Genomic DNA, 130,547 nt, shown 5'->3' with positions numbered 1-130,547 from the left:
TCAAATGAGAGTTTCTTTTGGCCACTGGAGACTACAGGCAACAGCAGCACATTTAGGAACCCTGCTCAAGACTCAGGATGAGAAAAGAGACAGTGCTATTAGACTGATTTTAGCTTTCCACAGAGGAATTTCTGAGGGTCTTAATGTATTGTTTCTGGGGATTTCTTTTCTTCTCAATGTCATATAGCAAATTTCCACTATCTCTGAATGTGACAGAACTGTTTATTATGGGCTCAGATTCTAGGAATATGATTTGACTATTGATTTACTTTGATGTTCTTTTGATGGCAATTCCATTTGAACTGGATTGAAAGTCCACCATACCACAATGCTAGTTGGTCTCCTTTCAGCTTTGTGTTCAGTTTTAAAATGCATAGTGTTTTAAATTTTACATCTGTGTTATATAAGGTATTTTGGTGTTCTGTAAATCAGACATTAGGTAGGCAAAGCTTTTTTTCTTACTGAATCTCTTACTACCAGGAGTATTCTCTCCTCTACTTCTTTGTGTCTGAACATTTCATTAAAGAACGTTGTACCTTAGCACACAGAATGAAATGGTATACCCTAAACAGGCAGATAATCACTAGCAGATATGACAGAGAAGCAATTCAATTCCCAATTATAATTGTTTGGCAAATACCACCAATTTATAAAGATTGTACTCTTTAATGTTATTCTGTGGTACTGAATGTTACTATGAAACTCTTAACAATGGGAAATTAGTTCAAGAATCCTCTTTTCTTGCTGCTTATAATAGTTTTTGAATCATGTTGCATCTGATTTTTTCTTGAATATAGAAGCTCTCTTTAGGGTAAAACTATCTCACAAGTCCAGTTGTTTAATTTACAGAAATAAGGTTGATTCTGCCACCTGGCTTTAGGTATGGGAACTCAGCTCATGAGAAGAACAAAACTGGTATGGTGAGTCCGGTGTTTGACTGGTCTTCAAATCTTCATGTGCAAACTAATATGAATGGAGTAAACGTACAAATGTGATCAAGAGGTGGCTGCATAGCAAACACACTAAACTTCTGAAGTCTAACTTGACGTCTTGATACATAATTCCTCCTTCAGTGCAAGCTTTTGTAAGGGCAGCCTTACAGGGGACTCAGCGTGAGTGCTTGTGTAACTGCTTCTGTGTGTCAGGAGTAAGTGGGTTAGATCCATGCTATATCAGCAGAGAATGAGCTCTCTGTAAGTAGGTTACAAACTCAGCCCCACTTTTGCAAAGTATGGGAATTACTATTCCGAAGATGTGTTATCTGGGCTGTCAATGGACTGCAGATGTGGCATCAGAGCAGGTAATCATAGTGCTGCTTCTCTTTCCAGACAGCTTTGAATTCCTTACATGTGGTGATGAACAATCCTACTAGAACTGGTTTGCTGAATGACTTCCTGTGAAGTGGCTCTGGGAAGAGCATCTTTCAAAGGCTGCAGCAGACTGTAATATGCTTTGGAAGCATGCAGGTGCCTACAAATAGTTATTGTTATGATGAAGTAATGAACTAAGGAGGTTTAAAGATACTATAAGAACACAGTTTCTCAATTTCTGCTTTAATTTGGAAAGTCCACTCAGGAGATTGTGAACTGCATTACCTGTCAGTGGATTATCTCACCCAGGGAAAGCAATTTTGAGAATTCATAAAATGTGTCTTGGAGCTACTGGTATGTTCAACATAATGGACTTGCAGTTTTAATACAAATTCTATCAGCGTCTTCCACTGTTGCATAAACTTAATTACCACTGAGTGTGTAACACCAGTGAATAACAAGTGTTAAATGACACGTGATCAATAATTCATTTGTTAGCACAGTATTGCTTACTGTGAAATGACCTTGATGGGAACAGTCTTACAAGCAACTTCCTTTTTTTTTGCCATATTATTACCCGAAGAAAGATGAAAATTCTATTAATATTTTTGCTGATAAACAGAGAAATTGATTTTTAATGAAATGTGAGAATGGGAGATGTAGGCGGCTTTTCTTCTATCCTGTTGTGTCCTATCACAGCTTCTTGCAGAGGTGATGATTTTCAGAAACCAAGAACACTACTTGCCAGCAGTGGGACTTCGCAAAAAGTGGTCCTGCAGTGTTGAATTCAAATCAACAGGGAAAGTGTTCACCATTTTCTTTCAGCAGTAATACACCAGCCCATTCATGTTATATCATGTTATGTTCTTCTGGTGTTTTCATCATTCTGTGTTGTTGCTGGATGAGGTCAAAACCACATGGCTGCCAGAACTTTTGATCTGTGACATCTATGTTTCTGTATGAGAAATCACGTGTTTAGGTGCTGCATTCAAGACTCATTACGTGTACTAACCCGTTCGTGTCTCTGCATTGATTTCATTAGTAACTATGTGAAAAAGTGTAAATTACACGAGAGTAAGGAGACTTTGCTTGGATTTTCTTTTGAATTGCTGTCATTCTTGGTCCTGCACTAATGTGTGGGCTATGTATTGCACAAGTGTGTCCTCTTATTTTCCTGGGTGGAAGCAGAAGAATAATTAAGGGTTATAATATAGGGGTAAAATGACTTAATCACACAGAATCAAATTCTTGAGTAAAAAAGTGTGACTTAGTAAGGATTTTTTTTTAGTAGCTTCTCTTTGGTATTCCTTAATCAGCAACCATGCTGTCATGTGGTACATGTTTGGTGTTTGAAAACTAATGGATTAATTGCTTTCAGTGTGCAAACATCTGCTGCCACTGAAGTGTTGCTTGAAGTAAGTGTCTTGGCTCACATTTTGAACATGGTTGCCCTATGGATAGCTGGTACAAAGGTAAATACTGGTTAACAGTCTTTCATTTCTGCTAAATTATTAGCACTGATTTTCCATACAGCTGATTACTTTCCTCCAAATAATAAGAAAATGCATATGCATTTTGGACAGGGACTTGCATAGCAGAGCCTTTTTGAAAACCGTTGTGTTCCTCCCGGTGTCGCTGTTGGCCAGGCTAAAGCCTGCCCAAGGGCAGCCTTTGCATTTGCTAGCCAGCTGTGTAGAACACAGACCTCTTTGTCTGAATGCTTTTTATGTTCCAGTACATCTGGGACTGCTGCCTCTGAGCTAGTAATTAAATACACTCTATTCTGCAAAAGCCTCAGTTGATTAGTGCAATTGTTATATAAAACATTAACTCCAAAAGCCAAAGGTTAAAAATAATAGTGTTTCAGCCAGGAAGAACAAATGGTTTAATGCCTCCTTTACTCAGTATGCTGGTGTTCTCTGGCATTACAGCTCTTTTCCTGCCGCCTGATTTCAAGATGGACTTGCAAGAAACAAACAGCTCAAGTTAGATCTCTGAATTTCAGAGAAAGGCACATCCTTTCACTACATTAGGGTCTGAAAGGCTGTCGGTGTGTGGCAATTGTGTTTCACGCCTCCCTGACACCCTCCTTACAGGTGTCCCAAACCTCCTTAGCTGTGACAGCAAAGTCAACTAACATCACTTGCCCGCTTGCTGAGCAGCCTCACAGAGGGAATGAAATGGCAGCGGGTGAGTTTAAAAATGGGAGATTCAGAAGGAACAGGATAAATATAATCTCTCTTACTTCTAAGGATTTTTGGTTAATCCACAAACTGTTACTTGGTGGTATTGCCTCCTGACTTCTATGGATTTATAAGGCTACTCAGTCACTGGCCTGATTAAACCGAGCTATAATAAAACGGCTCACTCCAATGTGGCAGCTGGACAAGAAACAAGTCTAAAAAGTGTAGCACATGCCTCTCCTTGAGTTGTAGTTTGTCTAACTAAATTTTTTATCACAACTGCTGATACTTTGTTTACCACATGTACCACAAGAAGTGTTCAGAATTCCTGTAGAATCTGAGAACATAAACCTCTTCCTAGCTCCTATTTGTTTGTATTCACGTACAACTGTATGTGCTTGTGATTATGTGTGGGAGAGGTGGGGGCTATCTGTTTGCCACATGCCTCTTCTCAGTTTGACCTAGACAACAGTTGATTTAAGGTGTTGCTTTAAGGCAGAACAAATAGCAGAATAAAGTTATGGTGATGTTCCATGAAACAGTGTAAGTTGAACTATACTCTGAAGATTTGCTGTTGTAGTGAGTCCTTGTAGGTTAAAAATCCAGCATGAGGACTTCAGTTTGGCGTAATCAACACTGGCTGCTGTGACTCTGTTTTGACGGCTTGTTTTCTTCCCATATTTTTTAGTTAGCTGTGTTACTGATTTCTTTGTTTTCCCTGCCTGATATGATGAAGTGACTCCCTGCAAAGTCTGAAAAGCACCTTAATTTTGCTGGAGAATATGTTGGAAGACACCAACTCATTGCTAGCTGCAGAAAATGAAAGGGCCTTTAAAGTGAGCATGAGGAATTCAAAATCACCAGAAAAGATTATGAGATGCTGGTGATGGGGAAGCCAATGAGAAAGGCACAAGCAGGATTCTAGGCAGCATTTGAACTGCTGGATAATGCATTTGGATTGCCGGGAAATATCAGACTATTTCAAGTGGGAGGTGGGGCAGAGTGCACAAAGTAGGATAAATTGAGTGTGGTTTTGAATATATGAAAGGATAAGAGGATTACTGTGTGAGGAAAATGCAGGGAAAGGAGCCAGATGTAGTTTAAGCTAACACATATGGCAGATGAGACATAGATAGACACATTCACTAAGGTACAGTATCACCCCAAACCTCCAAATCTGTTCAGAATTCATTGACTGAAGCATGAATCTAACAGGCTGTCAAAACTGTCTCTTGCAATTAAGGAAAAAAACACACCAAGAAGACAAAGAAAGTAATCTCAGAACAGAAGAAACATTATTTTGATGGTTGTATTCCTCTTAATATGTTCTTTGCTGTAAAAATTGTCCCATTATCATGAAGCATGCTTTGTGGGGAAAAAACCCAAGCCAAAAAAACACATCAGTCTCTTTGTTCCTTGTTTTCAAAAGTCATCTCTGATGTTGCAAGCCCTGCATTTCAAATCTCTGTGAGATTTATGACATCCATTGTTTGTCTAAGTACTCTGGCTTGCGTGCTGATCATATCATTTTCTCTTCCGGCTGTTCACTGCCTTCTTCTTCATGAACAAATACTGAAAGTTCACAGAAAGGGTAACTCTTCCTTGTACTTAGCCTGTGTTATTCCATACTGTGTTATTCCTATGGGAAACAGTAAATATGAAGAATACTTTGCACAATTCTTTTTTGAGTTCTTCACACCACAAATTTCCTAATTAAGTGAGAAGATTGTAATTCCTCAGAGTCTTAGCTTGTTTCTTTGGGATTATTTTGAAACTGGGATAAGACATTGGTATTTTGGGGCCTGCTGAATATGCAAAAGATGAATGATTTTCTTGGTTTTCAATAACTTTCAGCTACTCAGAAGGCATATTTTGAATCCTGTATTCAAGCTGCTAAGAAAACTTCTTCTGCAATGTGGGTTAAAATGTGGAAGCCATGGTCTTTCACCATTTGCCTGCTGTAAATGCTGTAAAAGTTCTGTTGCAGAAATATAGCAGATATTATCCAAGTCAAAAGTTAATTTTCCCCCTTAATACCTGTAGACTGACATAATAGTCTCTATAGCATCTCCACGAACTTGCTATTAAAAAAAAAAGTATCTGTTTCGTCATTCAGTAGCTTCTCATTCCTTGGTACTGAGGGATTAGTTCACTTTTGCTATGGTTCAGTAAATCATGAGAGCAGAGCCAAAATATTTGTGCTCTTTCTTCTTCTGAATTTGTACGGTTTCTGTTTGCATAATTCTGTCTAATTACTCTAGATTTGTATTTTCTGGGGATAGAGAATCTGGATCTACCAGGCCACTTAACTGAAACTCAACATATAAATTTTTTGTCTCTTCCACCCGGGCGAGATGAGTGCAAGCCAACACACAAAAATCTGGTTCTTACCCATCTGTTCTGAACATTTCCTCTTCAGCTTTTTCCCAGGAGAGTGGCTGCAAAAAGCTGTATTTTTCTCCAATATATTTTTCTGCTTGTTCAAGAAAAAAGCTGTCTTTGCTTTCCTGCTGCCTTTCCCTGTGGATGCCTACATCCACCCAGCTGGGGTTCCCTCCCAATTTCTCATCAGCAGGGCTGACTGCCAGGGGTCAGAGTTACCGAAAAAGGCCTCACACTGCATGAGCCTCAAACGTGATGGTTTGGCTGCAGCATATCCTGACTGCTGGGCGAGAGCAATCCAGGAGCATCTTGGGCTGAGTGGGGTGTGCTCCTGCCTACAAGATTTCCAGAGGAATCATTATTGCTTGCTCCAGAGCCACACAGTGCAGTGGCAGATTTCTGTATGAAGAGAGTTCCTTTACACAGATGTGGTCAGAGCATTGCAGAAGAAGGTTTTGGCTTGTGAGTTGAATCAGAGGCTGACCAGGATCTTGGTTACCCTGTTGCCTCATCCTGCTGTTTTCCACACAGGGCATGTGCTCCCCTCTGAAGCAATGCTCTTCTATCTGTGGCCCACCAAAAAGTCAGCACCTTTTGCTGTCCCAAAGCTTTTGTCAGCCTAATTTGGTAAGTTTTCTTTGGCTAGGACAGGGAATCTAACAAAATTTTGCTGCAACTATTTTCTTTTTTGTCTAGGGACGTGTATGATGGTCCTACTCAACCTTGGCCTAAGCATAGGAAAGTGCTGTTGAAAGGGAAATAGACACCTAAAGCAGCATCTTCCCCATCTACCCGTAAGATATGAAAGTATTATTCTCATAATTTCCAGTTCCACATTCCTCCACCAAACTGATTACTCAGATGTTCTAATTTGTTTAGCAAAGCTGATGCAGCAAAGGTGATGCAACATGCCCTTGCGATATGAACTTTGCACAAAATAACTCCAGCTGATTTTCCAGGAAGAAAACAAGTGATACTGCACCATAGGTGTACCAGTAGGGATTGGAAGCAGCAGCACATGATTAGTAAGGTAGTGATGGTAGGGTGACAGCAATACTGGTTTGTAAGGAAATCAGCCACTGGCAGGTTGGACAAGAGTCACAACTGAATTAAGTGCTTAATGGCAGAGGAGACAGACATGTGCAAGAATCTGAAGAGACTTAGGCAGATGAATGACTAAAACCTTAAGGACAAGACACTGCTGATTTTTTTACATTAATTTTTAATCTCAGGAAAGACACCAGAGTTGTGCAGAAGCCTAATTTATTGCTGCTGACAGATCTGGCCCATTGTCTGTGGCCATAGCTCTCTGGGGAAGCACGCAGGTAGAGGACAGGTCAGCAGAGAACTCACCTCAGAATATTCTTGCCAATATTTTTGCCAAGTTTCCAGTGTTGCTTCATATTACATCGAATAAAATTAGAGAAACAATAGAGGAAAAAAAGTTGCAATGTCAGAAAAGCTCCTAAAGCACTATTTTACACATCGCCCAACCAATGCCTGCATTTGATACTAGGCTCTTTTACAGACCCTTATCCATATCTCTGGTGGAAAATTAACTGGTTTTGGATGGGCTACTATTAAGAAGATCAGCTTTTGGATCCAACATATGGTAGAACAACATGGGAAATGGAGGCAGAGGATGGTCTATAAACAGAAGAAGGGAGCAGCTAAATACTACAACTCTCAGTATTCAGCTACAAGCAGTCTCATGTCCTTAGCCCTACACCTAGCACAAATCTTGTACTTTCTTAGTTCAATTAGACCCCAACCCACAAACTGTTTCTGTGGTAGCATTTACTATGATGCCAGTACCATAAGCCAGTGCTGAGGCATTTAAATTTCATGATCCATTTGTGAGAGAAAGTCTTTACATGTGTAGTGGAAACAGCTGTTAGTACAAGCTGACTTTCCTCCCACCTTGCCTTTGCCCTGGAATGAGCCCATGTGTGCACACTGCCAGGATAGCAAGCTTTAAGTGCAGGAAGAATTCAGAGCTGTTTTTTGTCCTGCATGCCAGATCCAGCATGTAAGGCTATAATTAAGTTACTCATTACCTTTTCTTCTTGGAGGGAGCCTTTATCCATCTACCTGTAGATAGTGTGAAGAGCTGATTTTTAATTCAGTACTTGACAGCACATTGCAATGACTTTCCTTTAATCTCCTGCTAAAATGCCTAGTCAGTGGAAAATTATCTTATCAATACCATTAAGTGAGAACAGGAGTTGAAGGAGCCTTTATTGTACAGTCCAAAGTACCTGTATTGCCAAAGACTATAAAATCCTTTTTATAAAGCTTAATGTAGAACGTCACACCTCCAGAACATGATGTAGCTACTACATCATCATGACATGAGCTTGCTGTTTATATAAAGCAATATGTAAAGCAAATTTTAAAAGATACCTTTCCCTAAAGCTATCTTTTAAAATTTAAGAACATAATGAATATTTAAGTAGTTTCCTAATGGTCTTAGTACAGAAACTGGAAAAATAAATGAGTCACACAGACAGTAAAATACATCAGAAGAAGCTCTACCCAGAGTGGACAAATTTAAAAAACCAATCAGGTGGAAGAGCTATCCAGACTGAACTCATGGAGCCTGGCAGGGCAGGGCAATCTTTTCTACAACAACTCTCTTCAAAAACTTGAACTAATTTCCAAGGTCATTAGCACAGGTATTTACTTAGTGAACAGACATCCAACTCAGGGTGAACTTTTTGGCACAAATACTTCCCATTGTGGGGAAAATAGATAAAGTGATTCAAGCAAAGCATTTGTCACTTCAGTAGGGGATAACTGGAATACTCTTGTCCATTTTGTATGTGAAACACAGTCTTGGGAAAGGCTTCACTCATATACCTTGAATTCCTGCTCAAAGTCTATTTGCTAAGGGGCTGCATCCTGACCCCTTGTTTGTAAATTATAATAGATAAGAAACAAGGTACAGGAGAAAAAAAACCTGCTTCTGATTATCATACCAACCCTGCTAGTATCCTCTCATAGCACACTTCTAATCAGTTCCTTCTTGGGATCATCCCTTTGAGGGTACTACAAATAGCAAGTGTAATCACGGTCTTATAGACGCTAAATCTAGGCTTTGTCACCCAAATAATTTGAGATTTAATCCAAGATGAGTAGGCATAGTCTCACTGGCCCGTTTGACTAAATGGAAACTTGAGGGTAAGTAGGTGGCACCAGGAAGAAGACCAGAAGGTCTGAAACAACAACAGTGTAAGTGAAATGCCTATATTTTGGACAGGATTAGTGACAGGCATGACAACATTCCGTGAAGCTCAGGGAATAAACTCTCACATGTGTTGTGGATTTACTGTAGATTGTACATTTCCTTATTGTTTGCATTTGACTGATTTTTTGTTAAAATCCAGGCTGGCTTGTGATAAACAGGGAGTAACTTTAGACACATTTAAATGAAATTTACTGACATACATTTTTGTGGCTGTTCAGTGAAAAACAGGATATTATGAAGCTCTACATTCATAAAATGATACTACGCTGATTTTAAAACCCAAGAAGGCAAAAAACCATCCCTTTTGTAAAGTCTCATTACATGCAACCATGTTTAGCAGAACGGTCCACTGGGTTCAAACCATAAACCTAGAAGCGTCAAATGAGATGAGTCAATTTTCCCTCTTGAGCAAATTTGCCTGTCAGACTCAGATAGTCTCACCAGGGAAACTGAAAAGCAGGTGGTGGTAAAATCCTTTCAAATGACATTATTCCTCTGTTGTTTATAGAAGCATACACACAGGCACTGAACACAAAAAGAACTGTTTGCTCAGTGTCACTGTTTGCTCAGTTTTCTGTCTAAACAGCCAGCTTTTTCTTATCATTACTGCATGTCACACCTGCTCTGTAAATGCAAAATTTCCTATGTATTTGGGAATAACACCTCACTTGCAATAGCCTGAACCAGCTGAGCAATAGCCTGCAAAGGCTATATATATCAGCAACCTGGATATTTCTTTATCATTTGTCAACTGAATATGAGGTGGAAACATGGAAATGAAAGTGCAGATGTAGCAGGAAGCAGAAAGCATTACCACACACCTGTACAAAGGTTCACATGCAAGAAATTAGTAATATTAAATTCAGACATACTCAGACAAAAACACAGGCAAAACTGTTTGTCATTCCTGCAAATGCTAATGGGACCTACTACTGTTGAGAGGGGAGGCTTTCAGCTGATCATAGAGTGCCAGCTGCATCCTTCACACCAACAGAACCATAAACTTCATTCCTTGATACCTTGACAGAAAACTAACTCAACAACCCCTCAATCCAAATAGCCATTACAAATCCTCATTACGTTTTTCACTAACCAACTAGAGAAAACACAAGTGATGTGTCCCTCTTGCCTTCCACCTTCAACTCAAAGCATCTTCCCAGAACCTGGCACTAGCACTCACTAGTCCTGCACGGCTGGTAGAACCCAGCTGTTTTTCTTGTTTGTTTGTCTTCTTTTTTTTTTGTCTGTTTGTCTGTTTGTCTTCTTGTTTTCAGCCTCTGTGCTGTCAAGGTCAAAAGGTAGACAAAGCTGGAGAAACAAACACACAAGAAATTTTAAAACTGTCTTTTAAAAGCAGATTTCTATGCAGTCTATGCAGCAAATTATGAATGATTGTTACTAAGAGAGTGTGCTAAGAATTTTGTCTGCAGTTTTGACTTCCCTAAAGTCACACATCTTTCCCATCTACTCCTGCAACTTTGCACTTTTGCCAAAAGGCAAAACCCCTCCTCATTGCCTTTGTATGCACTGCCTACCACAGATACTGGAATAAGTCTCCTTGCTCCTTAACAGGCTCCCAGCCTTGGGGGAAGCAGCTTTTCCTTGCTTATCCCTGCTGCCAGTACTTCCCTCCCCAACACCGAGGCAAACCCCCTCCGTCCCAAGCCTAAAAGCCTAAATCACAGGATTTAAATCACTCCACTCCCTCCTAAGCTTTCTCCACGCGGGGCCTTGCAGCGCTCCCTGGGGTGCCTGAACACTGCATGCTGCCCCCCCGAGTGTGACATCCTGAGCCCTCCTCCTGCTCCCTCTAGGGAAAGGGGGAGTGAGGGCAGCACAGGGGGCAGGCAGGGGTCACACAGAACCGTGCCACTGCACTCATGTGGCTGCTGTGACTCAATTGTCACAATCCAATCCTCGCTCTGCAGCACAGCTCGCCTTCCTGCGTTAGAAGGACGCTGTTACACCTTTGTGCAGACTCGCCTCCCCGGCATGCTGCTGCTGCAGGCTAAAGGGCACACACCCACCTCTGATTGCTGATTCCATACAGTAATTATTGTGTTCCATATGGCTAATGATAAGGCCTTAGCCTGCCTGGTTCACTCAAGGCACCTATCAAATATTATCTCCCTCCCTGTTCTCCTGTAGAAAAGCACAGACTTGACAATGTAAGGTAAATAAAAGGCTAACTCAGTTCAGCTGCTGGAAAAAACCAAGTCTTCTTGTAGTTCCTTTGATAAAAGTGACTCATGGCATCAATTTTTCAACCACAGACTTCTGATACAGAATTAAAAAGAGGGAAGAAGAGAAGGTAGAGGACGAGGTGAGAGTCCAAAACATTACATAAGCTGTGCAACTGTAGTGGAAAGTAGGGGGAAAAATGGAAAAAAACCAAACTTTTTTCAACATTTTTCTTGCGAAGCTGAGTTTTCCAATAAAGTCACAATAGCTGAGGAAGCAAAAGCAGGTATTTCAATAGGGAGAACAGTCAAATCTCAGTAATTTCTTACATACTGTACTCATGAGGAATCTTGAGCCAGGCAGGCATGTTAGAGCCCTCAGAGCCCTCAAACCTGCCTCGGCATTCTGACACCCATCCAATATCCTCCAAGGAGGAAACTTGAGAAACCCGAGGAACTTGAGAAAACTATTAACATGTCCCCAAAACTCTGGGGGCCGAATTTGCTCTTACTGTTGTCATTGAGATCCAGAAAGAAGTCACACACAGTGGAATCAGAGGAAGGACTGAAGCAGGATGCAGTTCCTAACCCCTTGTGTTGAGTGCTTGTCATGGTTTGAGCCTGGCACAGAGCCAGTGCCCCCCATGAAAATGCTTCACCCTGGTGTCTGCTGTGAGATGTGACCAGGAATAAGCAAAACAGGCTCTAACTTAAACATAAAGGACACTTTATTACTTAAACTACAGAAAAATAGGGAAAGACCATAAGGAAAAAGAAGAAAAGAATTGAAAACCTTACAAAAAAAACCACTTTCCTCCTCCCCACTCCCTGACTTTCTCAATCCGATACATTCTCCCAAAACACCAACTGCCCAGCCTTGGCCCCACACTTTAGTATACTCAAACTGCAGTTCATGAAGAGGAAAGGAGTTCTTCTCGTTCCATAGGCTTCTCCTGGAAACACACTGAAACCTCGTGTGCTTCTCTGTCACTTCGGCACCGCCCGGAAAAAAAAAGTCCTTTTGCCGCTTGTAACATCGTCCTTCCATGCCCAGTGCTCTCACCACTGAGACATGGCCAGAGCTGCTTTTAGGGTTGTCTTTCAAGGATGCCTTGTCTCACTCCAAAAAGGCACAGTCTCTGCTTTTGGGACATCTGTCCCCCCCATATTTTTCCAACCCCCTGGGGCCGGGGGGTCCTCACGAAGAACCTTCCTGGTTTTGAGGCACTGCCTCCCCCTAAATGCAGTCTGTGTCACAGGAACAACTGAGTCCATAGCCACGAGAAAAGTCCAGCCAAAAGGCCACTCCAAATCATCTCTCCCCATCCAATCATCTCCACATTCTTCGGGCCAGGTCCTTGTCTCATCTCATCTCTCATCTCCCTTCTTATTCAGCTTCGAGGAGGATTAGCATTTTTGCAAGGCCCCAATCATGCAAGAAAGGGTTAAAAGTTTTCAGTCTCTGTCTGTCCTGGGACGAGATGATACTCCCACACGTGCTGCTGCTGCGGCCGGCCGGGCTGCACCCTTTTCCCCCCCCTTTCTCTTCCTGGGCCGGCTCTCTCTCTCTCTCCCTCTCCTGGGGGGGGGGGGAGCTGGCTGCCCGAGGGCTGACTCTCTGGGATCTTCCACCCTTCCATCCTCGAAAGCCCCTCACCCCCATCTCTGTCCAGGCCCCGGGCCTACCGCATGGCCGCCCCTCCCCCGCCCAGCAGCAAAGCTGGACGGGGGAAGAGATCTGACCTCCTCGCCGACGATGTCCCAAAGAGAGAGTGCCAAGGGCAGGGCCCTGCTTTTAACCCCTGTGTATTCTCGGAGGTGTGTCCAAACCCCACTGGCTACACCGGGTGCCAGTCTCAAACCCAAAACCTTCATTGGTTTGACCACAGCTTCCCAGAATTCCCACTCCTTCCTGGTCAAACCACGACAGTGCTGGGTTTTGTATAAACTGTACCACGAGATTTAAGCCTCATGAACATCACATTTGACTAAAACTGATGGATGGACTTGGGTTCATCCAAATTATAGTACTGAGTCACTGGTTTTAAAAAAGTTTATTTAAACAAAGTAGGTACATTTCACAGAAATGGTTATAAAATGCATAGCATATTATAAACAATACTGTTACTTCACAGATAGTAGTTATTATCCTAAATATTGCTTTTTAAAAACTAATGAGCCTGCTTGGTGAATCAGAAAGCTAAAAATCCCCATCTTAGGCACTCTGGAAAAAACCAGTATGTGATACAATGAAGCAGGTGTCCACTTTTTCATTCACTCTACTGATTGTTTGTATTGCTGCACCATTAATTTGCCTGTTCTCATTACGTGGAAATATCCAGTCCCTGGAGTCACATGCCAAGACCAGATTTCCATTTATTGGACTACAAATTGCACTTGCTCAGCCAACCAAAACCCCATGAACTCCAAGGAAAGCTGACTGAGGATCTTCACACTGATTAACTTAAAGGACAGAGACCACATGAGTGGACAGAAAACAAGCAGTTTTTCCAAGTTGTGCAGGTGTGTCACACCCATATTGCTATTCATAAACAACTTGATTGGAAATTGGCAAGTCCATACAGATTTCAGGCTTGACTTCAATGGAACCTAAATGCCCAGTAGAAACAGACCTTACCTTCAGTGGTGATACAGTGTCACAAAAAGCGGACTTGAGCCTTTTTACAGCGCTGGAGAACTGAGCAGACCTCAAACATTCATACCCAAACACAGAGGCATCTGTTTTCGTCAGGGTGCAGAGAAGTAAAAATGAAGAGCACAGCACCAATCCATAATCATAGCTAAAACAGATACCTGCTCATTCACACAACACTTCAGTACATGAATCATGACTGACATTCTTCACGTATATACTTGTATGACAATAGGCATAAAGTAAATGTTGAGGTAAAAGGATATGCACGAGGTTTGCACTGGTGAAAGCAACTCTAAAATCAAGCAAGCTATAAAATCCATTAATTCACACACAACAGAGAAAGAAAAATCCCCACATTTTTAAAATATAGATACATCTAGACCAAACCATATGTTTGCAAAATATATAGATACATGCTGAAGAATCAACTGACTTTTTTGCATTATGACATGAGCTTTACAGTAGTTTAAGCTTGGCTTGGACTGAAAATAAAGAAGCTTGAACTCCGGCCAGCAGAGCTCCTTTGGAACAGTTTGTCAAGACAGAAGAATGAGGTCTGAAGCAGTCCAAGAACACTGATGTTTCATTCACCATCTTCAAGTAGTTTTTGTAAGTTGCTCTGTATCTTAGAAAAAAAGAGGGAAAGAGTTGTGAGGCAAGAAGTGTTACACTGCATGTTAAATTAAAAAAAAAAAAATCAAGACATACTCTTCAATATACTCTGTCTGCATGTTAATTCTGTCACACCTTTTCATAACTCTGGTATTCCTGTTAAATGCTTCGCTTATTGTAAGTGTAATAAAAGTGCATCAAATGTAACACCTAGACAATCAACCAGCAAGTTTCATATAATGAATATCCTCTGAAATTTTCTCCTATAGATTGTCTCCACCATTAGTCATAAGACAGAAATAAATATCAGAGCTAGAAAGCAATGGGACAAGAAAATGAATTATTTTCACCTTGATCAAAATCCAGTAAAAGCCTCAAACTTCCAAGTCATAGCTCTATGGCTAAATGGATAATTCAAATAGTTTTTTAACAGCTTCAGCCATGATACATGCACAGTAAAGTACAGTCTTGTAACCATTAGCAGACATGTCCCATTTACCAGATTCAGTGAACTGATTGTGGACTATCTTCCTTTAGCTGCAATGAAAGTATTGTCAGCCAGTTGCATCCTCCAGAATAATTTGAACAGATCTATTTTTACACAGCCTATTTACCCACTTTTCATCTCCTTGTCCTTAAAAGCAGAGGACGGAATAGAGTGGGTCACATCCCCAGACACACACATTCTCAGTATCTCAGTATCTTAGTAACTCGCTGGCACTGGTAACAGATTTAGTCACAGCTACTTTCAGGCTTTAATTTGAGGAGCCACTGTACTTCCTGTTCAAAGATACCACTTTTCAGTCCTACATCATGATTTCCATCCCAGATGCACACCTTTCTCAAGAAGGATGTTTTGAGGAAAGGGAAACACTAAGAAGCACCTAATTTTATGAGAGTTGCTTAACATGTAAACAGGAATTTCCTTTTAGCTTGGTAAGTTAGTGTTAGTGTAAGGGAATGAGTAATATTAGGCCACATTTTCCCTCCCACAATTTAATGCTTTATCCTTTGACAGACACGCTGCATTTTAACAAACTGCAAAATGCAATTAAAAGCCAAGTTAGCAGAATTCTGCTAGACAATGGCAGTTCCTTGACTCCAAGTATGAAGCAGAGCTTGTAAAAATCACAAGGTCGCACAGAAAAAATCATTGCTACATATTCGTGCACTAACCAATTTTTAACTGCAGAGTAATTTTTAGTTTTTAATCTAGATAATCTCAGTCCTCCAGTTTACAGTGCTGTGGTCACAGGGAAAGTAAGGGAAGAGATGACAAGTTATACTAGAACATGTATGCTACCTTTGCTGCTGCAGCCACTTTTCACTAAGGCATATGAAACTGGTAAACAACTGCAGCAACTTTGCTCAGAGAACAAAAAGCTGTCAGATTTCTAACCACTGCTCATCTAGATTAGAACAGGATGTGGCAATATGCAGCTACAGGCAATTCTGATTTAGCTTGTATGCAGAGCACCTCATCACCCTGAATATCTGGCAGATAAAGGTAACTCTTTAAGGCTCCAATCCTGTAGACATGAAATAAAGAAAGCAAGACACTAAACAAAAAATGCACACCACTTAAGACTCTGGTTCTGGACAGAAGGTCACTTCTCTGGGAACAGCTGAATGACCTAACCATCCAGCTGTCCATTACTATCTCCAAGCAGAGACTATATAAGGGAGTGGGACAGTGCCTAGCCTTGTTGCAGAGGGCTGGCTGGCTTCCCACTGAAATGAGGTCTCCTATGAACCATCTTGCCAGCCTGTCCCAGACAACCAGAAAGCAGTAACCTCTTAAATGACCTAATTTGGCAGAGGACTGTATCTGGTAACCATCTGGTTGCCAGAGCATTTTTCCTTTGTATTCAAGCTGTTATTGTCCAGAAAATACAGAGGGGTTAAGCCAGCATTACTCTATATTTCTATAGCCAAGAAAGTGACGATGTGGGGGAAAAAACTCATTTTTGGCACTATTTCTAAAACCTATGCCATACATGTAAACAGTGATATTTTATATTCTTAGCTTTATGCTATTTGAAAAATTTGGTTTGGGGGAAAAAAGGCATTGAAAGACTTTGGCACAGACTCAGTTTTAGAAACAGAGGCAAAAATATCCCATGTGATTTAAGCACAAAGGAATTCAAGTAACTTTTGGTTTTGTTCCACTAGTGCTTTTGTCATGTTCTGCCTGTGTATGTGTACCCAACATGCAGCATTTCACCCACCTGTACTGGGTGCATTTGTCAAGGTTTGGGGGCAGGTGGGGCAAGGTCTGCAGGGGCAGCAGCAGTGTGCCAGGGCCAGGGGCTGCCCTGTGCTGGGCACAACCATTCCAACAGCATCCAGCAGACCCACGCCAGGGCACAGCCACGAGAGCAGTGGAGTCTCTGATAAAGTGTTTTAGAAAGGGGAAAAACACCAAATAAGGAAATAAGGTCTGCACACCCACTTGTTTTGCATAGGCTTCCAATTTAAGTCACCAAATATGTTTAGTTTTCCAATTAGAGAATGGTAAAAAGCAAGAGTCAGGTACAGGGAACTGCACAACAGGTGCAGCAGCATTGGTGTTACTGGAATAAAACAAGCAGATCTCAGCCACTCTGTGTGAAGAAGTTGACTGCATATGTAAGCAAGCACCACTTTTCTTAAACAAAACTCCAAAAAAGCCCCAAAGAGAAAAATTAATCAGATACCAATAAAGGTTGATTTTAAAATCCTTAGCCCTGATGAACTAAAAAAAAAAAAAAGAAAAAACCAGTTGAGATCACTACATAATGCAATAATCACCCTGAAGTGTCTGCCTCAGGGACACCTGGCCTGGTTATAAGCTTCGGTTCAAGGCAAAGCTTTTACACATACCAATGTTTATATTAGGGTTAATTTATAGTCTGAAAACTAGTCCTTTGTCTAGGAAAACATGCCACCTTTTGGTATCAAATTTGGGGTAACTCAACACTTTTCAAGATACAAGATCATAGAAACACAGCAAGAACCTGATGGGTCTATCAGCATTTGCATTATATCATACAATGTTACCTTTTCCAATTTTCTAAGATTAGCAGTTAACTCATCACAAAGAGCATCAGCATTAATTTGCAGGTGAGATCCCAAATCTTGGTGCACTTGATGCCTGTCAAATAGAATGAAAAAGTTAAGTGTGACAGACTCAAAAAATGAGGAAAACAGAACTGGACACAGATGCAGATGGCAGCAGTGCCAAAATTGTAAACTGTACTAGTTTTCAGAAATCTTATTCTCCAAAAGTCTGGATAGAACTCTTTTGAGCTATCTCCCCTCAAGAGTTCTGTAAGTTCCACATCCTGTGACTTGGAGGAAATTGGAAAGCCCAAGCCCTTGACACTTCAGAAGTGCACATTAGATCTTCCTTCCTGTATCTTGCACTGTTTGGGATCAGAGCAACAAAATCAGGACTGTCTTACGTTAGTGTTTCTGAAGAGGGATAGAGTATCCTGCTAATAAAAATATGCCAGAAGTGAGAAAAAAGGCTTTTGACATTGCTTAATATGTGGGACAGGTTTACCCCACTTCTTGGATTATAAAATGGTAAAATGTAAATGCAAGGCTGCATAGATAGAGCATAATTTCCTTCTATCCCTTTTTTAATGAAGAACCTGGCTCTGTCTTCTGACACATGCATACAAATCCTACTGCTTTCCACAGATGACAGCTGAGACCAGTTGGATCATAAACAGCACAGTCATTGTTTGATATGACCACAAGTGCAGTGTCAGAGTGACCCGTTTTGTCATGGATGGGTAATCAAAGAAAGCTGAATTTAAAAGCACACTTATGTAAGAGCTTGCTAAATTTGAACCAATTTATAAACAGTTCCATCATGCCTGAGTCAGCTCTGTCTTGAATTTTATTTTTCCCTTCTCTTTTCCACATGGTGCTTTTCCAGCAGCCATCATTTCCACTCATGTTGCATGTGGCTGCAGGTTTTGCACTGAGTTTATAAATGACTTTCAAAGCCATATTTTTCAGAGCAGCTCAGGGAAAAAAATCTGTTATAAGAAGGGGAGAAAAGTTCATGCAAAATCAATAAACTGATTAGTATTCTCAGCAGTATCCAATTTAACTTCCAAAGACAAGAGCAGGGAGCCCATACAGCTTATAGAGGCAAACTATTCTGGAAAAAAACCACATACCTCTGCACTGCTGCTCCATTTAATGTTTGCATATTCCCATTTATGCAACATGGAGACAAAAAAAAAAATCCAAGAAAACTAACTGCAGGGGCAGATGACAGCCATGACTTCAGCTACAGAAAGGAACTATTTATGTAACTTTGGTCCCCTTCCCTATTTCCTCTTCAAATACACAGACACTTATCCCTTGGTGTGTTTGGATTTTGCTTTGGTTTGTTTTTCTATTGTGGGGTTTTTTATTTCAGAAAGACAGGATATCAGTTTCTAAATGGTATATAGACAACACAAAGCTTTATACAAGCAAAACACATGTATTAGCTCAAAGAGCATGAAGTATGTTTCTAATATACTAATCAAATGGCACTAAGACTGAAGACAGAAGTTACACCTTTTTCATGGAATCACTGCTCTGGAAAAAGATTTAAATCCCCAATATTTTTCCAGAGTTTATCTTACTCCTTAATATGTGAATCAAAGGCTGTCATGGACATAAGGCGTTCCTCCAGGACACTGATTTTATATCTCATGTAGAAGGTAGAAAGTATTAAAACACAAACACTGTAAGAGAGAAAAATAAAGTGTATCAGTTAAGGAAACTTTAGCAGCACCTGACAAATTTGTTGTTAAAAGCCATTTAAATTATTACTTGAACCTGTTCAATAATAAAGGTATTGTTCTTAGAAACATTTCAGGAATAGCATCAATGGCATCCAGACAGTTATGAAAATCTCAAACCTGAGTATGTGTTTGCTAAATGACATGCAAAAGGAACCTCTGCAAGTACCTAAACACTTCTAAAATTTTCTGAATCGAAAGACTCTTTGCTTTTAAAAGTAAATGGCCAGTTAAGTATAAGCCTGATGCAGCAGGCTTTTATAGATATATGTACATGTATGTACGTATGTATATACACATTTCTGGGAAGTATAAAAGCCACAATTCCCAATAATTTCCTTTTCTCAAGTAAAGCTTAGATTATATCAATCATGCTTACATTATATCAATCCTGTAAACATAAGAAAATCCTAGTTTTTGACAATCTTGTTATTGCTAACTTACAGAATTGCATAAAATACAAGTACATGGTTCAGAGATAAGAGCTTCTGGGACTTCACTTTGTGGAGGAACCTGAAGGCTTCAGAGTGGCCTGCAAGGGAAAGAACCAAGTCTTACTTTGAGCAGAGCAGACCACAGAATATAAACAGTGTTTTGAAGAATGCAACAGATAATGTAGAGGGAGAAGCAAGAAAGAGCTTTTGCATGTTATGTGAACTGATGTACTTTGCAAACTTATCTCAAGTTATTCCAGCTGCAGATCTGTCCTTGAATTCTTACCATTTCGAGGACTGTTTCGGGCTTTTCCATCAGGCCCACGTTTACTATGTGCATCTGAACGAACAGACTTGGCCTCAGGCTTGGAAACTTTCAAATGAGTCTCCGTTTCAACAACGTGATAATCTGTCAAAAGAAAGAATGTTAATAGAGATGAAATTGCTGATAGCTTATTTTGGTCAAGAAATAGAGAAAGAGGAAAATTTTAAAAGGTGCATTTCTGTACTTTTGGGTAAAAAGTAGAAGTTGGTTTAGTATCCTTGAAACAGTTTACGTACTAGTTCCACATCAACACAAAATAAACAGAAGCATTTGGGTTGAAAGAAGATAATATAAATGTATGTTGCATTTCTATTCCAGATCTTTTAAAAGATAGCAACCCATGAAAATCTTGAAAGCTACCATTGAATTTCCAGGCAGAAGATTATAGTCACAAAAGTAATCACTCAAAAGGCCTGAATTTGCTAGAGTAATGATTCCAAATTACTTTAATAGCAACACCAAATGAGGATAGTGCATTGTTACTTTAAAAAGGACATTAAAACTTCCTGTCTGGACTGTCTTTAAAAATGCCAGTGGTATCTTGAAAGAAATGGAACAGAAAAATCTAATCACGCTCAGTTCTATGCTCTACCTGTTTACCTGGACTTGCTCTAATGATGCACAAAAAACAACCATGAGTGACAGACGTGCTACCTTTCACCCCTACTTTGAACTCCTTTTCCTAGGATGGTTCTTTGCTTGGATATTGGTTTTCATTTGTGGAAAAAGAAATGGCTTGAAGTAGTTACTAGCCATCAGGAAGTAAGGCAGCAAGTTAAAAAATTATTTAGAAGCACTCTGTGGCATGTGATGATGGCACAATTTAATGAACAGCACCACACAATTAAATACAGATGCACTGAAAATGTAAAATACCAATGAAAGCAAATAACTCCAAATTATTTGGCTGAACAAAAACACAGAGCAAAAAGGAGTTAATAAAAAATGACATGACAGAGAACTGCTAAAAAAATGACAGTATCTTTCAGCAGTTTCTTATACAAATTACAGTCAAGATGGAAACCAGAGTACTAACAGCATAACAACATATTAATATCTTAATATATATTAATTGTATAAGAGAATACTCTAGGTTTTCACAACAACATTCTGCATGAGCTACACAAAACAAGTACTGCTGTACTCATGAAGTTATGAAGTATGAGTTATGAAGAACAGCTGCTAGTTAGGTGAAGAACTTGAGACAAGAGATTACAAAGAGTATGGAAAAGAAAGAACAACTTTGGATGGTATCTTCAAATATCTTAATAGCAGCAAAGAATAAAATGAGTGTTTAAAAAACCCCACCAAAAAATGCCAAAAATAACCTTGGTGGCCAAAAGTGACCATAGTACAAACTGTTATTTGTATAGATCAGAAGTTGCACTGTGACTTGAACTACTTTAAAATGGGTTTTGATTGTTTGTTTTTCTTTCATGTTTTAAAGCATGAAGGGCTCCTACATTCTATCTCTGTTCACATGGCTAAGCAACTGGAACAAGCAGCAACAATTTAGATCTACTGATGACAAAGTCATTGCCTGAGTCTGGATTGCAGAGGGCCATAATAACAGAAATGCAGATACTGGGGCCTTGAGGAAGATCTGAAAATGCACATAATTCTCCAGGACCAAACAAATCTAGATTCCACATCAGAAGGGGATACAGAAGCAAAACTGAGAGCTAGTCCATTCTCCTTCTCTTGGAGCTCCATGATCCCACTCACCTTGGAAGCACTCCAGCTCTGGTGTCTGTGAGCCTGTGCTGCTGGACTCTTCCATCTCTTGTCTTCGCTGCTGCACTATTCCATCCAGATCAGAATAATCTTCAGTGAAATCCTGATAGGTAGAACAAATCACAAAAAGGCTTATCCCTGTTCTAAATCAAAACAATCTAATTTCCTCTAGAATCTGAACCAAAGATCCAAACTTGAGAACTGTTTAATCAGGAACAATCTCTGACATCAACATGTTGAGATCAAACTAAAAAATAAGCTCCATAAGAGCACCAGAACTCAAGCTTCATCTCCTGCCTTGTCTCTAAGAAAGACTGTTAAGTTAGACAAGCTGTGAAGTCTAGGGCAAGTCCATAGACTTAAGACTCTGGTTATCACATGCAGCTTCAGAGCTCTTGCAGATAAGTAATTGTTTTACAGAGGAAGGTTTGCTACTAGAAACACTGCAAAAACTGTCCATGACAGACTTTATGTCAGTACAGTGAAATCTTACTGCTAGACAGAGATATGGAGAACATACAGACCTTGAATAAATCCAAAGCGTACGCATGTATATAAACTGCACGTCACAGATAATTATGGTAATTAGTCCAACTGTTTTCCAGCTTAAAGACTCATGAAAATTTTAGAAACAGATGTCATGATTCTCTGCAGTTTGCTTTCTTCAGGCATTATAAATAGTACTTGCAATGAAAGATGCCACGCCACAAAAGAACAAACTTCTAAGCCATTTACCAGGGGCAGAGTTCTAGGGCGATCAGCCCTGAAGCTGTTTTCTGCAGAAGAGGGATTTGGACTGTTGCCCATGCTTGTATCCTGAAAAAAAATAGCACTGTCAACAAGCAACACAAGCAGAAAGTACCATTTCACAGCAAGATAGCAGGAATAATGAACACAAACTACATACCATCTTCACTGCCACTACTACTTACGTCAAGATGTGTACAGATAGATTTTAATAGCTTGTAGGTGGTATCTCTGGAGAGTAGTGAGACAAACATATACTGCAAAATAAAAGTTCCAAGACTGTTTGCAAAAGACATACAGTTTTCCTCTTATCTAAATAAAACTTGACAGGCGATTTTTCTGGTGATCAAGTAACAAAGTATGGCAGCAAAAACCTGTGGTCCTTTCTAAGCCTTCGACTTGATGTTTATCACAAAACACAGAACAGGCATATAAAAGTTACCATGTTCTGCTGCGGGAACAAGAGCATAATCCAGATCTGTTCTTTCTTTTAAAATGCTTTTCATGCTATGTTTTACCTAACCCTTAAAAAAACTCCAAACAAACAAAACCCCAAACTTGCTTTTATGTACTGTCTCCTGCACCCACAGAATATTTGTGCAATGAAAATGCATTGTTTCTGAAGCTGTTCACAGGATAATCATATTTTCTACTGATTGATGCAAGTACAATTCCTGAATACCACTGTAAGCAACAGGTTTTTGTGTGTCTAAAGTACGACTGGTTAGGTAAGAGATACAAGTAAATGGAAGAACACTGACAGAGCTGCTAACAAAGAAGGTAACCCTCTCTGCATGCACTTCCTGACTCAGCTTTTCCAGTTCCTTTGGTGCTATGAGCTCTTGGAAAACAGGGAATGAATGATTACAGAGACCATGTGGCAAACAGACATTCTATTCTTTATTTTCTCACTGAAATACCTTGTCCTCTACCAGTACTTACCCTATCTGTCACTGTTGCTATGATCAGAGCATTTGGCACAAGAAGGGCAGTTTTGGTTTTCTTCAGAAGTGTCACTGACAGCACAGGTATGCTAATCTGAAACAAGTTAAATGTAGTGTTGGAATCCCAATACTCACATACAAATCTGCATCACACTCTCTCCTGAGGAGCCAGCCCAGCCACTGGGATAAGCCAGACCTTCAACACTCACCATCTAAAGATGTCTCCACTGCCCTTCTGATTACCACTATTTCATGTAAAATAAGAAATAGTAATTATCTGAAATTACACCTAGCTACTTTTACTTCTCCTTTTATAAAATGCTAATCCAGGCATTTGCTTGTGTCTTCCTTTCCTGATCCCTTCGGCCTCTCACAAGACTATGGGCTTAGTGCACTGCAGATCTGCAAAATGAACCAATCTTAAAGCTATGCTTCTTTGTTTAGAAACCAAATATTTCAGAACATATCAGAGAAGAAAAGCTTGTTGAATAATGAGCATAAAAGTCTTCTTACCACTTACAGATCTGCAACAAGCCGGTGAGTAAACAGCTTGTCCTTCAGCAAGGTTGAAAGACCCAATATTGATACACCTGCTGACTTCAACTGATTCCTGTGTGTGCCAAGGAGGCAGTCTACGTTTACACTGAAAAGTTCCCAATTTTCCTTCCTCCCTTATGTTTACATCCAACACCATTAGAGTAACGTCTGCTAAGTTTCAGAGTATTTCGCTTCAGATATTCTGCATGGGTTTTTCCTGTAAATCCCAATTTACAATGGTAAAAAATCTGTTTGAAGACAGTGGGTTGAAAAGCCTAGAGATTTAGTGAGTCAGGTAGATATAATAATCCTGGATATGTATATAATATAACAACACCCATGATTAAGAAACAGATCCTGTTAAAAATATTTTTGGCACAGGCTCTCAGATCTACCTGAGAAATTTGGAAGCAAGGTTAAAAGTGTTCATAATTTGTTCAGTTTGCAATCACAGCACTGATTTAAAATATGCCATGGGAGGAGAATGGATTTACTCTGTGCAGTTTCTTGTTAACTTTTGTTCAGAATAGTAACACAAAATCATGAAATGAAAAATTGTACCAGGTAAAAGAAAAATCTTTGCAAGTAACAGTTTAGTTGCAAGACTGCCAAATACTGCTTGAACACAAATCCTGCTACAAGAAAGCAGCTTACAATTTTTCTAGTTGGTTCAGTTCACAATTCACCTTAACTTTAAATCAGAGATGTAAACGGCATTCTACTGTGTGTAGCTTAGATGGACATCATCACTGTAATCAAAACTAATGTGTGCATTCAGCACTTGCTTATTGCACTGCTCCCACAGCATTACATTGGAAGGGTGGAATCACTGTTTGATCACAAATACTTTTATCTGGAACAGTAATTGTTTCAGAATAAAAGATTTACCTGCAGGCAACATTGAAAGTAATTTTAAAGGGTAAAACAATGTCTAAATCCAAGAAAGACTCAAGGCCAACATATACAGCCAAATGAGTGCTACCTGGAAAAAAAGTTTTTCAATGCCTATTCAATCCTGCAGAAGCAATCTTTTACTTTTGAATATATACACTGTTTTTACTACATACTCAAAACTCCTGAATTGCATAGCTGCTCCTTGCATGAAAGCTTTCAGAAAAAAACCCCAAACCTGCAGGTAGAACTCCTATCAAAAATTAACTGGAATGTGTAGATCTGCTGTTTCTCACAATAAAACACTTTATCCCTAAGCTTATATGGTTTTACAAGTTTTAATCAACAGAAGCTTTGTGTCCTGAAAACTTTGTCAGTGTATCTGACTGCTAAGAATGTTCCTCTTCCTGTCCAGCATGATTTCCTCCTTCCTTTCCCACGACATAATTTTTTACTGTATCCCTGATTCTTAAGCTTTTTTCTTGATGGTATTCCTAAATGCAGAATGAAGCTGTAAATAAATGATAAGGACTATCTCCTTCACTCTTAATTTTCCCCACAATATTTTCTGAAATTAAGACCCAAAACTGAGTAATTTGCAAAATTGCTATAATTACATTTCCAGTGTTTATTCCACCCTATCTTGTAAAATGTTTTCACTCTTCAGCATATGTGTAAGCATGTATATATTCCTGAATTTAAAACCTTGTTAACAAATAATTTCCTAGTACTACATCATCATCATTCTGCATATTTTACCAGTTTTTCTACTCAATAAAGTTCTACCACATTCTTGTATACTTTTAGCTTAGATGGCACTACAAAGCTGTTCCAGTTTGAAGTAGCTGTAATTGTTCACAGTGAACCAAAGACTGCTAGTAGAGCAGCTTAAATGTTAAGAAATTGCAAAGACAGCTGCTACTAATATTGAATGACAGTAGTGAACCAGTTGTTTTTTATTTTGTGTCATACAACTTTCACTAACATACACACCATCCACATTAATGTACTGTCTATGACTAGTAGAATCCATTAACTAGAAATCAACAATAGTCCTGGGCCAAGTGGTGGTAGACAATAACCCATAAGATCACTATGGACAATGTGCTGTCAATAATATTAAACAATCTTTAAACCTTTTATACTTTATAAAAAGCCCTTTAACAACAGATGGTACACCATCAAAACAGTTGACCCCAGAGAAATGAGATAATCTCAACCCCTAATCAACCCCTAGATCACTGGATCTAACCAGAAGCTTTGTTCAAGGATACACCTGAAAGGAAGAAGCCAAAGAAATCCTTGAAGCATTTTGATCTGTTTCCCCAGATGCAGTGAAAACTAAAGCAGTTTATGTAAACAAAGCGCACTCCAAAAGCTCCAAATGAACGGACCCAAGTCTTTGATTTTTCTGTAGGCACATCATTCACCTCAGGGGTACTAAGCTTTAGGTGGATCACCAAGAAAGACTAATTTATGATCTTCCCAACAGTTCACATATCAGTTCTGATCTGCACACTGGGCTCACAAATAAAAACCTTGCCAATTTGTTTTTCTTTTATCCTGTTCTTTGTTTATGCAAAACAGGACTGCTAGAAGAATCCTTCAGAGAGCTTTGCTACTCAAGTCAGAAACCAGTTTTAATTCTTACTTTCTAAATCCCTTAATATGCTTAATCCTTCTCTCCAAAGCCCCAGCTACAGCCTTGAGGGCCTTAATTTTTCAGCCTTCCGTCCTCCAGCTCCTCCTCCTCTTTTATGTACTTAACCCAAGAGAAACATTTTTGCAAATTCTGTTACATGGTTTTGACAATGCCCTCACTGCTGCTTGTCAGATCCTTTCCTCTCATCTGTTTCTTTCGGACATGAAGTCGTTAAACAAAAGATTCAATCTCTAATAATAATAGTGTTCAGTTTTAGACTGTATTTCAAACATCACTTATAAATAGTGATTGTATTCAATAAAACTTGGAAGTATTACTATCCTAGCCTCGCACAGTAATTTGAACTTGTGGTGATGAACAAGTTTTTAAGAATAGCATTACTGTTCTATATATAAACATTTTACTAACCTTAGTGTCTTTACCAAAGACCTTGGAATGGAAGCAAATCCAGTTTTCAGAAAGGAATAACTTTCCTTGGTACAGAATTTCTTTCTGCAGCGCACATGTAAAGCCTGAAACAAATAGAATTCTATAATCTTGAATGTAAATGTAAATCACAACCCAAGCCAAGCCAATCTGGTTTTTTTTTGTTTTTTTTTTTTTTTTTGTTCTTTTTACAAAGCTATGATATGTTTAGGTTTATGCCTTTTGATTAACATTGTCAAACCTTAAAATTTTCAGTAAGTTTAACTAATACTGACAAGCTCAGATGATGTCACAGGCCTAAATTTAGACTCAAAGCATTTGAAGGACAACAACCGAAATGAATAAAATGAATGGCAACATGCAAGTAGTCTCCAAAGGTCAAAAATCTGTTCTGAGAGAATGTGACCTATCTTCCTATGAACTTTTTATAACTTGTAGGTAACTGTATTACTAAAATGTGAAGAATTTTAATGAAAGGTTTTGTCTTTAAACTTCCAGCTCCACAGCTGTTGTCTAAAATGGATGTCCAACAGAGATACAACACATGTAAAGTAATACTGCTTTTACTTCACAGACATTGAGCAAACCATTTCTTGCTCATGAACCACCTTCCCTGCACTCCTTTCAAGAAACATTTGCTATACATGTCTGTGTACAATTCTCTTCTTTTAAAAACTACATCATTAAAACATCAACAGCAAAAACTCAAGCTAATCACTTGATCAATGCTGTCTCAAGTAAAGTCTTTATTAAGAAAGATTGAGTACCAAAAAATACTGCATTAGATTAGGTTACTCTCCAGGAATGGCAAAGTGGGCTACAATTTCCAAACAGACCAAACATGTAGAGATTTAAGTTTTCCAAGACTATAATAAAATGCCCATTGCATGTGAATCAAGGCTCTCTAGCTCTAAGTAAGTGGAGTTGAAAGTTTTTAAATCTAGGTAGCTTCTCTTGTACATCACCACATTGCTTGGGTAACAACATTATCTAGAATCCACAGACAACAACAACAACAATACTTACTTTGTTTCAGTGGCTCATCAATGGGAACATCTAGAAACAGCTTATGAAAGTGTGCATTTGCCTTCAGCTAAAAAACAAAAAGCCCGACAACAAAACCACACACACTTTATTAGACAGTCTGACAACCAAATGACCTGCTTCATTTCCTGTCCTCCACACACCTTCCCATTCTGCCCACTTGTTTTACAAGAAATCCTTTTTGTTTTCTATGTGGTTATTAATACTATATTGTGCTTTATCCAGACTCAAATACACTGATGACAAAGGAACCTGTGTCCTTATACCATGACCTATAGCGTTGCTAAACAAAAGCCCTTTCATAGTAGTTGAGTTTACTTTTACTCTATATAGGCAAACAAATAGAGTCTCTGTCTTACCTGATTTGAGGCACGTTTTTTCCTTTCAATCTTGGAGTCACTCTTGCTTGTCAGGACTGGACTATCTGTGGTGCTCTTGGTCCTGAAGATTTAAAGCATTTGATGTAAGCCTGGCCCCAGTTCATTGGTCTTGGTAAGTTACCAAGAGGATGTGCTTTTCCACAGAAAATAATAATCCTTTAGATAACTTATCTCAATCATCAAGGATTATGCAGAGATAAAGAGGAGTGTATCTTTTCTTAAACTGCTGACTATGACAGTCTGATGAAGGTCTCAATTTTATTTAGAAGAGGTATTCTAAATAACCGACTATCTGGTAAGGAAATACAGAAAGTTCAAAACATTTTTCCAGCTTAATGAATTATCACATTGCTTAGCTTCACCTTCGTTTCTGGACAACATATGAAATACTAATACTAAGCAAGCACACTCCTTACTAATTCAAGATAAAATGATAAAAAGCTTAGTAGTTGAGGTGGAAGCCAGCACACAGAAAGCTATGACCTTGTAACACAAGCTACGAGCTCATTTGAAAAGTGCAACAAAGAATAGGTGCACAAGTCAGAGGATGGCTATGAACGGTGTAGTGTAGCATAATGCAATGAAATCATTAAGATAACCAGCAACCCTACAGGAAATGAAATGGAATTCTGAGTGCCAGCTGTACAGGTAGCTGTACTTGTACAGCTCCAGCTATTTATACTGGGAATCCAGACAAAACCTCAAACAACTTTAAAAAAACCGAGTACAGATCAAGTTCTCTGTGGATGGCTGGGAAAATCAGTTTTGCTGTTTTATACAGGAGGAATTAATGGCATGGATTCTTCAGGAAAACAAACAGAGAAGGGGACAACTGTTTCACAAATCAGAAAGAGCAGAGCACTCTCTGAAAGCACTCTCTCTGAGATCTATATGGCACAGAATAAATGCATGTTAACATACTATAAAAATCAGGTAGGTCTTTTTCAGGGGTCCTCAGGATGCAAACTGAACAGCAGAAGAAAAAACACATCACATGACTCATACTGAATGAACTGAAAAATATGTTGTGCTAAAGATATAGTAGGGAAATAAAGGTGCTACAAAAGTTTCCATTACTGCACCACATGAATGAGAAGAAGAAAAACCTTAAGTGCTATGGAGACACAGTAGGAAAGAGATTTTATAGCAATCTGACTTACACACTGACTTAGCAGAGAAACCAGCTGCATATTTCAGGCAGTCCTCATAGAAGAAAACTCAAACATATGTGAGTACATGTATTTGTGTGCTTATATAAAGTACAGGTCAAACTGTACTTTATATAAGCACACAAATACATGTACTCACATACATGTATTTGTGAAACAAATTGTGAACCTGAAAAAAATCTTATATTTAGCCTTCACCAGAAGTACTCGATTATAGCATATGAGAGGTAAGACTGCAATGTCTGGAGGGAAAAAAAAGTGATATCATATTCCTTCAAATACCTTTTCCTCAAAGACACTTAATGAAATTAAATTATGTTTTTTTTAAATATTTGCCTAGTGACCAAAACAAAAGTGTCAGGCTGACCACTGACTTTTGCACTGACTGTTCAGTTGACAAAGTGAAAGGGATGCAAAGGTTCAAGCCATCCACGTGAGATTTTAGCTTTTAAAGCACTTAAAATGCATTTCAGTTCTCCAACAAAAGAAGAATGAATATCTTTGTGGAGACATTAGAAAATTTGATGCAACATATGGCACAGACTCCAAAATTAAAACTTATGTCATAGTTTTACCATGGACAATCAATATTCCAGCATGAATGTGTTCTGGAAACAGGCCAGGACTAAAACTGCAGCTCTGTTTGACTGCCTGTCAAATTGATTACGAAAGGAATGTAACTAGCAGTGGCACCAAACAGTGCAATATATTTTTTCCTAGAACAGGGGAACTAAGCCAGCTCAGAGTCTAAATTCTATTGCTTGCTATGGGTAATACAGCAACTAAGGAAGGTGCCTGGATTCCAATTCACGTGCATAGCATATCCTAGGGCAAATTAACCCTAGGATATCTGATAAATATTGCTACCCAGTATAGCTTTTGAAGTGGGTTGCAGCGATTTTAATTATCTTACTAGAAGAAAACTGACAGTATTTCTGGCATTACCTGTCAAGATCAACTTTTTTCCGTTCATCAAAATACTCCATTTCACTGGTAGGGGTCTGAAGTGACACAGTGGGTGATTTTCCAGCCTTTCTTTTTTCATCAGTTCCATTTTCTCCATCTGAACTGCAGGGGAAAAATAAATAAAAAATAAACAAAGAACCCAAGAAATAAAAGGACTTACAGTAATGTTGAATGCCACTGCAACATGTTGACAATACAGCATATATTAAAGAACACAATTTTTCTTTATAATTGTAACTTATGTTTCTTTTGATATCCTGAAAAAATCTGTATCTACTGACTCAACAGTACTATACACCTGAGCTCCAGTACTGGAATTTCAGCAATGAAAAACAGAAAACTGAAAGACTGCCACGGATACTTCAGTGCTCATAAAATTTGTAGCTCTAGCTTCTGTTCTGAAGAGAACATCTCGTTTACAAAAAATGCATTCCATATTCAGTACTCAGACTCAAATGACTAATGGAAATGAATTTGATTGGCAAACCATGAGAAAAACATCTTGCATGGCAGCACGTGGTGCTTAGCAGATTATTTGTGGCTCAATATTGCAAGAGGAAAATGGGTCCTATTTTGCCTCTCACTTCCCATCTTCTGTGTGAGTCCACATGCAGGATCTTTGCAATAAAGGTTTCTCTCCAAGTACAAAAAGCATTGGTTTTATTTTAAAAAGCAGCACTGCCACCACAGTGCACTGTTTTTTCACAGCACATACCGCTACTTCAGAAATGTGTGTTGTGGACCCAGAGTCTGAAGGCTAAGCTATGTACCATTAGAGCCTTCCCCTGGCTTCCCTTTTCATAACTTTCCAACAAGAAGACAACCCAGAAAACTTGGAGAAATAGACCTGTTATTAATAACAGGTGTGAAGAATGATGATATTCTGAAATGACATGACAAATACATACACACACTTGCCTGCAGAAACCTGAAGCTTCACAAAAACTATAGAATGCTCTTAGGATTAAAGAGGAAAGCCAAAGGATGTCACCCACTAATGTAATACCTGGCCTGAATGCTTCCATTTACAGAAGCTTTCCATTATAATATTTAATTTCTGCTTTTTACAGCATTTCTGCTATTTTACAGCAAGACTAGAGAGTGGCACTGTCTTTACTATGAACAGTTTTTTTTTTTCTTACCAAGGCAAAAGTTTTGTTAACAGAAGTTCTCAAACTAATTTAATCTTCTTTTAGGAAGGGCACAAAAAGATCTTTTGCTTTTATTACATTCTGATGAGTAAGATCAGAAGATATACCTCACTTTAATTGAGGTCTAATGAGGTGTTACCCTATCTCATAGATAAACTAGAACTTATGTCACAGGACAAATGCTGGATTCTCAAGGCATCTCATATTCACATAGAGCAGTTATTTCCATATGTAAGCCTTCCTCAGCACCCTTAGCACTCCCCACCACAGGGGCACTGAATTCCTACTCCCAAAGTCTCATGTTATTACTGTGATTTTCAATTCTTTCAATTATACACAAAGCTGATAAGGAAAAAAACCTATTATTTTCTCATAACTTCACTCTTGGATCAGCTCTCCCTTGACCACACATCATCAGCTTTTATTTTCAGTCGACATAAATGACAACTAAATAGGCAATTCATGAGATTCAAGTGGAACCCAATCTGCCTGAAAAAACTGAATAAGCAGCTTTATGCTGTTTGAGATTTTAAACAGACAGACAAATGGACTACCTACTCAAAGTTCTCCCTGCAAGCATAGGGGAGTTTGTATTCCAAATGTCTGCAAATCCTGAAAATGTCTTATTCACAGTCTTGCTGTATTTCTATTACCCAGATCCTTGAGCTCCAGGAGTGGCCAGAGAGTACCAGAAATGAGTAAAGGATAAGGAACTGGGTGAGGCAAAACTGCCAGCTTCAAAAAAAGCAGCTTAGCATGGAAACTCCCAAATGAACAGAACTACGTAACACAGCATTGTTTTTAAGATTAGTTGCTTGAGCCTGAAGCCTGACTGGTGTCCATCATGGCCTTGGTCAGCCTGCTATTCTCACATGGCAATGCTACCAACTGATCAAGGATGACAGTCTCAGGCCTCTATAGTACAAATATCTTTTAAAAAAATCTATAACACAGGTTCTACCACTCACTTATATCTGTCAGCATGGTGAGATGCTTTGCTGCTGCTTTTTTTACTTACAATTCATACTCCCTTTTCCTCATCCATTCTTTCTATCTTCTCTACTAACTTCTACTACTCCTGAATCTCTAGCATCTGAACCCATTCCACCCAGCTGCTTTCTGTTGGCAGAGACCTCAGGCATCCCAATATGCTAATCCTGCTGACAGCTGTGTGTGGGAATGCTGAGCTAACTTCACCTCTCCAGGATACTTCCAGAGAACAGCAGCACAGCTGCGAGGAGACTCGCCCATGTAACACATGACACTGACAGTAGCAATTTAGGGTGTTTTCCTACTAGCTGATACAGTTTCATCATGTCTATCCTTCGCCCTATGTCCTTATGCCTCCTTCATATAATGAAAAGCTACAGATGATTTGTCCTTTTATTTCTGATAATTACAGCTCCACACAGCAGGTGCTTTGAAGAACCTTCCCTTCCCTTCCCTTCCCTTCCCTTCCCTTCCCTTCCCTTCCCTTCCCTTCCCTTCCCTTCCCTTCCCTTCCCTTCCCTTCCCTTCCCTTCCCTTCCCTTCCCTTCCCTTCCCTTCCCTTCCCTTCCCTTCCCTTCCCTTCCCTTCCCTTCCCTTCCCTTCCCTTCCCTCAAGGAAATTAAAGCACTCTTCACATTTTCATGAGTGAGTCAGTACTCATAAATGCTTTGTAAAAAGAGCACAAAAGTCAGGAACAAACAACAACAACAAATTAGATTAAGAGCACTTAGAATCACTGTAGTGATTCTCACTACAACTGTTGGGAGTAGATCCACATAAAAAAAGAGCCTGGATTTGCAAACCTCAGGGCAAAGCAGAGTAACTGTGTGACATTGTGACCACTGAAATGGAAAAAAACCCCACAAACCCAAACCTCATATATTTGGTACTACCATCAAGCCTATTAAAACAATAGCTAAAAGAAAAGAAGTTGTCTCTAGTTTCCAAATAAAGAACAGTTGTCATAGGGATTATTTTCAAAGCCAAGACCTGCATTTACAGTGCAATCACACATTGCATCTAAGCTACTTAACATAAACATTAGTTGTGTTTAAGGGAAAGTGCTATGAAATACATAAACCAAGGCAGTGGACTAAGTCCCATTCTAATGTAGTTCAGAAACACATTAGTCATCAATAAATTTTAAAAGCTAGAGGAACTTCACCTCTTCTGATCTGAATGGTTTATGGGAAAACGAAAGTTTGTGGCAGGCCTATGTCAAGTTCCTTGTATTGCATAAAATTCTTTGAACTTCAAAGTTTCTTGTTTGGCATTAACCTTCATCGGGACCTGAAAAATTCAGACTCCCTGTGTAAGTTACCACATTGCTGCGCCACATTAATGGGAATTTTTCAAGAGAAAAAAGATTAAATACATTATTAATCTCAAATAACAACTTCTATTCCCCTCAAGTATAGTTTGAGTAAGAAGCATTGAACAAAAATAATGAGAGAGAGAAGTTGTAATAGGCCAGAGTTTGGAACGTGAACCTCAAGGAACAACTGCTGTCTTTGACAACCCCAGTACTGAATCAGACACAAACACTTCTCAGGCATACACAAGAGAGACCAAAATTTCAGAACTATATGGTGGCTACTGTCTTCAATTCCCTGCAATCACACAAATCCTTCTACAAAGCTTCCTCAGGACACACATGCTACTTGATCTGCCTGGTAACTGCTCTAGAAGTTCAGAAACCACAGTAAGTTGGACACACCAGTCTGCCAGTCCACAAATTGCAGATCAGTTATGTAGGAATAAAAAAGACTTGTTGAATAATCTAAGATGTTAGATCTTCATTTGTTTGCAAAACTGGAGTCAAAGCATATTTCCCAAGGGTTTAATGTGATTCAGCACTGGTGCAACATTCCTTCTGGGAATGGAGCATACATATTAGATCACCATGTTACCTTAAAAGCCTTGTTGGTCCAGTTTCACTTGTGTTATACAAAAAGGAATCATTTTGCAACAGCAGTTAGATTGCTGCATTACTGCAAATGATCAACCTAAGAAGTTGGGGAATAATTTCACCCTAAATGTTCACAACCATGCTTGGTACAACCCAAGAGAAAATATCCATCATAAATAAAATTACGTTCTGTATCTTTTGGTTCTGTTTGATTAATTGGGTAGCTGTTGGCAGACTGACAGGATTTGACAAAGGAATCAAAGTAGTGTGAACAGTCCTAATGCTAAGAGATAGTTATTTAAGGTATTCTTACTCTCTTCCATGAGTCTATTCAGGTAAAGAACTGTGTCACTTTTACAGAAATTTAAAGTCAAAGGGAGAGACTCCAAACATTTAAGGATCCCAGATAAAGAGGACAGACTTTGGCAGGTTTTTAAAAGCACAGAATATGGAGCAGGATGAAGAGATTTATCTAGGCATTAGCCAAAAGACATACCAGCAACATGCTTCAAGCAGAGATGACTACAAGAGGGTAAGATGGAATGCACCAATGATTGGAAGGACATTGTTCAGCATGCTGCAGGTCACAGGTCTTCTCCTAAGCACATATTTCCTTGACATATCATGTGCTAGCAAAGCAATCATCTCCAGCTACCTTTTACTAGGACTTAAGTCTTGAAGTTTTCTTTCAGAAGAGATTCCCATCATTCTACTAGATATTTTTTCTATGCTACACCAGTCTGAACAAACCTTTTTGGCATAGGTAATCAGATTCTGGAGTGCTTTATCTGATGAGCTTGCATTCATACTGTACACAGTTCAATTACTTCACACCTGGACTGAAGCAAACACCTTGCAACTGTAAACTCTCCTGCTGTCCTCTCCATCCCGGAAAAACTAGCAATAGTGCTCAAGCTGAGGATTTAGGTGTTGTCTGTACAGTCTGGTCACTCAGATGCAAAATGCCTCCTGTAGCTCTACAGCCATGCTCATGTTATGTGGCACACAGCACTGTTTATGCAGGATAACACATCTCTCAGAAACAATTTTTCAGAATGTTGTGATTTAATCTACTTGAAGACCACATACTGGTCTTACCATGCAAATGGACAACCAAACATTCACTATCACTAAGACTTCCAAACTATCAAAACAGGCAGAAAACAAGCTACAGCTACTCTAAACACAAAGGGGCAGAAAGCTGCTGAACAACTGCTATAATAGATACTAGATTGATAATGTATGGATTTGGAATTTGTACAATTCTATATACTTAGTACACAGCTTGTACTTAAGGCTGAAATTGGAAGGTAAGAAAGCAGCTGATTGTGAAATGCACAATTCTGTACATCTTTTGTATAGTTAATCTACAGCCAGCACATGTATTTATGCCAAATACAGAGAGCAGCAAAGCGTTAATGATGGCGCGGAGATGCGACACCCTGCATGACAGAGAAGGTCAGTTTGCCAATATGAATAGGTATGAACCAGACTGAGATTTAACTTCCTCTGGTTGTTCAGGGATCAGGCTAATTCTCTTCTCACGAGATCAAACACGGCATAATGGAGGCAGAGTTACACAGTTGCACATTAACCGTGTGAAACATGCATATGGATGGGCACAGTTGCACATACACCACGTGCTTCTCTAGGCATTTCTAGGATGAAACACACATGTAGGCACAGCTGGAACCTTGATGCCAGATGGCACCAAAAGAGAAATGAACCAAAACCTAAACCAATTGTTTAAACCAATTCCTCAAAATCTGAAAATAATTTTATGTATCAGGCTAATTAATTGCAGAAATGCTTACTGTGTTCTATAACTAATCTATCTCTTAGAAAAAAATTACTCACTTGTGAATAGTTTCATATGTTTGTGGTGCAGTGCTTTATTAAAAAAATAAATGAAATTTTGGAGTTAGTACTGAACAGAAAGCCCTCCAACACTGTTAAGGACAGAGAAAGCCAGGTTTTTCTACTCAACTGAATAGACATTTCACATAATAACTAGATCAAGTTTCACACTGCCTTACCACTTGCACATCAGCAAGATCACTGTGACACCGCAGACGTCATTAGCAAGTATGTAAATTCTCTGCTCTAAATACCATCTATTATTAACTGTCTGTATTCCCTGTCTAATCAAAACCAGACTGCTATCAAGTTCCATAGCAAAAAAAAAAAAAAACAAAAAAACAACCACAGAAGAATTCCCTGTGCTCTGAAACCAGAGACACTATAACAAGATATTTTACTAAGTTAACACTAGAACAGGAACACAAGCCATTTAGCTCTCTTGTCTTCTCAAGAGTTTCCGTTTCATATATCCACTTCAAAAAGCAAAAGCCCTTTCATATGTATCTTCACTCAACTCCACAAGATTCCCATCAAGCAGCTTCCATGGGAGTTTCAGTAGGATGACCAACAACTATTTATCTGAACATAGGCATAGTCAAATCTAGCACACAACAGAAATCTTGGACAAACACATTTCTGAGGGAGAAAAAAAAGAAAATGAAGGAAAATACACTAATTTATCCCTACTTTAGATAGGAGTATGCGTTTTTCTCATTCTTCAACCTGCTTGCATCCTTTAGAAGAAAATGTTTTCATATCTCCTTAGTTCTAGTCTACCTAATCTTCTAACCCAAAGCAAGACAAAAATAGAATCACAATTCATACTGAAAAGGCAGTGTACAGTCTTAATTCACGTTTTTATCTTTAGCTTTCAGAAGTGGCAGGAGAAAGGGAAAAGAAAAAATTCCTGATGTATGACTTGTTCAGAGTGCAAAACAGATAAAAAAGGCACTTAAGTGCCAGGTCTACTAATTGTTCAATACCAAATTCAATGAGAAAGAAATTGTATATCGGTGCAGCATTTATGGATGTTCAATGCTACCATATAAACACCTATCAATCAGAGCTTTTCCTTAACTCAGCCAGAAACAACATATACCTATCTGAAAAAATAAAAGCATCTTTACAAATAAGGCCTGATCACCATAGAATAATCATAAAGGTTTGGCCTCATTGCCTGAAGCTGGTTTCTGGAAGACCTCCAGAGAAACATAGCTCAGCACACTGCAAGAATTGGATGCCAGCTTTCCAGCATTAATTGTGCTTTTGAAAAAAATCTAAGTAGCTACATCAGACTCAAATACTTAAAACCAGAACAAAACAAAAACCCCAAAACCACTAAAAAAACCCAAAAACCAAAATGAAAAAAAATAGATCAGACACCTGCAATTATATTAACAACTGTTATTAAGAATGTAGTTGGAAAGCAGCGGTTTGGGAATAAACTTAGCAACACTTTGATTCCATTCTCTGCCGTTTAAATGTGAAACTGCCATGAAACCCTTGACCAGCAGCTTCTCTTCTATGGTAGGTTTAGAAATAATGACTCACTATGCTGTAGAAAAAGTGTTTTAATCAATGTACATGAGAAAAAAAAATAAATTATTCTTCTAACAGGTTATATACAAAGAGAAGGAGGATTGAATTTTCTAATAAAGCAGTGTCTTTGAAAACTGGCATTGATAAAAGATAATCCAAAATCATTGAAAAGATTTTGCTGTTTAAAGAGTGTTAGATTCTTCTCCTAAATATCTTATATACATTTTCTGTGAGGTTCCCCAGCAAGAATAGTGCACAACAAAGCCAAATGAAAAACAATTAGATGAAAATGAAACTCTCATTGCCTCTATCTACTGTGCTTTACCAGGCTTTCCTAGTCTAAAACACATCTAATCAAGGAGACAAAATCAGAAATTTCAAGAAACACCCAAGTACATTTTTGATGCTTTCCACCGAGGACAAAAGTGAACCATTCACCAAGGATCTGGCAATGCTGAATTTCCCATTATTATCTTTTCAACCTATGACTACTCTTACAGACCCGCTCATGTGTTCATGGAAAAGACCAGAACAATGTGGATAATTGAATACAAAAGCTACTATTTCATACTAGGAAATACTAGCTCCCAACAATGGATCTAACCAACACCAGTCACAACAGTGCTTTTGACTGTGACACCAAATATAAGGAACCATTTTCCTTCCAGAGTCATGGAAAAAGGTAGTCTTATTAGGATCAGATGTGACACACGGTTGCCAGACATCTGCTAATGACAATTTTCTATTTTCACAATTTTTTTTCTATTTTTCTATGTCACCATGACACAGAGTCTGAATGCTCTGAAAGCTTACTTTTTCGGTCTGAGCCTTTCCAGTGGCAACAAGCTGTCCTCCATGGCAAAACACACCCACTCTCAGGCTGGCCATAGCATGTTTACATGTATTTTAAAATTTCTCAAAACCAAATAGGAATATATATAATCCTGTTATTTACTGGACTTTTGTAAGATAAACTTCCTTCCTGTTGAGAAAAAGGCTGAGCAAATCTAAACAGCTCTTCTTAAACTAGTATAGCATAGACGGCAGCTACAAAAGAACATCAACAGTCTTTTGTGCTCTGTCTTTCACAAACAGACTGAAGCTACAGTCAGAGGGCTAAACTGAGGCATGTGCAGGTCATGCCAGGGTACGTATGTATGTACAGAACTACTGTTTCATAGTCAGATAACTAGGTTTGCCTCTTCTATCCACAGAGGGTGAAGGCTTCAGTCTGCCTCTATGCTCTCTGTTCTGCTGAAATTGTCTGCTGCCTATCTGCAGCCTACATAGTATTTCCTGTCACTCTTTCTGGAGCTTATTAACCTTCCTAACCTTAGTGTGCTATTTTTCAAGGGCAGAGGTAAAGACAGTCAGTGCCAAGTAGAAGCTGAGTTAAAGTAACACAGGTCTGAAAAGATTCATTGTAAAGGATATACGTGGACTTGGCAGCAGCTATGTACAGAGCATTCAGATCATTAGATAAGCACATAATTTCTAACCACATGACTGCAATAGTTATGGAGATGGAAGTAAGTAAGACAGTACTGTGATGGGATGTTTATGCATCACCTGTTAAATACCAACAACAAATCCTGCTGCCCAAAGCTGTAGTTATTATGTTTTCTAACAAGCATTTCTCACAGATTGCATATAACTAGTAAATACATTAGCCACATGAGGCATCTGGATGGAAAGAAAAAACTCTTCAGATCCATACCATGCATTTACACACAGAAAAATTATTTTTAAAAATCTGCTTTTATAACTTAAGTATGCACATGGAGTGAACACCATAGGAATGGCAGGGAGAAGGGAGAAAATGGAAGTGATCAAAAAACATCATAATGAACAAATGAAGGTTCAAACCTAGACTGGAAAACTCTTGTCACACACATAAATTTAAATGTTTCACTTACAAGGCTCTCCTTCTTTGGAGATCATGTGTTACAACTTTTGCTATAAAAGTAAGGAAGAACTACTAGGGAAGAATTAAAAAATATGATACTTAGTATGCGTTAGTAGTTTCATCCCCTGAAAATACATACTTACACTTTCCCTCTTTGCAAAAAAAAAAAAAAAAACAAAAAACCAAAAAAACAAAAAAACGACACTTTTGCTGGAAAGGAGTTAAAGTTTTATTTCAGCTTTGATCTAGATTAAGTCGGTAATAAATAATTTCCCTTTTTTTCTCTGCACTTTATGTTTTTCTCAAGTAAGATACTTTAAGAAAAAGAAGTGAATTTTGATTAAGCACCAGCCATTCAATTAATTCTGTTTTAATTTATCAACTGATAAACAGTTATTAAGAAACATCTGTTACACCAGAATAATATGGTAGACAAACAAACCATAAAAATCACATTCTCCCTGCCCAGAAGTACCCAATTTGCTTGCAAGCATTTTCCACTGCTTGCAGTAGCATGTTTTCCCCAGTACCTTTTTTCCCCAGTACGCATTTTTGCTAAAAAGAAAAAAAAAATTGAAAACCTTCCACATATTTCAGATTTTTAAGTCCCAGTCCCTTAATTTCTTTAAGTTACACTCAGTAATTGGACATTACCTGATTTTGTAAATCATAAGGGGATAGAATGTCCCACTTAATGTTAGCAAAATCATGCCATATGGTAACCCATCACATTACACTTATACAGACAGATTGACGCATATGAGAACAAATATTACCAGTGGCACCAGAACGTGCTACATGGACTTCGTCAGAAGCAAGCATGGGTAAAAGCAGAGGGATGCTAACAAAGCATGAGAACTACTTGCTCTTACTCCTCTGCCATTCCTCCTTTATGTGCTACACTCTTATTTTCAGTGCTCAATTTTCAAACATCTGTTCCACCTACTGTCCCTGAAATAAGGCTGACAGCTTCTATGGGAGGTCCAGTGCCACCACAAAAAAACCACACCCCACTCAAAAAAGAAAAAAAAGAAAAAATCTCTAAATACAGTGCAAGGGTTAACTCCTTTTTGGTCCAAGGCCACATCAGGAGGTAATGGTTAGGGAGCTCCACTTGGAAAATTTTTTTCCATCCACAAATTTTTTATTTGCTTGGAAGCAGCTCCACATAATGACAAATTTTGGCACATCACTATTTTGGGTTTGCATAATAACAGTGCCCATCTTCCTCATAGTATTATCTTTGGGGTTACAACTCACAGAGCTCTATTAGAAACTTTGCAAATGTGTAAGTATCACTAAATATGCCAGAGCAGGCCATTTTCTGAATCAGTATGAAAGTACTTAACTCTTCTGAATCACTGTTGGATAAATATGAGCTCTGAAGTTTCTAATCTTGAAACATTTAAGAAAAACTAATCCAAGAAAACCCTGAAAAAAACACAAAAAACCCAAACAACCCAAAATACTTTTACAGTCTCAGTCCTTCAGATGCATCTATCCCCCAAGGAGCCTTTATGGCACCAGCAGCATAGTAAGCTATGAAGTTCCTCTCTAAATTTAACAACATTGTAAGCATACCTCCAGGAAGTACAGGTACATAAATGTCTTTACACATATGAATCTCTCTTCCCTCTGAGCTTTGGAAAACACCAAAAATTCCCAAAACCTCTATAATCCCATTAATATTTTTTGCAAATAGAGGTCATCATGAGCTCTGTTAGCTGCATATTATTCCTTGGAAGTACATAAGGGGAATGAAATTCCACCAAATCCACATACACATATGTACAACATCTTCTAATACCAAATCTTCAACAATTCAACTTCCAGTAATCTCACTTCTAGCTGAATTAAAGCCATCCTTCTGTTCTTGATCTGAACAATCTCCCCTGTAACTTCACGTTAGTCAAACCAAAGATACATGGTTTGTGAGATTAACTCCCAATCAAATGAACAAGAGTTTCTCAGACAAGCTTCTCAGTAAAATGGGGCTGGAAAAGAAATTCCAACTTTGTTTCCAAAGAGCAAATGCTTCACCAATTTTCTAGTTTAAGACAATCTTTTCAAGTTTTTTTTTTTTCTCTCCCAGTCTTTTCACCGTCAGGCTACTATTGCTGAACACTGTATCTTAAAGAGTAACAGACCGACTAGCTCTTCCCTGCACGACACCTACTGAACAGCAAAAACTGATAGCTAAAAAAAGCTAGAGAGTCATAGTGAGTAAGACTTCTCTGTTTATCACACTGGCTAAGACTGACCTTGCTTCTAAAACTGTTAACTGATGAAGGACTGAAAGACTAAACACCTGGGGGCAAAACAGATGGTCAGTTACCTGTGCATGTTCAATACCTCCCAGACTGAGCTCTCCATATACTACCTAGGACTCCTAGTTCTGTTTTCAAGAGAAAAATCAGATACAGATCTTGCATACCTGAAAAATTTCATTAGGTTCACTGGCATAATTCTATGCAGGGACCAGGATCCAAGGCTTGAAGTCAGAAGACTCTAGTGAAGGTCTGGGACTTATGTTTCATTTGTAGTGTGAAGTCACTGATGTGATTACACCATACAGGATAAAGGACACTTAGAAGACACTCTGATTCCCAGTGCTCTCTAACAAGCAAGTTATTTCTGGCAACAGATTTCACTACAATACCTACTTGAGGAATACACCTGCTTAGACATCATGCATACAACAGCTGGGGGAAAAACCCAAAAACCAACACAGACTTTTTCAGAATTTGTATCAAGAGAAAGAGCTAGCTGGTGGTAACTTGTTTGCCTTGCTCCTGCAAGCTATTTAAGATAAAATATTTGTGAAGAAAAGTTTTTCAGGAAGAGGAATCATCCCAGTATAGCAGAAAGTTAAATTTTATTAATTTCTTTAGAGGAGAAAGCTCCACATGTTTGAGTTTCTTGTTTCACAGATGCTTAACTTCTCAAAAACTGTCCTTGGGACTGCCAAGACCCATGTGAATTGGGAGCCTGGTATGGAAACAGACAGCTGCTTGATTTCAGCAACATTTTCACGTGATGGTCATTGCCATGGCTCACAAGCACCTAAACAACTTGGGACCTCTGCAGGAAGCAAGACACCAATGCAGGAGTGGACCTTTAACTCTGGACGTTCTCAGTCATCATCAGAGGCTGGGAAGGTCAGCAGGGCCAGGGGAGTTCTCCCACCCCTCTGAGCACTCTTACTTCCCTACTTTCCATCAGTTAGTCCAAGCAGACTGCCTTAACCATCCAGCAGGGCCTCCTCTTCCTCATGAAGAATACTTCCGACCTCTTCGCTTGCTCAGTTTTTACGGTACTTCTCAGGTTAGAAAGCAGAAACGTGAGTACGGGTATGGCCCCGCGGAGAACCACGCCAGCACCAGCAAGTGACCACCACCCTTCTCCTGAAAAAGGACATCCTCTGCTTTCTGGGACATCAGAATGAACTCCCATTTTAATGTCTCTTGCCCGTATCAGACTTTGTCAACTTTCGATAAAGTTCTGGGTTTTCCTGGCACCCAGAGGAAAGGATCACAGCTCCCCACAGGAGCCCGTGCACTTTAACATAAGCGACAAAGCACAACTACTGTATTTAAGTCCCACAGCGCAGAAGGATTTTTCAGGCTGTTGGGGGAAACTACTACAAGCAGTATTTGCACTCTTTGCTCCTAAAACTGCAGCTTCGGAGTTCAACGCTGAACTCGAGCGCAGGTCTTGCCCGAGCGGGGGTGGGCGTTCGCGCTCACTTCAGCCTGGAGGCGGAGCCCCCTCGGTGTCTCTTCCCCGGGCACTTCCAGGCCGACGCCCCAGCAGCGCGGCCCCAGCGCTCGGGGCTCCCCCGCCGCCCCGCCCGCAACTCCCGCGGCCCCGGCGCTGCCCGGCGGGCGGCCCGGGCACAGCCCCGCGCGGAGCCCCCCTCCCGGCGGGGCACTACTCACAGCCGCGGAGCGCCCCTATTCTCCCGCCGCCCGGCGGCCCGCGCTGCCCTCGGCTCCTCCGCATCGCACCGCGGCTCGGTCATGAGCACCATCAGCACGGGCAGCAGGACTCACCCCGCCGCCACAAGGCACTCGGCCACCGGCGGGCCGGGCCCGCTCCGCCCTCGCCGCCCCGCCCCGGGGCGGACCCGTCGCCGCTCGCGCCTGCAGGAGCTGGAGCCGCCACAAACCGGTTGGGCCCGCCCGGTCGGGCCGGCGCCGCCCGCGCCGCGGAGCTTGTGAGGGATGCGGTGCCTCGCTCCCCGTGAGGCCGATCCCTTACGAGCTTTAAATTATTCAGTCGGGACGCTGTCGCGTGAGACACCGGCTCCCGCCGGCTCCAACAAAAGCCGTCCTTAATGTTTTATAGGGGGGTACAGGAGATACGCTGTTTGACACAGACGCAGTCCGGGGGGAAGGTGGCGGTGGCCACGGCCCTGCTTTCTGTCAGCGCGCTTCCTCGGTGAGTCGTGGAAGTAGCCAGTAGTCCAAATACTGGCCTGAGGACTGTTCTACTAAGGTGAACTTATGAAATGATTAGCTGGTATTTCCATCTGCGGCTTTACACCTTAACCAGACAAGTAGGCAGTTATGCTTCCTTACTCAAGAGCAGCACCCCATGCTGCTTTGCACAGAAAAATCACAAACCCACAGAACAGGTGATGTTGGAAGGGACCAGTGGGTCCAGCATTCTGGTTCAGGCAAGAGTATACGAGAATGTGTGGCACAGGATTGTGTCCACATAGTTCTTGAATATGTCCAGCAAGGGTGACTCCACAACCTCTTTGGGCAACCTGTTCCAGTGTGTGGTCACCTGCAGAGTAAAAAAATTATTCCTCATGTTCAGGTGGAATTTCCTTTGCATTAGTTTCTGGCCATTGCCTTTCCTGTTGCTGGGCACCAGTGAAAAGAGCCTGGCTCTGTCTCCTTGGCATTGATGAGGTCCTCACTCAGTCATACTTTCTTCAGGCTAAGGTGCCTTTACTCAGGCGAGAGGACTGGAGCTAAGCTCTGGACTCATGATCAATTTAGTTCTTTCTGCTGGACATCTTCAGGAGTTTCTAGTCTTGTATTTAGGAGCCTTGTACTGGACAGACTACTCCAGGTAACACCTCACCAGGGCCAAATAGAGGAGGACGAGGATCACATCGTCCAACCTGCTGGCACTGCTCCTCTTAATGAAACCCACAATTTCATCAGCCTGCTTGGCTGCAAGGACTCACTGCTGGCTCTGGAGAGCTTGTTGTCCACCAGGACTCCCAGGTCCTTCTCTGCAGAGCTGCTTTCCAGAAGGTTTGCCCTCCAACCTGTGCTGCTGCACTGGATTATTTTTCTCCAGGTGCAGGACCCTGCACTTGCCTTGGCTGAATTTCAGCAGGTTCCTCTGTGCCCATCTCTCCAGGCTGCTGAGGTCCCTCTGAAGGGCTGCACAGCCCTCTGGGCTATCGGCCACTGCTCCCAGCTTTGTGCTGTCAGTGAAATTGCTGAGGAAGCCTCTGCCCTTCATCTAAGTCATTGATGGATAAATTAAAAAAGACTGGGCCCAGTATCGAACCTTGGGAGATACCACCACTGACAAGCCTCCAACTAGAGCTTGTGCCACTGATTATGACTCTGGGATCTGCCGTTCAGCCAGTTCTCAATTCACCTCTCCATCCTCCTCTTCAGTCCACTCTTCCTGGGTTTGCTTGTTAGAGACAGTGTCACAAGCCTTGAAGATCCACTGCTCTCTCCTTGTCCATCCATGCAGCTGTTTCATCGTGGAAGGCAATGAGGTTGGTCAAGCATGATTTGCCTTTAATGAATCCGTGCTGACTACTCCTGATCACCTTCTTGTCCTCCCTGTGATAGAAGTGGCCTCCAGAATGAGGTGCTCCATCACCTTTCCAGGGACTGAGGTGAGGTTGACTGGCTGATAGTGCCCTGCATCCTCTTCCTTGCCCTGTTTGAAGACCGGGGTGACATTTGCTTTCTTCAGTCCTCAGGCACTAGTCCTGATCACCATGACCTTTCAAAGGTAAGGAAGCAGAGCTATGATGTCCGTCAGCTGTCTCAGCACTCCCTTGTGCATCCTACTGGGGCCCGTGGACTTGTAGATGTCAAGTTTCCTTGGGCCTGTGCTGGCAGAGCTGTGGGACAAGTTGAGTGCCCTCAGGAAGGCTAGATTTAAGGCAGCACTTGCCATGGTGGGCACTAACTGTGAAAAATGTCTTTACTACTTAGTTAAGTAAGTTAGGTTTCAGTTTGATGAATTATGTTTTAATAAAGCTTAAATGGACTCTGTGGTTTAAAGTATGCAATCAAAGGAGAGAAAATCCTGGCATGAGAGTTCAAAGTAACTTGTCTAGGCAAAGGTCTATTTTCATGTTTTAATAAAATTATGAATAGAATAACTTCCTAAGAGCTGACTATTCACATGAGCTAAAGGGAGAATATGTGCAGTAGAGTGGTTTCTTTTAGTGAATATCTGTGTAGGAGATAGATACTAATGTACATTTCAGATTGAAAAGTGTATGAAGCAAATTAATCACCTTTGGATATTTAGTCTTTAGGGCACACAAGAAAAAAGTTTTAGGTATAGTTGCAATACTTTCAGGAAATCAGTGATAAAAAGGAGATGTTAATGGTGAAATGCCTCAAGACTGCCATAGCTGCTTGGGCACACAGATCCTGCAAAAAATGTGAGATTGCTGTATGATTTTTTGCTAGACCGTGTGGGTTTAATTGGCTCCAGTACAGGAAAATTTAAAGACTATATGCTAAGATGTATAGAATGGAAGACATTTAAAATGACTGTATTTCTGGGAGACACCATTAACTACTGTTCACATAGTATTTAATATAAATGTCAAGGCACATGTGGAAAAGAAATGAGATTTAATTTACAAGGGAGATTATTCAGCCTGTTAGGCCCTGTGAAACATTGATTGCTGCTATTATTCCTTGTGGAACCCCTGAGTGCACTTGGCACTGCTTTGCAGAGCCTCTCCCACCTCCTAACACCAGATACAACCTGTGGCAATATAACAGCATTTTGTTTATCCAACCATAACAGAATAGGAGCCATTTCAGCTGCCTGGACTATGAGTAAAGCTGGCACTGAAATGGCTGGGGAAGGCATCATGTGTCTCTTCAGGCCCTTTTCTTGGGTGCAGAAACCTGTGTGAGGTTTTAGGTACCCTGGGGATTGTGTAAATGTGCACTAACAAGGCATACGCAGGATGATTGGAATCAGTAGGAAAAGTGACTGCCTATCCCTGATCTTGTTTTTGGAGGCTTTTCATTGCACTAAAAATGTAATTGCTAATTTAGTCCTAATTTTGAGGCAGACTTGTGGTTGAATAATTCCTGTGTAACTATATGCAGTTCAGCAGAAGTGCTGTTTTTAGTAGGTGAGAATGTGACTTCTAGATATTTGAATAAATAAAATTTGTTTTCTTTTGAGTGCTTAGATTTTCAGTCTGTCAGCTGTAACCACCTCTTTAGGAGATAAACACTGCCACTGACTGTTCTGTTCATTCATTGCCAGAGGTTCCTGTCTTCACCTCAGTGGTACAAGAACTAGAAAGGAGTTGCTTGGTCCTGGAGCTCAGTCTCTCTTTTAGTTTCATCTGACTCAATTCTCAAGGTGTGCACAGCTCTCTGATTTAAATAAATCTGTTTTAGTCATTTAGTGCAGAAGAAACTTACATTAAAATAAATTGATGCCTAAAGCCTTGATACTAAAAAAAGGAATCCTTGCTTAGTTATTTCTTCCATATAATGATATCTTAAGTCTTGTCAGAGACTTGGTTCTGGCAGATTGGTGATAAATGTGTCCTTAGTCCAGTTTGCTCTTATCTGATAATGACAGTGAAAGTAATAAGCAATGAACCAGGACTATAGCTTGTGGGTTTTTTTTAGGATTTGAAAAAGAAACTCTGTGACCAAGCTCTGTCAAACTGTATATGGTGCAGCAACTTCACAGTGAGAGGGGACTCTCCTGAGTGATAAAAGCTCTGAATACCAGGATTCTCAGGAATATTCAGGGAGCAGTGCCTTACATTAAACAAGCAAATGTGGGACTGCTCATGTGAGTGGAACATACTTGAAAACCATATGTTTTTATTATGATCAAGTTATACATAAAAAGGAAAAGCACAGAGGACCTTTTACTGTAATGTGATAATTGCTCATATATACAGATACAGTAAAGCAAGTATTTGAAGATCAAGCTGTCAACAACAGACTCCTTGTGAGAAAATCTGGGCTGTGTTTTTCTCTAACTGGTGAAGGGCAGATTGGGGAGAGAAACAGAAAGTTGTGTACTATAAAGTTACTAATTACTTTTTAATGTCTGCAGTACTAGTGATGCTGTATAGACCAAAATTCACATGTTCCTACTCTGAAGAGTATATTAAATCTTAGAGGGGATTCAGGGTTTTCAGTAATTAGAACCTTCAACATTATGTGTAAGATGACAAAAGATGAAAAATTAGGGATGGAACAATAGGGAAAACTTTCAATGCAAAATAAAAAGATTTATGATACATATGAAATCAGAGAAAAGCAGAGACTCACTGAGTCATTGAATTAATTTCCTGTCCTGAGTTAAGGCCTGCTATTCTTGTGTCATTCCTGGCAAGATTCCTGTCTCTGTTGTTCTTAAAAGTCCTAAGTGTGCCCAGGCCACCAATTCCAGTGTTTGCTATCATCCAGGGGATGTCCTCAATCCACAACATGATCTTGAATCCTTGTTCGTGAAATCTAAATCTAAAGCAATTACTTCTTTATTTATTAAATATGAAGAACAGTGAAAACCTGTCTATTTTTCCTATCATTTTCATTTTATCTGTAGTGTCAGATAAAACATATAAATTGTGGCTTTGGACTTCTTTATTTTTCTTTTTGTTTTTTCTTCTATGAACTGTCTCTTGTAGGTTTAGGTGTTTTCTGAAGCATGATCCCTCATACTCAACACCAGTAGTTCTATGAAGGTTATATAAAGAGGAGTTTAAAAGATTACTTCATCTTTCCTATACATGGTATCACTGGTCATATTTTGTGGTAAAGTCTTAGTGTTTCACAACAGGTGAGACTGGCTCAGGTTTAGTATTCAAGCAGTATGACCTAATGAAGCTTTTATAAACGTTAGCTGAGATGCTCTCCTTAGTACATCAGCAGCAGATTGTAAGACTTGATTAAGTATGGCCATCTTGACCATCTACATATCCTTTGTGCATTTTGCTCTTTTTTTTTTTTCCAATCTGTTTTCTCAATTTATCAGAATAGTTATGAATCATATCTTGAAGGACATGAAGCAAGGAACAGTAAAAGTGCCTAAGGAGACACACTGGAGAGGTCAGTATAAAAAGCAGTGAAACTGCTACAATGGCTAGGACATTGCTGTTGAATGATGAAAAAGACAATCTACCTGGAAATAGCGTTAGAGGCTGTCTTAATCAATAAGGTTTATTTCAGTGCATTCATTGTGGCTGTTCATAAAGTATTTTTCAGTTTATCTGGCAAGTGTCAGCATGCCTGAATGTGAGGGAACTTCCTTGGAAAGAAACAAAGCAGAAAACTAGTAAAGTGGTAACAAGCATTCTGTGTGCTTTGAGCACATTTCTCTTCAGTAAAAAGAAAGTTCTTCTGTATGTCTTTGCAGGTGTAAAAATGTATTAAGAGCTACAGCATCAATAGTGCCTGAATACAAGTGCTTTTGCCTAATAGGTCATTGTATATGTCTTCAGTTTTCTTTATGATATTCTGCATTGGTAGGATTCTGTGAAGGCTATGCAAATGTTTTGGAAGCTTTTAAGTGTTGAAAGACCTGCTAAGTCCTTGTAGTTGAAGTGTGATAGTAAAGCAGTCTTATGTTGGATACTATAGAAATAGGAGCTCTGATAGTATGAGACACAAACGTTTGAAAAGATGTTGAAACAGGGAAAAATTCTAATTTCTAGAATACACACAGGGCATTGGAAGAAGTTGCCCAGAGTGGCTACACACTGTCTTTGGAGGGTACAAGACTCAGCTAGACAAAGCCATATCTGATCTGAGCTGGTATTTATGATACTCCTGACTCGATCAGGAATATTCAAAAACAGTGTTCAAGTTACTCAGAGTACCTGAAGTATGCTCAAAATAAGTGGAGCCAAGGTCCAAAATAGTCTGTGGAAGATAACTAGAGCCAGAACACAGTGAATGGTGTGATTTTATAATGAGTGAAAAGCAGTTTTGGCCACTTGAGCCTTGTTCCTTGCCTGGATTAAGAATTCAATAATTTATTTGCTTTTAGAAGTTTGAGATTACTTTATAGATACCCATATCAGGTAATATTTTTCTTCTGAGCTGTTTACTGAAAGTCTTATCTGACTATCTCTTCCTGGTTTTTGTTTAAAGTAGCCTGGATTACTGTATTGGTTGAACCGCCCTTTAGACAGGGCAGTGCATGGGGCAAATGAGGTAAGCTGGGCTGAAAGCTAATTGGAGAGTTTATCACAAATGGAGGAGCATGCCAGGGCTGTTCCTTGTGGCTCCATCTTGAAACAGTTGGGTGAACGAGACCATGCTACACTGGTGCTGTAACACCCAGCAGGACAAAGGAGAGAGACTGCCACCAAAACTTCTGGGGTATCAATAATATGGTATCAGCCCACCTCTCGGTGAGCATGTAACACATTGCACAGGTACTTGTCAGCACATTTACTGCCATTTTAGGACCAATTACCTTTCAAATAACCTGTGTAGAGTCACAGAAGACACCCTTCATGCTGTGAGCCTCACCACTGTGTCTTACTGTGCCATGGTGATCAAAAGAACAGTATGGGATGAAGGGTTAATGGAAAAACCCTCCAACACAACCGTTGAAATAAAGGAATCTCCAGCTCACTCCAAATTGTTCATGGCAACTTTCTTACATACTGGAAAAAGCTACCTTGTGATGTGTTAACAGTTTGGTTTTGCCAGCTATGAGAAAGCACTCAGACAGTTGGCATTTTGCTGAAAAACATGTCACTGTGTCCTCTTAGCTCATGATAAAAAAAAAAAAAAGCAGTTATGGCATATTTGCATATTTTCATGCAATATATTGGCCTGGATGCCTCATGAATGTCAGTGTTAACATACTAGAATACTGTGTGATGCCTAGATCTTGTAATTTAAAATGATTGTATGAAATCTCATGGCAGCAAAATCCGTGTTTTGTCCATTTATTATTTAAAAAAGATATTTCCATTTTAATAAAAGAGATATATATTGTCATTTAATATATTGTCCATCTGTGCTAAAAAAGATAAATGTAAGTATTGCTTGTTCTACTCTGATGGGTCACATTAGCTTTGTCATCCTTTGATTAAAAATGTCCAAGGAAATCCTGGATAATATGCAAGTGTGACATCTCTGTATAGAAATGACTTGGGCAAAAATTTCAGTCCAGCTACAGCTGTATGTTATTATTCATGAGATGCACAAAGATGATGTGTATCTAATAAATAAGGCGCATGCATGAATATAATTACTCAATCTGTATCTAATAAATAAGGCGCATGCATGAATATAATTACTCAATCTGTGTATCATAAATGAATACATGTGGGTCCTTTGGAACCACAATGCCCAAGTGCATGCAAACATTCATGATGTGTGTAAATATGGTGATCATTTTGTTGAGAAAATCCTTTAGTCATCTGGCAGTCTCTGAAGTGCAGCAGTATGGTACATTAAGTATGTAAAAAAATGAAAACAGATTTGTTTGAGGATAAATTGAATCTTCTACAAGAAAATAGAGTGCCCAGACTTTCCAGAAGATTAGGAAGGTTTGTCCTTACCTTTAGAAGAGGAATGTTAAAGTGAGGAACACAAGATAATGTGAAAGAATTAATCATACTCTCAGTTTTTTCACAGTCTTTACATCAGATGGGGCTGTGAATAATAAGCTAGTGGACTGTGCTTATATAGTTACTGTTCTGTTGTATTTAGAACTAGGACTTATATTACTCTGGGGAAAAAGAAACCAAAACAAGTGTAAATATGTCTTCATATTCAGGCCAGTAAGGGTGAGGGCCAGAGCCCAGATGCTAGCCATTGAGCAGCAAGGTAGTTGCCAGTGTTTCAGGTGCCCATAACTGAGCTATAAAAACAACGCACCTTTTAGAAGGTGGTGTGTGCCTACCTTTTTAACATCACTTCTTAAATAAAGAGATAAGCCTCAGTCTTACAGCAGTACACTGGAAGATTCTGAGGGATATAATTTCAATGCAGAATTTCCTTTAAAAAAGCTTCCATCAAAAAATCTTCATAGAGGAAATCTGGATGTAGGGTTCCTTTTTGAGTCCAAACAAAAACCTGTCTGTAACAAAACCATCTCTAAAGTTTCTGCTACTGGTTGTTACAGAGTTTTTCTGTTCTTTTGTTGTAAGCAAAAGATAGGTAAATATTAATGCCAGATCGCAGATGCAAAATGCGAGTGCTGTATTTACTGGATTTGTATATTGTAATGCACCAAATGAGCTTCCGTGTCAGGACTGGAGTCGAGAACCCTTTTGATTTCCATTTTGATGAGATAGTTAGAAAACAAAGCACTCCATGTTCTGTAATTTGAAAAACACTGTTCTGTAATTTAAAAATAATTGTTTTTAACTCTCACCTGATATCCGTGTTACTGACCAATTTTTTTTAAAGCGTTTAATATATAACTTGCAATGTGATTATTTCTAAGATTGATGTAAACATACAGAGCATTATGACATTCACAGAACTGCTGGTCTAAATTGCTGAAAAAGCTAATTTTCTTGTGTTCAATATGTTTGGTTTTTATTTCCTAGAGTCACTCAGGGGACTATTCAAAACCAAAAGCCTTAAGATTTTCCTAAATTTTAGGATAATTGGATACAGGGTATTGACTCATATTATAGGGATGGGCTCCAAATGGGAGCTTGAAGATCCCTGTTTTTTTAGCCCAAATTTTGTTCTATGTCAGAACAACTTTATACATTCATACTGATAAAATGCTGCAAAGATATGTGGCCAGTACTTTTATCAATACAAATTTTGTATCAATAATGTGTGGCTGACACCTCAGGTTTTATAGGGGCCTGAGTAAATATATGTATTGCAGTAAAAGATCTCTGTATTGTATAAGTGACCTGCCCCGATTCTAGTTATTGTAAATGGGCTGCAGCTGTGATGTCCGTAACGGGGCAGCAGCTGCAGCCCGAGGAGGTAGCTGGGATAAAAGGAGTGGGTTGGCTGGTCAGGGAGAGCCTTGGAGGAGCCCTGATGAAGAAGCAGCAACAGTGCTGTGAAGAGCTGTGTGTGAGAAACCACCCAGAAGGTATGGGACTCTAGAAATAAGATAATAACAATATGAATGCAACAAGCTTTAGCACAAGTTCCTTCTGAAATCAGTTTTGCTCTATGTCAGGAACAACATGCTGCCATGGCAATAAACTGTGAGCTCCCCTTTATGAAATGTTAATAACTCCCTGGTTTCTGCCAAATTCATGCTCATCCACATGCCAATTACAGTGAGGGGAAACCAGATGTATATAAAAACTTAAGCATATAGTCAGTTTTTCTCCTCGGGCATGAATAATTAGAATGAACAAGAAGGATCATTAAATTTTCTTTGTGGGTGAATCTTCATATATAGAAAATATGCTCCAAATAAATAAGACTGTATGAAAGGCGTACCTAAAAATGCAGAGCCTGCATTTACTTTTTCCAAAATAATTTTCCATGATTTTTCATGTGGCTTATTTTCAATATCATGACTGTGACAAACACATGAAAAGCAAGTTTGGTGTGAGCTCAGTCCATCTAGCTCATTATGTGCTATTGTGCATCCTCCTTATATGATTGCCTAGTATTTGCAGCCTGCTACTCTGTCTTTGCTATTGATAGAGGTATGGTTTCACAGCAAGGTTTTATAATCATATTATCCTTACTGAACCAGCAATTGAGTAAACTGGTTTTCTAGAAGGTCTGCTCCTACCACTCAATACCTGGCAGGCAGGTTGATTATTGAGAAATCTGGGGTAAAGGACCTGTTCTTTGTAAGGCCTGGTCACATTGCCCCCAGAGCATATATGGCAGCTTTTTGTGTACTGGTTATTTAATGGTAAATAAAAAAGAAGGTAGGTCTGTCTGCCCAGTGTTCTGGACAGGACACAGAAAGGAGGACAAAATTTATATTGTCCAAATTAGGAAGTGGGTAAAAATCACCAACTTGTGTTGTCGCCCTCTGAATGCTTCTGTATGTTATTTATGTCCCATGCAAAATGAGGTCAAGAGGCATATGAAAAGTCATGGGAATTTTTTTTCTTAAAAACAAGCTCAAAGTTCTAGATAAGAGTCTTTGAAATCTCTAATTAAACTATAAATTTCTGATTCTCTATTGTCTGTTCAAACTGTTGGACATTATCTCTCTGACATTTGAGTTGGAAGAAAGGATGATATGCAGATGTAATATTAAAAAGCCCTAATAATATTCCAAAAGAGAAAAATTAGGCCAACAGGCTCTTTTATAGTAGTGACCCAATTAGTGATAAGATCTGTCACCCCATATAAAGAATTTTTGCACAGCCACAAAGAAATGTAATTCATCCACACAAAGACTATGTAGAGGTTCCAGATCACTCTTCAGGTTTGTTTGGCACCATACAGGACTAGCCCTTGGCAAAGAGTTTTCAAGTAGATTAAGAACCAATAAATATCTAATGGTATTTTGAATAGTTTTTAAAGCTATTTTATTCATGGTGGGTTGACATAAGTACTGTGGGTATTTATTTGTGTTGCTCCTACAGTAGAGGAGGAAGGATAAGCACTAAGTGCCAGTAGCCCTCTAACATTACTTTCCCTCATTTTTTTGTGCTTTCTAAAATGTGCGTGATTTATCTAGAATTCAGCATTGTAATGAATTCCACCATAGAGGCAATTTGCAATTCAACAAGTCCACCCTTCCAAAGTAAGAAAACAGATTTTCCCCTAATTTTTTTTTTTTTTTTGCAATGTTCTATCAGGAAACCCTTTACCAGAATTCACTTAGTAAGTTTTCTACTTCCTTGAATATTTCTTGTGAATAAGGCGGCACTCATCTTGAAAATTAGTTTAATAAACATTATGAAGTCTCTTTAGGCCAAAACACAAATGAAAACATTTTGCTAAACTCCCTGATCTAACAAAGTTTACATTTGTTTTGTACAGAGTTCAAATATTATAGATATTTGGGTGTCCCTATAGAGGTCACTTTTAAAATTTGAGTTTTATTAGTATATAGTTTTATACACATTCAAAGCCTTATTTCAGTGTCAATAAATAAGGAATAAGAAAAAAATACCCTTCTGTCCTCCATCACAAGTTTCTCTTTTATAGTAGTGCTCCCCTTCCCAGGTGAAATCAGTAGCATATATGAAATTACCATCTCTGTGTGCATTTCCTTTTAGTATTAGGCTTCCTTGTCTAGGTATTTTTGTTAGTGTACTTGTCCCAGTGCCCTCCTCTGTTGCTGCCCTGTTCCCCCATCATTGAGCACATGCAAAATATTCAAATATATTGGGATTTACCTTATAAATACTGATCCAACGCTCTCTGTAGGACTGGCTGGGTCGTCATTACTTAATTTTCGGAAGCTGTTCTGACTTTCAGAAAGAAAAACTGAGTCCTCCAAGGAGCTTCCTTTTTTCAACATTTTAATGGAGCTAACTGCAGACTTAGGTAAGTTCAATACTGGAGCAATCCGTGAAACACACAGCCTTTCTCTGCTGTAGGAAGTGCTGTCTTGGTCTGACTCCAGCTCAAACTAGGTTTAAAAATCAGTTAATGAGTAACGTAGTGTTGTGATATCATAAGGGAGTTTTCTTTTTTATCTGCAGCACTTCAGCAGTTTACCTGAGAACAAAAATTATCAAATCTAGGTGAACTGTGTCTTTGAAATTTCATTATAAATAGCGATAACTTGTTTGGCTGAATTGAGGAGTGAAAAACATGAACTCTATTTCCAATGATGTTTTGTTTTCAGGTTTGTACCTAAAACTGAAACATGGTCTGTCATAAATTCTGCTTTGTGATCTATCTACCTATCTCTAAGTGTCCAAGTTTGAATAACAAATGTGTATATTTTTAAGAAATGACTATATCTACCTGTTGTGAAGATGCCAAAATTATTATATTGGACTTCTCCAGTGACGAGTTGGTCCACATGTGTGCAAGTGGCTGCTATAAAAGTCAAATCCTTGCAGTTTAATTTAAATACAGGTAATCGTTTAATTCTCATGCACAGGGACTCAACTGGACAAAATCAGTTTGTCTAACCTAAAACCAGTTTTTAAACCAAAACCAGTTTTTCCATAAATTGGCAAACATTAACTACAAACATACATGGTTTTCTGTTTGTTGAAGATTACTATAATGATTAGGTTAGGGAGTGAAATAATCAGAAATCTTTATATTGCAAATCCTCTTATAGTACTGATTTAACATCCAAAGTATTTAGAAATCCTCTTAAAATTCATCTTGGACCACCATGTAATGAAGATTTGTCTATGAGACCGACCAAAGATGTTTAATGTAATACACTCTTTCTGTTCTCAGCATCTATGAACAGCTTGTGAAACAGTACAAATCCATTTGGACTATCCACAGGTTTTATTGGTAGATGCAAAGACATCTAAGCAAACAAATGTATTTTTCTCTTTTTAAATTTCTTTGTTTCTGGTTTATTTGCATAACTAAATACCTAGATTTTTTTAGTATAAAATTTGCTTGTGATCAGTGTTAAGCAAATTGTAATGAAATCTACAAATGTGTGAAACAGTCACTATTGAAATACAGGATTAGCATAACAGCTAAGAAAGGTAAAGATGAAGCAGCTGCTTCCTTGGAAGCAAAAATTCCAAATAAATGTGAGAGGACTTTTAATAAAAAACCCAGAAAATAAATAAAGTATATGCTTTTCATCATATTTAAGTATTCCCCATGAAACCTGTACTTAAGGAGCTGTGTTTAAGCTACTTGGATTCTGAATTAATGCCTCCTTGAGTCATTATGCTGTACATGTTTGGTTTCGTGCTATCTAGGCCTTTTTGTTAGTCTGTACGCGATCCTGTGTGATCATAGGCTACAAACATGGAGCTGCCTAACTAGGCAAATTCTGTACTCTATTACTCTTCCATAAAACAAGTGATATAACCTTCAACAAATACAGAAGCTTTTTCCTTCTGTAATCACAAGAAGAATTTACTTTGGCTGTGTTGTATCCTATTCACTTAGGATAGGAAGTCTTTATCTTTTTCAAAGAAAGAAATATTCTTAGAACTATTTAGAAAACTTAAGTGACATAATGAGCTTGTAAATCATTAATATGACTTATTTTTCTTTGAAAGCAATCTATTTGTACAGTAAAATGTAATGAAACCCCTTCATTAAGAGTCAGAATGGCAACTGTGTTCTTTTTCTATGTTAAAAAGCAAGTACAGTGAGAGGGCAATTGAATTTTCCCCTAAATGAGTAATTGCAGGAACATTCTTAGCAAGAAAAAACTACAACACGATTCCTTTCCTCCAATTTTATGCATCTTTGCTGTTCTACAAAACAGTCAGATTTTGCAGTTTTGTACAGGGGACCGTGCCTGCTTCTAAACTACTGTTTTCCATCCTATATCACAATAGTAAGTGGTAAGTGTGTGTTTTCCAGCCTGCAATTATATGGCTACTTGCATATGTCTGTGCTGAAGTGCTTCTAGGTTTGCCATGCTAGTGCAGTGCTAACCAGGTCAGGGACTAGGCTGGGGAGTCAAATGCTCCTGCCTGCACAGCTGGTGTTACTGAGCTAGTTTAGGTCAGCTCAGGCCTACACAGCATCACAGAATCATGTAAATCAAGTCAATCCATAGACCTAACACTGCCAGTTCCACCTCAGGAGCTTTGTTGTAGTGGCAATCAGTGTTATGTATGGCCATGTGAAGAAAAACAGGTTTGTGTGACAGTGCCCTGAGACTCTCATGGCTCTTGCTTATTAAGAAGTCTTATCTGCCTTGAATGTTGCAGCAATAACTCCCTGGATTGATGAAAAGGAGCAGGCCTATGGGATGCATTTCTCGTGGGAACAGGAAGGTACAGTGGTGGTACTGCTGTCACCTATGCTCAAGAGATGGTTTTTCCTCATTAGTAGGCCCACACAACCTGAGTTTACTATTGATTTGTAGTGCATTGCACAGCTGTGATCTTGAGCTGTTTTGGAGATCATTTTAGGGCTGAAAATACTAGATGGTTAGTTGTAGTTGTAGTCAGAAGGGCTGACCTGATGGTGTCTGTATAAGTGGTAAGACTTGGATTCATGCAATTTTTATTTTGTGTGGATCTATGCTGTATTATAATCTTTGGAACTGCCCCATTTTGATGCAAGGATATGAAAACTGTGTAGTTTATAACCACTGGGCAAATTTAAAAGCAGTTGATCACTCCATGTCTTTCTGATATTCATAAATATTTTCAGGGGAGGTCTAGATACCTACAGAAATGTCAGCGATAGAGATGTGGGGCAGATACAGAACTTACTTTTTGTAGCTGCTCACTTCACATCCCTTAGCCGTAGTTAACAGACACCAGTATCTTTTCTCTTTCTGATGAGATGGATCAGGTGTGGGAAGAAGTTGATACTCCTGATGGTGTGGCTATCTGCTGTACGTGGACTTCTCCCCAGAGAATTGTTCTTCATGTTCTGAAGAAACTGGTAGCTCAGTAGCTTGTAAGCTTGAGTAAATTTGTTTTACTCTATCTCTTGCTGTCTCATACAATGAAAACAACTTTTCCCCTTTATTTCTTGAGTTCCTCTTCCTTTAATCTACTTTTCTTGAATTCCATATTCATATTTGGCCAAGCGTATCCTTATTTTTCTCAATTATCAAACTATGCCCTTTAATTCTGACCTTTGTCACTGACACTCTGTTATCGCTTATCTGCTAGACTATATCTTGTGGAGTCTAGGACTGTTGCAATTATTTCTGATAGGCAGGGAGGGTGAAAATGTGGCTAGTGTCCTTGAACCTCATACAATTTTATTTTCAGTCTGCAGCAGTTGTCATTAAAAGGTTAGAATTTATCTGGAAAATGTACACTTTTTTTGTCCCTTCTGACTACTGTGGGATTTTTTTTCCCCATCAAAATAAAATGAATTACTTCAGGTATGGTGGATTATTCTTGCTTTCTCAGTCCCTGGAGTATTTCTTCTGAAGATAGAGATATTCAGAAATATATTAACAATACCAATTGTGTTACACTCATTTTAAGTCCTTTTGTCTGACCTAAATGGTCTCCTGTTATGCGATAGGAAGAAAAAAGTGGTGAAATCTGGGCATTCAGAGCGAGAGATTTCATTTATGCTAGGGATGGCTTTGTGGCTTGTGACAGGTGACTGCTAAGAAACTGCCTAAATATTGCAAGTTGAAGTGATCATACAGGGAGATGCTGTTAAACAGTTTGTAAAGAGATGTCAGGAAGTATATTTTGAAAAAAACCATTCAGTTTTATTACCATCCAGGAATGAGCCAAATGAGCAATAAACCAGCTGCTGAACTTGTGGCTGAAGGTCATACTAGTGACTTGAGATGGCAGTGAATGTTGTTATGTACATTCTTATAGGAGCTTACATCTTGGCTAGAATGTGGCCACAAAAGTTTATAGATTTTTTAGTAAGGAGTAGGGGAATCAATGAGTGGTCATTTTATCAGTTTGTTCTGAGTTTCAGAATTTACTGGCCTGTCAATTGGACTGCATAATTAGTCTGTTATGATCCCTAGAATAATGGGGAGGTGAGTTCTTGCTTTATGGGTTTAGCTCTCATAATGTTTGTTTTCTGTGGTATACACAGAAGCAGCTGCTCTGATTCAGAGCCAACATTGTCTTTCATGATTAGGATTGTCTCATTTTTTCCCCTGCTTGTATCAAATCTATTCAAAAAATATTTTTTTCCTCTTAACTGGACATATGAAAAGTGCACCTTTCCAAATAATTCCAGAAAGAAATATGGGTCACATGTTGGTCAGTCTAAAATCAGCTTGGACATTTTTAGGTAAGTTTTATATCTAGTTTCCAATATTCCATTCCTTTTTCTGATCTTAGGTTTCTTGGTTTCCCTCTTGAACTGGGGTTTAATCTGTTCTAATCTGTGCTTTATTTGCAATAGTGAGAAACACTCAGTTTTTATGTAGGGAGTTTTCAGTTCTGCCTGTTCCTGCTAGAACTTGCGCAAATGCTGTGTTGAGTACGTGGGATGCTGCAGGCAGATATGTAGAATTGCTGTTCCTTCTCCTGTGCTACTCTGAATGCTGCATGGCACCAGAACTCGTGTAAAATCACAGACAAATTTGTGGAGAAAGGGGACAGAACACTGGTCTGGTGAAGTGAGAGCAATAGAAGAACATGTAGCATAGAGGAATTACACCTAGAAGTACACAGGAATTAAAACAATGGTGCGGTGTCCATATTTATGGAAGCCAGTGACTGTTTTGCTTTTCAGTAATCTTGTTGTTAGAACATGCTCTTTAAACTATGTCTTTTCTGCTCCCTCTCTTGGTTGTCACCTTAGTAGATGCTGTTTCAGTTACTCCAATGTGTGAACATCCAATTCCATTCCTCATCCTGGAACTCCCATATGCTCAACTTTTGGAGGGTCGTATGTGTGTTTAGAAGCTTCTCCTTCCATGCAACAAAAGCTTTTTAAAGAAACACACCCAATGAATTTGGGAGAAAGCCATTGTGGTGGAGAAGACAGTCAGATGTGGTGGGGTTATGAAAGGCAACTTTACCTTAGAAGATGAGACTTTTCAAAATTTTCTTTTAACAAAAGGAAACACAGAAACCTAAAAATTCAAGACTTAATTCTTGAGCGCCTGAGGCTGATAAGGAAAAGTAAGACAAAAAGTGTCTGAGACAAAAACCCCAAGTTTGTTGCCCTGGGTGAGAGACTTGGGTTTGTGATTAAGAAGAAAAAAACCCACTTCATCTGATTGACTGAAATACCATTAATATTAATAAATACTGGCTCTTTGTAGCATATGCTTTAAAAAGTTAAATAAATTCAGCTTTGTAAATGGCTGTGTTCCCCATTCTCTAAATGATATATAGACTTTTGCTGTATTATCAGTCCACTAAAAAATTTGAATTGGTCTCTTCTCTTCAGTACTGTAATACTAATGTTAATATCTTTATTTGTACAGCTGAATCTGATGAGTTTGTTCAGGTCATGTATTCATATTTTCTGTGTTAATGATGAAGATTACTGAGAGACCTAGAGTAAAATGTTGCTAAGAGTGAGAAGTAACTATTTTACTAAGCTGGTGGCTGCTGACATGAAAGGAAGAAATTAATTCAGCGAATAGCATTGTGAAATGTTGGAAATTTCTGCTTATCCACACTATTGTAATATTTGTGGTGAGCTAGCTGCCTCCTGGCTAGACCTCTGCTTTATTAAACGCTTCATTTGGTAAATGAGGTATTGGTATGTCCCATGTAAAATATCATTGGTGACTGTACAGTGACACTTCCTCTCAAGAGATGCATGGGCAAAGACATTTCTGAATAAAATAGGAAATTCCAGCAATGTTCAGCTAGAGTAGCAGGACCAAGAAGATGCATAAGACCATAATAACATTATTTAGATACCACCTGATAATACAGCTTTCAGCAAAGCAACAACAACATGGTTATAGGAAGCCAACAAGGACAGCTTTATTAATATATCCATGTAGCATATAATTAAAACAGGAATGGCATTTGAGGTATTATACAAAACCCCACTTAGGTGAATGGAAACTTCATCAGAATTTGGATCCAATCACTGTCAGACAACCCTGTGCTGCAACACTGAACTTAATTTGCAGGTAGGAAGCATGGAAAACTCTCACTGGATAGAAACTTGCCTACCGAAATCATAAAGATGATCTGAACAACTCATGGATTTGGTTGCTTTGATTTTCTCAGGAAGTAATTAGACTAGGCCAGGAAGAAAGTAAACAGGTCCATGAAATATAAGCACTTCAAACCTGTTTTTCTCTTCTCTGTAAGAAAAGTGGTGGTTTACTGCCTTCATGTAGTCCCAAGCAGAATTTGTCCCCAGTTGTTTATATTGTCCCTTTCTACCTCTTACCATATATTTTTATTTAACACAAACAGTAGGAGGAAAGGTTAGAGATAAAAGATTAATCTTATGTGATTGTGGAATATAGTGCTTCCTGAAAATGAAATAAAGAGACATATTCTATTTTAAAAGATACTTTTTCCTTTTGAATGCCTTTTCAGAGGTTAATTTCTCTTCCTGTATACAAAGACATGGCTTTGTCTACTGTCTTTTTCTGTGTTAAAATCAAAAGACTTTTTTGCCCAGGAATTACAATTTAAAGGAGCCTTGCCAGTGCAAAAGAACTAAAGCTTAGGTGCATTTCTTTTCCCTTGGAGGTTTGGTATTTGTCATGATTTAAATTTACATAGGCCTGACATCCTTCCTGCATGAAGAGGACAGAAGACCACAGAATTGACATTGTTCAGAAACAAAATTCATACTTGCAGCCTGCATATTGCTTTATTTGATTTTGCTTTTGTTTTTGCCTTGATTTGCTTAATTTATTTCATTCCAAATGATTAGCTGTATATACTTGTCCTATGTAGAGTATTTTTTGAGGCATTTGCAAGCTGAGTGACTTCATCTGTCCCTTTTATCAGCACAAGCACAGTTCCAATGGCACAGTTTAGGTCCTATGACAGAAAGACTATCTGGCCCTCTGGGTGTGTATCTCTTCTAGTGTGAGAGAAGGCAGTGAATCAACTGAACTGAGGGTGACGATGAAGGCTGTTGCTGTAAAATACAGGTGTGGTGAGCTGAAACCTGTCATTCCTGGAGGTATTTAAAAGACTCATAGATCTGGCATTTGAGGACATGGTTTAGTGGGGGACTTGGCAGTGCTGGCTTCAGTGGTCTTTTCCAGTCTAAATGATTCCATGTTTCTATCTCACTGGTAGCTGTAGGGCCCTTCTGGGGGTGCTGTGTAGGGCTGTAGAGAAGGAAGGAGTCTGCAGCACCCTTCTGCAAATGGGTGAGGTCCATGGTTGGAAGCATGTATTTTTTCTTTTCTCTTTAAAAATTTTTTTTTATTCTCTGAGGCTAATAGGCATACAGCCTGCAGCCAAATGGGAAGATTTATTTTAATGTACACATCAATTAAAACTGATTGTTGTACCAGTATTTGCCATTTAAGAGAGTTTGCACCACATCGTCTAGTTATAAAGAAATTGCAATTAAGCAGGGATAGGTTATAACAATAGAGCCTCATTAGTCTAAAATACCTCTGTGCATGTTCTAATGAGGAGCTTAACACATTGTACAAACAGCACCTAATGAAGTTAATGCCACCCTTGAGAGTTGAGTAACAGTAGACCTGTTTTTACAATTACATTAAGTGAAACTTGAAGATGTGAGGGTATTTGGGAAAGGTTAAAAGAACTCGACTGATTTCAATCTAGTCTCTGTTAACAATTAATGCCGAGTGTTTAAAAAGCCTATTCAAGCAGCCCATGTCATTCAAATAAGTGGGGTAGGGAGAGCCTTCAAAACTTCAGCTCTTCAATTTGACCAGCAATACAGGACTGTGTCCTTGGAAACCATTCCACTTTAGATGAATTACATAAAGCTGTGCTTTGGATCAGTTTGCAGTAGATAGCATCACTTAATGGAGCTGAACCATGGTAATTTTAGTCTCTGTGTGCCTGCATGCATTCCTCAGATAATGGTAATTGGGTTTAGGTTTTTAGCAACCATTTTTACAAATCTGTTTTAATATCCTTACAGCAAATTTTCCTAACCCCTGAATGAGGGTGAACAAATTTAAAACAGAATAGTGCAGCAAAGTTGACAACTTTGTATCAGTATTAGTACATCTAGAAATTTTTATCAGTAATTAGTATATCCAGATACATGTTTGAAAATATAAGGAAGCACTTTTAAATTTTTTACTAGATCTAGCATTATATAGCAACCTTTTTTACTTTTCAGTGCTAACATAGTTTATTATTAAAAATTAGAGGAATTGAAATTTTCATCAGCTCATTACTCTCTGTCCTCACTGTATTCTACAGTGAACAATAAAATATGTGGTAAGCTGCCTGGTAAGCTAATAGCATTAGAAGTTGTTGATTTGTGCAGAAAAATCTTTTATGTTGAAACCTATGTTTTGTAGGTCAGTTTGCTATGCCAAGCTATCAATTTGTTATTGGTAGTATAACCGTGAACAAAGGCTGTTTATGCTTAAACAGAAGACATAGCCCAGTGTTCCAGTAAAACTGGAAACAATGCTTCAAGTCTTTTAACATCTTTAACTTCACTGATGTTGTGTTTAATTACTAGTAATTAGAAATTATAATAAATATTGCCTATTAATTTGCTGAATAATCTACTCTGGTAGTAAGTTATTTGTGCTAATGAAAGACAGAAAATATCAGAAATACTTTATTCTCTTAGTTCTTAGTTTTCTGGTTTACCTTTAACTTTGTTGTCAGCTTTATGTATGAAAGACTAAATTAAACACCTGCAGTCATACTTTGAATCAATTTTGGTTTATAATCAGAATTATAAACCAAATGTTGTGTAGTTTAGGAAGTTTGTATTTTGTGCTCCCCATTCTAAGGCTATGTAAATCCTATGTGATAGAATCATAGAATCATGACAGTGGAAAAGACCTCCAAGATCCTCAGGTCCAACCTGTGCCTGAATATCACCATGACAAATAAACTGTGGCACTGAGTGCCACATCCAGTCTCTTCTTGAACACCTCCAGGGACAGTGGTTCCACTGCCTTCCTGGCCAGTCCATTCCAATGCTTAAAACCTTTCAGTGAAAAACTTCTTCCTCATGTCCATCCTGAACCTCCCCTGGCACAGCTTGAGGCTGCATCCTCTTGTCTTGTCTCTAAAACAATATTTTTAAAATGCTTTAAAAGTCAGTTTTGCGCTAGGTTCTAGAGGTATGATGGTGATTTTGCATATATAAGCAGTTTTCACCAGCATATTTACTTCCTGTATATTGTTGCTCAGGCAAGCACTGGATTTGTTATTTATCTAAGATGTCGAAGCTAACTTTTGGGTTCAGCCTTGTTTCTGAGCTTTTCATAAGAAACCAGGAAAAGTAAATTGTAATGTGATCCTTGAATGCTTCTCTGTGAACTCTTAGGCCTCCAGCAATAAGCAGCCTATTTTCTAAATTCTACTGAATCTGCTAGTGATTACACCTTCACTGTCTCCCATTATCACTCTCATTCTTGTTTTACAGTGTGCTGTATATTAATGGCTTAATGCTTTACATACTTTGTCCGTGCATCCCTCAGTAAAATTTCCTTTTGGCTCAATGCATTATTCTTGCCTCCTAATCCTACATGTATAACCTTTGTGTGTGTGTGCGTGTAACTTTCTTTTTCCAAGAGAAAATTACCATCCTTTGTAAGTTAGCTGCCATTTTTACACCAAAATTTCTTGTAGGTATTACATAATTCCCCCCTACCCCCTTCCTAGCATGCACTCAAGGTTTATAGAACTGTTAGGCTGTTATAGACTTTTATTCTGAAATGCAGACAAAGTGGAATAAACCATTTGGAAAAACTAAACTTTGTCTTCTTTCTGTGCAGTGAACTTATGATATGTGTCAGTGAATAAACTGGAAAAGGTTCAGGAAACAAAAGGTCATGTTCTGTTTCCTGCAATCTAGGTTTTGCTTTTTATTTAATGTGCAATGTAAATTTTTTTCAAACCTAACTATTTCTTTGAATTTATAAAATGAGAGGTCTTTTCCAGGCTGTAATTTAATATATGGTTGAAGAATACACATTATCACTAGCACTGCCTAAGAATTGTAAAGTTGTTAAATTGTTGTTAAGCCTAACAACAGTTAAAAAAGAGAGAATATATCTCTAAGCCCACTAGGCCAAAGTTTAGTTTTCTGATTTAATGTTGCCTAAACAAAGAGATTTGATGGAGACCAGTACCATTCACATGAATGATGAGGACAAAGCTGATAAGAAAAAAAATCTTTCTGAAGCTTTATGCTATTTTTTTTTCCAAAAATTGTAGCTCTCAATAGTGTTTTTTTTTTTTTTTTTTTTTTTTTTTTGTATTTTTCCAAAGACAAAGGTACAAAATATGTGGTCAAACAGCACCATCTAGCGGCTTCTACCACCCCGGTGGCCGGCGCCGGGGGCATTTGCTCCTTTCTTCCCGCGGAGCCGCGGGCAGGGACCCGCACCCGCGCCTCTCCGCTGGAGCTGCAGCTGCCAGTTCCCATTTGCCGGGCTTGGGGCCCGATGCCAATGATAGTCAATTGGGAATGCATTATGCAGAAACTTATTGCGTGACTTTTCTACTGCATGGAGTGAGTTCAGGATCTTTAAGAATTCATTGATTAATTTAATTGTTCTAAAAACTACTCTGATAACATATCAGTTAAAAGCATCCTTTTCAAATGTTCGCCATTTGAGAATGCTCTTGATTATCTCTGCAGAGCATTTATGAGTATTACCAGGTCTCTTCACCAATAGCCTTTCTTTCAAAGAAAACTTTTTCCACTGTGAGTCACTCACCCTTCTGAGTCTCATAAAGTGCCTTAAATCTAGATTATTCTAGCAAAAAATTAAGTTAAAGCTACTTTAAGGGGTTGAGCCAAGAATGATGAAACAAACTAGAAAGTTGATATCCAATAGCAGGCAGGTGTCAAAACAGGTGCTTAATAATTTGCTTTTTGCGTGTCAATTGTTAGTTTTAGTGCAAAATCAAGAAAGTTATGTAAACAGAAGGAAGTTTCATAATTTTTTTTCTTTCTAGAAAAAGCATGTTTATATGGCTTTTTTGCTCAATATTGCCTACATTATGTGTCAATATTGCATTTTCTACATTTGAAATTATTGGATAACTGATAATATATGTCCATCGGTATAAGTATTTGTGAGATCCTGATACATAACCTGTATCTTATTTTGTGATTGGGATGTTTGTCATTTGTAATTTATGAGAGAGGTTATAAAAGTTAAAATGAAGAGTTCATAGAATCAGAATCACAGAAAAGTTGGAAGGGACTTTAAAGACCATCTATTCCCAAGCCTTACATCACAGGCGGGGGCATCTTCCAAAAGATCAGGTTGCTCAGGTCCCCATTTCAACCTGGTCTTGAACACTTCTGGGGATGGGGCAGTCACATCCTCTCTAGACACTCTGTTCCAGTGCCTCGAACCCTCACAGTGCAGAATTTCTTACTGAAGGACTGATATACTTAGTAGTGTGAAGCTCTTAGCCTGTTTCCCATTAAGTGTCTGTCTCAGATTTCTTCATATGCACAGATGCATTAGTTTTGATATTGCTTCCTTCCTTTGTAGCTCCCCTTAGTACTAGAGACAAAGGAGTATGGTAATGGAAGAACATGTTGGCAGACTGAACCTCTGGATGTAAACCTGCATAAAAATCTTACGGCAATATTCAGCTGGAAACACAGAGCTTGCATAACTAAGTGAAACCTCACTTGAAGCTGGAGAAAGAGAAATTTCAGACTGTTGTGGTTTCACCCCAGCCAGCCACATGCTCATCCCCCACTAGTGGAGAGAGAATCAGAAAGGCAAAGATGGGAAAACTTTTGAGTTGAGATAAATATGGTTAGATAGGGAAAACAAAATCCATGTACACAAACAAAGCAAAAAAAAAAAAAGTTATTTCACTGCTTCCCATGGCAGGCAGGTGTTCAGCCATCTCTGGGAGAGCAGGGCCCCATCATGTGTAACACTTGTTTGGGAGGACATATGTTCTCCCCTTTTTGTTTCTTCCCTCCAGCCTTATGTACTGAGCATGAAGGCCTGGAGATCCCTTTGGTCCCTTTAGACAGGGATCACCTGTCCCAGCTGTCTCCTTCCAACCTTCCATGCACCCCCAACTTCCTTGTCAGTGGAAGTACAAACAGTAGAAAGGGCCTTGGCTTTTTGTGTAAGCCCTGCTCAGCAATAACAAAAATATTTCTGTGTTAGTAACCCTGTTTTCAGACCAAATTCAAAACATAGCCTCACACCAGTCACTGTGAAGGAAAGGAAATTAACTCAGCTGAAACCAGTGCTCACATTCATAGAAGTCAGCATGGACTGACACAGAAGTACATACAGTGCTGGCTGGTATTAGCAAGAAGTGTTACTCATTGGGTACTTGAAATTATAAAAATTCTGAAAATTCATTGCAAGAATTAATTCATTTATTCTTCATTAGAATTCTTTATGGGAGGGAAAAATGTTTGTTTGATTTTCTTTTGCATTTTCAAAAGAACTCCTCACCCCTTGGCTGAAAAGAACCCCAAACTCACTTTAGATTCTTTAGGACCAAAAGTATCTGAAAAAATTTTATAAATTACACCTTCTTGAAGGAGATGGATAGAGGAGGTAGAAGCGATAGAAATATCAATTTTCCCCTGAAATGTTCTACTTTACCTTCTTTTCACCTACATCTGTTTCTGAACTCATGACTTTTGAAGGCTTCTGCAGTGCTTGACTTTATTTTCTAATCTGAAGACTGAATTTTTCTGTCCAGTTTCTCTACACAGTGAGTAGTTGTGCCTCTTCCCTTCAGACAGTCACAAAGTCCACATTCAGGGTTCTAGATAGCTAGAACAGCTGACTGGCTGTATTGACATCACATTTAAACTAGACATTTTGTGTTTTTGCTTGTATGAACAAACTTTGTTGTCATGAGAAACAGTATCACAGAAATTAAAACAAAGATTGAGTGTGCTTAAGCTCTGTTTCTTCATCTGCTAAATTTCATTGTTTCATTACAGGACTAAGTATCTTTTTAGTGGACATTATGTGTCCTGTCATGGCTCCTTTGACCTTCATGCCGCTAGAAGAAAAAAACTTTGCTTCAAATTTTCCAAATCTGACTATTAGTGTATTCTTTTCCTCTGTTAAATTGCATCTTGCAAGTTTTCTTCTTCAAGCAGCTTTTCAGCTTGTGAGAGGTTGCATTTCTTTTGCCACTGAAGAAGAGAATATCTAGTATCCTCTTGATTTTTTTGTGTGGAAAATAGTTCTTCAGATATTTCAGTGTTAAAAGTAAAGTCTCATCCACTTTATCTTTCATTGTTGTTGTTATGGTAACAACTGGATGAGCTAGTGTGTGCAAAGAAGGACTTGAAGGTGTTTTGATTTCCTATTATGTTTGATTTTGTTGTATGAAGCCTTTGTGTGCAGGAAGGCAGAAAGGTGTCAGTACACTTCTTTTAGCAAGAGTACCATTGGCAAGATGGAACTATTAATTTTGGTAATGCTACTACCAATGTTACTTATTGAATGTACTTCACTGTAGTAAATACAAAACTCTTCCCTCATCTGCCAGTCAATCAAAATGCAGGCAATTGTATGCTGTTGGCAAATTGGCCTTTCAGCTCATCCCAAACCATGGAAATTAAATCCAAAGTGTGCAGATGGTAATGTGTAATCTCCAAGGCCTGTTATAAAGCTAGATAAAACTGCTAGCTGAACATGCCTACGTTCACTTATCCTCAGAGGAGCTTCAGCTAGTATGTGCAATTCATGATGCCTTGCTGTTGTTATTCCAGGATTCAGAACACCTAGTCTTTAAAAGGTTAAAGAGTATGTTGGTGAAATATGCAAGGAGTATAGTGAAGAAAGCAAAGCTGTCCTGGCCTGTGCTGCTTATATTGAAAGTACACAGCAAAGGCTGCACTGAGTCCTGTGTTGCTTTTTGGGCTATGCAGTATCAAAAATGCATGCCTACCCTCTGAGACTTCAGCTTTTATTTTTGATATCCCATTCCTTCTCTGTATAGTTGTTTTGGTTCTTTGCTCTTGCTGTACTTAACAGAGCAATAGTCTGTTCAATTTCACATATAGAGTTAGAAATGCCATTCTAAACTGAACTAATGACTGGCTAAACCTGTAAAATGTTTCTGTATCTGAAAATACAGCTAATACTGACAAAGAAAAGTTAAAGAATTTAAAAGAAGGTTTTTCAACAGTCTACACAAAATGTATGGATTGTGTAATTGAAATACATTTCTTTTCCCAATCAAGTAGTTCGATACCTTGGATGATCAGGAACGGAATTTCATTTTATTAGAAATTAGGGGGCAAACAGCAGAGGCTAGCACTGTTCTCATTCTTGAATTTTCATATTTCTAGGATACTATTTCAACAAAATAAAAGAAGACAGAAGGAGAACACATATAGCTACACACCTGTAGCATTGTGTGTTTTAAGATATTTATACAAGTTTTGTTGTAAAGTTTGTTTTTATAAGTTGAAATTATGGTTTGATTCTGGGTTCCCCCCATGTTCCTCCCTCACAATGGTTTGTCCCTGAGTTGTTTGTCCCTTGTTTTCCCGCCAGTGGCCTGTCCATCAAGGTGACTGATCCCCTGGTCCTTCCCTTTATGTCCTTATAAGTTTATCTCCTCCCTCCTGGTGCCCAGTTTCCCTGTCCATCATTGTAACCACCCCCCCACTCTTTATTTTGAGAACCTTCTATGTCAGTTATCCCTTACTTAAGATATGATTTTCCTCCTGAGCCTTTTCCCTCCCTTATGCAGTACTTATTGGTTCAGTTGTGTCCCTCACTCCTCCCCCGGGCTTCGTTCATTGGTTCCCTCGTGCCTCCTCCCATCATGCCCATCCCCTTTATCAGTGCCTCCCCGAATGGTCGTTTTCTGACACCGTCACTGGCCCTGTCGGGGAAATAATGCGGCTTGGCATTCCACACGAGTGTCCGCTCTCTCCTTCCTTTGCCTCAGAGCTTTGTAGCCACGCTCTCGACTGTGCCACCCACGCCACAGATGGCGCCACTACCCGGGGTTCTTGCGAAGAACCTGGGAGTGGCAGAACCGGTGGTCTTCTCCGGCCACACTCCGGGAGCGGCTAGCCGGCATTCGTCCAGCTCCTGTGGCTGCAGGGCAGGCTACACACACCCTAAACCACAGGAACAATCTGAAAATTCCCATGTTGCCCTAATCAGATGCCTAAGTGCTGTAACTTGGAGCATGTTGCCTTAGGTAAGGTTACAGGGTGGGGGGCTGTCCTTGTAAACATGCAGAGGAAAACACTGTTGCAAGAAGATGCAGAGGTCCTAAAAGTCTTTTAGGCCCCATGCCTTGGTGCACTGCTGGGAAAGTGTGGGGTCAAGAGGTTGAGCCACCTTGTGCACCAGTTACGAGGCTGCACTTGTGCCGCATCTGAACTTCAACTTCCAGATGTTTCACCTTGTACCTCAAGTGATGCAGGACTGAAAGAAGGCTGACATCCATGAAGGGATACTGGGAGGAGATCAGCTCATTTGGTCAGAACATGGTATTAATAACATGAAGATTTGTGGATGCAATCCCTGTATATTTCACTACAAGCTGGACTTGATGATCCTTGCAGGGTTCCTTTCAACTCAGAATATTTTGAGTCTATATGTGAGATAAGAGGGCCCATGCTAGTTCCTGGGGAACCCACAAATGTGTATATGCACATGAATCTAGGAAGGGGCGGGGTCTGTGTGTATGTATGTCTTTGTTTGGAAAGGTAAAATCATCAGCTTCACCCGAACACTTCTCTTTAATAAAGGGTATATATTCTATTAGTACTTTGGTTATCAGTGCATGTTTGGAAATGCTCTTCTTCCTTCAAGGATGCTAGAGCAGCTTTGCAAGGTACTTTCTTGTCTCATTCTGGAGGGACAGGAGGAGCTGAGTCTTTCAGCTGAAGTGACTCATCCTGGGCAGAAGCAGCTCATGTTTTTCCTGGAGATGGCTCCTGTTCAAACTCTCTTGTCAGGGTTAGAGGAGAGTGATTCCTAGCCATAGGCATTTCCCTGGGCAGCTGGGCTTGCTCCTGCCAGACAGCAAATCCAAGGAACTGGCACTGGCTGGCTGCAGGTTCCAAGGGGGAGTTCTCAAATGTCACCATGCTGCTCCATGGTGGTGACACTGAAGCCTGGAACTTGTGTCCTGGCATGCTGCAGCAGCAAGAGGGGAAGATGACAAATAGCAGTTATCACTTTTCATTTCCTGAGCTGCAGGTGTTTGGACTCAAGAGTCAAGCAGTAAATCCAACTGCTGTGAAATGCTGTAGGCTGTATCAGGGCAGTGCAGAGTCCTGCTATCTGTTAGAGGTGTTGGCCAGGGATGAAGAGGGAAGACTGCAGCATTAGGTCTCAAGTGCTCCACTGTGAAAGTCAGCCAGTTGGGCACTTTTTCCCCATGCAGAAGTGTCCTTGTAATTTTTGCTGAAGTGGTGGCTTTGAAGGTCCTGCTTGAGAGCCTCCTGGGCCAGAGTTGTGATGGACAGGTCTTCAGCCAGTGCCCAGCCTCCTGGAGTGGTGGGGTGACTCTTGGCCTGGACTTTGGAGTTTATGCTGTACGGGCAAGTCAGGCTAGGAGGAGCATCTGGGATTTGGGCATACAGTGGCCCTGGCAGGGCCAGAGCAGAGGCTGCTGCCAGAATGGACAGCCATGGGAAGCAATGTGTGCCTGAAGGAGATCCCCAGAGGCTTGCAGAGCTGCTGGGCAGGTGTAGGAAGGTGTGAAGACTCAGCTATGATGTGCAGTGTCTTCAGTTCCTTCTCCTTTGAGCCTTACAAGAGTTCTGTGATTTCAGTAGCATTCCTTTAGTCCTGTAATGCTCCAAGATTTCAGCAGCCTCCCCGTATCGGCTCTGTAGGAGCAACTGGAATTAAACCTTAAGTGCATTTTGCAAACAATCCAGATGGGAGTAATGCAATGTCTGCCTCCAATTTCTTTGCATGGGATCGATCCTGTGTTTTAATTTTATATTTAAATTCAGAAAGCAAGTTGACAAAAATCTGTTATGTCTTATAAACATTCTAAATTAAGCACTCCCTACAGGAGAGCTCAGTTTGTTGAAATCATTTTGGACCATTCGCACATGCCGAAACACACCTGAATGCTCTTTGCCACAATCTTGAACTTTTTTTTCTGACAGCTGCTACTTCATGAACAAGTCCTAATGCTGTATTGAAACTTATTACTTCTTAATGATAATTTCAATAACCATATTAAGCCTCAGTAACTCTGACCTGATCTGCCAATGATATTGCATCTGTATTATATTATTTAATAATTCTGTGCAGAGTCTGTTTTGCTGCAGAGAATTTTCAAATACTTTTCCCAAATTAGTGTTGTAACAACAGACTCTTCATTCAATAAAGTGATTTTAAACCTTATTTTTTATGCTAGATTTTGGAATGAAGCTAAAGATACCACAAGAAAGTGAAGATGAAAAGTTGGGTTCCAAAACGGGAGAGCTACAGTTTGTTGCAAAAATAGGAAGGAATCATTCCCTTGCATTGATGAAGCACCAGTTGAATTAATCTTGATCATGATATTCAAGTGCTTTCAAAACTGCGGTTGTCACAAAACCTGAGACAGAAAAAGGCCTGTCATGTTCCCAGCAGGTGTTGTATCTCTTTATCGAGTAGCACAATACTCAATTAGCAGGTACTAATGAAAGACCTGAATAGGAGTAGCTTCACTGTCTTGCCTTCTGGGGAGGCAGTCTCTCCAGGAGTGGTTTGTATTCCTTCTTCAGTGTTTGCTGGCTGGTTCCTTGACTGCTGCTTCACTAGAGCTGCAAATCATAGGCAACTGAGGTGTGAAAGCTTTCTTTTTGTACCTTAGAAGTATCTGAAATCAGAACTGCATAAACTATTTTATTTCTGAATAATTACTGCAAAACAAATAATAATAATAATAATAATAATAATAATAATAATAATAATAATAATAATAATCTTGACCCTGAAAATGTAAGTAGTAAGTGGTATTGCAGGTTTTCAGAAAGCATTTACTGTGGTGACATGCTATATCTTCCTGTTCTGCAATGGCTTTCAGTTACATGAAAGGATCTGTTCTGTGGAGTCAGCTTTATATGTAGACATAGGAACTTGAAGAATTTCGTGATCTTTTCAGAAATTAAACTTGGAGGATATAATTTTACTTATCAGATGGAGCTGCAGTGAGACTTAAGTTGATTTCGTTTGCAACACGTATTCAAGAAAAGATAATGAATGAAAACTCTGAAAAGGCATGTATGCTTCACAAAAGAGCTACAACTTGGCAGATAGTGGGTTTGGTCCATTTCTGAAGGTAGATAGTGCCTGAAACTGTAGAGATGATTTGAGGATGTGGAATACTACAGTCCATGAAACTCTAGTGTATAAACACATGGAGATCTAAGGTGTTGTCCAGAAAAAAATTGTACTGGGCCTTACAATTATCCAAAGAGACATCCCTTTACTTAAAGGGTGGATAAAGCTCACATCAGTACTTAAATTTGCAAACCTTAGCAGAGTTTGCCTAGTATGGGAGAAGATCAGGAACTCCAATACAACTGTCATAAGGTTACTCTTAAATGTAACGAGACTTCCTCAGGCTTAAGGTAGTGTGCAATGTACTGAATTTTTAACATTTTTGTTTGCTTGTTTTGGGTTTTAGTTGGTTGGTTTTTGTTTTAATATCATGTGTGCATTGTCCAGCGTCCTGACAGAACAGTAGTTTTAGTAATACTATGGGAATCCACTGACACAAAAGAAAAGTTTATTTGCTTTCAGAGAACAATTTTATAACCTGTGAGGCAAGCAGGACTTAACTCTTATGATCAAGTAGGGAATTGAGACAGATGTTACATGAAAAAACCCTAGGCAAGATAACACCTGTTACTAGATAAATATGTAAATGTGCCTGACAACTTTCAGAGAACACTTGTAAGACACAGCCTGAGAACATCTGCCTCTGGTAAAGAAGAACTCAGCCAGGGCAGTAACAGAAACCAAAGTACAAAAGCTAAAATCTAGGTGCCTTCAGTTCTTTAAAAAAAGCCCAAACAAAACCAAACCAAACTCCCCAAAAACAAATCAGCAGAAAATCCCAGTAACTGGAATGGATTCTCCAAGGAAAAAATACTGCAAGAGTATGGGAGAAGGCCATAGAATCCTCATTATGTGTGGAATAAAACTTGTCCAATTTCCATTTCCTTCAAAGGAAAAATAATTGTGAGAAGAGAGCCTAATTATGAATATTTTTTTGATTTAGGAAACTTCTTTCAACTTCCAGGACAAAGTGGGGGTAGAGGACAAAGGACAGAAACACACAACCATTTCTGTTGTGAAACATTTTTTCCAAAGCAGGTTGTTTTGTTTAAAAAACAGTTGGATCCTTGAAAGGTGCCACTTGATTTGACTTGAGCATAAGCATAGAATCTGCAAGGTCTGGGGTCCCTTGCAATCATGCTACACTGATATATTTTCCTCTGGCAGCAGTAGTGCTGTTCACTGTGATCTTGCCCTCAGTTGTTCAAGTATAATTAATGAATTTAGTCTGTTTGGATATATGCATTTGAAATAGTTTGAGGTTGGGATAAAAATGCAGGTTCATTGCATAGTTTCTAACATGCAACATCGAGGCTTATGCCATAAAGCATTAGGGGGTAGGTGAATTATTACCAAGCACTCTTAAAAGATGATTTGGGAATACTGCAGTTTCCAGCAAGATATAGCACAGGCACATCTTCATGTGTAAGTGGACAGTGTCTCAGAGGGTGCTTTTCCTACTGTATTTTGAACAGTCAGTATACTTGCACAGTATACTGAATAGCAGTGAAGTTAACAAGAAAATTGTAATAAACGTTTGGAGTATGAGATCAAAGCTTTCAAAGGCTTGTGGAGACTGAATGATATGTAGACAGGAGTATTTGATGACTGATGTAGAGAAGAGAGGTCTTAAAACTAAGACAGATGAAACTTGTCCGTGAAAATTTAATTTTCATTGCACAAAATCTTAGTACAATTTTTATAGGTCACTCAAGCCAAACTCCTGCAAACAAACCAAACAGAATGACCCAAAAACCAGAGCTCCAAGCCAAAGCCCTAATTAATTATTTGCATGTTACTTCTAATCCTGAGCATCCAGTTCACATACATGCTGAGATTTCACAATTAAACTATAATGAAGGAAATTCTGTCCCAAGGACTTGAAAAATCACATTGTACTGACTTGAAAAAGCTTATAATCATAATGTTAACTTTGACTTCCATGCTTTCATTTATCATCAGTAAAAGCAAGGGAATCATAATGCTCCTTTACCTTGTGGAGTGTTTGGAGGAGACCACTAAGACAATGTGATGGGTGACAAACAGTCACCCACCTCGAGTTTCACACAGAAATTAGGAGACCACAGCATCACAGAGTACTGTATTGGAAGGGACCTATGAGGATCATCAAGTCCCACTTTTGGCCCATTCAGGGATTCATAGCTCCTTAGTGTTTTTGGCACTAGGGTCTAACAAGCTGAGTTGATCTCAGGATCATTATTCAGAATAAAATGTGAGGAATATACTAAAATTTAAGTCTATTCTGAGTAGTGAGAGCAACATTATAGTGCTGAGTACTTTCTATTCAATGAGCATCAGCATCCCAAGCCTAGATGATTGTCTTGTAGAAAGAAACCTGATTGTGTAATCAAGGCTACTGCTGCTCACAAGCTAGAGAGAAAACTTGTCCACCTGGGCCTCTTTGGTTCTATCACAACTGATATAAAAAAAGACCTGAACAAGTATGGGGAACTGGAAGAATATTTTCTTTTGCCAAGTCTTAAATCCTCCTTAGTAAAGTCTAAGATAAGGGGATCCAACTGTTGTGGGGATTTTTGCCTAAAGTTTCTTTAAAAGGCTCTTCTGGAAGACAGAGGAACCCCCTGGGAGACTGCAGCAGTCTCTCTGGGATGGAAAAGTGTGTGTACCCAGTATGCCACAAGGAAGAGAACCCAAATTCTGAGTGCAGTTATTCTTCCCTGCAAGAGATAAGAGAGATAATGAAATAGGGAGGAGGTGCTGATATTTCTGTCTGCCTAACCTGACTGTAAGAATGTCGTATTAGCCCACAGTCTTCCAAACTTACATATGAATTATAGGAAAGTCTCTAGACAATATGTCTTTCTGTGTTATTTCTCTGAATGAGGAAAGGCAGCAGTAAAGATACCTGAAAAAAAAGGATGCATGGTGATCCCGAGGAGGGATTCTGGGTGTCTAACACAGATTGATGTGGTCTCTGGAGCACTCCAGGTGCTATGTCATATATTAGGACCATTACCTGCACTGATGCTACAGCTTTTTGAGGGTATTTTCTTTACATGATTTATTCCTTCTGAGATTGCAATTCAGTGAATGAGAACCATATATGAGCAAGATTATGCTGATATCTACTTGGCAGTTTATTCTGCACTATAGAAGAAGCAAAGTGTTTTGCAAGACAGCAAGTGCCTTGAAACATTTGTAAGGATGAAGGGAACAGGCATCATGCAATTCAGTTGTCTTTAGGGTACTGCTAACCCCTACTGGTAGCAGAAATTTAGTTTTACTGTTGCCTGTGGCTCAGAAGCTGTTGTATTAGGTTGTTTATGTTGTCATTTTTCACATGCTTTAATATCTACTTATAACTTTGAAATTATAGCCTGAAATGCAGTGAGGGATTTTACTGTAACTTAATACAGTTTCACATGAAATTTTTGAAAATCTATGATAGCTGTGTAGTCCAAGGGAAAAATTCTGTTATATAGTTAATTCAAAATGGATTTATGATTTCTTAAAAACCACCAAAGCTGTAACATCCAGCCAACCTTCCCTTAAAATGTGGAAGAAAATAGTCTTAAAGCAAGAGTCAGTAATGCCAACCATATTATCTACATAACTACATAAGAACTCAATGGACTTCTTTTCTGAAACTTTTAATTGCTTTCAGTTTAAAGAAAGGAATGTAAACACTGAATTCCATCTTGATTCTGACCACTATTACAGGAAATTTGGCCTAGAGCTCAACTTTCTTACAAGAAAAAACACAGTTCCAGTTTCCTTTGTGTTGTTTCTACTCTTACAGTTGATCAGCCACCTTCATAATTCCTCCATTTTGTTTTGGAGAGCAAAATATTTTGGGTATAGGGAATTTTAATTTTTTTTAATATTTGGTCTGCTTACTTAGCCAAAGAGACGAGGGAACCTGAAATTTCCCCCAGATCACTGTATAATCTACTGCTGCATTTCTGGTATCACATTTGAGTATTCTGCCTAAGTGAAAAATACCACCTTGGGCAATACATAGTATTCTAGCAAAGATAATGGCCTGGCATGAGACAGCATTGTTGTGCTTCATGTGATGTGTAGCTTTAAGACATCGAAGACTGATCAGGTGTCTTCTGTTTCTTTAATCTTGTCCTCCAGTGCCAAAGTTCACAAATGTTAACATGGAACTGGGTCATGTCCTTCCTTTTTATGATTCAGCTCCAGAAAACAGAGGTGATATCCAATTTGCAAAAAATATGTGCCATAGATTGGCAGTCTACTGAGATTTAAAAGTTAGCAAAACACAGTTTGAATGGAGAAGTCACTGGGAATCAGAAAGGAAAAGAGGACTCCCTGCAGTATGAGACATTTTGTCTGTTTTGGTGCTTTTGACCCTGACTAGATACCAGGTTCCCACCAAGCAGCTCTATCACTCCTCTCCTCAGTTGAACAAGGCAGAGAAAAAGTAATAAAAGGCTTGTGGGTTCAGATTAAAAACTAGGAGATATCACTCAGCAATTACTGTCACAGGCAAAAGCAACTTAACTTGAGGAAATTAATATAAGTTCTTGCCCAGCAAGTCAGTGGAGTAATGAGAAATAAAAACTAAATTGTAAAACACCTCCTCCACAATACTCCCTTTTTCCTGGGCTTAATTTTAATCTCAGTTATCTCTACCTTTTCCCCTCCAGTGGCAGAGGTATAGGAAATGGAAACTGCAATTCATCACAGTTGTCTCTGCTGCTCCTTCCTCTGCAGGGGAGGGTATTCCTCACATGTTTCCTCTCCTCTGCTGTGGGGTCCCTCCCACAGCAGGACCTATGAACCTCCATGAACTTTTCCAATGTGGGTCCTTCCTACAGGCTGCAGTTCTACATTAACTGCTCCAGTGTGGGTCCCTTTTCACATGGTGAAGTCCTTCAGGAACGGACTGATCCACTGGCTGACAGGCCCTGCCAGCACACCTGCTCCAGCATGAACTCCTCTCCTCAAGAGACCACCGGTGCTGCCAGGACCCTGTTCTGGTGCAGGTTTCCCATGGGCTTGCAACCTCTTTAACTGCTCTGACTTGGGCTTCTCCAGGGGCTGCAGATGGATCTCTGCTCCACCATGAACTTCCGTGGGCTGCCAGGGCACAGCCTGACTCACCACAGTCTTGGGGAATCTCTGCTCTGTCCCGTGAAGCATCTCCTCCCACTCCTGCACTGACCTTCGTGGCTGCAAGATTGTTTCTTTCACATATTCTCAGCTGTCTTTCCCAGCTGCTGCTGAGGAGCATTTTTCACCTCTTTTTTACTACATTATTGCAGGGGTGTTACCATTGCAGCTGTAGGACTTGGCCTTGTCCAGTGGTGCAGTGACAGTGGTTGTTGTATAGCAAGCTGGAACCAGTTTTGTTGGGTATGTGTGGAGCTCCTGGCAGCCTCTCACAGAAACCACCCCTGTACAGTCCGGCTAACAAAACCTTGCCATGCCAACCAAACAAAATGTAATTAAAATAATTCACATAACACTTTCTATAGGACAGATACTCACCTCTACTCCCAATTCGAACTCTTTTTACTTGGTTATTTAACTTTGGATTTAATTAGAGGATAAATGTGATCCTCTTACTACGTATCTGCCATAGAGACGTGCCCAGTCTGCTGTCAAATTGGAATGGTTCTCAGTGCTGTCTTGCATTTCTAAAAGTCTGGCATGTTAAGCCTTTTTTTGTTGGCATTTAAGTAGAGCTTTAAACGTCTAGGACCACTATTTTTTGTTGACAGCGGCATCCGTTTATTCTGATGTACATTTGGGTTTTTTAAGCTCCTCCTTCATCCTTCTAGACTGAGTATTCCAAGCCTTTGATTATTCTTATTGCCTTTTCCAGCTGGTTCACATATATCTTGAATGAGTGTTCAGAACTGGGCATGACTCTAGCTGAAGGCAACTCAGTCACTTAAATGAATGAAGAAGTTCACATGGTTGACAAAACCTATTCCAATTATGCATTTCCTCTTGGACCTCAAAATACACTGGTTAACTCCTAGATCTCTTTCTGCAGCTCCAGCTATGCATAGAGCTATGCATATGCTCTGGCTATGTTTTCCTGTTTCTGTGAATGGTTTACCTCTAAATGTAGAAATTTGCATTTGCTGTTTTTGAGCAGTGCCTAATTTCTGTTGCAGTCAGTAAGATTTCAGTAAACTATGATTTGGAATTCTGACTCTGATCCTAATTGATATTACCTGTAATAAATTTGGTTACCATACCTATTGTTTCTTTCATCTGAGTTGGTAAAGAAATACGGAATAGTTTTGGGCTTGGGATAGACTCTTGAAAAACCTCACTCCGTGGTGTGTGAGCCTCTGATCTGGCTTGTTGATAACCTGCTGATACTTCTGCTATTTAGCTTGTCCTAAAAGTAAGTTAAGTTCTCTTAACTTACTTTTTTAATTCTTACAAGAAAATAATCTGGAAGATTTTGTAATCAAAGATTAAAGTCAAGGTGTTAGCACTTACTTTGCTCCCTCTTCAGGAGGATCTATGCCCTGAAAGGAAGAGAAGTGCAAATATTTGGTGCTATTTGTACCTCTGTGGTGCTTGAGCTTTGTTCTTTTTTTTTTTTTTTTTTTTTTTTTTTTTTTTTTTTAGGAATCAGAGGTAAGCTCCTAGGGCTCAGATTCCTAAATCCTACCTTTTCTTTTCCCCTGTTTAAAAGTTGTCACCAAGTGATTTTTCTGTCCTCTTGTCAGTTTTCAGACCTTGTCCAGGTTTTTCATGAAATCTGAAGCCTAACTTCTGACTTGTTCTTGAATTGCTTTCTGTGGCCTTTTGCAAATGCTTGTTTTAGGACTGAAAGGTGGGCCAATGAGCTGCCCACCTGGCAAGGAGGCAGGTTCTCAGACTGAGTGCTGTTAGGTTGGCTCCACCATTCACGGAGGCACTGGCCTCAGTCTGTGCAATAGTGTATTTCAGCTGCACTGCCAGCTTCAAAGCATCCAACATGCTCTTTGCCCTGCTGGAGTTTTTACTTTTCTGTCACTTGGATTGGTCATGATAAAAGCTTCCCCAACTGAGGAAGGAGGCAAACTGGTATTGAATATGTCAGTCACTGAGAACTGCAAAGTGGTGCTTCCTCTTCACTGTGTGTAAAGCCAGCTCTTTTGGTGCTTGTCTTTGTATTGAAATACTTACCAAATAAGTTTAATTTATCCTTAAATCTTCAAAGAATGGCCTTTCTATATTTTCTTCTCTTTTTGTCTTTTTTAAATTACTAGTAGTAATAAAGAATAATATAAGCTAATTTCTACTCAGGGTTCTCTTTTTGAAATCACTGAAAAACTGGAGTAACCAGTCAGTGTTTGCCAAGCCTTACTTGTCTTTCCACTGAACTATGATGACTTGCACCCATGCCCTTTAAAGGTCACCAGCTCTACTCATTCCCTCTTCTTATCTAGACATCCATCCCACTAGAGCTCAGCAACGCTGCTGTAAAGTTATAGAAGCGTGCTTACCTGAAGGCTATTGATTTTTCCCGTGCTTTCCTTCCTAAGAACCAGAAATGTTATTTTTATCTTCATCTGAGTTGCTTTCCACCTTTATTCTCTGTCACTTCCAAATGGAGTTTCTGTCCCATATTTGTATTTAAATGCCCCCCCTTTTTTTTGGGAAGACCTAGCATATATCCTGCTCTGTTCTACAGTTAAACATGGAAACTGCACACTATCATCATATTTGTGCCTGGGTGACACTGCTAATGGTCACAGAAAGCACTGTGAACTCCTACCTTGCCAGCCAAATTAATGTTAATTTTTTTCTGTGTCATCTTTTTTGGTTTTGGCTTCTATTATTTAGCACTTTTCAGGTTACTTGGCTTGAGCACAGGTTACTTGGCCTGTTCCATAATTAGGATGAAAGCAAGTATGCATATTTGTGATATTATAAAGCTAAAATTTTTATTGATTTTTTTTTTCTAAAAAAAAAAGAGATATATTATTCTGGATTTCACATCCAGCAGATATCAAGTAGTAACCTATATAGCAGCATTCTATACCATTGTGTTTATTCTCCACATAATATGAATACAATTGTCCTTTCATTCTTTCAGGGCCCAATGTCAAATCTGTTTGTAACAGAGTATTAAAGAATATTGCACTGGAAAAAGAAAATATATGACTGAATTATTTCCTTGTTTTTGTAAAAAGTGTTTAAAGGATGTCTGTCTTGTTATTACTGTGGAGTAAGAAGGGCAGAAAATAGGTATTCATGTTTCCTGCAAATTCCACACCAGCAATGAAAAAGAAATAAAGGAATATTCAGCTATTCACTTCTTCATGATTTTCAATTTAGCAACTGGTATCAAGTGCAAGACTATAATTTGCAGAGTGTAGCAGGCCTAGTGCTCTGCCAGACCCAGATGTGGTCAGCCTGTCAATATGGTTATGGAAGTCAGAATGTCTGGAAAAAAAAAAGTATTAAAACACGAGTAACAGAAGCTCCTCTGATCTTGCTATCTTCTACGTGGCAAACCTATTGATATAAATTAAAGACAGCACTGTCTTTTAATATAATCAGGATATATAGAGATATAAATATATTTATGTATATATAAAATATACATATTTATCTGACTACATGAAAAAATGGTGCTGCATTTGATTTATATCAGTGATTTTGCTCTTTTTACACAGGGTCTGGATACAAAGCTATCGTAAAAAAACCCACAGGTGTTAGAATTCAGAGAGAATGCGTATTTTATAGAAACATGTCCTTCTAATAGCTTTCCTGTTTTGGATATATTTTAATTTCTTGTGAAACCTTAGGAATATCTTTTCATGAAAATGCTGTAAGCAAAAACGTATTGAAATCTGTAATGTTATTCATTTGTGCAGCAATGGAGGCAAGGTAGGAAGGGAAGAATCAAGGAATGGACATTGTAGTATTTTGTGTATTATGCATGGATATGTTTGTGCATTACGTTCATGTTTGTGTCAAGGAGTGCTTCTCTGGCTTCTGTCAACCATAATCTCAAAACCCCTGTAAAATACAGGAAGAAATCTGGAAATTGCTAGAGCAGCGAAGTGTGTACATATGTTAATATGTTAAATTCATATTAATTTGAACAATGGCTTTTGTAAGGCATAACTAGAAAAGGACACACTGTGAGGAAGAAGCAAAAGCGCAGAAAATAGGCTGACTGAAGTGCTGATGTATGTTTTTCTTTAGCAGTGTATTGGCTTTTCCCCTGCCTTCTCTAATACTGTGTTTTGTCATGTCTGCTGACTGCCAAGATATATATTAAGCAAAGTAGGGAAAATATGGAAGTGGCTCAGTTGAACCTATCAATAAGCTGTTAGTGGCTTTTGCAGATGTAGGGATTATTTTTTTTCCCCATTCATCTAGATCAAATAAAACTCTAATATATTTTCTAGTCATCATGAAGTGTGCCTGGAAACTCACGGCATTTCGAGACATAAGCAGATTTTTTCTAGCTTGCTAGAAACTTTTTTTTAGTTAAAAGATCTTTGAGTTGCTGTTACCAAGGGTTACCTATGAGAGTTTATTTCAGTTCTTGTTTGTTTCTCTAGTTGTTCATTTTGCTTCATTTTAGCAAGCAAGTAGTAGTTGAAAGTGTTATGGTGGTGCAGTTGGGATAACATGAGCTTGCTTTCTTTTAACACTTAGCCTACATGACAGTTGTCTCTCAATCTGTTCACTCTTAATCACCTGCTTCACACAGAGAAACAGCAGAAAGTTACATACTGCTTTGTACATGGGCATGCATGGGTGTGAAACCCACATTCTCACTTCTAACATGCAGCCACTTTTTGTCTTTGAGCAAAAGCAACCTGTTGAACATCTAGGATTCTTTCTTCCACTACATTTATTTGCCAATTGCTCTCCATAACTGAATGAGGATATGAACACGCACATCAAGTTTTTTGGCTGTTCAGACTCTTCATTTCAAAATAGCTAGGTACATACAAATTTCCTTCCCTCGTATTTTTAAAATAGACATTGAGGGTGTTTGCATGGGGATATGTTTGTCTGTATCTGTCAATGAGAACTGAATTACAGAGCGGGTTGCACACTTCAAAACATAATAGATACACTAAGGTGATGAGTTTACGGACCTTTTGCCTAGGCAGTGGTTTCTTACAGCACTAGTGCTAGAAGGCTAGGAAATGACAAATGTTTTGCTTGATCTTTTAATAAAAATGCTGTCCAGTTTAGTGGAAATGAATACAATTGTTCTGTGAGCTGAAAAAATTTGTAAGTCCACAAGCTGATGAAACTGTGAGTCAAATATTAAACCACTTATGGAGAAGATTGTTGCTTTTTCTTTTGAGCTTCATGTGGTCAGCCTTTCACCTCCATCTTATCACTTAAATAGCTTGTCACTTAAATGCTGCCCTAAAATTCAAAGTTTTGGTGTTTTTGTATTGATACAATAGAGGTCACAGCAGTGTGAGCAGCCCTGTCTTAACAGAACTTTTAGAACTGGTGACCAGTAAGTCACTCTGGACTCTGGTTCCTAGGAGGGATTTGCCTTGAAGGAAAAGGGGCATCCATTTCCAAAGCAATCAGATTAAACTGTTGCAGTTTATACTGTGCTTGAAATTTGAAAAGCAAGATAGCCAACCTTCCTAAATTTATAGGCCACATGTCAAAACTGGCCATTTGCCATGGACTAGTGACACAGGTGTAACAGGTTGCTCAAAGCTGTTTTTAGCTTCAACTCTGGGGCCACCTCACAAGAGGGAGACAGCAATTGTTGCTTCCTTTCCTGGTGGGCCTTTCTCTTGCATATACTGCCCAGGTATCAGAGTTGGGTGTGCTAGTGCCAGTCCTGGGAGCCTGGTTTTCTTGCTTCTGAGACTGAGTTTGCCCAACTGGGATAGCCCTTTGGCCCTGTTAAGTAGCCCTTGCCCTTCTTGACATCTTTTCTGATGTTTTGGAATAGGAAGAGTAAAATGGGGAAATTAGTGATGATACAGACTGAAGTTACCCATTGTTTAAGTATTGATGTTAGTAGAACCTGATGTGGAAAATATAAGTAAATCTTACTCTAGAGGTCTAGGTGTTTTTTTTCTTTATTTTGTTGTTTATTATAATGGTTGTATTTAGATTTTTTTTTTGACCTGCTTTGTCAAGCATTCTGCTTGGTAACTCAGTTTACTACTTACTTATCAAAAAAGATAAAATACCTGCTACTGTGTAGGAGAGCATTAGCGTGAAGTTCAAGGAGTAGGCGAGAAGTTGCAGCTGTGCAATTGTACATGTGTGGGCTGTGCTGATGATCTAGTGTGCGTCCTGTGTGACAGTGTGGAGTTACAATGTTTGTGCTGAAGGAGAGAGTTGTTCAGAACATCAGTATACCCTTATTGCATCTTCCTTGTGAAAGCTGCCACTAAAAAACATGGACAGCTTGGGACAGCAGTGCTTGTAAGTGGTCCATAGACACTGAAAGTGGCCCTGTGTGGCTTCTCAGCTCACAAGCAGGAGGCTTTGATTTATGAAAAAAACTGAAATACAAATGGAAACAAATTCATGTAGTGAAATGGTCTGAACTTTGGCCCTCTTCATTCTTCATGCAGTGCATTAGTTTCTCATGTAAAGGATACTGTGTTGGTGTCCAGGTTAATAGAGGAGATGACCAAGTTCGTAGAGTGAATATCCCATCATGAGCTAACTTTAAGTTAGTTATTTATGATAATCAAGATTTCTTGCTCACTTTGATGAAGTTATTGCTAAGCTTTTTTGTTTTTGTTTGTGCCTGCCGTGGGAAAAGTGGAAATAGAAAACATAGTTTAGATTTTCCCTGTTTTCTGGATGGATGCTAATTATTTCTTTCTCTGGGGTTGGTTGTTTTAAGTATTTGAATCTGTCCGATGCTGACAGTCAAGTAGTGACAGGATTAAATCCTGAGAAGTCAAACAAATATTCTGTAAAATCTGATAGCCCTTAGACCTTTAAACAGAGGGTGCCTGGCGTCCCCTTACTAGATTTTCATTTGTCTGTTCTGCCTTTGGTGTTATTAAAAAGCAACAGCTTACCTGAACCACCTTCTTATCAGCCAGTCATTCACAGAGTACCTCGTCTGATCATACCTAGAGACAAAGCCACCCTGCCTCTTGCTGGCATGGTAGAGGTGAAGAGAGTAGTCTGTAGTAAATGCTCTGTAAGGGCTAATGAACATTGTCTGATCTTGGAAGAAAGTATTCTTTTATTTAAGATAAATCTAATAATTGGATTTTTAGACAGCCAGGTTAAATAAAATTGCTCTTTTGTCTTGTGAATGAGCAAAAAAAAAAGGAGTAAACAGCCTTTGTATCTTCTTTCCCTGAAGAATAGAGATGGTTTCTATAATCTGAGAGTAGCAAAGTGAAATTCAAGCCAAAGGAAAGTGACATGCTGCAATACATGCTCAGTCTTCTCAGTATTGTTCTCTCTTGTGATAAAAGGATCCAGATCATACAAAAATTTGAATAAGCAGTAAGGGAGAAGGCTTGGTCATGCAAATTAGCTACTATATTATTCTAAAATAATTTGAGCTGTGTGGACTGTAGAAAATTTGTTCTTCACCTAAAGCAGCCTCATGACCTGCAATGACTAGGATTTGAATATTATAATCTGGATTTACTTAACAAGATAATTAAATATTTAAAGTCAGTTAAATAGAGGATAGGATGGATTATCTCTCAACATTTGCAGATTTCTGCCCTTCTATTTGCATGCATGGCTGAACGTTCTGAAATTTTTTGCTACAGCTCTCTTTCAGATTTCATACCTGAGCTTCTGCTATAACAATTAGGACTGTGAAGCGCTTTATCTTGTCCTAGAACTGAGGGAAAAGAAATGATGAAATACTGAATAAGATGAAATGGGTTTAGTATTCATTGCACTGTAGAAAAGCACTCATAAAAGTTAATTAAGATCAGGAAAAAGACAGCAAGCTAATTAGGATTAGGCCTAATTTTACATGGCAGGAATTCTGTGATGTTTTCCAAGGGACATCATGTAGAGAAACTCCAGGCTTTTAGTCAGATTCTCAAAAGATTGTTACAGATGATGTTAAACAGCAAGACAGAGTAATGTGATGAGGCATATGTTTTCTTTTACATTGCTTTGAAAGTAAAATTTTGCCATAAACCTAAACAAGGACTAAATACACAATTTTTTATTACTGGTAGTGAGGTGTCTGAGGGAATCTGTTGCTGGAAACCAATAATTATTAACACAAAAATCTTGGATTCGCTTGTTGCTTCCTCCACCAGACTAAAGTCTGCCATGCTGTACTATGTCTATTATGTTCTAGAAAACAATGAGAAGGAGCTTTTGTTTAAATCAGGCATGAAGCAAGTAAATGTGATCACTTTTCACAGTGATCACTTTCTTCCCATTGTGCACCTTAGATGTAATCTGTAGTATTCCATCTGCTGGCAGCGTAGCATCCTAATACTGTTAGATGAAGAAAATCCATACAAAACCTAATTACCATCTTATCCACTTCAAATTTTTATTACTAGGTACACTAGAAATCTTAGAAATGAAAATGAGGAATAAATTACATGGAACTGTGGATTCTGTTATTTTTCTTTTATTTTAGTGCTTCTACTAATTGAGTGTGGAGCAAATTAGTCTCATTTCTTATTAAGCTTAAATCAATTGTTTAGACCCCAGTGCTGTATTCTGTATACCTAGTCTCATGCGCCAGAACTGTCAAAACTTTCTGTATTCTAGGTAATTGATCCCCAGAAATATTTTACAGTTTCTTTAATATTTTCCATCCAGTAAAATTTGATTATATTGATTCTGTGTTTTCTTGTGTAATTGAATGCCTTGGTTTTTGTGGTTCTTTTTTTTTTTGTATTTATGTTCCGTCCCTAGGGAAACTAAGTAAGCTGATAGAAACTGTGGGGATTTTTTTGTTGATTTTAAAAAATACCAAGATTATCTATAGCTGTATGTACTAGAAAATATTTGCCCTCATATCTGCTCAGAGAGTAGCAATAAAAGTTCAAATTAACATATAAAAATTCATTTTTAAAAATCAACTGGAACACATAAGAAATTAAAAATGTAATGAGGTGATGATGAATAATGAGTAGCTTTAATACATGGTGCATGCATTTCAAACAGATAGGAAAAACTTAATAACCCTCAGACAGATTAAATCCTCCTTGCGATGCCAGTATTGTGTCATGGATGTAGATTACAATCAAATAATATAACACATCTGCATGTCCTTCTCACATCTCTGATATGAAAGTTTCATGGTACTGCTTTGACTGGCAGCCTATGTTCCTGGATTCATGGTTGCATGTAACTTTTACCTGTCATCCTAAAAATATTTTTAGTTGCCAGTCTTTAGGGAAAACCTTGAAAACATGACTGAAAAGATTTCTTGAAAGAAGGAAGTGGGTTTTGGGCCAAAGGCATCCATCTGCCCTTTCTGTAAAGGGGATTTTTAATACAGATGGGGATAGACTTTTTAATAGGGCCTGTGGCATTAAGACCAGGGTTAATGGCTTTAAACTGAAATAGTTTAAAGTTCAGACTCTATGTAAGGAAAACATTTTTCAATGAGACAAAGAACCCAAGCCTCAATTAATTTTAACTTGTAAAATAAAAAGTTCTACCAGCAAAATCTCTAAAATTAATTTGGTGTTTCACAAGTCAGGGCCATCATTTTTACAGAATTAACTATATACTTCAGATAAAACAAGTGGAGTTAAGTATTAAAAAAGGAGCAAACTGCTGTGCTGGATAAGCTTCTCCACAAAACAATCTTCATATGCTGACATCAGTGGGTAGAACAACACAAGTCTCTGTGCTTACTCAGTGCTTTGAAATCCTGCTAAAAGTGTTGGATCCTTTGTTTCAGTAAATTCCACCGTTTTTAAAATTCACTTTTATTAACCTCCCTCATTGCTTTGGACTGGTTATAAGTAGACTAGTTTGAAAGATGTAGTGGGATTTTTTGTAGCGGCTATGTTGAAAGCCAAAACATGTTTGCCTTCAAGGAGGAGTTGGATCTGATAATGCTTAGGAGTCCCTTCACCTTGGGTTATTCTATGATTCTCTGATTCAGGAGTAGTGCTCCTAAGGCAAATGTGCTCACTTCTGAAGTGCAAAATGAGTGTAAACCTAGCTGAGCACTTCTGGTTTTTATAGATGTCCTTCAAGTGCCTATTTTAAGGTCCTTTGTACGTGCACACTGCATGCCCTTATTGTTTGGTTGCTGATTATTGTAATATCTTTTTTGTTCTCTTAACACAACAGAACACAGCTAGATGAAACTACGGTGCCTTGTGTACATTTATTATATTAAATTTTTTGTATTGTATTATAGTATAATTTGTGTTGCCATCACCATGCTCATTCTTTTAAACTCAGCAATAAACCTCACCCCGCTATTTGGCAACAAAACTTTTTGAAAAACTTTTCCTTTTATTGTAACATTGAATGAAGTTTGTGAGTTATTTGAAGTTAGACTTTTTTTAATATCATTTTTCCTTACATTTTTTAAAATTTGTTTTGTTGAGTTTTGTTTGTTTGTTTGGGTTTTTTGATGGATATATAGTGTTTTTGAGGATGTCTAAATTGATGCTAGCTACTTAGTAGTGCAGATGTTTTTTCTGGGTTGCTGATTCTTGTTGTATTTCATGGCTGCATATGTTCATAATGAGTGGTTATATTTATAGTTTTGAAATAACATGTACCCATTCACTTAACCTGAAGCCTAAAGAAATCATACTCCATAAAGTTTTCTGTTTCATATATGCAGCTCATTTCCAGAACATAATTTATCTTCAGAATTTTTTCTTTTCCTCATGGGATCCTGGAAGGCTTTTGTCACCATTTCGATCCACACTCTATTACAGAAGCACAGAATGGGTCAGGGTGTGAGAAACCACAGTGAATCATGGGGTCCAACCTCCTCCTCAAGCAGGACCACCCACAGCACATGCCCAGATTGTGCACGGAGAGTTCTTGCATTTCTCTGGTGAGAGGGAGTTCACAATCTCTCTGGACAGTATGTCTGACTTGGATTTTGTGTCTTTCTGCATATATCCATGCTTGTGTCTTGGCAGTGAATGTTTTACTGAGACTTTGTAAATCAAACTTCATGTGTAGTTATTTTTTTAAGGCTGGCTTGACACATTTATTTGCTTCATGCAGCTGTTAAAAGGTTAAAATTCTAGCTGCTGATTCAAAAGCTTTGGCTTTTGGCTGGCTGTGGTGCTGTGATAGAGTGATATGACTGAATTCCTGGATATGGGGTGTAAACATGCTGCTAGCAAAGAGCCATCTGTTGTCAAAACCACTCGGTTTCTGAAGTGTTGCAAACACTTGTCTTGGGTTTATGCAGAACATCTACAGGTCACCATCTTTCTCAAAATCTGAATGAAGCCTCTGTTGTAGTGTTTGGAGTACTTTTGCTGTGGTGGTGATAAGGATTGTCATGATCAGTCTTGCTCTCAGGCAGAGAGTGTGTGCTACAGTCACAGGAGAAATAACACAGGGAACATGCATGTTCATACATGTTCATCCCAGTTCAGTCTTTGCCGCTAAGGTAGCGGCTTGTGGTTAATATAATTTGTTTATGACAAAGGCTGGGCCACATCACTTGGTGTTGCCTTGCTCCTGCCCCAAGAGGGAGTAACATGAATCGGTTTCTGAGTGCTCTGCGTACCTACACTCTTTCAAATCACATTGAAATCAGATCAGCAATGTTTTATCATAGCATGCTGGGCAGATCCCTACTGATTTCATATTTAGACTTAGTAGGTTGCAAGTTAAGAAGGAGTTATGTGTTTAATGAAAGCAGATTTGTATTTCTGTTTCACTCACTTGCTGTGCTATTCTGGCATGCAGAGCCTTGACAAGTCTGTCAGTCAATGAAGTACTCCATTTCCCTCTCCCTGAAACTGGGAGTGCTCTCAATTTCCAAGAAACATTTGGCTTTTGCTGCTTTTGCTGTGTTTCCTGGAATGTGTCACAATTTTATGTTGCATATCTTTGGTCATGTTTGGCAAATATCTGTAGTAGGCTTGACTTAAAATCAAATCCAGCCAGAGCTGGTTGGCTATCGGTAATCAGCTTAAAATAATTTCACAAAGGATGCTGTATCTCAAGGACTTCAGTGCTTTAATGTACAGAGATTTTTGCACTTGATGATCTTAGATACTTCAGAACATTCAGTAGCTCACCCCTCTTAGAATATTTGATGTGAATAGTCATAGAATATTAGTTGGTGTTTAATAATCTTTATTTTTGTTTTGCTTTGCTTTTTGTTCTCTCTGAAGAGATGGAACTACTTCAGTTCATTTGCTTTATCTCTGTTTTCTGTTTTCCCAGGTGGTGCAGATCCTCTTGTCCTGCTGTAAAACTATTTTAAAACTAAAATGATAGTTTTAGGTAAAAAGTGTAATGTTCATCTCTGGCACTGTTTACTGTGCAAACCTTGGGAAAGGAGAACATTACATGTACAAGCCATTACCAGAAGGTTCCTTTGGAGCACTCTTTTGTGACTGGAGCACTTTGGAGCACTCTTTTATGATTGGAATCCGTCTTAAAAATGTGTGTTCTTAACCTTTCAAACACTGAATGTGTCCATGACTGTCATTCCCCTTTTTCTGAATTTTCTGAATTTATTTGACACAAATGACTTAACAGAAATTACCCATAATTCCTCCTTTTTTCTGTTTGTTTTTCCCATTACCCTCATATCACAAAAAGAATCAGCGGTCTGGATGCTCTATTACTTAGTGTTTTTATCTAGTTTAGTGTGCTTATTGGCAGGATGCTCTGGTCCTGTAAATCTGTCATAACAATCTGTACCACCTTTTCAGAGATCCCCATGCATACTATGGGTCCTGGCAGAATGTGCAGAGTGCTGGTGGCTTTGCCTGAATATCTGTTCATGTATGGTTTATGTCCTTGTCCTACCTAAAATTTTAGCCTCCTCACCAGAATTTTGCAAAGGATTTGTGTTATCCTAATGCTGCACATGTAAGACTGAATAATTTTATCTTTCCTCCCCTCTTTTGTAGCTCTTTTTTAAACTTCATAGTTTTACTCATGCCCCATTGACTGCTTGGCATTCAGCTAACTCTGCCTACTAATACCTTTTCTTTGCATCTGATACCAGTCTGAATTCTAGAAACCATTTCTTTGTACTATTTTGCATTGCATTGTAGTCATAAAGTGCAGAAACTTTTCTCTCAGATGCTGTTTTGCTTTCAGAGCATGTAATTTTTTTCCTTTGCTGCAAGCTTTAGCACACTGATGCATCTGCCATGTGGCCTCGTAGGCAGGGCATTTTTCATGATCTTTACACCAGCTCAAGACATTAATTTTGTTCATCTCTCTAATTTTGCATTTATGCATTTCTTTTTTACATAGCTTCTACTTTATTTTTGCTTTTTCTCTATGATTAATGCATATTCTCTGCTGATGTGTTTCATGCTATAAAAAAATAGCTTTCAGCTTGTTTTGGAATAAAAAGTGTTCTTGGTACTCTAATAGTCTATGTACTTATCCCATGTCTGAGGCAGATCTTGTACTTATCTTTTAGTTTGCTTTCATTTTCCCCCCAATTCAATGAAATACATTAATTTAATCTGCAGTATTTCAAACTGTTTAATCCACAGGACCTTTAAATTGTTTTCTTGATGAAAAGACTGCAACCCAGCTGTGTTCTCTTCTTGCTTCTTGTCTCGGTACTCTCCTCCTTGTAAAAATATGCAGGGTCATCTCTAATTTGTAAAATGTTGCTCAGCCTTCAGACATAAATGAAAAACCATCAAAGGTATTGTAACAATTGAGACCTTATTACTTTTCTCTTTTTCTTGTTTCTTTTTTTTTTCCTGGTAAATCTTAACTTCATGCTTCCTATTGCAAAACTCCAAATTTTAACACATGAAACTCATGCTACCAGAAAATTGCAGTACTGGGTGTTTTTTCCTTTCCTATCTCAGGCACTGAAATTATTCTTAGGATTGTTTTTGTGGGTCAAGCTAGAGACCTCAGATGTCACGAACTTCCTCCAAATTGGAAACATTTCTGGTTTACTTGCATGTCTAGCAAAGAAACAATATAGCTTAATGATGTGCTTGGGGGCTATTTTTAGGTAGAAAAACAAGTCTTATGGAGAAAGAGGCTGATACAAGCTTCAATTCCTGTATTAAATTCCTGAAATGAGAGGACTGTTACAGTAAGAGTGTGCACTTTCCTGAGAATTTATTTGCATGTGTTCATGTTTAAAAGAAGTTTGCTTGATAACTCTTTAATGTATAATTAAGATAAAGATGAGGAAGTATATAAAGATCAGGAAGAAGTGTAAATTCAAACAGTGTCAACATATTTTTGTCTGGAGCTCAATAAACCTTTTATAGTATGTTACATTATATCATCAACTAATTGCTTGATTTCCAGCCTGAAGTTAAAAGTTGGAAGGAGCACTGCTGCCATTAAGGTTATTTTCTTCTCTGTGGCTGTATTTTCAAATCTTGAAGCAAAAATATAGAAATGTAAGTAATTCTTTTTGTAAGAGTGAAGATGTACAAAACCCTGTCTTTTTTCTATGTCATTGACAAAATGTGGCTCGTTCATGTGGCCCACTTATTATGCATGATTACAACTCTGGTTAATTAAACTTGTAATTTTTCTGTTATTTTTATTCTGAATGTCTAGCATTAGTGTTAGTAAAATGATGACTTCAATGTGTGTGGCATTTTTTTAAGAAAAAAGAGTGCTATGTCAATATATATCACAGAAAACATTTAAGATGGGTTTCAGTAAGAAGGTATTCTCCTTCTAAGCTATATAAGATCCCACTATTATAATGAAGCTACCATATTTAAATATTGACAGTATGAATTTTCTTTTAAATAAATCTGTCCCTGCAGCATCTCTTTAGCTTTTGCAGTCATTTCCACTATGTGAAAATGTAACCAGGGAGTGTGTTTTCTCTGAGATGTTGTCTTTTATGCAAATGACACCAGAAATTTCAGGCTGAAGCATGAATGTCTGCTGATTTATCTCCCACTGTGATGATTTATTAAATTGCAAAATGAAATGCATAATTGCTAATGAAAGTGACTCCATTTGAATAATAATTAAAACTTAAAACCTATATTTTCATCAGAGCTGGACAATTTATTCTCCCCAAGTCTAATATAACAAATCCATCTTTACTTCCTTGCTGGCTGGCACTTTGTTTGCATATGAAGCAAGAGTAATATTTGCTCTGCATATATATATATGTGTATTTTACCACCCCACATGTACATTAAGGCGGTTATATGTGTTAGTAATTTAGATATGACACAGATCCTGGAAACAGTTGCACTTATACTCAGACATACCTGAACCAAACAGGGTTATATGTGTTTATACGTGGAGAATTTGTGCCTAAATGTTTCGTGTAACTCGGTTTTAGTTCAGCAGAACTCAGCTGTGTGTAAAAGAAAGCACAGTTGAACACAGTTTGAGCTCAAAGTGATGTGTTTGACATGCTTGGAAAGTATAATGAGTTTCTGGAAAAAAATATTCCATAGAAATAAAACTTTTTTTCTCTGGAGATACCTGTTTAAATGTGTTTTTTGGTTGGTTTGTTTGATTTTATTTAAATTAATAAGTACCTTTCTGATATTTGCCTTCTGGTTGGACTTGGTAGGTGGATCAGGAACTTAGTGATACGGGTTTTTGTGCCGAGTGATACTTGACTGCAGGATCCCAGGTGTGCAGGCAACCCAAGTATATACATAGGCTGATGCTGCCAAGATTTCAGTGACCAACAATGCTTTGATATTTACAAATCACAGAATTAACAAGGTTGGAAAAGACCTTTAAGATAATCTAGTCCAGCACTAGACCTTACAGTTCCTTATCAACTAAACCACCACACTCAGTGCTACATCCAGTCTTTTTTTGAATAGGTCCAGGGAAGGTGACTCTACCACCTCCCTGGGCAGATGATTTCAGGGTGCAATTACTCTTTCAGTGAAGAATTTTTTTCTATCTAACCTAAACTTCCTTTGGTGAAGCTTGAGACTGAGTCCTCTGGTTCTGTCTGTTGCTTGGGTGAAGATATTGACCCCCACCTGACTACAGCCACCTTTCAGAAGTTGTAGAGTGATAAGGTCACCCCTGAGTCTCATTTTCTCCAGGATAAACAACCCCAGCTCCCTCAGCCATTCCTCACAGGGCTTGTGTTCCCAGCCCCTCACCAGCCTTGTTGCTCTCCTCTGGACACACTCAAGTGACTCAACGTCCTTCCCAAACTGAGGGCCCAGACCTGGACACAGCACTCAGGGTGCGGCCTCACCAGTGCTGAGTACAGGGGAAGGATGACCTCCCTGTTCCTGCTGGCCACACTGTTCCTGATACAGGCCAGGAGCCCTTGGCCTTCTTGGCCCCCAGGGCACAGCTGGCTCATGTCCAGCCAGCTGTCGAGCAGAACCCCCAGGTCCCTTTCTGCCTGGGCACTGTCCAGCCACACCATCCTCAGCCTGTAGTGCTGCAGGGGGTTATTGTGGCCAAAATGCAGGACTGAGCACTTGGACTTCATGTTGATGGACTCAGCCCATCTACCCTAACTCTCCAGCTCCTACCCTCCAACAGATCAACACGTGCTCCCAGCTTGGTGCCATCAGCAAATCTGCCGATGGTGGACTCCATCCCCTCACCCAGATCACCAATTAAGATGTTAAACAGGACCAGCCCCAGCACAGGCCCCTGAGGGACACCCCTCAGGGTGAGCAGCCACCAGCTGGATGCAGCACCGTTCACCACCACCCTCTGGGCCCGGCCATGCAGCCAGTTCCTAACCCAGCAGAGTGCTCCTGTCCAAGCCGTGGGCTGCCAGCTTTTCCAGGAGTGTGCCGTGGGAAACAGTGTCAAAGACTCTGCTGATGTCCAGGCTGACACATCCAGAGCCTTCCCTGCATCCACCAGGTTGGTCACCTGAGTGCTAAAGGGGGCTTTACACTAGATTTGTAAGGGAAGGGCACTGTCCATCCCAATCCTGCCTGTCAGGTGCTGACACCTGTAATGTACGCCCAGAGAATTGCAGGGGCATTCCAGATACTCCTGCTAGTGAGCTGGCTTTAACCAGAGCCTGGGGCCTGGCTGAGACACCTCTACATGAACACATGTTTTATGGGGAACACACAAGAGGAGCTAGAGACATGTGGGTTGATCACTGGCATCATGGAGACATGGTGGGAAGGCTCCTAAGACTAGAGCATTGGAATAGAAGGTTTTAGGCTTTTTAGGAAAGACATGCTAGGGAGATGAGGGGGGGGGTGTAGCCTGCATGTCGATGGAGAATATGGAACTCTGTCTGGGGAAGGGTGAGGAGCCAGCTGTGATCCTGTGGGTCAAGATCAAGGAGAAGGCAGGGACAGAGGATATTGTGATGTGGATCTGCTGCAGACCACCTGATGGGGGATGGTGTGGATGAAGTGCTCTACAGGCAGACAGAAGCAGCTTCATGTTTGCAAGCCCTGATCCTCATGGAGGTTTTCAATCACCTGGATTGTCTATTGGAGGGACAAATGGCAGGGCACAACCAATCCCAAATTATATGGTTTTTAAGGTCCATTCCAACCACTTGACATTCTGTGATTCTATAGTTTTGATCATAATTTGCCAAGATCCTTTGCACCTCATAAGTCATTACAACTTCCAGTGAGGAGTCCTTTAGAAATAGAATATCAGTTTCAGACATTTATTGCAGGTTGAAGAACAAATTCTATAGAAAGATGGGATGTTAGGAGATATCTGGAGACCTATAAGTATTATAGGTATGATTTCATTTATATTTCTAAGCTGAAGCATAATAATAAGTCCAGTAATAAGAAGTTTTCCATTAATAAGAAGTCTAAGGAAGATCTTAGAAGAAATACAGGCAGAAAGATAATCTTTGCGTGCTGATGAAGCAATGCTGATTTAGCATGGATACATGAGCAGATACTAAATATAACTAGGTTTTATGCAAATCAAAGCCCTGGTGCAGCACTCCAATGACAATTGAGAAGAGCTCATTCCCCTCCAAATAACACTTAATTCCGAATGCTGTTCTCTCATCAATGTAAACCAGCTGAGATTTACATTGTACCCAGAAAAGCTGTCAAAAAACCCCACTGCATTGCACTTCTAGCTACCATGTTACTTTTTTCTATCATTACATTTAGTTAAAAAGAAGTCACTGTGATTTATACAACTTCATTTGAATTGATAAAACATTTGTGTTGCAAAATAATAGGCATGAAAAGACAAATACAGGTGTCAGTTGTGAGTATATTGGGCATGGTATGCAGCTAAGGAATCATAAAACTGACAAGAAGTATTAATTATTGCTTGCTAATAAGAATCTTTAAATAACATCTCCTTAAGCTCATTCTTTGCTATGACATCAGTATTGCTGTACTACTTATATTAAATGAAAGTCAGAATGTGTTATGTGTGGGACCTTTTGGGAATGCATCAGGTTGATTTGAAATTTTTTGGCAATATAAATAGGAATTTGCCTTCAATGACAACATGAAAAATGGTCTATGTCCTTTTGGAAAAGAGTAGCCTATTTTCCTAATGTTATTTAAACATATTCATTGACTAGAGTATGTTATTTTGGCAGTGAAATTTATTAATTGAGGAAATGAAAGGAAAATAAATATTTGGTGTCTGAAAGCCAGTTATCAGAAGAGAAGTAACACCTGAAAAAATTCACCTAAGTAATACATACACCAAGTCTAAATCTCCTAGGTGTTTTACAGTAAATACTAATTCAGCTGTAGTCACTATGGATATGCCTGCACCACCCCAGCTTTAGTAATGACAAAATGTCATCTGTTTTTAACAGAAAGGTGCATTAAAGGAAAAGCACTATTAGCAAATATATCCTGGATGACATTCATGGCACCGGTGAACTGCATTAAGGCAGTGCAGTAATTAAAAATTCACTTCAGAGGAGCTTATTATTCCTTAATTCACAGTTACTCCATCTATCAAGGGTCTCCTGGACCCAGGCATTATGAAAACATGATGCCTCCATTACTTGCTAAATTTTTGACTTAAATCTTCAAAGGAGATGTAAAACTTGCCCAAACCATACAGATAAAAATAATGAATAAGAAAGACTGAGGAAGCATGTAGAATTCAAATAATTAGGCCACAGTGGATACTTTCAAAATATTAGCAGTTATGCCAATATAAAAGAAAATATCCTCATTAAGTTTTGTGCCAGGTTTTACAAAAATATTTAGTCATCCAGTGTCCTGGGGTGACATTATGATGTTTGTATTTCCATTATCTGTTCTGTGCCTTTAAGACCGGCTCTGAAGAGTGGAAGTTTTGTTTGGGTTTCTCTTATCAGGGACACAGAGAGATTGTACATCGGGCTGTTTTTTTTTCTTCTTGCCTAGCTTGCTGCTTTGCTGGCTTGCTTCTCTGCTCTTGCTTCTGCTTCTGCTCTGCTTTCGCCTCTGCTTATTAGTTAGTTTAGCTAAAACACATTCCTTCCTGGACTGTTTCTCCTCTCCTCTTTCTGTGACCATCTCGAACCTGCTCCCGACTGGGACCTGGGAACACTGAGGGTTCGCACCGTTTGGCTGCAGCAGCTGCCCCAGCGCCGGAGGGACTGAGAACAGAGCAACCACCCCCGCAAGAGACTTTCTGATTTTGTCATCTTTCTCAGAGCGCTGTCATCGGGTATTGTTCATTTTGTGTGCTGGGGGGTGCTGTGTCTGTCAAATAAACAGGTGCTTTCCACCTCTCTCCGAGGAATTCTTCCCGAACCAGTTGGGGGGAGGGGCCGTGTGGGTTTTGCTTTCTGGAGGGGCCCTCCTTTGCAGATTCTTTAACAAATTTGCCCTAAACCATTACATCCAGTCATTTCTAAAATTTTATTAGTAGTAGTGTGACTTAAGTGAACTGTTTTAAGAAAATCTGCATTCAATAACATTTATAATTCTGGAATTATGTGAACTAGAAGAAATGTGTATGTAAACTTAAATATTTCCTGGTGGGTGGATATTACAGGCTTAAAATATATATAATTTGTATTTCCCCCCTTGTGTTTATTTGGGTTAGTTTTGTTTTTTTTTTCCTCTTTCTTTTGAACTGTAGACTTCCAGCATGGAAAGTATCCTCTGGGTTACTTTCACCTGGAGTGAAATCCACCTAGTTCACCACAGGGAATTGGGTTTTGGGCTGATATTTTCATAAACCCATCTAATTTAATCACATAATCTTTTACAACTAGAAACAGTCTGCTTAGGAACTATCACTCTGTATGTGTTTTTTAAGTGTATCACCTTTTGTTTGCATTGCATTGAACATGGTATGGAGGAAGGCTGCTTGTAAAAGATTGCACAGGAACCTTGTGGTACTGAGTCACTAGGCAGTAAAAAGGCATGGTCTTCATAGCTCTTCCAGAAGGCCTGATCTCCTCCTCTCCCCAGTCAAAAAAGAAATGGAAACAGTGAAGAAGATTGTCTTTAATAAGTGTAGTGGATAATATCACATGAAGTGTTACAAAACTGCTCAGGCTTCAGTCTGCGGGAAGAAATTTTTCTCCCAAAGCTTTACTCAGAGATCCCAGAATAATGAAGGCTTTTAAGCCTAACGAGCTTTTTAATCTCCCTTTGTAAAGGCTAAATTGTATTTATGCCTATGAAATATCTGGTTTCTGTTTTAGTGTTATTAACATTCTGTTAGATAAGCGGAATTGAGTATAAATCAAGACAGCTGATGTACTTTGCTAGGAGTGAAAGATGTCTATGAAAAAGGAAGGATTTAAACCTAGATCTCTGGTGATCTTAGGGATCTAAGTTATTAAGCAGTGGAAAGGATTTGCTTTACTAATGATTTTAAATTGCATAGATTAATCTGTGTCTAATGAGTTTGATGTATTAATCAGTAATCCAATGCTATTAATCTGTCAATGACACCATTTCTTGGAATCATCTGTTACATACTATGATCTGGTATCCTGGCTGCATAGGGGTTGCCTTAAGAATCTCACTTGACAAGTTAGCAGCAATGTAAATAGGTCCTGGGAATCTGTGATCAGGAGATTCAAATGCAGTGACCTAAATCTGTTTTTTGTTTGTTTTGCTACTCTGTGTTTTTGTAGTGCTAGCTTGACAAAAAATTATTATTACAACTTTTTTTTTTTTTTTCCTCACCAAAATCATCCCACAGAAGGAATCCCTGAGGCTCAGATCAGGATGCAACTCACTTATCTAAGAGAAGAAGGCCCTGTATGTTAACACAAGCTGGCCAGTGCACTTCCTTAATATTGTTACTCTTTGTTTTTATTCTTCTTCTCAAGGCCCACAAATACATCAGAAAAGACATGTGGCAGTGAAATATTAGGATTTTTCTTAGTGGCTGTCTGAGTGACCATTTAACACAAAGTGTAACAAAACATGGTGACTGGAGCCTTTTACTTGCAATAAGAAACAAAGCAGCTAAAAGGAATATCTGCAGTTACATGGACATGTCTACATTTTACAGGCCCTTAAAACATATATTTCACACTAATTCAGATTACTATTTTGCCTATGACTCTCACAGTTCTAGTTCACTATTGTTTTATTAAAGGTGCGTTGAAGGTCAACTGCCACTAACTATACTGTTACATATTGATTTAACAATTTGAATTAATGTAATTTTTTGTTGTTCTCCCTACTAAATGTACAGCAGCACTTCAGTGCCCCAGTCAATAAGATCAATAGCACTCACGTGAAGTTCAGGCTATGGCTGTCGCTGGTTTGTTCTCCCTTTCTCCTTGCTCTCTTCTCACAGGGTCAGACAAGTTTTAGTAAATGTAAAATCTATGTTCCTGCTAATAGGCTGGGGGACTTCTCTTGATGGATGCATTCTGTGCACACCAGTTTCACTGAAGCAGAATATTTCATGCCTCATACTGATTTTTTTTTAACCATGCTACTATTTCTCCTTTCATGAGAGAAAGAAAATCAAATGCTAAAGGCATTTTTTGTGCTTTCTCATCAGACTTTCTGCAAGCCCTTGTTAACAACTATTTATACAAGTAGAATTTCATACTTGGTGATTTTTAAATAGCAAATCATTACTCAATAGCCCTTGCTAATCCTGATGTCAGAGCTAAAAGACCAATATATAAAGAGATAAATGTGACTAAGTTAAGCATGTGTTTAAACATTTGGTTAAATGGTTCAGAATTGATCTACTAGCAATCTGGAAAGCTATGCCTTAGTGGGAGTGAAAATATCTGGGCAGTTAAGCGCTAAGCACTTGGACAAAATAACATTTAAAACACAATGTGCTTTGGTGTTGCATGGAAAAGTGTGTGTGATTGTTCCTATTCCATGGACAGAACAAATGTGTCACAAGTGGAAGTCATAACTGGTATTCAGATAGCAAAATGTTGGTAAGTTTAGAATTGAGCATGAATGCCCTGAGTCAGTGTCTCTTTCAATAGTTTTCGTGAAATGTTAGTGGTCTTATTTTCTTGCTGTCTGTCTCTTTTAAGCTAGTAGTATACAAATGTGCACAAGTGGATGGAAAGCATCTGTGAAAAAGAAAGAAAAGTCAGAGCTAATGTCTTTTGACTAATTTTGAGAATAGAAGAGGATATCTATTAAATATGAAATTGCTATTTGTGCTTCCATTCAACAGAAGAATGGCAGTAGCTGCAATAACCAAAAAAGGAAAAAAATATCTTGGCAAAAGAACCTCGCCTCTGCTTTCCTTCCTTAATTCACAGTGAGATGTAGATTGACATTGTGATGATCTTGTGCTGCCAGACTTTTCCTTGCATTCTCCTCCACATGCAGCATTGTTCTTCACACGTGTTCACTCACATGTAAAGAATGAACATGTGTGAAGGAGTGAACATGTGTTACAGGATGCCCTACTTCTCCTTGAAGCATCAGTAGCTGGGTGTGATAAAGATAAGGTCACAGAAAGTGAGAAGGATTGATGCAGCTGCTGAAGCCATGTGCTTTACATGCACAACAAGAAAAGAATTACACTTCCTCACCCTTGCACTGTAAAGCTTAGAGAATGTAATTAGAGAACAATAGTTTAACCTGGGAAGGTACTGAAATAACCCAGACAAGCATGATAAACAGAATCAAATTTTTTGTTCTGGCTCCAGATAATAGAATGAAGCGCATGGATCAAAGGTGAAAGCTGCACATCTTTCTGCACTGGCTGACCATCACAAAGGATATATTTTGAGAATTTGACTGTTCATGGCTTTCCTTATATATTTCCATGTGGTTCTGTATTCTAAAAATAGATGACAAGAAATAAGATGGAGAGGAAAAATAGTAGATGAGTGCCAACAGTTAAGGTATGTCTATGAACTTGAGAAAGCTAAAGGATGATGACTTTATATTAGAATTTATGATGTCAGCAATTTACAAGTGTCTTCTGTAAATATCAAACTCGGAAGATACTTTTCTCTCAGAATGAAGACTACTGTCTTTGTTAACAAAATGCTGTTGTCTTTGTGCTATCTGCCCATTCTCTCTGTCCATTTTGTTGCCTTTCAAACCCTTTTAGCTGTATGGAATATAACAGATTTAAAATGCCTCAGAGGATCTTTGTGCTGAATTGTTTCTTTTCTTATTTATTTTTTATAAATTATTCTTATTAAAAACCATCTTGTTCTTACAGTTAAATTTTCTTCTCTCTTATGTCTCTCCCCTGCTATTCCACCCTCTGTAAAATGACTGAGAAACACAATGATTAAAGATTCGAATCATGCCCATCTGCCTCTGTGCCCTGCACTTTGTCATCTGGCAGTTGGGTATCAAAGTAGCCTCATCAATGCTCTTTGAAAACTAAGCAGATTGGACATGCAATTTATATGTAAAACAATTACACTGTGTTAGCTTGCTTTTGGCAAGAATATTAGAGCTCATCTTGGAGATAGGAAACAAAAGCAGCACTTCATCTTCATAAATTTTAAATGAGGGGAGGTGTATGTATGTGAGAGAGCTGTCTGGCAGGAGATTTTCCCTGCAATCTTTCTCTAACTAGTTCTTTCCTTTCTAAAATATGTCTTAGTGTGTTCTACCAACATTGGCTGGAATAATATGTATTTTCATATAATGCAGGTAGCGCTAATATTGTCACACTAGAGTTTCTTTCTAACAATTTCTTTGATATTCATTTAAAACAGACGGCTATGCCTTGGTGACAAGCTTCAGAACCAAAACTAAAGAGGGTTAAAAGAGTTAATTTATGTTGTATAGACTCATTTTCAGCCAGACAAGTTTATTTTGTCATATTATCTGTGCAGAGCCTACTCTGCCATGCTTTTAAACACTTCTAAGTGCTCATTCTCAGATCTTTATAAGCAGCATTCATGAAAGTCTGTCTGATAAGAACACTAAACTGAATGCTGTATTTTTTTCAAAACATCTATGCAAAATCCATCATATGTTGCTGTTTTCTAAAGTCCTTCAGGGTGTTTGAGAACAAGTGTGTGATGGAATGTACTGACTTTAGAGAAATTGCTTTCTAGGGAGTATCTAAGAGCAAGTTCAATTGTAATGATGCATTTTAGTGTGGTGCCTTTTTTTTGTCTGAATGAGAGCCATAATCTGTCCTGCAGCACTTGTAATGAAGTTCTGAACAATGTCAACAAGAAACTAACAATGTTTTTGTCCTCCCTAAAAAAGGTCTTTACTCTGAACTTTAATGCTTACCATAAACATAAAAAAATTCTGAGTGATATTAACCATGTGACTGAAACAGTCTGAGTTGCAGCTTGCCAGCATTGTGCAGCTTTGTACTTGAAGTTTGGCAATTTTTTTTTGTTTAATGAGGGCAATATGTCTGCCTTATAACAAAATAAACAGCATTCCTCTAATTCATTAATTTTTTTCTTCAATAAATAAAGTGCTTAATTTAATGTCACAATTATGAGATTTTTGGTGTTTTTGTGTTTGTTTTTTCTACAATCAAAGGAATCTGAGTGTAGAAAAATCTTTCAAATAATATTTTCATGAATTCTAGCTGTAATCTAGTCAGTTTTATTGTAGTTTCCATCAGCAATTAAAAATAATTTTTTTCAAATTTGAACCAAGTATCTTGTCCATAAAAAATTCTACTCCTTGACCAGGACATTCCTGGAAATAGCTTTTATTTTAATGAGTAGAACAGAGCTGTTGAGTCAGCTCTGGATTCTTACTCATATTTTTTACAGGAAAGATAAAAAAGAATTAAGGTGGTGTGGGATGGAAAAGTTTTTTACTGTTTGTTGGTTTCTTTGTTTTTTCCCCAAGTCTGCCAATTTGAAATAATATTGCAGTATCAGATATGGAAAGTGATGTGAAGTTTATACTTTACATTGAGATCTGAATTCTGGCAGTAAGCTTTTGGGGGCCAGTAAAGCAGACCCTAAAATGAAAAGTAAACAGTAAAACTTCATTGTATATTAGTATAAAAAGTTTTCATCATTTCCACAATCCACCTTCCTTGAGGAAGGCAGCAATCTCCAGCCAAAGATGTAGTTTTTATGGTGCTCAGAACCTTTGGGTAACTTTGGGGATAGATTCATTACAATGATTTTTCTATGTTCTTTGAGGGAGACAGTCTTAAAAATCAGCAGCATTCTGACCAAGGATGTGAAATTTGTTCCTCTCTGCCAGAAAGAATGGTGAGGGTTACCTAACTTACCACCTGTAATAGGCTGCTGATGTTGCCTGGGATGAGTTCTCACTTCAAGCTGTTGATCCTCTCACAGCTTGCTTAACAGTATCAAGATAGCTCCAGTGTAACTCATGTAGTTTTTGCCATCCAGAAAATCTACTTTGGTGAATTTTGGGGTAAAGGAACAGTGAAGGTTTTTTGTTGTGTATAAAATTTTTAACAGCCATTGAAAAGCTTGTGATACTTCACTGAGTGGGGTGAGAACTTTAATCTGGATGATCAAATTGTCTCTTTCTCCGTAGTGAGTAATTACATGATTAAATGTGAAGCAGAAAAGAAGCAGCCAGAGAAATTTTCAGTGTCATTTAGAGTGCTCTAGGATATTGTCCTCAGGAATTACAGCCCTGACTTCACTGTAGAAGAATTAATCACTTTGCTATTTCTTTTAGCTATTGGTTTTTAATAATTTGGAGGTGAAGTCTTCTCTTTTTTTCTCTTTGTTGTAGCTGCTCACAGTAGAACAATATATAAAAGTCAAGTGAAAAAATGTCATTTCTGCGGAAAAGAACCCGAAATTTTGTAATGATGACAAAGTACTATGAAAATGAGCTAGAAGTAGGAAAATTATTTTTTGACTTATTAATGGTCACCAAGAAAGACACTGTACTATTTGTTCATGAGAGATTTGTAAGGGCCAGCACTGGAGATGGAGGACCACATTCAGGCCCACCTCCACTCCAGTCTGCACAGAATCCTGCGCCTGAAATTCATCACCATGGTCAGTGCTGTAACTATAACAGCCTCCCTGGGTATTCCTGTGGATTGAGTGCAGTGTGAGGACTTAGGGAACATATTCAGAGACCAGATTCCCTAGGCAATGGCAGCTGTATGGTTTTGTGTGTACCCACAGGGTCTGTTAAGTGTGGGGTGTTTTTCAGTGCTCCCTGACAGGTTAACAGTAAATGCCCCTGACTAAAAACCAAGTAAGAGCAGATTCCAGCTGATGCTGTAGCATGGTCTCTGCAAGCAGAAGCAATCCTGGCGCTGATCTGACGGAAGGCTGTGCTGTGGCTGTGTCAGCCTGCCAGCGACAAATGCATTTTATCACTTGGTAGTGAAGGAGGATTGCTGTCTGGCAAACCCTCACCTATCTGTTTCCAAAGCCATGCTAGGAAAGCTTTAGCTCTTGAACCATATAAATATTGCTACCAGCAAGATTCAGTCCTCACTATTGATGGCCACATGTGCTTGGCAAGGTTGGTGGGCATGTGCAATCCAACCTTGGTTTGCTTCAGAACTCCCCATATGGGGAAGGATGCAGCACTCCTGGCTCTTGTTCATTTCCAACAAACTAGCTGCAGATCCCTCTATTAGATGACACAGAGAGAAAGAAATAGTGCAAATGCAGTTCAAGTGAAATAGTTAAGTAATTCAAAGAAATCCCTTTTGAGATACTTATGGCTACTATCATCCACCTTTCTATTTTGATGCTGGCATATTTGAAGCTCCATAGCAAATTTTTGCATTTGTAAGTCGGGAAGGTCATAATTTTTAAACTGTTTTCATATGTGTCTGAACATTTAATTGAGCTGAAAAACAAAAATATAGGAAGTAAAAAAAAAATTATGCAACATAGATAATGAGTAGAGTTGTAAATATTTTAAATGGTTTTGAATTTTCTTACCCAAAGGAAAATGATCCAATAACTTAAGTAGATTATTCTGAGCTCATAGGAAAGCTCAGTTCACTACTAAATACCAAGCTCATCTTAAACTTTCAAAAGGACATAGCTGTCACAGACATGTTGAAAGAGATCTCTTCTTTCTTTTAGAATAATGTAAAATTTAGTTGTAGTATTATAGTATGCATTGAATATTCTTGAATTTTGAAGTGAGAACCAAGGAATTTTAATTAGCAGAAAATCAAGAAAATTATATATGTTGGGCCCTAGGCATTAATTAAACACGATGTAAAAAGCTGTTTAAAAGAACAGGAATAGCACCGATGCCCAGTACAAGGACAGCATCTGCCTGGAATGGCTGCCAACCCTGAATGTTCAGGTGGTAATACACAGTTCTTGTGTGACAGCATTGCTCCTGGCAAGTGAATTATGAAAGCTGGTTCTAGTGATAGAGGCTGCTGGAAGTGGTAGCTTTGGCCTCCTGAACGGTCAGAATTTGGTGACGAGAAAGGGGTCACATAGAGGTGTCATTGCCTTTGCACTCTTTTGTCTCTTTTGGGCCTTTCAAGCTTATTTTGATCAGAACTAAAATTTGTAGGTTTTGACCACCCCAGAACATAGTGTATTTTTCAGTTTTTTAAGTGAGCTTTTACCATCTTAATGAGTGAAACCAAACCTTCAAATTTATATGCTTCTGTTATTCAGCTGTCTAAATTTAAATTTATTATATCAAGCTCATTTCTAATAGAAACTGTCAGGGATGTGATCAAAAGTCTTTTTAAGTTCAGCTTTTGTCCACTGTCACTGATCTGCAGATTTTTCTGTCAGAAGATGTTTGAAATGCTTTTCACATTGTCTGATTCCTGCCTGCCCCTTTGTGAAAGTCTATTTGATTAAAAAGCATTGCACAATTCATCAGTGCTTCTGATCTTTTGGACTAGGTGCTGGTTGGTGTTTCTGCCACACATCCCTAAATGGGAGACTGAGTGGTAAGATGTCTGTTTGAAGGAGACTTGTCTATTTGTCAGAGGTCAAAAGGAAAAGTAATTTTTACTATAACTAATAGCAAAGTGGTGTGCTTGAGATTCAAGAGAATAAAAAGGCTTCAAAATGTCTCTTCTTCTGCCACCCCCTTCCTATGCTAAAATTAAGCGTGCAGACTATACTGATCTTGCTTGGTGTATGTGTGTGGGTGAGTTCTGAAATCAATGTGAGATCATGGTGGACTAAATTTTTTGGACCAAGGATTTGTGTTCTGCAGTATGATGAACAGCTTTTGTCACCTTGTTAAAGGAAGGATGTCTCAAATGGTGTGACTGTCACACACAGTGTGATGAGAACAAACCCCCTTTCCACATGCATGCCTCTGCTGAAGCTGGCAGTGTCTGGGCCATGCCCAGAACTAGTTGTAGTGTTTATTCACCTCCATGGGCAGTTTAACAGGGTGTGTGGCTGTAGCTGCATTTCTTTTGTGCCTGAGCTCACTCATATTTGCCAAAATGTACTGTGCCATTGGCCAGTGCAGTGCTGCTCGCTGGCACTTGTCTGTGCCACAGGACACTCTGGGGGGAACTCTTCAGACCACCACGTGACTTGGATTGACAAACCTGTCCTTGAGAGGTAAAATTAGTGCAATCTGGATAGCCAAAGGAAACAAAAGCACAAAAAACAGCTGGCAATAAAGTTGTATCCAAAAATGAAGAAGACATGTTTAGGTGCCTTTTAGCTAAGACTAAGCCCTGTAACTATTTCCTTAAGGCTATGTTAAGTTCTTACTCCCACCGTTCAGAGACTGAATGTCATCTTCAAACAAAGATGACCTAGAATACTTGTGGATGGTGATGCAGATTGAAATCCAATGGCTTGGGTGTTTTTGAGGTCTCAGTAGCTAGTAAGTTCAATTGGTGACTATAAAGAAGACTTGATTTTTATTTTTTTTTTCTTGTTTTCTGTTAACTGGTGGTAGAAGCTTTTAGGAAAGGATCTGTTCACTGCATTTTTATAGTGCTGGTACAATAAAGTTCTCACTTGGATCTTTATGCATGTTATACATGAGAGCATGAGTTAATTTTTTTAAAAAATATGACTCCTTAGGAAAGAGGTTGACATAGACATGATCTGTATTTAAATTTCATATTTGTATGCCCTCCTACAAAGCCGTAACAACTGCAGCTTTAGTCTGTGGGACAAAAGAGTTGCTGACATCTTTGCTGTGCTTTTCACCATCTGCTTGTAACAATGCAAATACACAAAATGATGGAATTTCATATTTTTCAGATCAAAAAAACTGTAACGAAATACTCATGAGTCTTTTTTTCCCAGTTTTAGTTAACTTGCTGCATGAACTTTTCTTCTATATCGCCAATGAACATTGTCATGTAGGTTTTGTAAAAGTTTTCATTGATATTAGTATCAGGGGCCCTACTTATGGTTGTACCAGCTTGGTGTATGATTAGGTTAGAAATAATAAATTTCTATGCATGTGAGTGGCACCTCATTCAGAGCCACTATGGAAGCTATGATGTTCTGTACCACTGAGCCTTGCTTACAGTCATGTGAAAATGACATTCCTCTCCAGATACTGTGAAGCTTTCTAAAGCTGTATTCTAAATAGATGGTGGAAGACACTATAGAAGAAACATGTAGTAGGTGTCTTTGTCTGGTTTTTCTTTGGCATGAGTTAAATTTTAAGTGATTTAAAATTCTTTCTTAAAAAAACCCTATTTTTCCTCATCCTGTGCATTTATTTCTTTTAAATGTCTTTGCTGCCATTCCATCTCCTATGACATGACATTCTTGCAGATTATTTGATAAGAACCCAGTCATATTTGTTTTTATGTTTCTTTTGCATTTTTTCTGTATGCACATATGTGACTATGCCTTTTTACTTCATCTTCGGTAGATAATCTCTTGGATTTTCAAATGGACACAGACAAATAGAGAATGGAGAGGAATTAAGATATCTCCATAATACTGTACACATGAATGCCTTTGCTGGTTGAAAATGAATCTTGGAGAAATAAAATTCACTCTTCCCTTACAGTTTTCCCATGAAAAATTCTGTGCTTTGGAGAAGAATATATTTCATTTTGCACAATGCAAAAAGCAACAGCTTGCTTCTCTTTTTCAGGGGAAGTACAGGGCAAACTGCTGCGTGTAGGGTCTGCTAAAGTCAACTGCTCTGTGGAGTCAAAGTCCCGTATTTGACTGTTTCTCTGATTTAATGCTGCCAGAGCCCTCTCTGAAAGCATAATATAGATTTTAGTTTGGACCTAGTCACCAGTTTGCAGTTTGCCCTTTATTTTATACACCTGTCAAGTCTTCTGTGCTAGATTGATTTCTCCCTACACCAAAAGAACAGCAATGAGACCAAGTGCCAGTCAGTTTTCTTAATTAGGTTCCTTTTAAATGCTTGCTTGCACTCCTAACAGTGTCATTTCAAGCTGGATCTTGCACCCCTTGAGGTGGATCTGCCATTTTTAAAGGCTCATTTTTGCATTATTGTCTGTTTGAGCATTTTGTTTTTTCATAGATTCCTCTTTTTCTAAAATGCCAAAATGCTTAAACAGTGTATGAGTAAGCTGTAAAGTCATGAACAGAATTAAGAAATAGAGAGCTTGTTCTAGGACCATTTAAATGCTTGTGTTGCTGCTCTTCTGTCATTACCCTGTCTGAGAGTGGTAGGACAGTGCATAACACTTTCCATTATGTTTCATGGATCTAGGAATTACGGAAATTACAACTATGATTAAGAATTAAAGGGTAACAATGACATAATGGACATGTCTTCATTCCTTCCAGGAAGGCCTCTACTAGCACAAGGAGCATTGGCACTTATAGAGCCCTGCTGGTGCCCCCGTGCAATTCCTTTGTGCCTCCTTGAGAGAATGAAAAAGTAAATATGTTCAGGCAACTAAGACTTATGTTTAATGTTGCTCTACACTTTGCTGTTTGATGTGATTGGTCTCTCTCCCGGTCATAATTTATTTTCAGAGGATTTTTGTGAACGTGAGATAAAATGTTGCTTCCTCTGGGATCTGTACCTGAGATTTTTTGACTTTTAAAGGAAATCTTTAGTCAAATAATTCCCTGAGAAACTTAACGTCATAATTAAAAAAAACCAAAAAAACCAAACAACAAAAAGCCCCCAAAAATACCCACTTTTTTTTTTTCTTTTCATGCAGCATACTTGAGTTTTTTTCATTGTATTCCTCCTCTTTTCTTGGGTTTAAGCTAGGAGAATAAAGCTGAGAAGAAAAATCAGAAGTATTGTGCTTGGCATGTGTCAGTCCCTCTATAACACTACTTCCAAACATCGCAAACAAAAAAAGTTCCCTCTTACCATAACTGGCTTTTTGATTAAGTCCACAAATTGCTGATTCAGAACATGCCTGAACTTATGGAATAATTGTACATACAAATGAATTGAGAATTATACCCATGGTGACTTAGTATTTAGACCTGCTCATCAGAAAGCAGAAGTGTGTCCATCTGAAGTTAATTTATTAACATAACTGGCAATAAGTGAAGTGGTTCTGTTTCAGGAGAAAAGGCAGTGCCTGGACATACACAAAAGCTATGGTAGATAGAGGGTCAAAATGTGGCTGGATTAGCAAAGATCTACACTTGCAGTGAAAAGACCAAACATCAATCTCCTCACTTTTTCCTGGGCCCTAAAATGAGGTGAAAAGCATCTGAGTATTCCCATAGATGTCATAGGCAAAGAAGTAGCAAATGGATATTTCCCTTTTGGTTTGGTGGGACCCAAAATTGCCCTACAGATCACAAGAAAGCTGCTGTGTTACCTTAATATGGCCCATATTGCATCCTGCAGAGTGGAGGCTAGAAATCTTTTGTGGAACTTCCCTCTGGCAGTATTTTTTCCCCCTAGTTGTGCTGCATCTGTAGTGTTCCATGGCCAAGGCAAATCTGGCACGTAGCAGCAGTGTGCTTGTTCTCAGTGACAGTTCTGTGGCCTCTGGACCCTAATTAATTATTTTGAGTAACTTTTGTAACCTGCTGTTAAAATTCTAAAACAAGTAAAATGGCAATGCAACTGAGCACCTTGTGTTCCTGCAGTGGCTTGACTTAAATTCCCTACAGTTCTGACATAAGATATCAAGCTTCTAAGAACTGCTTGTGATACCTTTAAATCACAAGGGTGCATGGAAGGCTCTCCACTTGCTTTTCAGTATGTTTATTTTCATAAGATTTTAAATATATTCAAGGAATAAGAGTACTCTTCACAAGAACACCAGGGAAGCTTTTTTTACACGGGGTGGTATAAATAGATTTTTTTGTACCAGACCATAAAAGAAGCTCTCAATTTCCATCATTAGAAGGTTCTGTAGCTTCAACTGATTCATTTCTCCAGGGGTGACTCTTGTTCCTTAGCAAGAATTTGGTAAAAAAATTATTTCTTTCCTATATTCTGCAGCTGTGATCAGGTAGAAGTAACCTGACAATTTTTCTCCTAAGCTCATCCTGACCACAATTGTTTCTTTCTCCTTCACTTCATTGACCCCTGCTCTTTTCAATGTGTAGGGTGAAGACAACTGGTCCCTGCTGGTGTCCTAGCTAGTTGTCTGTCCAGAAAAAAATCATATAATTGGTAGAAAAGCCATGTCTTTCCTTCAGAAGATTTCATTTGCATGAGTTTGATTATTTCTGAATTCTGGCGTGCCATCAAAATTAGCCGGAAAATTAGTCTTACTGGGACACTGGTGGACATGAACCTAAAGCTTAATCTTACCTTAGAAATTACATCTCAAATGCTCTTTTCCATGACTTTACACATGTTTGTCACTTATTTTGAAAAGGGGGTTTTGTACTGTATGCATACATCTTCACAGTTGTTATCACTTTTGTGTGCTGTTCTGTGATTATAACAAGTGATGCTGCAGGCTTGACAAGCTGTTGGTATGGATTATTGACACTCATTTCTAGTGACTTATGTAGAGGCAAAACAATTAATGTCATGCTGGTTTTTTTTTCTGTACAATGGCCTAATAATGTCAAGTTATGAGGTATACCAACATTGATTCTTTTAGGATTAGGGGAATAAAGCCCCAAAAGTGATTTTTTTTTTTTTGCTTTTCAAGTCACTTGCAATTGTTTTAGTGGAATAACAACAATTACTTCCTTTCTCTTTTAACTGCAATTCTGATTCTAGAGATAGTGCTTTCTCTTTTCCATTCTCCTCTATGTAGCTAAAACACTAATGCAAAGTATGTTTATTAGTTTAAAACCAGCAGAACTTTTTTCCACTTGTATGGACAACGCAACAGATGCGGCTGGAGCTTCTGACAGAGTGAGAGCATAGAGCAGTTTCTTGTACTGGATGATAAGAACTATACACAAGAAAACACTTTTTAAAGGGATATTGCCCATTTTTCTGTAATCCCTTATCTTCCATACTGAGTATTCAAAGGTGGTCAGTCATGGCTGAGTGAAGTAGCCATCTTGTTTAGTTTTCCTTTTGTAAAGCACTAACACCTCACAGAGTAATGGAAGCACTTCATCACCAGATGGCAATGTTGCATGAGCCTAACCCCTCCACCTCCTCACAGGGGTGTAGCAGGAGCAGTGGAAGGAAGTGGTACAATTTGTTTGGGAGAATGAGCAGCCATATTGCCAACACTCTTTTATCTCCTTTAAAAGTACCTACAATGAAGGCCAAAAAGGATAATTTTCCACTTTTTCAAGTGCAGAGAAAATCTGGAAGGAAATTCATATGAAATTCACCTTGAGTAAAAAGATCAAGGACACCTTTCTTAAAGAAATATGTTCTTACACTTTTTTGTCCTATTTTTTTGCAATTGTTCTTTATAATAATTAACACCCAGAGACATTTCCAAGGTTGCATTAACTTTACACAAGAATACTGCCAATCACAGTTCCCAGAAAGTAACAGTGAGATTTTGTGTTTTTTGTATTAATGGTTACTGAGGGTGTGAAATGACATTTTTTTCCTAATTTTAAGGTGTCAGGTGACTGTATCTGTTGCGTCATTGCATAGTTTTAGTAAGCTTTGCTTTTATTTATCCTGAAATTAATTTATAATGTAATTCTGCTTACACAGGATTTCCCCCCAAAAAATTATTTGAACAGAAATCATAGTGTCAGGACATATTTTGCATTGAATGTTCCATTGAGTTCACAGCTGTTCTGTTTATTTGTATTACACATAACCAACACATATTGCTTAATGTATGAATCATAATGAATCTACTGTTAAGATTATGGTCAAGTAGCTTCTAAAATTGCAATTATGAAAGTGGAAATCTAATTTATTGAAAGAGAACAGATATTAGATGAAGTCTAATTGGAAACACAAAGATAAAATTTAAGGTTTTCATAGCAGATAAACACAATTTGATAGAGGCACACTTAATTGAACTCTACCTGCAAGTGCACAAAACATTCCTTTGTCTTTCCAGTAACTTTAATCTATGTCCAGATATAGCTGAAGTACTCATAGTATTAGTAAATAGTTTCATAGTTTTTTAAGCCATTTCTAAGTTGAAGAAAGCCTGCAGAATATGCTTAAATTGAAGATTGTGTGGATCACTAAACAATAAACTGAACAGAGAGTATTATGTTCTGGAAGTAGTAAGGGTTTTGGCCCAATCAGTTTGTGCTTCCCCAAGACACTGACAATAGGTGTCTAGTTGCCCTTGGGTACACCTTTAATATAGCAGGTAGTTCTGCCCATTGTTTTCCTATATTGACTCCAGAGGAGAGCTGGGATGATTTAGTGGCTTCATTAAGCACTTAGACAGAGAGAATGAATCTGGGCCTAAAGCTGCACTACAGAATTAAGCATCTTTGTTCTACACTGTTTTCCTCCTTCTCCATCTGTGGAAGGGAGAAAGAGAGCAAAGGCTGGTTATCAGCCATATTTCCTGTGGTCTCTCACTGATAGTTTTGGGTGCCACCAGTGATGGATGTGTCTGTATCTTGAACTTCACATTTATCACCCAGGGTGAAAACCATAGGGCAAGGTTGGTAAGCAAATTGTCACACACACTGTAGTGGTGATAAAGTCCTCTCTCAGTGGTTCCCTTGCTTTGCTCTTTCCAAGCAGGACTTTTCCTACAGGGGGTGGTGGTGGGAGGGATTTTCTTGGTTTTGCATACTCTATGAGGTGCTAGTGAGCTTAGCCATCTCTCTGCTGGTTTCTGTTTGCCTGGAACCACAGCATCCTTAGCAAGGTTTCTTTCTTTCAGAAAGGGAATCTCCTCACTGCTGTGTCTCTCAAGGGTAATTTCAAGGGTCCGTTGGCAGCACATGACATCATTCAGCCTAGACAAGGAGGACTGAGATACTGAGAAACCTGATGTCAGAGGAGATGCTTGGAGAACACAACTGTGCCTGGAGTGAGGGCTCAAGTGTGTGTGGACTGCTTTGATTGCACATCACCGGGAGAGTCGTGCCTTGAATGTTATTCCCTCTCTATTATGCCCTTGGTGAGGAAGTTCTTTAGAAAGCAAAATGTCATTGCAGCTGTAAATTGACATGTTGTTGTGGAGTGGTTTGTTTATGTGTTGGAGGTGGATAGGCAATGCATATGTGCAAACATGGCAAGACATTCCATTAGGATCGTGTTGCTCACTCAGGCTGACTCAGACCACTGTGTCCAGACCACTGTACAATAAGGTGTCAAACTATTGTCACTGTGACAACAATTTTCCTTCTAATTTCAAACTGGTAATTTTGACAGAACAAGAAGGACTACATGTGAAAATAGCACCTTTAAAGACACATTTGGAATGACAAGATAAATTATAGCATTATTGTCTAATGGGTAGAAACAAAAATCTTTGCAATTTCAGGTTCCAGCAAAATTGCTACTTTTTGAGGTATGGATATCAGACTTCAAGTGGATTTCACAAAATCTCCTCTAGATATCTAAATTAAAATCTATTTCAAAGAAAATTCTTAATCAGCAATTCTCAGTAGGATTACTATCACAATGTGCTCTTTAAATTTTTTTTCTTTCCTTTTCTTTCTTTTTTTCTTTTTTTCTCTAAGAAAGTTACAAGCCTTGTATCTTTTTTTTCCTGGAAGGAAAATACAAAGTGAGATAGTAAGAACAAAGAAATAATTTCCCTTTTTTGAAGAGTCAATGATACAGATTTAAATTCTCAAGTGGGGAAAACATTCTTCTCTCTAATCCCCCAGGGTCTACCATATTATATATTTTTTCCTGACTGATAAATTAATTTCAACTGACATTTTATCAAGATTTACCTTGCTCGGTTTGAATTTCATGGAGGTCAATCATCTGTATTTGGGTTCGGGTTTTTTTAAAACTGAACAAGTTTTGAAGTGTGTTTGGTGATAATTAATAAAAGAGTTCTCATAAAATAGATCCCAGCTTCTCTGGGACATAAAATGATTGAAATATAGAATAATTTTTATTTTTAAAAATAGTTAATAATTTCACAAGGCAGCATTTTAAGCTCCGAACAATGATGTGAACTAATGTAGTTTACCATCACAAAGCTGATGGAAAAGTCATGATTGCCATTTGTTGTGTGATGCCAATGAAACCTATTCTCTATTGGGAAGCCTCCTGTGTTGTCACAATAAAAACACAGAAAAGGCTGATGCAGTGATCTAGAAGATAGCAGAATTTGCCTGTTTCTTTCAGAGCAAATGACTCTGTATTGACAGTCCAGCTGGCACTGGAAAACTCTCCTGTGTGGTTCTCTTGTGTGGTATTATGTGGTATCTTGTGTGGTAGCTGGTGGTATTTCTTAGCCTGGTGTCCAGAGTGGGATGCCTGGCTAACTTCACTGAGCTCTTACCTGTCTGTAGGAGCTTTTACTAACAGAGAATAAACATGATGATGGCAATCCACACAGGGATCATGAAAACCTCACAGACATACTCCACAATTCTTCTTCCTCAGTGTCACTAGTAGGAGTCAAGTGAGCATTTGGCCTCAGTTTATTCTTCCTCCTATGGCTTGGGTGTGACTCCAGTCAAGCTGCACCTACAGAAATAAGCACCTAAAGAAAATCCTAAATCCTACATTTTTTATTATTGCTCTGCCCCATTTTTATAATCAACACAAGCTAGGAATTTCCTACAGGTCACAAAGAGGTCAGTGGACAGTCTCCAATTTGGGTTGCAACACAGGGCTTACCTGTTGGTCTCTCTTTTTCATTCTGTGGTTTGCATTAAACTCTCATGCAATTAAGAAACTAAAGTACAATTTTGGTTTAAGAAAAGTAGAACAAAATTTGGCTCTTGACAATAACTGGCAGCAAAAGAGAAACTTGAACGCCTGATTTGTTTCTCATCAACATGAGAAGATATGTCATGCAAATTATGGTCTGTGGTAGGAGTGTCTGCATACTCTAAAACCCGATTTTAGAATAAAAAAGAGGTTTTTTTACTAGAGACATTTTATGAAATGTGCTGCAGCTACTGAGATAATTCCTTTGAGATAAAAATTTTAAGAACCCCAGGTTTTGAGAATTCATGTTTACAGCCCATTTGAAAATTTTGAGTTGCATTTCTAGAAGGTTGCAATTGTCCCATTCAAAGAACATAGAAGTTCCTCAGAGGTTAGACAATGTCTCTTGCTCTATTTCAGTGTCTGAGAAACACCAATCCCTAATCTTTTCTCTCTCTAGAATTCTCTAGGGTATGTGCCACTGCCCATTACATCTTTTAATTAATGTGATAATTGCTGTACATGAAGTTTAATACCAATTCAGTCAGCTTATGCTGGGAAGCCTGATGTTCTGTATTTGTTGAAAACATAGATAAGACAATTTTTCTTGCTATGTTAATTGTGTAAGGTCTGGATGAAGCTTACTGTCCATTCCTCAGCACAGGCAGTTAGACCTGATGTTAACTGCCACCACTTTACAGGAGATGTCTCCTCCCCCCATTTACACTTTGTAAACTCCACCACATTTTTTTCCATGCAAGCTGGCCATTGTTACTGCTTTAAGTTAGAACTATTCTGTTTATTTTAATGGAGAAACCGGTTAGCAGTACAAATAATTGCACATAAATATAGATAAGGTATTGAGTGTTTTTTTTTTAAAAAAGGTTTCTTTTCTTTCTCTACACAGGCATTCTAGGGGTAAAATCTTGATCTGGATAGAAGGAATAAAGCATGAAGAGCAACACATAAAACAGCTCATAAGACTTCTGAAAACACTCTCTTAAAACTTAATTGCCTAGTTTTGATGGTACACATATGAGTTGGATTTTGTCATAGAACTATTCCTGTGCTTCCTTGGACAAAGACTTCCTTTCCTGTCATCTGTAACGTCTGTTACTGCTTATTCTTGAAAGTGTACTGGCTTTAAGAATTTTATGAGAAAAAGCAAACCTTCTGGTTTTAAAATTTTTCAGCTACCGACCGTCTATTGTCCAGGTGCTGTTTTGCCCAACACAATGTGTAAATCAGGTTAAAAGAGGAATTCAGAACAAATAAACTTCATGCATGAGTCATAGGCGCCAATCCAGAACTGTAGTTTTATTAAGATAAGGTAGAAAGGGATACGCTAAGAGGCTACTTATGTTCAATGGTTTCAGGAAGCATTTCTATGTTTGGGTTTTAATTTAATGTGCAGAATAATAACATTTGTGGTAAACAATTATTGTATGCTCCCCTAGAACTGTCAGAGAAGGGGAGATTTCATAATTTCAGTTAGGACATGGAGATTTACAGCACCAAATGTTCTCTGAAGCAGTTTTCTATTGAAATTGGAGGGGAGACGACCCACCTTGCGTTGGTCAGCATCGACTCCACTTTATTGATCAATCAGTCACCTTTTATAACAGTGTTAATTCACTTCATGCATATTGCAAAATCTGAGCTCACAATAGGTCAGAGATAACATACCAACTCCACCTTATGTTTCCAATACCAAGATTTGGGTTCTCAAAATTATTCTTGCTTTCCCAAAACAGCCAAAGATAGAACATCCACTTGTTATGAGAAAGCTGCCTGAGAACTCTGATGTGCAAGGCTCTCAAGGCCTTCATGCTTGTCACTTTTACCTGTAGTTAAAAATAACCTGAGAACCTCTGCTGTTCACAGAAACAGGCTGTGAGAATCTGCTCCTCACAGCTGCCTTCTAGGCCATCCCTGAAAAAATCTCCAACAGTTTTCTTCTTGTTCTTATTCTTTATTGTCATCCCTACCATCTTAACCAAATACTTTGATCACTTCAGAAGTGCAGTTGTTGACATTTTTCTTGTGCTTTAGGGACTCTGAAATGCCTTGAGATATTGCTTCATTTGGTATGAGACTTTCACATGATTAATGATTATCATATCCAGTACTTGATGTTTTCATCCATGTCTTCTGCAGTCTCAGCTGCTTTTCATGTGAGTGTGTTGGTTTCTTTTCCACTGCTGGTTTGTGGAGTGCGTGTACTTACCCCTCCTTACCCCTGGAGCCAGGGGAGCTGTCAGGTGTGGGCAGTGCTACCAGCTCTGCTGGGGCATGGCTGCCAGTCTCTGATGCTACAGTTTCCTTGTAGTCTGCACATCACAAGAAGTACTGTACCTAGGTACTCATCTGCTCACTATTTGAGTTCTTCAGCATCCTGTCGAAAAAATTATGAAAGTATAATAATTAATTGCTTGGTATCTAGCCTTAAGAGCAACAGCTGGGCCCCTAGTGAAAAAAATGGACAAAAAAAGGCTGAAGAAGATCAGAAAAGAATTGTCCAAGTTACTGCATCAGGGTACTGGCTGCTCAGGTACATTGTATCCAAGGATCTCAGAAACCAAAGAAGGCTCAGGGAGTTCTGAAATAGGCAACTATGAATCAATCAAATAAAAGAGGAGAATTCTCGGGTTTTACTGAATTCAGTAAAAAAAAAAAGAACTTCTAAAGCACCTTCTTATTACTGAATACAGAAATAAGCTTCAATGTTTCCTTATGCTTACTTGAAATGTAAACAGAGATATTCCTTTAAATTCTCTGGTCTTATTTTAAAAATGAAGCACAACCTCTTGCCCCTTACACCCAACATAATTTGAACTCAAATGTTTGAGTAACATTGATAATGCTGGAATTTTTCAAAAGAAATATAAAACCTCTTGCAGTGATCCTTATAGGCTACTGGACAAGAATGAATTTATGTAGACATAGGGAGAAGCCACCTTTGCACTTTGACCTACTAATTAAGTAAAGATCAAGAAGCAAGATGTAAGAAGAAAAAGTAGATGATCATAAATTGTCTTCAGATAAGACAGCAAAATCTAGTATATTCATTCAAGACAGATAAGAAAAAAAATCTTGCATGTGAGCACATAAGTGAAACAATGTGGGTACTAACAGGAGAAGCTGAAAATCTTAATACACAGTCACAAATATATTTTCTATAGTATTATGTGTTTTGTGGCATTACTTATTACTGGAATGCTAGTATTCCTGTGTATACTTTGCTCAGGCAGAAAAAAGTGTGATCTTGAACATGAGAAAGACTATGCTTGCCCTGAGGTTTTGAGTACACATGGAGTTAGACTTGTTCAAAGTCTATGATACAAAATGCAGACTTATATGGTAGAAGTATGGGTGATAATTTATGTCAAAAAGATGTAGAACACACCAGGTGAAAAACAGTGCTCATGGAAGATTGTAACAAATCCAAGTGAAGACCCAGACTGTCCAATAGAATACAGGAACTGACTGGTGAAACCTTTCTTTTGCTAAGGAACAAATAGAGAGGGGAAATCAAGGATGACGCTGTCTGAGGTTTTGAACTGAAAATTATTGAAAGTGACATAAGATTTTGTGATCTTTGGGAAGAGAAGAAGAAGCAAAAAAACCCCAAACATTATGGACTTCCAGAAAACAGACTTCAATTAGCTCTCAGAATTGTTACTTAAGGTTACACTGGGAGAAAACTGCATAGAATAGCACAGCTAGGTAGAGTAAATAAGCTGAAGTCATGGCAGCGAGTTACTAAACATGCAAATTAGCCAAGTTTGCAAAAAAATGCAAACTTGGTTATTTAGTTGACAGTCTGATTGAGAAGTATAATGTGAATATGTAGTAACAAAGTTGAAAGTCAAGGTATGAAATGAGGTTAAGTAGCAGAAAATGTCAGGGGTAAAAGGATAGCATTTTAAAATGAGTTAATTATAAGTTCCACAGGCAAAAGGAAATTGAAGGAAAAAGAAAACCCTTTCTAATCATCACATGATATATATAAGCCTTGTTACATTTAGTCTTCACAAAAAGATCTCTCAGGAGCAGGCGGGTAGCGCTACTGATGACAAAGGTTTCAAGCTGAACATTGGAAAAGACAGATAAGAGATCACTTAGATAAATTAGATGTTTTAAAATTGGTTAAATAAACTTTATAGTAGTATGCTTAGTGATGTTGCCTAAGCAATTTCAAAAGGGTTGGAATTTGCCTTTGGGAAATGGTGGAGGACTGCTGTGCAACAGGAGCACTAGAAAACTGGCAAGCATAGTGCCTGGTACTAACTTTTATGTGGAAAAGGGAGATACAGAAAACATGGACTAATGAGCTAGTTCAATTCCAAGATTTGAGGTTTTGAGAAATAATAAGGAAGAGTGTAATAACTAGGCTGGATTTATTGAGAACAAAGTAAGTCAAAACAAGTTATAAAGTTAACAAGTTATATGTGAAAAGACATTTCGATAGGGGAGATACAATAAATGCCACCAGCTTTTGATGTTGGTTAATATAGTAGCCTAAAAGGGTGAAAAAAATGAAACACTATTTCAATTGAAAATATTGCAGAGGCGAATAGCAAGACTTAGAGAAAATGTTGAAATGGGTATATGTACCTTTCATGATTCCTTAAAGGGTCTAAGGCTCTTCAGATTTTAATGCAAATTAAAAACTCTTATTTATATTTAGAGATGACCAACTGCAGGGGGAAAAATACTATAACACGATCTGGGGAAAAATTAGGATGAAACTCAAGAGAAGACAAGCTAACATGTTGACAGAGTAACTCCACAAGTACAAAGGAGGAAAATTTGGTTATTATCTCATGTGTGCTGTTAAGGAAAATTTGGTTATTATCTCATGCAAGAAAAACACGAATGGGTGACAATATTGCTTCCTGAGTAACATGTGTGATCTTGTACCAAAGGAACATCTGGGTCTGGGCATGTAATCACAAATAAATTGAGGTGAATCCAGAAAAGGACAGTGTGTGAGCAAGTGTGATCTGGGAGAAAGAGCTGAGAGTTCTGTAAATGTTTATCTCCAAGAAAAGGTTAGGAAAGCACTGGGAGCCAATTACTGATATAATTAGAAGGGTGCTTGCTAAAAGGAAAAGAATGGCTTGTTCTGCCTTGTGTGGAGAGTTCTAATGAGCTCAGATTGCAAGATGGAAAAAAGGTCAAGGCAGAAATCAGCAAAAAATATTTCCAGTGGTAATGCCACTGAAACACTGGAGTACATGGCTTGGGTGAAATTGTGGATTTTGCATTTCTGGTGATCCTTCTGTTCATTTTGATAGATGCATTGTCTGGTATATTTTATCCACAGAAGAATGAATAAAAACTTCTTCATTCTATTTTTTAAAAATTGTCTGAAGAACAACTAGTCTGTATACCTACCATGCAGCGCAAGTGACTACTAATTTCAGCTGTATTTTGGGTTGAAGCAACCACTTCTGAGCATTTAAATAATTCTTATTGAAATTTTATCCTAAAAAAAAAACCAGCTGTGGAACTAAAATTATCTTATGTGACTTTAATTTTAAAATGTTTCTCAGATGTTTAAAGATTTTTTTAAAATCCGCAAAGCAAGTAACCTAATAGAGGTTGCTTAGAGAAACATGCAAAACTTCAAATGCATGGAAAAATCAAGAAATAGGTAGTTCCACAGGGTTCAATTTTAGGGTCAGTGCTCATTAGTATATTTTATAAATTATCTGAATGCTGGAATCAAATGTACATTAAGTTAGCTTGATTAGGATTTTGAATTAGGTAAATTCAGAATCATATTCAAACTAACTTAATGTACATTTGAAGGAGCTGTGGACTTCCTTGATGATAGAGGGGATCTTGTAGAGAGAAGAGTTCTGAACCCAAAGAGTGGTCAGTCACTAGAACAGTCTACCCAGGGAGGTGATCAGAGGTCTGATTGAGTTGAAGGAGCAGCTGGATGATCCTTTTATTGTTTAATTTTAAGTAGTCCTGTGAAGAGCAAGGAGTTGGACTTGCTGGCCCTTATGAGTCTCTTCCAATTTGAGATATTTTGTGATTCTACAATCCGGTATAAATGACCATCTGGACAGTGTTAAGTATGTTATGTGAACCTTTCTGAGAGTGGGAAACAAAAAGCACTAACAACTATTGCCAATAACAATAGTAATGTCTTTCTGTACATATACAATAGAGACTATATTGGGCCTTTGTTTTCCTCCAGCTGAATTTAGTCTTAATTAAAATTCTCTGTTTAATATGAAAGTCAATAAGTATGACATGTAGGGATTACCCAAGGAAATCAAAACAAAACTTGAAAAAAACTGCCTACATATTGAATTAACATGAAGTTTAGCAGCAATTTTCTCCTAAATTATATTGATTTTTGCTATATTTGAATTTTTTAAAAAACGTATATCCAGTGCTGATAACCATTAATTCATGCTAATTAGAAAGACTGTAAAATCATACTTTCTATGATCTGCTGACTAACACTGGTGTAGATTCTGGAAACATTGTAGATCAGTCCTGCAGTTTATAAGCAGTCCCACTAAATATAGTGAATTTTCATGCTGGCTAAGAATCACAGTCTCTGGTGTATTTAACTTGTATTTAGTTTATTTTATTACATTTTATAACCTTAAGATTTTAATCTGTAGTTAGTAATTTTAATACTGCAATTATCCGAACATACGTTCTTAGCATGAATTTACAAAACTTTTGGAATGTTGTGTATGTCTGGAAAAATGAGAAAATCAAAGTTGCAGCAGACAACAAATTGTGGAATTCCAGTCAATTTCTATCTCAGAGATAAATAGGAACCCTGCATGCAATCCTGACAATATTGAGAGCTTGGAGTTATGAGAGAAAATAAAATTCTCTGCTAATTATTAGCATGGAAATAAAACATTTGTACTGCAGATTCTCCCTCCTTAAGGTAGGCAGGGTCCGTAAAACACCTGCAGACAACAGGCTGAAAATTGCTGGGTGATGGACCACTACCTTTTACTGCTCTTCCACAGTGGAGGTGAAGTGGCAGCATGTAGTGCGAGGGTGACCACAAATGCCTTCAAGGGTCTTGGGGCAGTGGATAAGGGAATCTGGGGCACAAGTCATATTCTCCTCTATTCTTCCAGTAGAAGACAGCAACATTGTAAGAAACAGACAGATTGAGTCTATTAATATATGGCCCCACTGCAAAGAGCTTGTGCTCTTTGACAGCAGAAAGGCTTATGCAGCACCAGCATGCTGACATCAGATGTTTCTCAATGAAGGAGGAGCCTTTTTGCTTGGTGAAACTAGTATCTCACTTGCAGAGCTAGAAGTGTTGGGATAGAGGAGCAATGTCAGACTTATCCCTGGCCAGCTGCAGGATGAGAGGCGAAGGTTAGAAGGGACACCTTTGTGCTAGCAAGGTTTCTCTGCTGCTGACTCTGAAGTCACAGAGTGCTGACCACACTGGGACAAGTGTGCTGAGACACAGTTGCAGTCTTAAGGAGACAAGCCAGGGACTCCTGAGGTAACAAGAGCCAACAGGGAAACACCAGAGAAGGATCTGACAGGAAGTACATGGTGTACCTGTAGGAAGAAGACATGGCCAGTTGCCCAGCTGAAGTGCATCTACAGCAGTGCATGCAGTGTTGGCAACAAACAGGAGGAGCTGGAAGCCACCGTGCTGCTGGAAAGCTATGTCCTAGCTGCAATTACTGGAGCCTGGTTGGGATGAATCCTCTGACTGGAGTGCAGCTTTCAAAGACTAGAGGCTGTTCAGGAGGCACAGGGGAAAAAGGAGGGATGGAGGGCCCTCTGTATCAAGAGGTTCATTGAGTGTGATGAGCCATCTCTGAAGGACAACCTGTGAACTGTAGAACAGCAATGTGCAGGTAAAAGCCTGTGGGTAAGAAACAGAGCCTGAGGCAACAAGGGAATCTTGTGGTTGGTGTCACTCCAGGTCTCTGACCAAGAGTAGCCTATTGATGAGACCTTCTTGCTCCAGCTACAAGGATGATAACACTCGTAGGCTCTTGTCCTACTGGGAGACTTCAGACATCTTAGTATCTGCTGGAGAAATAGCAGAGCAAACTGTAGGCAGTCCAGGAAACTCCTGGAATGCATGGAAAATAACTTCTTGACTCACAGGAAGGGCTAATACAGAGCCCCGTGGAGGGGTTGTGTTACTCAGTCTGTTGGTTACCAACACAGGTGAGTTAATTGGGGCTATCAAAATGGGAGACATCCTGGGCTGTAGTGATCCTGCTCTGGTGGAGTTCACAGTCCTCAGGGATATGGGTGGTAAAGAGCAACACAGGGAGGGCATTGACCTGTTGAAACAAGTCCAGAGGAAAGCTGCCAAGTTCATAAGAGGCATGGAGCAAGTCTCCAATAGGAAAGGATGAGCTGAGATTGGTGGGAAAAGAGAAAGATTTGAGGTACCTAATTGCACCTCCCAGTACCTGAAAGGAACCCACAGGAGAGCTGGAGAGGGGCTTTTGGCAAGGGCATGTAGTGACAGAACTAGGGGGTAACTAAAAGACAGCAGGATTAGATTAGATATTATGTCATCGATGTTAAGGAAAATTCCCAGTCTGACCATTCATGTGCCTCTCTTGGCAGTCACACTCTCAAGGCCAGCAACTTTCATTGATGGGACCAATGCCCCTTCACAGTGAGTGGCTTCAGATATGTTCCTTAGCTGGGAGGGTGGTGAGGCACTAGAACAGGCTCAGAAAAGCTGTGGATGTCCCATCCCTGTAAGTGTTTAAGGCCAGGCTGGATAGGCCTTTGAGAAACTTGGTCTAGTGGAAGGTGTTCTTGCACACTGCAGGGAGGTTGAAACAGGATGATGTTTAAAGTCCATTGCAACCCAAACCATTCTGGGATTTAATGATTTTATGATAGTTCAAGACATATTTACAGGCAGAAAACGGGTTGGAAACGCTAGAGAGGCTTTCTTTGTGGTGCTGCTTTTATCAGAGTATTCCATCTCCGTAAATTATGATGCTCAGCTGATATTCAATGTCTTTTTCTAACCCCAACATAAGCTGCTTGACTGACAAAGAAAAAGATATGAAGAGCTGTATCTAAAGATATGCTTTGACAAGTACTATATCAAAATGCTTTCCTTGAGGTTCTGATAATTTTAGTCAAGATCAGGTTACATGAGAAACAAGTATCACAAATTAATTTATCTTAAGCTCCTATATTTAGCAGAAATGTCCTGCATCATTAGAAATGCTAGCATGAAGAAAAAAGTACCATGTCCCCAGATTAGCTAGGACACCTGAAATGGTAAAATGGCTATGGAAATTAAATTTTTGTGAAAAGGTCTTCAGCTTTTTCTGAATATTTGAGAATTTTCAGTTAAGTAGGAACATTGTACCCTAAGAAACATATTGTGCAAACAGTAAGAATCAAATTTTGATAACCTTTGGCAAAATGGAAGATAGAAAGCATTGAATTTGTAGTGCTTTCCTATTATCCATCAGCCACTCAATAAAAAGTGTGCTTTCATCAAGTTTCATACAGTTCAATAGTTTCATTTCAGGTTGGTATCACACTTGTGACCTGAAATACTTGGAAAGCCCTGTAATGTCCAGAGAATGCCTTTTAAAATGAACAGGTGTCAGCACTTCGAGAAACAGTTCCATCCATTACCTGGATATGGTTCTTCTCCTTGGATCTAGATGAGAAGGCTGTGGAAGGCCATTTGAGATGGTATGGCAGCCCTGAAGAAAGCTGTAACCCTCTACATAGGACAATCTATCAGCAGCACCAGGATTCGGCACTTTGGGTACCCAGGCTTAGGAGCTTGCAGTGCATGGCAGCTGTGGAAATTCAATTTCTGTTAAATAGGGCCATTAATGAGTAACAAAAGAGCCACGTGCTTCAGTTAATATTAACAGCAGAACTCCAACAGGGTGCTTAGAGATGCAAAAGTCATGGTAGATTAAAGCTCATCTAATTCAAAGTAACATTTATTGCAACCTGATTGTAACATTGGTAGTAAATCCTGCACAATTTCTTCTCTGAGTGGTGGGAAGTATAAATTCTGGCAGGCAGTGTATATCTGGGACTCTGTCCATTTCCTGTAAAAAATGCAAACTGTTTCTCTGATTGTGACATGACAGATTATTGAGATTGCTTAGCAGAAGATCTCTTGAATATTCATAGCCTGCAAGATACTGTGTAAGACAGACACTCACAGTTAACAAAATTAAAACATTATAATAAGTTTACCAAGAGATATTATCTTACCTCTTTAAATAAAAAAAGCAAATACAGGCTTGTGCTTGACTGTGGACAGAAAGATTTTTTAAAAGTATGAAAATTTAATATTACATACTATCAAAGCAGTCATTAAAATAATATGGAGCTCAGATCTCCTGTGCAAAATTTAGAAATGGGTTGTCAGTGATTAAAATCATCGACCATACCTTCTTTGAATATTTATATACCAATTTTTAATGTTTGTAAATGTGGATCAGACTTAACTCTTGCATTATTGTGGAATCACAGAATCTTCAGGGTGTCATGGTTTGACAGTGGCCCAACACCAGGCACCCACGGGAGTTGCTTGCTCACCCTCCCCTGCCACAGCTGGGCAGAGAACAGAAAAGGAAAAAAGTTAACAAAGGATTCCTGAGTTGAGAGAAGGACCAGCAAAAAACATTTTAAGGGTAAAAGTGGCTCAACTTGAAGTTGCAAAGTGAAATTTATGACTATAACAGAATCAGAGGAGGATAATCAGAAGTAAAATAAGCCCTTAAACGCCTTTTTCCCTCTAGCCCTCCTTCTTTCCCAGCGACAGCACAGGGAGACAGGGCATGGGGGTTTTGGTCAGTTCATCACCGAGATGTTCTTCAACATCTCTGGGAGAGGAGTCCTTCCCCTGTCAGCCGTGGGGTCCCTCCTATGGGGGACAGTTCTCCATGAACTTCTCCAGCAGACAGGAGGGGTCTTGTTTCTTCAGTGGTCCCCAAATGACATCCCCCATGGATCTCCACGGGCTGTGGGTGGATCTCTGCATCCCCCATGGATCCACACTGGCTGCAAATGACAATCGTGAGGCAGATGAGGGATATTTTGGACAGACTCTCACCTCCTCCTCCTCTTCTCTGACTAGAAGCAAAAACCTGTGACTTTGTTTTGATTTTCTTCTTAAATATGTCATCACAGAGGCATACCAGCCTCTCTCATTGGCCCGGTTTTGGCCAGCAGCATGTCCATCATCAGAGCCATCAGAGATTGGCTCTGCAGGACACTGTGGAAGCTTCCAGCAGCTTCTTACAGGAGCCGTCTTTGTGGCCCCCTGCTACCAAAAACTGCTACCAAAAACCTAGGCTGTGCTGAAACAATAAATAGGGTTGGAAGCAAGCTCTGGAGATCATCCAGTCGAACCCCCCCTGACAAGGCAGGGTCACCTACAGCAGCTTACACAAGAATGAATCCAGCTGAGTTTTGAATGTCTCCAGTGAGGGAAGCTGCATAACCACCGTGGGCAGCCCGTTCCACTGCTCTGCCGCCCTCAATGTGCAGGCATTTATCTCACTGTGAAATTGCAGTCAGGCCTTGTAAGTGGGGAAAATCAGAGTGGTGTTTATTTTTTGTTTCATTAGGAAAATCTGCACTGAACTTAAGGGACTCAGTTCTGACAAAAATAGCCATTTTCTTTATGTTGAGGAAAAGTTATCCAGCTCACCTCTCATTCAGGAGATTTCAGTTCGCACTTTGGTGCCTTCTATAGTCTCTTCAGATGTTATTTAGTACACCAGGAAGGTTTTGCATCTGAAAACAATGGATCCTCCTTCTGAGAAAGATAATCCAGAAAGAGCTGGAGTTTTGGGATATTTCCTGGATGTGGGTTTTATAATGGGGTCTAGAATTGTTACAAACTAATGTCTACATCCAGGTGTCACATTTTGCTAACTGGATTTGGACCACTCAGATGAGAGAACTTCCAGAGGAAACCATATGCCATGGTTTCACCCTAGGAAGGCCCTTGCTCACTTGTGGGAATTCAGCACATCACTCCTGATGTCCAGGGTCACCAAGACAACCCTTGGGGGGCTCGGAAGTCCTGGAAAGTTGCCAGAAGTGCTTGGTGGCTAGACTTTGATCCTGCACGGGATGCAACACCTGAATGAGGATGGGAGGATCACACGGGCATAAGTGGTGAAGGGATAGATTAATTATGGAGTGAAAACACAGGTTTTAGAATCTCGGTACAGGGGGGTTCTAGGAGACAAGATGGAGGAATTAGGGCGTGTCCTGTCCTTCTTCTTCTTCTTCTTCTTCTTCTTGTCATCCATCTTCGATGGTGATGGTGCATTTTGAGATTGGTTCTTACTGAATGTGCACTTGTCAATAAGAGTGAAAGGTATTGGGAGGAAAAGGTAAATATCCTACACGTAGTTTTTGGTATAAAGATAAGTGGCCGCCCCGAGGGAGGTCAGTGTGCTCATGGCTGGCTTGCCATGCGAACCTCTGTTGGGCTGGGAGAAAATATTGTAGATAAGAATTAATAAACAACACTGAAGAACTGAAAAACCTGAAGACTCCTTTCGTCCTTTCAAGCGCGGGCTGCCTCAACGCCATCCTGAGCTTTTCCAGGCCATTAAAACAGCCAAGATGGAACACTCACTCTCCTGCCAGTGTGGCTGGGGAGAGAATGGATAGGGTAAAAGCTGGAAAACTCCTGAGTTGTGATATAGACAGTTTAATAAGGAAGACAGTATCCGTGTGCATAACCGAAGCAAAACAAGAAGTTATTTCACCACTTCCCATGGGTAGGCAGATGTTCAGCCATCTCCAGGAGAGCAGGGCCCCATCATTTGTAACTCCTATTTGAGAAGACAAAAGCCATTACTCCAAATGCTGCACCTTTTCTCCATCTTCCCCCTCAGCTTTATGTCCTGAGCATGATGTCACATGGTCTGGAAATCCCTTTGGTCAGTTTGGGTCACCTGTCCCAGCTGTGTCTCCTCCCAGCCTCTCATGCACTCCCAACTTCTCACCCGTGTGGCAGCACAAAGAGCAGAAAAGGCCTTGGCTCTGTGTAAGTCCTGCTGAGCAACAACAAAAACATCTCTGTGTTATCAACCCTGTGTTCAACACAAATCTAAAACACAGCCGTAAAGAAAATTATCTATACCGCAGACAAATCCAGCACATTATACTTCTGGTGTGGAAATAAAAGTTGAATTTAATTTGGATGCTGTGCCTTGGGTACGAAATAGAATAGGAGAACTGATTGAGTCACTTTTACTACAGAACTGCAGATTTCGGTTGGAAAAAATGCTTTTCTGACACTCTGCTGTCTTTTATTAAGAATTTTAGTGTTTCATGTAATAGAATGAATGAATGTAATAAAATTATAACAAATCCTTTTTTTTTAAAGGAATTTCCTGACTTATGTTTAAGTAACTAGGTGCTATTCATGAATCTAGTAATTCTAATGCCACTTATTTTAACAAATGTTAAGGAAGAATTTTATAATATTTGTTATAAACAGGTACAGTGTCTGAAGCCTCACTAATTTTTAGAAAATTTGCATAATTCAACATAACGACAGATAGCGACAAAAGACAATTTAATAATCAGCCTGCGGGAAGACAGTATGATGGCTATGATGTTACAAAGAGCAGGGTTCCTATTGCTTTTACCTCAGGTCAGTAATTTAAAGGGGATGAGAAGAATTAACTTCATAAAACTGTGTTGCTTAAGAAAAAAGATAGTGACCAAAACCAGGGAAGAGTGATATGCCTCAGTGTAAATCCGTGGGACAGAAATGTTTTGATGCTGTGTGTAATTCTGGACCTGTGTGCAAAAAGACTAAGCTAGAAGGAGAAAAACAGATGATCACGGGTATACAGTATCTGCCTAAGGGGTTACTAGAAAAACAAGATCTCTTTAGTCTGGGGAAAAGTAGAGAAGGGTTTGCTAGGAGGGACATGCAAGGTCCTTCATGCCTCTTGGAGA

The 130,547-nt window shown here is 38.9% G+C and overlaps 1 protein-coding gene across 4 annotated transcripts; it reads right to left on the bottom strand.

The window, feature by feature from the left end:
• Positions 1–13,306: 13,306 nt before the first annotated feature.
• GRAMD2B (GRAM domain containing 2B) lies at positions 13,307–55,682 on the bottom strand. Of its 4 annotated transcripts, none has more exons than XM_064736476.1 (14): positions 55,496–55,682; positions 30,597–30,719; positions 28,462–28,543; positions 28,085–28,151; positions 27,041–27,144; positions 23,540–23,635; positions 22,783–22,854; positions 22,586–22,666; positions 21,842–21,953; positions 20,078–20,200; positions 19,802–19,889; positions 19,199–19,300; positions 17,610–17,703; positions 13,307–14,583 (listed from the first exon to the last, which is right to left on the bottom strand). In XM_064736476.1, exons 1-14 carry the CDS (start codon positions 55,618–55,620, stop codon positions 14,542–14,544), a joined length of 1,311 nt encoding a protein of 436 aa, XP_064592546.1. In that variant the 5' UTR covers positions 55,621–55,682; the 3' UTR covers positions 13,307–14,541. The 4 variants fall into 4 exon arrangements, with proteins under 4 accessions (XP_064592546.1, XP_064592547.1, XP_064592544.1 ...); XM_064736477.1 differs by lacking the exon at positions 55,496–55,682 and adding an exon at positions 43,911–44,060; XM_064736474.1 differs by lacking the exons at positions 13,307–14,583; positions 55,496–55,682 and adding exons at positions 16,766–16,960; positions 43,911–44,060.
• Positions 55,683–130,547: the final 74,865 nt, after the last annotated feature.

The sequence above is a fragment of the Zonotrichia leucophrys genome, chromosome Z, assembly GCF_028769735.1.
Source record: "Zonotrichia leucophrys gambelii isolate GWCS_2022_RI chromosome Z, RI_Zleu_2.0, whole genome shotgun sequence".
Taxonomy (NCBI): Eukaryota; Metazoa; Chordata; class Aves; order Passeriformes; family Passerellidae; genus Zonotrichia; species Zonotrichia leucophrys.
The sequence above is the reverse complement of the archived record's forward strand: the minus strand, read 5'-3'. Positions and strand labels throughout refer to the sequence as shown.

Bases quoted from the DNA above. Each gene is read 5' to 3' on its own strand.
- GRAMD2B (XM_064736474.1), bottom strand. From the start codon at position 44,002: ATGGTGCTCATGACCGAGCCGCGGTGCGATGCGGAGGAGCCGAGGGCA. The intron at 28,544-30,596 runs GTAATGCCAGAA...TTAAATCTTCAG, and splicing joins AAAAAAGTTGATCTTGACAG to GACCAAGAGCACCACAGATA. The intron at 16,961-17,609 runs GTAACATTGTAT...ACACTTTATCAG, and splicing joins ATCTTAGAAAATTGGAAAAG to AGACTCCACTGCTCTCGTGG.